Here is a 144,179-nt window from a genome sequence, read left to right on the forward strand (position 1 = left end):
TCTTGGTATTTAGTGAAGCAACTTTTAGTAGCTGCCTCTACTGCTTCTAGTTTCTTATTTATAGACCCAAATGGTTCTTCATGCTTCACTATTTACAATGGACACTCTCATTAAGCTCACTTTCCCTAAAAGGTTCATGATATTTGATGCTCCTATCACCAAAGATAGGATTAGGAAATTTATCCCAGTTAGAAATAAAATCATTTGGAGGGTAGTCATGTAGGTTATTAGTGTTCAATACATCAATTTCCCAAATATATTCAAGTCCAATGCTGACATAGTGACTATGTTCATAGTCATAGCTTGGCATATTTATATGGATGGTAATCTTATTGCTACACTGTGTAGAAATCTCTTTTAGGAAGAATTCCTAGGTGGTCTAAACACTATTATGCTAAACATTAGGAATATTATCATTCCCCTTGATGTTAATTAAAATTTTCTCTACAATAGGGGGAATCAGTCCCCATTTACCCTATTATCTTCATCGAGGACCCAACTGGTTTAGCGAAACCTCCACTTCCTCCTCTACTTCTATGCTATCCTGGACCCATTAGAGGATGATTAGCTAGAGGACTATCTTGAGGAGGAAGTGGTGTTGCATGAAAGGCATTTGCATGCAGCTATAGAAGATCTTTGTGATGCATTTTTAGAATAGGGAGGCCCTATTCTATTTTTTTTGTTATGGCTATTTTTTGTGGTTTTAAGGAAACATATAAAATCAACATAGGGGCAACTATAATTTTTGTTATTTATAGTTTCTCTAAAGTTCTATTAATCTTAGGAGAAAACAATCACTCTAACAAGTTATTTGATTTTAAAGACTCGATAGACAATATGGTTAATAGTATTTATAAATAGGATTAACTCTACTATTAATTCACATAATCTTCTTTTAAGGTTCAATTGATACTGTAGATAGGCTTTAAAAATTCAAGTTATCGAGTTTCTTGTCCATTGTCTTATTTTGTGGTAAAGTGGAAGTTCCTTTACAAGTAGGCTATTCCTCTTGTTCCTTATGAGGTATTTTTATTCATCTTTTTTTGGCAGCAATTTTAGATTTCGTTGAGATAAAACTAGAAGTCCTCTTAATTAGTGGATGCTACTGTAAAAGTTTCCCCTTTTTGGTAGGAGGATTCTTCCATATATATATATATATATATATATATATATATATATATATATATATATATATATATATATATATATATATATATATATATATATATATATATATATATATATATAAATAAATAAATAAATAAATATATATATATATATTCTCTAATGGGCTTGTTTAGATTTTATTTGTCTAACCTCGAGGTTTACTAAGAATTAAACAGTTATTCCTCTTTCACAATCTTTAAGGTTCTGACTACTATCAACATTGTTTAGAGAAAGAGGTTCCTTATGTAGCCTCATCGTTTCATGGATGATTAATAAATTCTAGGCCAAGAAGTGGAGATTCTTAATTAATATACTAGTTTTAAATTAATAAAAAAAATTGCAGAATGTTATTTTTCTAAAGCCTATGGTAAAAACTATAAGTTGTTTTGAGTTGTTTATGGAAAGCAATGTATGTCTAATTTATCTACAAGGATCTTGGATGGAGCTTTTTTAAGATGATTGTTTTCTTGGAACATTGTGGCAATTACAATGCCTATACTTGAGTAGTTGGTCTATTTTGGTAGCTAGTATTTTTAGACATGTACTATTTGTTGGGTTTCTAGTGTGCTTTCTCTTGTAGGTCCAATTAGATAGGTATGGCAAGTAGTTTTTTTCTTACAACTATTCGGGCCATCTTTACCGACTTCTTAAACTTTCATTTGATCTCTTAACCTCTTTCTAAAGTCTCTTTGTCTCTATGATGGTTAAGAAACAATAATTAAAATAATGATTTAATTAATGGAGGTTCTCATCTTGCCAACAAATAGAGGTTCTCTTACACTATTTGAGCCCAAAGCTTATCAACTTGGCATTTGTAGCTACTTCTGATAAAGTAGTGTATGTTTCTCTTATCTTAATTTTGAGCACTAACCTTCTAATAAGATACAAATGTTGGTCAATTTTGGGTGTTTTTGTTAGAGTAATTATTGTTTTGCACTTATTAATTAAATCACTTTGATTTAATTAATTAAGTTGCCTATTACTCTAGTTTGCTTAAGCTATCTTGTAGGTGCATATAATTAATATTTTATTAATTATATTGTGCAACCTAGCTTTTTTAGGCTTTAGGTTACCCCTTATGGGTTTCAATCTCCTTTATAAGGATTGATCTCTTTGTATTTTTCATTATGAAGATCCGTTGAATAATATTTTCTTCATCTGAGCTTTTCAGATCAAACCCTTGCCTCTTCTTGTCTTTTTCTTCTCCGTGACAGGGTTTCTGCATGCAGGTTTTCTTGGGCTTCATGGATTTGTTTTGCACTTTTACTCAAATCCTACAACACAGAAAGAGCTTTCCAGCGATATAAAGAAGTCCAAAATCGGAGATCGGATGCTCAAGATATGCCTCCTGGAGTGGAAAATAGAACATCTAGCTTTGACTACCAAAATAGGCAATCAAACTGCATCAAAACCCAAAAACACCTGTACCATCATCTTCATCTCAAAACTAGCTTTCTGACGCATTTTTTGGATCGAAAAAATATGCTCGTATGCTCAAGTTACGGAAGAAAAACCAACAGGGCCTCTGAAAATGCATGAAAATTTATTATTATTATTATTATTTTTTATCATTGTTGATTTTCATTGTAAGCATCTTTATGCAATGCACTGAGATAAAGTGCCACTCTTGCATTTTGGGATCCTTTTCATCATTGTGATTCGTTGTACTCACACTATTTTATAAAGTGCCATGGGGGGATAGTTGTTTTCCGCTTATAGGCCCTCTTTCTCTTTTGCCTCATGCAGTGTCGATGACACGTGCCTTTATTGGTGTCTGTACCTCACTCTCGATGTGTTTGGTTCCTGTGTTGTAGAAGATTTTTGGCCCATCTTTTTAGTTTCCTGTCACCTCACCCTGTCTGCATTAAGGGGGGGTTATATTGTTGTTCTATGCTTCCTTTGTTTGATGGTTCATTGGTGTGAGCTATGTATTTAGTACCTGATCCTACATACTAAGCGATTGCAGTGGCTGGCTACCTAGGCATTTTGGTGAGATGGATCATCTACCATATAGACATGCTTGGTTCGTGCCTTCTATTTCCATGGAGGTTCTACAGATCAGCTTTTTGACAGAGTTTTGCGGTTCTTCATGCTTCAGTGATTCTCTTTCGATCTCTTTTTGTTCCTTCTTCTGGAACATTCTTTGCTATCTCTTTTTGGAGTAGGATTTTTCCCATGTGGTTTTCTTTATTTCTCCTCTTTATAGAGATTTTTTTGTGATTGAGTACTTGATCAAGCCTTGTTGCTAGGACCCAATTTTCCTGCTTTCATAGCTGTGATAGGTTAGCTTACCTCCTGAGCTTCACTTAAGGGGGGTGTTAGAGTAATTATTTGTTTGCACTTATTAATTAAATCACTTTGATTTAATTAATTAAGTTGCCTATTACTCTAGTTTGCTTAAGCTATCTTGTAGGTGCATATAATTAATATTTTATTAATTATATTGTGCAACCTAGCTTTTTTAGGCTTTAGGTTACCCTTTTTGCATTTTGATCTACTTTATAAGGATTGATCTCTTTGTATTTTTCATTATGAAGATCTGTTGAATAATATTTTCTTCGTCTAAGTTTTTCAGATCAAACCCTTGCCTCTTCTTGTCTTTTTCTTCTCCGTGACAGGTTTTCTGCATGCAGGTTTTCTTGGGCTTCGTGGATTTGTTATGCACTTTTGCTCAAATCCTACAGTTTTGTCTATCTGTGGCAGTGTATTTATAGTCTCTTTGAAGCCAGTTCTCTCATAGTCCCAGTGGCTTCATCTTTTTTCAAGGGACTGATTTGGAATAGTACTCTTATTCAAAAGATAAAGTAATACTTTCATAATATTTTTGGCTTATAAAATTAGGGCTCAATTATGTAATTCCAAATCAAAAAAGCTCAGTTGTAAATGTTGATGCTTTATGTTATGAATTTTCAAAAGAAGGTATGCCTTCTTCAAGTCCCTTTTTGGGCATGTCCATGTATACAAGACTTCGACCCCATGCGACAACATAGGTTTTCTTACCCCTGATCTTTTTCCCCTGGTGCTTGCAAGTGAATGTGGATTTTATAAATATTTAATATATTAATAAAATATGAACATTTGCCTTTTAGTGATTAAAAAAAAGAAAACACAAGCTACAAAATAGATTAAAAAATAAATAAATAGAAATCACCTTGGTAGAAATTACAGTTTCTAGATCTGTACATTTTCCATCCTTTTGGAATGGTCCCATTGTATGAACAAACTATGTTACCATTAATGATATACAAAAAAAATAATGGAAAGGACAATACGATGAATTGGAAGCACTCCAATATATATATATATATATATATATATATATATATATATATATATATATATATATATATATATATATATATATATATATATATATATATATATATATATATATATATATATATATATATATATATATATATATATATATATATATATATATATATATATATATATATATATATATATATATATAACCATAAATGATATATAGAAAATAGAATGGCAAGGACAACAAAATGAATTCAAAGCACTCCTATATATGTGTGTGTGTGTGTGTGTATATATATGTAAGTATATATGTATATATGTATGTATGTATACATGTATATATTTATGCATATATATATATATATGTATATATATGCATATATGTATGTATATTTATATGTATGTATATATATATACATACATATAGATAAATATATATACATATATATACATATATGTATGTATACATATGTGTGTACACACACACACACACACACACACACACACACACACACACACACACACACACACACACACACACACACACACACACACACACACACACAAACACACACACACACACACACACACACAATCTTAAATTAGAAGCACTCCAATTTAATGAGATTTTAGCACGTATTTAATGTGAGATTGACAATCTCCTTGCATCTTTCCATATTTCTTCACTTTCTTGTCCTTTCACCTAGATGGAGTTGTGGTAATACCTAATAGATCCTCTTTAAATCTCATATTTTCATGGCGTTAGGCTTAACGTAGGATCTATCATCCTAGGTCTTTCCTTCCATTCATTTAACCACTTGTAATATGCTCTCTGCACCGAAATGGCTATATCTCGAACCTATTTTGGGAACCCAAAGGTTTGGAGCCCTAGTTTTTAGGGGCATAGTACATCCCTGATAAATCAAAGATGTAGTAAAGCCCTAATGGGCCAATCAAGTCCATAGTTCACCCTTGATTGGGACCTATTTTGGATCCTCTATTTGAGTCTCATGTCTGGATACCTTTAGGGTGTTAATTCCTAGGTAGGTTGACCTATGGGAGTTAGTCAATTATGAGATCTATACAAGCCCTTCTATTTTCTCCATTTCACATCACAATCCATTATCCAATTATTCTATGATCAAGCAATCTACAAGCTCAAGCACTCAAGAATTCAAGCTTTCAAGCATTTAAGAATGGATAGGAGCCACCTTCAATATCTCCTTCATTCTATTCAAGATCCTTTGTTTCATCTCTTACATCTATTCATCTTCATCTTCCTGGTACAAATCAATTGGTGAAGTAAGAACATTGCATGTGATTTGAGAGATCCTACTATTGTAAGGTGAATTTGTATTTTTACTTTACATTCATCCTACTTAAATTATTTCAATTCAAAGTAAATTCCTAAGTTGGGGTTTGACTAGGGAAAACCCCCTATCAATAACAAAAACCCTTTTTTTAAAGGTTGTGGATCTTAGATTTGTGAACATGTTGCAAATCTGAATACCCTTCCATCTTTCTTTAGAACTATGAAATCAAAATCAACATTGCACTCTTTTTATCAAGGCCAATTAGGTCTCCCTTGATGCATCAACAATGACTAGGTCACTTGATCATCTACTTTGGCCCTGATAGATCATCTAATGATATCTCGAATTTGTCTGTTGCACAATTTCAGGCCCAGATCTGACGATTCTCATCCATTTTGATCATTACAACAAGGATAAAACAAGATTCTAAAGGTGTTTCCTCTACCTTCTTTATCTTTATAGCATATTTAATTATATCTAACTTTACTTATCATATCATCTAGGGTTTTCAAGGATTTAATTATCTTTTCCCCTCTTCTTCCAAGACCTAGTTAGCATTAGTGTTCCTCTCTTATTTGGTTAGCACTAATCTTTCTGGATCTAGTATCTTAGAATTGGGATTGAAAGGACCTATCTCCTTGACTTCCCTCCTTTTGTTATGTAATATGTTTTTGGACTAATTGCCAACATTCCCCTTTGAGATTCATGACATGGCTTAACTACCTCTTGTGTTCTATAAGTATAGTGGTTGTATAAGGCATTATCAGGTTGATCTTTTGGTATAACAACCCTAGCTTGTAACAAGTGGTATTAGAGCTTGCTGATAGGTTTGAATCTCCTTGGTTAATGCTGAGGGGGGATTGTTGGACTAACTGCCAATATTCCCCTTTGAGATTCATGACATGGCTTAACTGTCTCCTGTGTTCTATAAGTCTAGTGGTTGTATCAGCCATTAACAAGTTGATATTTTGGTGCAACAAAAACCCTAGCTTGTAAAATGTGTATGGTTATGTGATGAACTTAGGTTTCATATCCTTGATTCAAATTTTCCAGCATTACATCAATTAGTGAACCCAACTTATGACATTTCCACTTTTGATTTGGTATTAGATTTCTTAATAATAGTTAGATCCTTGCATTATCTTGTATTATCTTGTGGTCTCTCTTTCCATGCTTTATATCTTCTTTATATTACATTGTGTTTTGCTTCATATCATAAGGTTTGATTTCTTTTGTGTCTTTTTTCCTTGTTTAATGTATGGGCTTTACTACCCTTAGTCTTACTTATAGAATTCATGTTAGGAAAAGTTGTAGACTCGTGGTCTTTTTTGATCTGGATTTTTCTTCTCCTCATCTTAGAAACCTTAGTGACCCTATGGTTTCTCATGATCCTAATCCTTCTATGGAGCATGACTCTTCCCACTCATTTCATGATGAGGATGAGTCTCTTAGGGTTCCTCCTAAACAAGTTGATAGACTTGCTACTAAGATTGATAAAATGCATGATTGGCTTCTTCAAGATAATCACAATATTGATAACATTGTTTCTTTTGATTCTCTTAAGAAAGTGAGTCGTAATGATGAACATGGTGGTAATCTATTACATGGTCTTACCTTTTCCATACTCATGTTAAGCCTTTAACTCAAGCCTCATTGAACTAGGAATGACTCTAATTGTTTTTATTCTTGACACTACTTTTCTTATTTATTCACCTATCTCTAGAATTTCTACTTATATTTCTCCCATTATGACTACTTACTTTCAAATATCTAATCCTCTTAGTAGTCTTCCTATTATTTCTTTTCCCGTGAGTGTTCCATATATTTCCTTGCCCATGTTACAACCTTCATATAATAGTATTACTTTCACTTATCCTAATCCTCCTACTCTAGTTCCTAGTGTTCCACTTGTAGTTCCTTCTATTCCAACTAATTCATACACTCTTCCTAGTGTATCCTATGTACCTATGTCATCTATTTCTTCTAATGATTCCACTGTCCTTAGTCTTACTCATACTATTTGTTCTTTACAATAAAAACTTGCTTCGTTTACTCAACATAAGTTCAATGTTCCTACATGTGATATGGGTTGTCCTTTGTCTTTTGACATTATCTACACCACTTCTCCTCAACAAGATGATATGCCTCGCCTTGACACCTATAATGGTAAAGGTGATCCTGTGACACATCTTAAGACTTTTCAGGTTCCAAGTAGTGACTATTCTCATGATCATAGGACTTTAACTAAGTTGTTTTATCACAACTTCTGTGACAAAGCTTTGCAATGATATTTTTCATTTCCACCTTATTCTATTTATTGATTTCATAAACTTGCTAATGGATTTATACAACAATTTTGGAATAATATTGGTCCTTATGACTCTTTGACCGATTTGATGTATTATAAACAAGGTCCTAAAGGAGAAAGTGACTAATTTTATTGATAGATTTAAGCATTGACATGCTTAGATTTCTTATCTCATGCCTAATATTGATATTTAACATATGTTTATTGTGAATTTACTAAAATAAATTAGAGATAAGATTTAGCTTACTAAGTTTATTTCCTTTTCACAACTTTGCGTGCAACACTTCATCATTATCAATTACAAGTGAGTTAGTTTGAGAGCACCACTCCAATGACTCCTATACATGTTGATAAGAGTGATGCCACACCTAATCATAAAAATTCTAGAAACATAACAATTATATCAAGATTAACAAAGCCATGAATATAGTAGATGAACAAGTAGTTGTTGCATCTCAAGGTGTCATTGCTTCTTCCTCTATTTTTCAGAGAAATTGTAAGTTCACTCATCTTTCTTAGTCTTTAAATTCTATTATGAGTTGGTTGGTTAGATCTAATATGATTACACTTCCTTTGATTAAAATGCTTGTTCCCTCTAGTACATCAAGTCTGTACTATAATCCTAACACATTTTGTCAATATCATCGTCAACCCGACCATGATACTGAGGTGTGTTATCCTTTGAAACATATGATTCATGATTTGATTGATTCTAATGCCTTATCTATTGATAGTCATGATACTAGAAATAAATCTATGGATCCTCCCAATTATTTAAATCTATTCTAATCCTTTACCTCAATGCACTACTAATAATATTGTTCAACACTCTTCTTGTACTTCTCCTAATGTGAATGTTTCTTATGATATACTACAACAAGAGAATGACAATATTGTTAATGATGTGGAATGTGTAGTTCAACCTCCATATCCACCTAAGAAAGACATTCCCTCTATATTTAATGACCATCCTAAACCTAAACCTAATCATTGTTGGCATTAAGTTATGTTTTCCATTAGTGACAACACTTATTCATAATTTTATATGGTTACCAAGTTCATCATTCAGTCTCTAGTTCATATTGAGCATTCAGTGGTTCCCAAGTAAGTTCAGCAGTTCAATAGTTCACACCGAGCATTCCAGAGGTTACCGAGTGAAAATAGATAGTGTGTAGTCCAACAGCTATCAGCAAGCAATTAGTGGTTATCGAGCTTCGCAGTATTTACCAAGTCATTAGTTGCTGTGATGTGAAGCCAATATTTACCGAGTGATGGATAAGTAGTGTTTACCGAGTGCAAGTAAGGTAAACATAGTATTCAGTTCTTATCGAGTTACACTATATCTACCGAGTCTCCAATGTTCACCAAGTTCGAAGCTATGTTGAGTGACTAGTATGGACCGATCCTCTACTTCTACCGAATGCATGATGATGTCGAGTAATGCAGTGGATGTTGAGTATCAGAAGGTCACCAAGTCAGCCATTCAGAACCCAAGTTTCTACATTTGGGTCGACTCAGTAATATTTGTGTTAAGTTATGTTTTGGCCGACCTTGCAAATATGAGAATTGGAATGGTATATATGTAATGTATTGTATCATTCTTAGACATGTGAAGAGAAGTAATGTTTTGAGAAGAGTGAATGCAAATCAGCAGCATAGCAGAGTATTCATCAAGGTCTATAAGGAGAAGTAAAGTTATATCTTTCACAAGAGGTGATATGTACTTCAAGGATCTAATAATCAATCAAGTTGTAAGTCAGATCTACCATTTCATCCTAATAGGTGAATTAGATTCAAATCCTTTAACAGGGTAGACTTAACAGTCTTTCTTTAAATCTCTTAACATAGTGCATACTTCATTGTATGTTTGTAAAACCTCTAACAAGGTGGACCTAGCAATCCTAATTGCTCCTAACAGGGAAAATCATTAGAAGTGATCATTGTAAGCCTTAACAAGCCAACCTTATACTACAGTATTGAAGTTTTGTGGGTACCATCCCCACCCCAATTTTACTTTCTATTTGGAAGGTTTCTAGGTCACCAAATATTGTGTTCATGTGCTATGAATGTTTATCTTTCAATTTCTCATGCATGCAATAGATTAGATGAATTAATGGTGAATGGATTATATTGATTAAGTGTTGAATTTGTTAAAAAAAAATGAGGTTACTAATTCACCCCTCCCCTCTCAGTAACCTAGCTAGTCTTGATTATTTCCAACAATTGGTATTAGAGCTTTATGGTTCTCAAGATAGAGTTTGATAGCTTGAGCAAAGATCAAGGACAATGGAGATATTTAGACTTGACAAAGTTATTGACAATGAGAAGCTAGATCTAGAGATGGCCATAGCTCAACTCAAGGAAGCAAAACAACATCTTTTCCAATCCCTAAAAAGAAGGAAGGAACTTGCAAAACAAATGAATGACCACCAGTATGTTGAAGAAATGTTGAAGACTTTTTCACTTCAAGTAGTTTAGATGAAGCAAATGAGACAATCAAAAGAACTCCTAGAAAAGAATGGCTCCCTACAAGAAGAGGTAAGAAAATTGAAAAGAGAACAAGAAATTCAGTCAATAAGATTGTGTAAAATCTTGGAACAAAGGAATAAGGCAAGTGAAGACTTGGAGGCAAGGAACAATGAAACTCAAAATCAATCCTTTCAGCAAGAAAGTCTTATCAATTGACTCTCCAATGCAAATGAGGAAATCATGAGTCTGAGATCTAAAAATGAAAGGTTAAGAAATGATTTAAGCACTGAAAGACAAATCAATGAAAGATTGAAAGTTGATATGAATTCTAAAAAGAAACTCAATGAAAGAATAATGAAATTCCAAGCAAACATGGATCAATTGAATCAACAAAGTGAGCAGAATCTTTATAGGCAAAAGGGTAAAGCAAGACTTGGATACAAAGAAGAAGGTGAATCCTCCAAACAAGGTGCTCAAAAGAATCAAAGACCTACTTGCAATCACTATGCTAAGATAGGTCATACATAAAACAAATGTTGGAGTAATGGAAGGGTAAAATTCAATGGAAAATGCTACAATTGTAGTCAACATGGTCATAAAGCTAATGAATGCAAGAAGAAACCAAAGTTTGAAGGTAAGTGTCACAAATGCAAGAAACAAGGTCACAAGGCATCTGAATGCAGATCTAAACCATTCAATCTAGTTGAACAATTTGTAAAGGCAATATTTGGTTGGGACTACAATACTTGGTGTAGATGTCATTACTGTGGAGAATATGGACACATTGGCATAAACTATGCAAGGCATCACTTATGAAAGAAGGATACAACAATAAGATGTTATACATGCACTGAACTTGGTCATATAGCTAAGAATTGCATGAATATAGGAAAGGTTGAATATGAAAAGAAAGTTAAAGCTAATAACATTAGGAAGTAGATGAGACAAAAGTGGATTCCCAAATCTACCAAAAAAGCTAATTCAAATGCTAGTCATGCTTCTCAAGAAGTGGGTGACTCCACCAATTCCAATTAAGTTCTTAAGGAAGAACTAGAACTATATCTTCAAGCAACATCTTAAGTAGTTCCAATGAATGAAAGAAAAAGATCCAAATAGTAATTGTAGATACAAAGGGATTACAAAAAGTTTAGCATCAATATTTACCAAGCGAGGTCAAGAGTAACAAGTTTTGTTTGGTCACTGAGTTACAAGGTTCTACCAAGTTATTTGGACAGATAGTGGATGATAGCCTATCAAGCACTATGACATTATGGCTCTCTTCGTACCGAGAATTAATTGAAGGTTTTCATCAAAAGGGTAGAATTTTGACTTCATTTTCACCGCAAATTAAGTCTATCTAGAGAAAAGTAATTTTTAGAGCATCTAGGCAATCTTGAGCATAGTTTGCAGTGAAATTTTTGAAGAAAAATTTATCAGTCTATCGAGCGATCATGGCATCCACCACCACCAATAGCAAGGAGAAGAAAGGTTCAGAGATGTTAGTGCGTGGTGTCAAATGGAAGGCTCCAAACTTCAAGCTAGTGCCATCAATTACATAATCACTCGACCCTAATGGAGCTCAATCTCAAATTTTGCCAAAGGTACTCCTCATAAATGATATTCGTACTCATTTTAAATGTGTTGTGCAAGAAATTGGAACCCTAGAAATGGATAGTGCCCTAGGTGAATTGTGTGTGAATAGAACCCTCAAACCTGAGCATAAACACTTAGAGGAGAAAGGCTTGACCCACATTTTGCACCTACCAAGGAACTTCCAAATCAAGTGGATTAGGTATATTTTGAGTTGAGTGCATAGTGGTTAGCTATGGTTAGAAAAACCCATCTTGATAACAAAGAAGATGATTCATAAAATCATAGGTCTCCCTATGCTCAACAAAGTCAAGGTTACCAAAACCCTAGGTCAGGATGAGCTACAGAAGAAAACCCTAGCTAAATGGGACAGTAGAGGACTAAAGATCAGTAATGTATCTAACATGGAACTTAGGTTTGGTATTCATATCATTGCACATAAGATATATAGCTCTAGTAGATTGAATAGTGTGTCATGTGAGGCTGTGGACTTAGCATACAAGGTTGCAAAGAAGAATTTGGAGTATGATTTGGAAGACCTAATATTGAAACAGTTAAACAAGAACATGGAAAGTGTAAGGACTTTGAAGAATAATCCATGCAAATTTGGCTCTTTGTTAACTTGTTTGTTCTTTTATGTACAAATTTTTTTCCCATCCAAAGGATCAGTGGTATGGAGAAATGATACCACAGTTTTGTACCAAATCAATGAATTTATTATAGAAATGGGTGAGAATTTTGAGAGTATAATGGATAACTATTTTGAAGTTTTTAAGGAGAAAATGAATAACAAGTTTCAAATTCCACCAAAACTAGTTGAAGACTATAAGGACAATGTTTGTTTCATGGTTGATTGTGACAGGGTATATATTTAGGCAGTTGGACCTAGAATTGTATGGGTGAAACCTCTTCCCTACGAGGTTAATATTGATGAAACCAAAGAGATAATTGAAGCCTTGGTGAATGAGCCAGTAGATCCAAAGTTACCTATCTTTGGAACATATGATGATGCAAAGGCTAGAATAGAGCTTGAGATCAAGCTACCTCAGGCGGTAAGCAAAGGTAAGAGGAAGATAGCAAAGTTGAAAACTACTAATGCCCCTCTTATGCTTATCGAGGGAAAAGGAGAAGATGAAGAAGAGTCTGAGGATGAAGAGCAGGAATTAGAAAAGGAGGAAGAGGTTGTAAGAAAGAAAGGCAAGGTGATTATAACCAAGCCTCCTGAAGCCTCAACAACTATGTTTACCAGGAGATCTAAGAAGAAAGGAGGTAGTGAAGTTGTGCTTGTTAAGCCCCCTCTCACCTTCCAAGAGAGATTTGTGCAATTAGAAGAAGGTGCAGGTATCACAAATTTCAAAGCTTTAAAGTATGAAACAAGAATTGATGCAGAGAAAATGCAGATTGAGGAGCTAGTGCTAACTAAGATGGGAAAATGGAAATATTCCCCAGATCAAATTGCCCCTCAGATTTCCAATGAATTATTGGCAATGTTGAAACCTAGATGGGAATCAATTGTCCAAAAAGCAAAGGATATATATGAGCAATCTCCAAGACAATTGCTATCGAGTCTTAATAATGCAGAAGTTAAGGGAGCAATGAAGGATAATGAAGGTAAAATGATGATCAGATTTCATACCTGTTTGATTTTGGTCAAAGATATTGAGCATGTAGTTAAAGATTCTATTTCTATGTGGAAAAATATTTATCATTTACACAAACCAAGTGAGGATCTAGTGGAAATAAATGATGATGATAGTGACAATGATGAAGAAGATAACACACCTTGTGTCACTATTGATGCTGAAGATTATCATGTAGTGATGAAGGATGGTGAAGAAGAGAAGGAGGAAGAAGTTGATGAGAAAGACAAGGATGGAGAAGAAGAAGAGAATGATCCATTAAGGATACCTGCACAAGTCATAGCCTTCCTTCCTCACTCTCCACCAAAGACTGCTACATCATCTGGCATGGAGAAAACTTTAGCAAGTGTGATTGCAACCACCATAGATACATCATCTTATCAATCACTATTTGCTACCTCTTAGCTCCACGTATCAATAATGGAAGTGTCTACCACTTCATCCACTGAGCTGTACCCCTTCTCTTCATTAGCTCCTGAGTCAGGGACATCAGCAATATGTACAACATCAAGTTCTACAATTTTGTTAACTTCAATTTTGCATGCTCTTGTAAGTACTTCATCTGTAAATACTTCTACCAGTTCTCCTATAGTATGTACTTCAGTCAGTGTTCCACCTATTATTACTTCAATTTTAGGTAGCACTTCAATTTTGGATTCTGTTAGCACTCCTGTCAGTATTCATTCATTGGGCCCTATTCAAGTTTTCATTGCAAGTCCTACTATCTCTACAATTGTTTTTGTTTCTAAGTCCAAGGCAGTAATATTAGAAGTAGAACCAAGGACACCCCTTAAAATTCTGCTTACTGGAAAAGAAATTGATGAAGATATAGACTTGGACAAAGAGATTATAATTCCTAAGTTGGATCTTGATAATGCTACTATAGAAAAAATGAGATTGGTTAGCCAACTTCTGGAATAGAAAGCCAGGCATAAGTAGTTAAGAGAGGAAAGGGATAGAGAGTTCAAAATAATTGAGAGTGCAAAGAATATTTTGACAGAAGCTATAGGCATGGATGTTGATTCATCTCAATATATTTTGCTACAGTTAGAGGAAGCAATTAATAAATTTAGTGAGGACTCTACTAGTCAAGTTGATTGAAAAAGTCGAGAAAAAGTTTGACAATAAGGTGCTTGAGCACATTGCTCAACACATTGCTATTAATCAGGTAGAGCTTTCCTCAATTTTGGCTAATCTTGAAAATTTACTTACCAATGTAAAATATCTTTTTGCCAAACTTTGTGATGTTACTGAGTACACTAATGAAATAAAAGATAAACTAAATAAAATTGATAAGGATTTGAAGGCCAACACCCAAAAGTTGCAGCTTGACCCCAGTTCAAGCTCTGCACATCACATAAAGGTTAGATTTTTATTAGACCTATAGGTTGAATTATTGAGAGAGGAAGCAAGGATCAAGTCTACATTAATAAACATCCAAAACATGATCCTACCAATGATGGACACAATGCAGAAACATATTACTTATTCAAAAACATTGATCCATGATAACAATTTTTCTATTGCAGACCATATGATTGAACTTTCAATAGAAATTCAAGTGGCACTTCACACCTACAAAATTTTGCAAGAGAACTAGGATAAGACATTAGCTCTTATTCTCAAGGTACACTTTGAGTTTCTCTCACATTTTAGTGTCTCTATATAAGTATGGTGTGAATAAATGTTTGGCATTATTGTCAAAAAGGGGGAGAGAAAGAAATATTTGTAGAGACATATGTACAATACATAATAATAAAGAGAGACTTGTATATATAGTATGGTACTATTCCTTATATAATATGTACACTATATGGGGGAGATATGTGCAAATGTATATACAACAGGATTACAAAGACAAATTTTGAAAAATCAAAATAAAAAAAATCAGCATGTCATTGTACATATATTTTTGGCTAATAAGTGTTTTTGTCACTAATGCCAAAGGGGGAGATTGTTGGCATTAAGTTATGTTTTCCATTAGTGACAAAACTTATTCATAATTTTGTAGGGTTACCAAGTTCATCATTCAGTCTCCAGTTCATACCAAGCATTCAGTAGTTGCCAAGTAAGTTCAGCAATTCAGTAGTTCACACTGAGCATTCCAGAGGTTATCAAGTGAAAATAGACAGTGTAAAGTCCAATAGTTATTACTAAGCGGTTATTGGTCACTGAGCTTCACATTATTTATCGAGTCATCAGTTGTTGTGTTGTGAAGCCAATATCTATCAAGTGATGGGATAAGCAGTGTTTACTGAGTGCAAGCAAGGTAAACATAGTATTCATTTCTTATCGAGTTACACTATATCTATTGAGTCTCTAATGTTCACCAAGTTCAAAGCTATGTTGAGTGACTAGTATGGACTGAGCCTCTACTTCTACCGAATGCATGACGATGTCGAGTAATGCAGTGGACGTTGAGTATCACAAGGTCACCAAGTCAGCTATTTAGAACCCGAGTTTCTACATTTGGGCCGACTCAGTAATATTTGTGTTATGTTTTGGCCAACCTTGCAAATATGAGAATTGGAATGGTATATATGTAATGTATTGTACCATTCTTAGACATGTGAAGAGAAGTAATGTTTTGAGAAGAGTGAATGTGAATCAGCAACAGAGCAGAGTATTCAAAAAGGTCTATAATGAGCACTAAAGTTATATCTATCACAAGAGGTGATCTGTACTTCAAGGATCTATTCAACAATCAAGTTGTAAGTCAGATCTATTGTTTCATCCTAACTATTGAATCAGATTCAAATCTTTTAACAGGGTAGACTTAATAGTCTTTCTTTAAATCTCTTAACAGAGTGCATACTTCATTGTATGTTTGTAAAACCTCTAACAAGGTGGACCTAGCAGTCCTAATTGCTCCTAACAAGGCAGATCATCAGAAGTGATCATTATAAGCCTTAACAGGCCAACTTTATATTGCAATATTGAAGTTTTGTGGGTATCATCCCCACCCCAATTTTACTTTCTATTTGGAAGGTTTCTGGGTCACCAAATATTGTGTTCATGTGCTATGAATGTTTATCTTTCAGTTTCTCATGCATGTAGTAGATTAGATTAATTAATGGTGAATGGATTATATTGATTAAGTGTTGAATTTGTTAAAAGTTTTTGAGGTTACTAATTCACTCCTCCCCTCTCAGTAACCTAGCTAGTCTTTATTATTTCCAATAAATCATAAGTATATTAGGGCTCTTGTTATTTCATTTACTGATGTAGATATTTTCAAGGTTCTTGATGGTCCTCTTTATATTTCTACTCAGATTTCTAAATATCCTTCTTATGGGTGTCTTATTGATCCCACTTCTATGATTAATGTTATTATTGAGGAACATTTATATGCTAAGCAAAAACATCATGATTTCTATGATTCAACTGATACTTGGATTTAGAAATGTAATGGTTTCTTGTATCCACCTCAAGGTTCTATTTCTTTTCCTGTTTAGCCATGTAGTAAAGTGGTGAATAGTACCTTTGTCATCATTCATGGTTTCTATCAATTCCAAATGAAGCTTAGTTTACCTTGGTTGACTTCGGGGCAAGCCATTACTTCCCCTATCCATCAGTGTATTACATTTCCTTATGATGGTGATATTAAGATGATAAATCATAGTTTCTATCATCCTTCTAGCCTTGACATTGTCCTACTCTTAATTTATTTTGGACTTCTATTCCTACTACACTTCATACTTGTCAGGATTATACTTTGCAGTCTTATCAAGCTCATAAATGTTGAAATATTTTTTAATTGAGTACGCCTAGGGTCATCTCTTGTGGTCTTATTCCTACACCCTATATTCCTATTTCTTTTGATTCTTCTATTTCTAATGGTCAACCACCTCTTGCATCTATTGATCCTCTTAGTGTAGTTCTTCCCCTAGTGCGATTCATTCTTCTAGTGGAGATCCTTCTTCTAGTGTGGTTCCTCCTTCAACTTCCCAACATGTTGTTGTTCATTTGGTTAGCCTTGACAAGGAACCTATGGTTATTGATCCTTCCTCCTCTCAAAAATCTCTAATAAAACTAAGCATAATTGACATGCTTGTGAACATCAAAAGAACCACCAAGGTCGTGCTAAAGCTCATATGAATGCTTCTCATAAACCCATATCTTGAGAGGAAGTTAATCATACTAATGAGATAATTAGATTTGATATTCCTATTTTGGATTCTATTGCTATTAACTTTGATGAAGAAGATACTTTAGATGATGATGAACACGAGATTATTAATCTTGATGTTGATTTACCTAAAATTATTTTTATGCATCTTACGTTTATGTCTACTCTTGAGCACAGTGACTCTCTTGAGGGTCCTTTAGATTTAGCTATTATTCTTATTTCTTTCAAATGCTATCCACCTTCTTTGATTACTAACCAAGATAAGGGAGGAGGGAAACATGTTTGAAGTGAGTGCTCTATCATAGTAACTTTTTGTATGTTTTCTTGTTGTAATGTGCTTCCCTCGTATCATGTTTACTTAATGTTTGTTTAGATTTCTTTTAAACAACCCTTTTTTCTCCGTTGGCACAAGGTGATAAAGGTAGTAAAACATTGTATGATTCTTATATTTGTATCTCTTTTTTTCCATATGTTGTTCAACATTATGTTATACACATACTATTGTCCATACTTGTATCCCTATGTTGTCTACTTGGATTTCTGATACGGTAGCACCAATTATTTTTGGTCTCCTTGACGATAGTCCAAAAAGAATCTTCCTCGTAACTCTAATGGGTCTTTCTTCCATTTTTTTTTAGTTCTACTTCCTTTAGGGGATGATGATATTTCATAGTTGATATGATATTTTCATGTTATTATATGATCATACTAACCCCAAAGTTAGATCTCCTTGTGTTCTTTATAGGTTACATGCTTATTTCCCTTTATTTGTCTTCTCTTGGGGGAATCTCATAGTGGCAATGTCTCTTGGTAGATATAGGTATACTCCATTAAAGCCATTGCTCCTATTAAAGTGTTAAAAATGAATTTAACATGGGGGTATACACTCTGCTTATTATGCATTCTAGTCATCGGGTAGTGAATAGGGATTTTGAGTATAGCTTGGGGTACCTCGGTGCTTAGTACTTCCTAAGTTATCCTCAAATCTATGCATTTCTACTTCATCCATTTTTTAATGCACACATATTGTGAATCCCTTTATGGATTGTGCACTGTAATGGGCACCCAGGAATGCCCAAAAGCTGAACCAAGGCTGAAATTATATTAATTCTAAAAATGCTGCAATCAAGTACAAAGAGATGTATTCCAAAGGCCAAACCCTAAGGGAATGGCGTCTAGAATGTTACAAGAGAGGATGAACATCCTCTAATGCCAAGAAAGATATGTGATTCACACATCCAAGCTGTTATCAATGCAAGGTATAATCATCCGATACAATAATCCCATGCTAAACAATGAGACTCTCACCCCTATTTATCCTATTCCTTCACCCTTCTAGAAAGAACTAAAACATTAATTAATTGCAAGAGCTAGAAGCTTCTCCTTCCAATAATTAATGCATACCCCAAAAATTCCTTCTTGGCAATAATTAATTAAATCACGAGAGGTTTCCGTCCTTCCAATAATTAATACATACCCTAAAATCTACTCCCTTGTAATTAATAATTAAATTAATTAAATACAAAGTCACCTTTAAATTGAATGACTTTATAAGAAATTAATTTAATTTTTTCTTATCCTCCACTTAGACTTTGGAGAATGTGAGAGCTAAAAATGGGATCATTACAACACAATCCTAAAGAACATATTCTTCATGCACATATTCAATATAGGAAGTGAGCATCCTTTATGTTAGGTCTCTCTTTCCTTTGCATACACATATGCTAAATCTTGTTTATGGATACTACATGATAATTTTTTAATTCCCATACATAGGTAACACAATATTATTGGACCATGCCATGATGATATGAAGAGAGTTGACCTATGGATAGACCCTCTAATGGGTTGACTAGCAGGTTACTACCCCATCAGACTATTCAATGCCATCTTTTGTAGTAGCTCTTTCAATTATTCACATTGGGGTGAGCACTCTACTAGGAAAGATAATAACTCTCCTTTTTTCTCTACTTCTTTTAGTCAGTGGTCTAGGAGTAAGAAAATTCTCAATCCCTTGGGGGCTTGATTAATTCTTGCCTCCTTGATTGTAATAAGAGTATCTTATGCTCTGTTCTCTACTTTACCAAAACTTTCGATCAATTCCATAGTCTCGCTAAAGTGGGAGATAAATGTATCATCTTAAATTGGAAGAATTATAGTTTAATGAAGGTTTAGCACCTATTTAATGCACGATTGTTAATATCCTTTCATATTCCCTTCTTTATTCCTTTTCTTATCCTTTCACCTAGATGGAATTGGGGTAAAACCTAATAGATTCTCTTTAAATCTCATATTTTCATGGTGTTAGACTGGAGGTAGGATCTATCCTCCTAGGTCTTTCCTTCCCTTCATATAACCACTTGGAATCTACTCTCTGCATCAAAATGGCCATATCTCAGACTTTGTGCTTGATTAATGGGATCTAGGACCTATTTTGGGATTGCAGATGGATCTTAGAGGTTCTAGGCTCTGGTTGTCAAAGGCATTGTACACCCCTAATTGGACCCTATTTTGCATCCTCTACTTGAGTCCCATGTTTGGATACCTTTAAGATGTTAATTCTTAGGTAGTTTATCTTGCGAGAATTAGTCAATTTTGAGCTCTATATAATCCCTTCCATTTTCTCCATTTCACATCACAATCCACAATCCAAGTATTCTATGATCAAGCAATCTAAAAGATCAAGCATACAAGTTTTCAAGATTTGAAGTCTTCAATCATTCTTTTAATCATCCTCCATTGAAGTTCAAGAATTAAAACACTTAAGCCATTATGGGAACCATTGTTAATATCTCCTTCAATCTATTCAAGATCCTTTGTTGCATCTCCTACATCTATTCATGATCCAAATTGGTGAAGTAAGCACATTACATGTGATTCAAGAGATCCTACTATTGTAAGGTGAACTCATATATTCACTTTACATTCGTGCTATTTCAATTCAAGGGTAATTTTTAAACTAGGGATTGACCGAGGAGAATCCCCATCAACAACAAAAACCCTTTTTAAATTAGAGGTTGTAGATCTCAAATTGGCAAACATGTTGTAGATCTGAATACCCTTTTCAATTTTCTTGGAACATCATAATCAACATTACACTCATTCTATCAGAGCCGACTAGGTCACTCTTGACGCATCAACGGTGACCAGGTCACCCCTGATCATTTAGTTTGGCCCCAACAAATCATCAAACAATTTTTGGGTTTTGTCTAGTGCATAATTCTAGGCCCATATCTGATGATTCTTATCCATTTTGATCATTACAAAAAGCATTAAAATATATTCTAAAGGTGTGTCCTCTACCTTCTTTTTCTTTTCATCATATTTACTTATATCTAGCTTTAGCTTATCATATAATCTAGGGTTTTCAAATATTTGTTTATCTTTCCCCTTATTCTTCCTAGACCTAGTTTGCATTAGTGCTCCTCTCATGTTCGATTAGAACTAATATTTATGGATACGGTCTCATAGAATTGGGATTGAAAGGACTTATCTCCTTCACTTCCCTCTCTTTGTTATGTAATGTGTATGGATAAAGCATGATCAAAGTAGTAATTTTGTCACATTACCAATCATGCTCCCTTTGGCATGATTTTCCCTCTTAAGCCAACTAAGATTATTAGCCTAAAAGTGAGAAAGCATAGCACATTTTAAATATTATGAAAATTAAAAAGAGGTGAATGAAGTACAATTCAATAATTATGAAAGTAACTCCCCAAAAATAACCAATACTTTAAAATAATCTCACATTATTTGAAAAACAAGATGATAAGTAATCTAAAGTTCATTAGCTATAATATTTGTAGCATAGAAGTAAACAATATTTTAGCATTGATTATTTGTTGAGGTGTAACATAATATTTACCCATTTTTAGCATAGAATTTGGAGCTCAACACTTTCTCCCCTACTTAACAGTTTTTAGCCCAATATATTTAGCAGAAGCAATTTTCTTCTGTTATTAATATATTTTGTTTTATATTTAAATATTGTTAGAACAAGCTAGTATCTCTTCTTTATAAAACCTTAATCTTTATATCAAAATTTGAAAGCAACACATATGATACATATATTCAAACTAATGATAATCAATCATGAATTAAGTTCATTAGTCAAATAAGAAAAAATACTTACATCGGAGGCTAAGATCAAACTGTGTATAGTGGGTTCAAGTAGAGGTTGTACACATCATTATAATACTGAAAAAGGGATACTTATTCAAATATACATTGCTAAAAAAATCCATATTATAAAAATAGTGAATGAAATTAGATAATTTCTTCATTTTGAAGATATGTTTAAGTTAAGCAGGAAAGATGTACACATTTTTTATTCTTGCATCTCAATAAGACTTTTATAAATAATTTAATCAAACTAACAAGGATCTTAGCTAAAAGGAAGAATTCAGGAATATTATAACCAATAATTTGGATCTAGCACCATAAAAACAAGAGGATGACATACAAGTGAAACCAAAGCAACAACCAAGTGCAGAATAAAAGTATTATAATGAAGAGTGCAAGTTGTGACAAAAGTGTACTTCAAAAACCATCACCAATCAATGTAAGGGAGGACATAAATCCTGAAGTCCTTTAAATTTTGTTTTTTCTTGTAAGAGAGGGTATGTCTTCTCAAAGTCCTACATTACAAAATAGAGGCAAATGTACATTTAAGTAGACAGGTTGCTTGTGTCCTAGGCTAGATTGGGGGTTTTCTTCACCATTAGTTTTCCCCCAGTACTTACATGTTGAACAAGGATAAACTAGATTATAAATTTCTTAATGATTTAATAAAATATTGGTTTAAGCATTTTACCAATAAAAAATAAGAAGAAGAAAAATAAAATAAAAAATATTCTAAGAAAATATATTTGTTCTTTAAAAATAATTACATTAAATATTAAATATGAAAAGCTCAATAAATCTATAAAATTCTCATTAGTAAATAAATATATTGTAATATATGTTTTAAAAATATTTAATAATCTATAAATTTAATTATTTTCATAGTTAATTACTAAAAACTCAAGATAATAATTAAGTACTGTTGAAGTTGATGAAAGATCAACCCCACAGCTCTCAAGAATCACTTGCATGCAAACACCTGTCACAAAAAGAGAGAAGCAAATGTTTGAGTAATAAGATATTACCTTATTAATTAAATCATTTTGATTTAATCATTAAGCCACTTATTATCTCTAGTTTACTTGAGCTAAACTTTAGGCATATAATACTTAATTATTTTATAAATTATTATCATGCAACCTAGGTTTTCCCTGATAGGTATTTGCATGCAGGCGATTCTTGGAAGCTATGGGGCTGAGCTTTCATCAACTCTAATAGAAAAAGCTATGGAGGCTAGAATTCCTAGATCCACAGATGAGACATTCTTGGTGAGCAAAAAGAGAAATTGCTATAATCAAAGGTCAATGAATAATTATAAAGAGATCAATCCCTATAAAAGGAGATCAAAACCATAACAGGTAAAGGTTGCATGATAATAATTAATAAAATAATTAATTATTATATTCCCAAAGTTTTGCTTAAATAAACTAGAGATAATAAGTGACTTAATAATTAAATCAATATGATTTAATTAATAAGAAAATACTTTATTACTCTAACACCCCCCTTAAGATAAACTTAGGGAGTTGCTAAAAACCTAGAAACTACTACTAAAAGTAAATTTGGGTCCTGACGACAAGGCCTGATGAGGTACCCAAGCACAACCAAATCTCTAAAAAGAGAAGAAATAGAGAAAACCACATGGTAAAAGCCCTACTCCAAAAAGAGATGGAAATAATGCTAAAAATTACTAGTGAAGGACTGAAGAAACCTCCAAACTAGGGAATGTCCTAAAAGATAGGAAAAAAAGATGATCATGAAGAACACCATTGAAGTATGAAGATGTAAATACTGCCAAATTGTTGATCTGAAGAACCTCCATTGTATAGAACATGACTAGGTAGAGAAGACTAATCTAAAGAGTTGATCAATCGAAGATGGAAGGTATCTTTATGGCCTCCAAAAATAAGAATGAAAGAATGTCTATATGGTAAATGATCTATCTCACCAAAATGCATAGGTATCCAGCAACTGTAATCACCTAATACATATAATCAAATATTGAATACACAACTCACTCCATTGAACCAAGAAAGAAATATGACCAATATAACCTCCCTATAATGCTGAGAGGTAAGACATGAACACTAAAACTAAATGCAATATCTCTTGTAGAAAGAAGAACCAGAAACATTGAGAGTGCAAAAGAAGTACAAACACTTATAATGGCATGTGTCATTGACACATCATGAGGCTAATGTCATGGAAGGAACACTCACTTGACAAAGGAAGATAGGGAATATGGCCAACATGAAACCCCCCAAGGCACTTCATAATGTAGTATGAATATTGTTGACATTTAGTCAAGTTTGTTATTAGTGACAACACTTATTCAAATTTTGTATGGCTACCGAGCTCATTGAATAGTCTACAATGTTTGCCATGTAATTTAGTAGCCACAGAGCTCTATAGTTCCTACCAAGAATTTTAGTGGTGACCAAGGGAATTCAGTTAGTGTGAAGTGCAACAGTTCAAACCAAGCAGAATTAGGTAGTGTGAAGTCTAGTAGTTCAACCCGAGTATTTCAGTGGTTACCAAGCTTTGCAGTTTCTACTAAGCTAGCAGTTCATGTGAAGCGAAGTTAGTGTTAATCGAGCTATGTGATGATTAGTGTTTATCGAGTGTAGTCATGGTAAATGAGTAATTTAGTTTCTACCAAGTTACACAGTATCTACCAAGTCACCAATGCAAACTGAGTTTAAGACTACATTGAAGTGATTAGTATGGATCGAGCTTCTACTTCTATTGAATGCATGATGATGCCGAGTAGTGACAGTGGATGTCAAGTATCAAAACTTCACCAAGTCAGTCTTTAGAACTCAAGTATTTACATATGGGCCAACTTTGTAATATTGGTGTTAACTTGTATATTGTCCAACTTTGTAATTATGTAAATTGGATTGATATATATGTAATGTATTGTATCATATCCATAGTAGCATGAATGTGTGAAAATAATATAAAATAGAGGCATGCGAATGTGAATCAACAGTAGACAAAGTGTATTGTAAGGCCATATCAACAAAGGAGTAGTAGAGTCATATCTATCACATAAAGGTGATTAGCACTTCAAAGAATCTCTATCAGCAATCTAGCTGTAAGTTAGAGATCTATTGTTTCATCCTAACAGGTGAACTAGTCCAAATCCTTTAACAAAGTAGACTTAACAGTCTTTTCTCAAATCTCTTTACCGAGTGCATACTTCATTGTGTGTTTGTAAAACCTCTAACTAGGTGGACCTAGCAGTCCTAATTGCTCCTAACAGGGAAGATCATCAGAGGTGATCATTGTAATCCTTAACAGGCCAACTTTATGTTGCAGTATTGAGTTTTGTGGGTATCATCCCCACCCCAGTTTTACTTTCTATTTGGAAGGTTTCTGGGTCACCAAATTATTGTGTTCAAGTGTTATGAATGTTTTATGCTTTCAATTTCTCATGCATGCAGTTAGATCTGATGTAATGAATTAAATGGTAATTAGATTATTGAAATTAAGATTTGAATTTGATAAAAAATTTAAGGTTACTGATTCACCCCTCCTCTCTCAATAACCTAGCATAGTCTTGAATATTTCCAACAGAATACAACAAAACATAAAGATGCACAAGATCTTGATATGCAATAGAGTGACACTTTATCTTAGTATGTTTTCAATAGACCAAAAGAGACATAAGACTAATACAACATATAGTACAACCCATGATGAATGACTTGAAGCAATGAAATTGATCCCTAGGCCTAAAACAACCAAGATATCCACCAAAATGCAAAAATACAAAAATACAAAATATTGAATAAAATGTGCTTGGAGAAGAATCTATAAAAATAACCATCATCACTAGAAAGAGATCTCAAAGACCTTTCCAACAATATAAATAAATCCCAAAATGAAGATCAAATGCTCAAGATATGTCTCCTGGAGTGCAAAATAGAACTCTTAACTTTGATAGCAAAAACAACCATAAAAAATACTAAAACTAAAAATAACTAGCACCACTAGAACATGCTCAAAACCAGCTTTTTGTTGATATCTTGTTTGCGAACAACAGAGTCTGGATGAGCATGTTACAACCAAAAAATCACACATAAATAATAATAATAAAAGAGCTGAAAGGAAAAAGTTTTTAAAAAAATTGCCTTGGGATCTGTACCAAAATGCCTCAAAAAGTGTGTCAGCCAGTACATGAATCATCTTGGAAAATGTGCTAGTTTCACACCAAACTATCTAAAGAAGTGTGCAGGTTTGTACCAAAGTTGCCTTGATTTGCATACAAAATTTTGATTTGCATACCAAAAATCCTAAATCTTGTGACAAAAATCTCGATCTGTGTACCAAAAAGTCTTGATTTTTGTACCAAAAATCTTAATTTATGTGCCAAAAAATCATAAACTTGTCACCTCAGGAAACATGCTCAATATGGGAGCAATATGTTTTTGCTTCATATTTCAACTGTGTCCAAATTGGACAAATTTTATATGAAAATAGGGCTTTTTGGGCACTCTGAGCTCAACGATGAGGTCCGTTTGGGCTCAAAGTGCATTGAAAAAAGGTGACCCCATAGATCAATACAAGTAAACTCTAAAAAATGAACCCTCTGAAAGAAAAAATATAGATCTGAAAGCCAAGCCAAACCTCTCATAAATAGAACGAGGGCATGAAGATCTGGAGCTCTGATACCATGTTGAAGTTGATGAAAGTTCAACCCCACAGCTCCCAAGAATCACCTGCATGCAAACACCTATCACAGAAGAGAGAGAAGCCAAAGCTATGGAGGCTAGAATTTCTAGATCCATAGATGAGACATTCTTGATGAGAAAAAGGAGAATTTGCTATCATCAAAAGTGAATAAATAGTTACAAATATATCAACACTTATAAAAGGAAATGAAAACCATAATAGATAAAGGTTGCATAATAATAATTAATAAAAAAAAATTTATGATATGCCCAAACTTTACCTTAAGTAAACTAGAGATAATAAATGACTTAATAATTAAATCAATATGATTTAATTAATAAGAAAATACGTTATTACTCTAACAAGTACTTTAAATTTTTTGTAATAATCTATAAATTAAATAAATATCATACTTAACTATTAAAAAAAATCTATAATAATTTGTAATCTTTTATTAACTATGATAGTACATGTATACTCTTGAAGGAAAAGTATGATGTTTCAAATTTAAATTTGAGCGACATCAAAGACAGCATACAAAAATATAATTAGTGCTTGCAAATGGTTGTTTCCAATGGAAACCCCATCTCTTTTGTTGAAATGTGCAATGAAGGTCATCTATGGAATTTCTGACAACCATGGTGAACAATGAGATCCATAACTTCATTAGCATGTCATGACTCATATATTAAGAAAAAGGTGCTATCAATATTCAATTCAAACTCTTCTATAGACTCAAGTACTTAACCATAATACATCTTACAATGAATAATATGTGGAAAAATGATTGCCCTATAACATTAGATATCTCATGTTCATAATTGCACAAACATCAAATATTGTTTTATTATAATAATAAGAGTTTAGTTCTAAAAGTGATTTCAAAATCCAATTTAGAAAACCATGTCATATTAAAAAATACATCATTATTTGGTACTATTTATTTTCTATGTTTCTCTAGTAATTTAAATGTGATTTTCTTCCTCCCACTCCCATTTCCACCTCTCTCATGCTTCAACCTATTTCCAAGGTCTTATTGGACAATGTGAAGTGGATATATTTTGATTAACTTAGCTTCCATCTGGTACACATTATATGAATTAAATCAAGTGCCCATTTGAAGAGAATATTATTTTGGATATATTTACTAATCATTTTGAACATTAGATATAGTAATTAAGGGAGCAAAATTTGACACTCCAAATGACAAATGAGGTAGAGCACTATGAAAAAAATATAAAACCCACCAATCGTGTGGGTATAATCTGTCTTAGTTTTTGTATAAATAATTGATCAGTACAATATATTATATTTGCATCTAACAAATAGGGTAAGGATGTTTATTAGTTCATAGGTTCAAAATTAAATATATGAACCATGCAAAAAGTGATTGGGATTCATAAGAAAAATATGTAGAATCATTAGTCAAACTCATGTATTGGTTGAGCTCAATGAAAAAACAACAGAGTTTATGTTTCTAAATACCATAAGATTAATAAAATCATGTGAATTATATAAGAGGATGTAATGAACATTTTATATGTGAGACAAGATATTTTCTAAATAGAAAAGGTGAACCTTAAGCCTTCTTGTATAATTATATTTTGTTGATAAAAGAACCTTTTTAAACTATAGTTTGTGATTGTTTATTATTTAATGAGTGATTAAAAATTAATAAATATGGTAAAATTAAATGATTAGCATAAATAATCTCACCCTCTCTCATACAATTTACAAATCAAGTTGCAAAAGAAAACAACAATGAGATCATTGAAAGATAATTCGTGAATAAATCTATCTTCTCTTAATTGTCCATCCCAACTATCACCTACTACCTTGTAGTAGTGGGAGACCCATTTTATATAAGTTGCATATAGAATATTTAATTCATTTTTGTCGTTGCTTTCTTAGTCTCATCTAGCTAGTTAGAAATATTGAATAAATTCATCAGTTAATAAAAACAAAAATAAAACTGGAGTACTTGACCACAAAATTTTGTAACAAATCCATCAAATAAATAATAATCCCATGAAAACAATATTATAGTGGAAGTATCACACATTGCTCAGTAACCCAAGAGAAATTAACCTATTATGTTATAATGTTTAACTAAACATTTTTTTCCCTAGAAAGTATATGCAATATCAAGATAACAATGCAAAAGCAATATAACTCATACACATCAAATACATATATGCAATACAATTATAATTTCTATTTCTCAAGGATTCCTTAACATTGAATAACATGTATGAATTTTTTTATTAATTAGATTTAATCTTAATTACAATGTCCATAGCCATAGATGAAATAACAGATACATAATATCATAAGAAAACACATAAGAGCAAGTGATAAAATGTACATCCACTGCACATGTCACAAGGTATATAATAATAGTACGAGTACCAAGAATACAATACATCATCCTATAGGATCTCAAGATACAAGAACATGATACATAAATACATAGATACAACACTGAATAGAAAGTCTCCAATATGTGAGAATATTTATAGTGCAACTATATCCTAGGTTGTGGCTTCTCTTGGAGGAAAGGTTCCCCCTCATGGATAAGCCTTGGTATCCGACTTTTAATCTGAATACTGAAACATTTAATAAGATTCCTCTTTGGGTTTGGTTGCTAAACCTTTCTCTTCACTTTTGGTTGGATTTAGTCTTGGAGGTTATAAGGGAGGCCCTTGGGGATTTCTTGATGTTGATTCGACTTCCTCCAATATCTATAAGACAACATATGCCCCCATCCTTGTGGAGATTGATGTCTCCAAGGGGCTTATGGAAAAGATAAAGTTGGCTTCTCCAAATGGTTCTTGGATTCAACTTCTTGATTATGAGGGTATCCCCTTTAGATGTAGGAAATGTCATATGACCGGTCATCTCACTGCATGATGCTCCTTGGATAAGATTCATTTGAAGAAATTACCTTCTTGGTGGTTGGGGTTTCAAATGATCACTATATGGTTTAGAAAGTATCCATGGAGGTAGATGGGTTAGATAGCTCTTCTCATGTTGATTTGGATGAGGATTTTGTTGTTGTCTGTGGTGATTCAAATGTTTTCCCTTCATCATTTGACAACCCTGAAATCAAGCATAGAGTCTGAGATATAGTTCTTACAGTGCGAAGAGTAGATTCCAAGTGGATAGATGAAGAGAAGGGAGGACTTGGGAGGATAGATCTAACCTCAAGCTTAGAGCCATGAAAATAGGATATTTAAAGAGGATCTATTAGGTTTTACCCCAATTCCACCTAGGAGAAAGGATAGAAAAAGAAAGAAATAAGGATAAATGCAAGGAGATTGATGATATTGCATTAGATAGGTTCTAATCCCTCATTAAATTGGAGTGCATTCAATTTAACATGGTACATTCAGCCCCAAATTTAGTCATAGGATGGAATCAATCCAAAATCTTGGTAAAGTAAAGCACAAGACATAAGATAGTCTTATCACAATCAAGGATCCAAAGAATCCATCAAACCCCCAAGAGATTGAGTCTTTGTTAACCCCAAGATCATAATAAGAGAGAAGTCACTAACTAAAAGGAAGTAGAGAGTGATTATCTCACCTAGTAGATTTCACAACTTACTATGAATCATTTAATATAGTTATTGCAAAATATGGTATTGAAATAGTCTAAAGGGGTGGTAACCCACTAGTTAACCCATTAGAAGGTCCCTCCATAGATCAATGTTCTTCATATCACCATTGAATAGTCCTATAAGATAGTGTTACCCATGTATGGGACTTATAAAATGTATGTGAAAAGGAGAGAGAGAGAATGTGTCAAGGATTCTCTCTTCCCACAAAGAATCCATGCTTTAGGATTATGCCCAATCCATAAAGGGAAAAGATATGCAAAAAGAAGGGATGAAGTAGAAATGCATATATTTGAGGATAACCTAGGAAGAATGCCAAGCCCACAAGGATAAAGCACCCTAAGCCATACTCAAAATATGTATTTGCTACTCCGTGAGAATAATTTTGAGAGTGCACATGGATAAGTCAAATGGTCTAGCAAGTGTATGTATCATGCTAGTCAACCAAATCTGAGACATATAAAAAATAAGAGATCATGTATGCCCCCCTTAATATTGTAAAATAATTTCTTATTTTGACATCTTAAGGAAGCGATGAAGAAGGATAAAGAAATTTTAGCATCAAGATAATATCCACAAGCAACACCTAGTCTAAACCAAAGAGGTCATAGCTCCTAGGAGGTCATTTAAGTGTAGAATACAAGGAAAAAATGTGAAAGAAGTGAAAAAGTAAATTCTTGAAAAGGATATCACACTATGATGAGTCTCCAAGGTAAGTGATCTATCTACCATGAAAACCTACTCTGTAATGATATAAGATTAGATGTGGCATGTTAAACAAATAATACTCAACCAAAGGATATAGTGGATGCTTGAAAGAATGAGAATGATGGATAAAAGGTTTCCTTTCCCCCCAAGTATAGGAACAAAGTGAAAATAGGACCTATTATGCTACTCACAAAGAGGACCATACATGAAAATGAGCCCCCAAGAGAGAGGTTGACGATGTTACATGGTGCAGAGCAACATAATAGGAACCTAAGTATTATTTAAAGAAATGTGGATTAACATAAATCTTATCATAAGGAGATATGAGAGTAACCTTATTATAAATAAGTTGTTGAATCTTGTAATGTAAAATCTTGATAATCATTAGTAGAGTGGTCATGAAAATGATGATACATGCAAAATGGAGGATTCGTAAGCTTTATACTATGTTTCTTGTGATGTTTAGGTCTAGTAATCACCTTGGCACCAAGAAGATTAGGAAAAAGGATCTCTTGATTAGTAGAATGTGATAAAGGAGAGGATGTGGACAAAGAATAATTTTTTTGTATATATCCTAATAAATGAGCAAAAAATGTTTTGAAAGAATGTGTATGCCCCCTATCGCTTAAGGGCATACAAGATTTGATAGGTTCCTCATGATGCGAAGTAGAAACAACATTAGTAAAGAGAGGAGAGACTCAATTTATTATGAATGGAAGGTCCTTAACCCTATACTCTTCCATAAAAGTAGGATTAAAATCTAATGCACCCCATTCATATCTTTGGATAAAGCAAAAGAAGAAGAGTCTTCTCTAATTTTAGGTTTCTTCACTTCCTGTGTAGGAAGACAACCCTAAGCATAGTCTACATTTAAATAAGGATTATGTGTATCATTATAATGAAGAGTATATAGAAGGTTGTTGTACACAAATATAACCTTGTGTTGAAGAGTTGAAGGAACAACATGCATAGAATGTAACCAAGGTCATCCTAAAATAATGTTATAAGTGAGGGGTTCAGGAATACCAATTATAGGAGTATCCAATATCACTAGACCCACTTTAATAGGTAGTGTTATAATACCCAAGGTTTTCTTAGCAGTATTATCAAAGCCTTGAACATGAACATCACTAGGTTGAATAGTAGAAAGATTGACATTCATAGCCTTTAACATATCCATACTACAAATATTCAAACCATATCCATTATCAATCAATTTTTTTCGTATAGTAGTTTTATTAATAGAAACTTCAACCATAAGAGGGTCATGACAACCTTGAATCTATTTAGAAGGAAAATACTCATGAGTAAACACAATTGAAGGTGAGATAAGACTAGTATACATGCATTGTAAGAAGTTATTGATGTTATCTTGATTAGAAAGTGGAATGAAAAGATTGGATAAAGCTTTTTTCAAGGCTTCATGGTACGTAGGTGATGTTTGAAGAAGTTACCAAAGATAAATCTTGGTGGGAGTATTATGTAGCTGTGACACCAAATCATAATCGAACCCAATATTCTAAGGAAGACAAGGTGGAGGAGGAAGAATGAGTTGAGAAGGTGGAAGAGAAGTAGTAGGTTGAGGATTATTCCTTGTATGATAGTTATGAGAAAATGCATTATAATCCAAATGATAACTAGATCTTCCCTTAACAATTATAGGAGGACAACCTCTAATAGTGAGGATGGATTAAGAAACATTAACTTGATTAAGATCTACATCTCTATAGACTCACTACTAGAAGGGAAAGCATTAAGGAGAATTCCATTATCCACTTAATCCAAGGAATCCTTAGAATAGGAATGATGGGTTTCCATTAATGTTTTCACTTGACTAGGAGTGTTAAATGAAGGCAAGGTCAAATTGATAAAAATGTTTATAATATCTTCTTCTTGCTCTAAAATATCACTAAAATACATGTTAGGAGAAGAAGAAATATCAATCTTTTCATGGTGAAAAGAAAAGGAATTATTAATTGTGCTATATTTTTCATGAGGAAGATGTTGGAAATATAGATGAAGTAACTGAGAGGGGAGGGGTGAATCAGTTACCACAAAAATCAATTCGAAAATCCCTTAGATGTCTTTACATACTGTTGATACTCAGTAAATAGTGCAGGAAAACTATAACTCGGTAGATTAATTAATTACTGTTTATCTAGCATTCATAGTCATTAATATGTTTGCAAAGATTAAAATAAATGAACACAAGAGACACTAGATTTAACGTGAAAACCCAATATGAGAAAAACCACCAAGTAACTAGTCACCAATTTTCACTCTTCTGAAGTGAGCCCTGTTAGGAGCCAACCCTGTTAAAGGTTACAAAACACACTGTTAGGTGTGACCTTGTTAGAGGATTTAATCACCCTGTTAAGAGTGGCCTAGTTAGAGGTCTTGAGAACAATTTAACTAAATTGTCACCTTGTTAAAGGATTTATAAAATGGTTGTTAAACCAACTCTGTTAAGAGATTCTAGATTCACTGTTACAATGATTAGAAAGCAACAATGAGGTGACCTAAATGATATGCAACTTATCTTTTGCTGATTACAGATCTCTATTCTATTTTTACTGAATCCTAGCTGATCAAATACAACTTTGCATTTCCTCCAGGATATTTAATCCTTCATCAGAGTTTTCTCAGTTCGGTTATTTCATCCTTATCCATATGCTCATTTTCTCACACACACTAATTCACAACTTGAACATCTATATATATACCTTTTAGATTATCAAGTTGGCTTAAATATAGGTTCTAATAACAAAACAATCATTACATTAGTCGAACGCATGAAGCAATTTAAACTTAATACCAAAATAGTGAAATCCTTTGCTGGCTAACCAAGCTTGATAACCACTGCTCCAGAGTGGTTTTCTAGTGTTAACCAAGTGAAGCTCGGTAAACACTGCAAACTCTGCAAGAATCCTTTGAAGATCGAGTGAGCTTGGTTAGCACTGACCTTCCTTTACTGACCATGTGAGCTTGGTAGACATTGACTTTCCTTTGTTAACCTTGGGAGCTCGGTAGACATTAGCTTTCCTTCGTTAACCTTGAGAGCTCGGTAGACATTAACTTTCCTTCATTAACCTTGGGAGCTCGGTAGACATTAACTTTCCTTTGTTAAACTTAGGAGCTCGTTAGACATTAACTTTCCTCCGTTAACCTTGTGAGCTCGGTAAATACTAACTTTTGCTACAAAATCCTTTGATGCCCAAGTGAGCTCGGTAAACATTAACTTTTTTTTGTTAACCTTGGGAGCTCGATTAATACTAACTTTTGCTACAAAATCCTTTGATGCCCGAGTGAGCTTGGTAAACATTAAATTTTCTTTGTTAAGTTCAGGAATGTTCGGTAGACACTATAAATTGCTTTGCAGATCATTTGAGCTCGGTAAACATTAACTTTTCTTTGTTAAGTTCAGGAATGTTTAGTAGACAATGTAAATTTGTTTGCAGATCATTTGAGCTCGGTAGACTCTGTCTGATGACTGATATGACATTTGTGTAACATCAAAGACAATACACAATACACAATTGTATCCAACAATCTCCCTCTTTGGCATTGATGGCAACACAACATGTCATAGTAGAATGAAATTTGAAAACAAGTCTAACAAGCCTTTTGTTGTTCGAACAACTTTTTCTATTAGATAGAAAACTCTCCCTCTTTCAGTAATCTCCTTCTATGAGGGATATCATAGCAAACTTCTTCCTTTCAAACAAATTTTAGAAAGATATGACAGAAAACTCTCCCTCTTTGACAACATATTCCAAAGACAACAATACTCAAATGATTCTAATGTACCTTTAGTACTGGTTCATATGCAATATTTCCTGATTATGCTGCATCAATTGATAGATTTTCAACTTGGTATGCATTGATGCATCACTAAAACTTTGTTTTAGTGAACTTTAGATAGGGGAGTGACCCCTAACTTACTTCTTAGATACAAGAATGCATCCTTAGGTAATGGCTTTGTGAATATGTCAGCAATTTGTTCCTTTGTATGAACATATTCCAATCTAATCTCCTTGTCTTGCACCAATTCTCTGACAAAATGATATTTTATTGCAATATGCTTGGTTTTGGAATGCATCACTGGATTCTTAGATATGTTTATTGCACTTGTATTATCATAGAACATAACAACTGATTCTTTGATTTCCACCTTCATGCCTTCCAACAACTATTTAAACCAAACAATATTAGAATAGTTTACTACAGCAACAACATATTCTGCCTTTGCTGTAGATTGGGATGTGCAATTCTGCTTTTTGCTTGTCCAAGAAACCAACCTTTTTCCAAGAAAGAATGCTCCTCTGCTTGTACTTTTTCTGCCATCAAGGTTTCCTGCCCAATCAGCATTAGTAAACACTTTCAAATCCAGATTACATCCAAATTTGTACCATAAACCATAATCTTCAGTTCCTTTCAAATATCTTGTTATTCTTTTGATTGCCATCATGTGATTTTCTCTTGGTTTTGCTGAAAGTCTTGCTACAATACCAACTGCAAGGGCAATATCTGCCCTAGTATGAACTACATACTGCAACTTTCCAATCATAGATCTATACAGCATTTGATCTATTTCTTTTGATTCATCTTCCTTGGTAAGTTTTAATCTAGTACACATAGGAGTCCCAATTGGTTTACAATCTTCCATACCAAACTTTTTCAATATCTCCTTGATGTATTTTGATTGAGTGATGTAGATACCATTTTTATTCTACTGAATTTGAAGACCAACAAAGAATTTGATTTTGCTAAACATAGACATTTCAAATTCCTTGTTTATTTGCTCTGAAAATTCTTTGCAAAGATCATCATTTCCTGTGAAAACAATATCATCTACAAATATTTCTACCAAAACAATCTTATTATCTGGTCCTTCTTTTATATACAAACTATTGTTATCATTAGTTCTTTGAAAACCAATCTGAATAAGATAGTTATGCAATCTTTCATACCATGCTCTAGGGGCTTGTTTCAGACCATACAATGCCTTGTGTAGTTTGTAGACCATGTTCCTTTTATCTGGATCAACAAAACCTTCAGGTTGTTCAATGTAGACCTCTTCATCTAGTATACCATTGAGGAATGCTGACTTGACATTCATTTGATAAACTTTGAATCCTTTGTGAGTAGCATATGCAAGTAAGGTTCTGACTCCTTCCAATCTTGCAACAGGAGCAAAAGTTTCTCCATAGTCTATTCCTTCTTCTTGAGCATATCCTTTGCATACTAGTCTAGCTTTGTTTCTTGATACCTTACCATCTTCATCCAACTTGTTTCTGAATACCCACTTGGTTCCAATCACATTTTTATCTTTAGGCCTGGATACAAGAGTCCATGTCCTATTTTTCTCTATTTGTTCTATTTCTTCATTCATAGCCTCAATCCAACTATCATTTTCCAATGCATCATTGATATTTCTAGGTTTAAAATCAGCAAGTAAACAAGTACCTTTCAACTTACTTCTTGTCATGGTTCTTTCAGATTTGTTTCCAATGATCTGATCTGCTAAATGATGTCTCCTGACATATTTTGCTAATACATGTTCCTTGCCTTTTGAAAGAATTTCATTGTTATCTTCTTGCATTTCAACTTCAAGTTTTGGCTTGGTAGATATTGGCTCGAGTCCTTCAAACTTGGTAGACACTTGCTTGATAGTATCTGAATGTAACTCGAGTTGCTGTAGCTCAGTTTGAACTACCTGTAACTCGATTACTGATGACTCGGGAGTAGAGAATTCCTGATTGACTGGTACTGTATCAGGTTCAGTGAAAATAAACCTTCTATAGTCTTCTGGTTCCCTTTTTCTTTCTTCTTCAGTCCTTTCTGCAAACTCATCAACTTTCACGTGTGCACTTTCTATGACTTTGTAAGTAGACAGGTTCAAACATCTATATGCTTTACTTTTGTAAGAGTATCCCAAAAATATTCCTTCATCACCTTTTACATCAAATTTTCCTTTTCTAGATTCTTTCAAAATGTAACATTTACTTCCAAATACTTTTAGATAACTTACATTAGGTTTGTAGCCATACCATAGCTCATAGGGAGTTTTGAATGAGTCTTTCTTAAGCTGTACCCGATTCAAGGTATGAACTGCAATGTTGATAGCTTCCTTCTAGTATTTAATAGCAATGTTCTTTTCAATCATTAGGGTTCTTGCACAATCCATGATAGATCTGTTCCTCCTTTTAGCTATTCCATTTTGTTCAGGAGTTCCAGGGGCTGATACTTGTCTTTTGATTCCTCTTTCAATGCAAAAGTTATTGAAATCATGTGAAATGAATTCTCCTCCTCTGTCTGACCTCAAGCATTTCAATATTTTTCCTATTTCCTTTTCTACTCTGGCCAAGTACCATTTGAATTTCTCAAATGCTTCTGATTTTTTCCTTAGATACATGACAGTCATCATTCTTGAGTAATCATCAACAAAAAGAATGAAGAACTTTTCTCCAGTATAGTTTTCAATTCCAACGGGTCCACATAAATTAGTGTGCACAATTTCTAATATATCTTCAGACTGATAGATTTTACTTTTAAAACTAGTCTTTCCCATTTTACCAATCTGACAATTCTTGCATAGACCAACCTCGGGTTTCTTTATGTTAGGAATGCCTCTTACTTTCTTGAATTTTCTTATCTTTACCAAGTTATCAAAATTGACATGATACAACCTTTTATGCCATAACCAGCTTTCTTCAAATTGAGCAATAAAACATGAGCATTCACCAAGTTTAAGATAAAATAAGTTACCTTTTGTTTGAGTGCTTGATCCAATCAGTTTTCCTTTGCCATCTAGCAGTCTTGCTTCTCCATGCATGAATTCTACTTTGAATCCATTATTGAGTAGATGTGCCACACTCAAAAAGTTATGCTTTAGTCCTTCTACCCAATAGGAATTATCACATATAAGTTCTTTGGTTAGAGAGATTCTTCCTCTTCCTTTTATACAACAAGGTTCATTGTTACCAAATCTTACATTGCCACCATCATAGTTTTCAAAGTATTCAAACTTAGTTTTATCACTAGTCATGTAATGAGAACAACCACTATCTATGATCCATGTATCATTTTTGCTCATATGAGAAATGAGTGCCATTGCCTCATCATTGTCAGATTCATCTTTCACAGCAATGTAGACAATTTCATCTTCTTCTTCATTATTAGAATCATTAGAATCTTTAGCCATAAAACATGTTTTCTTACCTTTATCTTTGAATGATTTGAAGTCTTTCTTACCATTGTACTTGTAACCTTTCTTGTCATCTTTGTTCTGCTTGTTTGAGCACCTAGCAGCAATATGACCAACTTCTTCACATGAAAAGTAGATTAGAGGAACTTTACCTTTAAATTTACCTCTGCCTCTAGAATATTTCCTTGCTAGTAGAGCTTCAATCACTTCAAGATCACTATCTGAACTTTGGTCAAATTTATCTTCACTTCCTAACTAAGATTCCTTTTTCTTTTTACTTTTCTCCTTAAGTGAAAGCTTGGCTTCAAATGCTGATTCAATGTTCTTGGAAGCTGGAACATAGTTGTCAAATTTGTCTAGTTCAAATGCAATCAATCTTCCAACTATGGCCTCTAGATTTATCTTGTGATTTGCTTCACATCTTCTTTCTTGAATTGCAGAAACTCTGATTGCATAAATGGGAAGTAGAGTTCTAAGAACTTTACTTATTACTATCTCCTCCTTGATATCTCCTCCAGATGCTTTGATTGCATTGACACATGCTTTGACTCTTTCAACATATTTTGCAATGTTTTCATCCTCTCTCATCCTCATTTGATCAAATTGTCCTCTTAGACTTTCTGCTTTGGCTCTTCTTACATTATCATCTCCTCCATAGATTTCTTTTAGCTTTTCCCACATTTCAAAGGTAGATTTGTAGTCTTTAATGTCATAAAATTCTTCATAACTCAGAGCAAATGCTATATCTATCATCATAATGTTGTGGGTCTTCTTTTCAGCAATATCATTAACAGATAATGTACCAGATGGTTCTGCATATTTTTCATCAAGGTATTTTAGTCATGTATCTCCAATAGAAGCTAGATGAAGTCTCATCAACCCTTTCCATGCTGAGAAGTTGTCCCTATTAAGTCTTGAAATTTCCCTCTTATAAGACATCTTGATCTTTGGCTTAGATCCTTGAAATCTTGTCCTGCAAGTACCAAAAGCTCTGATACCAATTGTTGGAAATATAGATGAAGTAACTGAGAGGGGAGGGGTGAATCAGTTACCACAAAAATCAATTCCAAAATCTCTTAGATGTCTTTACATACTATTGATACTCAGTAAATAGTGTAGGAAAACTATAACTTGGTAGATTAATTAATTACTGTTTATCTAGCATTCATAGTCATTAATATGTTTGCAAAGATTAAAATAAACGAACACAAGAAACACCAGATTTAACATGGAAACCCAATATGGGAAAAACCACCAAGTAACTAGTCACCAATTTTCACTCTTCTGAAGTGAGCCCTGTTAGGAGCCAACCCTGTTAAAGGTTACAAAACACACTGTTAGGTGTGACCTTGTTAGAGGATTTAATCACCCTATTAAGAGTGGCCTGGTTAGAGGTCTTGAGAACAATTCAATTGAATTGTCACCTTGTTAGAGGATTTATAAAATGGCTGTTAAACTAACTCTGTTAAGAGATTCTAGATTCACTGTTACAATGATTAGAAAGCAACAATGAGGTGACCTGAATGATATGCAACTTATCTTTTGCTGATTATAGATCTCTATTCTATTTTTACTGAATCCTAGCTGATCGAATACAACTTTGCATTTCCTCCAGGATCCTTTGCTACAAAATCCTTTGATGCCCGAGTGAGCTCGATAAACATTAACTTTTCTTTGTTAAGTTCAGGAATGTTTGGTAGACACTATAAATTGCTTTGCAGATTATTTGAGCTCAGTAGACTTTGTCTGATGACTGATATGACATTTGTGTAACATCAAAGATAATACACAATTAACAATTGTATCCAACAGAAGAGAATAGTCTACATCCTTATCTAGAGGTTCATCCCAAATAGTGACATTATCAATAAAGGGAATGTCTCTATCAATAAAGCATGCCATAGAAGAGGATGAATCATGAGTTAAAGGGAGGTCCACAAATGTGGGAGGATTGAAAGAATATATAGAAGCATACTTAAAAATTATGTCCCCATGGTCAAGGCCTAAATAAGGAGAGGGACCAATATTAATCCTTCATATATCTCCATAAAAAGGATGGTCATATGGTAAAGATAAGTTGATAAGAGGATGGTTTTTAATGTCAAAGAGAAGGGAATTTTGTTTGGAATATGTTTTGAATAACTTTTTAAACATAAGATAAAGATAAGCACATATAGAATAGATCCAACTAATCATGTTGTCATTCAAGTGTATAGAAGATCCAATAAATATGTGAACAATAAAGCATGAAATGTGTATACTCAATGTTATAGTATCCATGAAAAAGAGAGCTAGCCAAACACTACTATTGCAAAAAAGACTAGATTTATGCACACAAAGAAGAGAGAAAGCAAAATCTAACTCCAAAATTCAAGAAGATGTTGTCACAAGAAGGTTCACCAAAAAGTACAAGTTAAAATGTGAAGCAATTGGAATAGTTCCCAAATAGTTTACACTTCAATGGGTTTGTTTGTTTAACCTTGTACCTCAAATGGAAGTTAAGGAGATTGATCCTCTCAATCCCAACTCTAAGGTAACTAGATCTAGGAAGATCAGTGCCAACCGAGTGATAAAGGATCTCTAATACAAACCAAGATCTAATGGTTATAGGATTGGAGAAAGAATGTAAAAGTCCTTGAAACCCTAATGTAGCAAGAACTATGAAGAGTAATTAAGTGAATGTGCAATGAAAGAGTTAAAGGTAAGGAAATGGAAACATGTATTGAAATAAAAGAGGGGAAATGATATACCTTGCGAAATAAAAACCTGAAAACAAGTTGTTAAACGACCTCCAAAAGTGTTGATTCCCATTACCTAGACTAAAAATTGCACTACAGAGAAAAAACCAAAATCATTCGATGATTTTTTAGGGGTGATCTGGGTAATCAAGGGTGAAATGGATGATTAGGGGTGCACTATGACCATAATTGATAGTATCTGATGTTGATTCTAATTTTTTAGTTCTATAAAAAGTTGAAAAGGGTACTTAAATCTATAGCATTTTCGCCAATCTGAGATTCACAACCTACAATAAAGAGGGTTTTTGTTGTTGATGGGGGTTTTTCCTTGGTTAGACCCAAATTTAGGAATTAAATTTGAATTTAAATAATTGAAATAGCATGAATGTAAAGTAAATGTGTGAATTCACCTTAGAATAGTTGGACTCTCGAATCAAATACAATGTGCTTACTTCACCAATTGATTTGGATCAAGAAGATGAAGATGAATAGATATAGAAGATGTAATAAAGGACCTTAAAGAATATATTTCTAGATAAAATCCTTCAAGGTCTTGATTCTTGAATCCTTAATCTTCAATTGAGGAATTATTTGAAAGATGCTTGAAGGCTTGAATATTTGAGTGCTTGAGCGTGAGTGTTTGGACTTGAGAAGGTATGATCATAGAGTGTCTAGATGAGAAATAAAGAGAATAGAAGAGTTTATATAGAGCTCAAAATTGACTAACTCTCGCAGACTAAATTTCCTAGAAGTTAACACCTCGAAGGTAACCTGGCATGGGACCCAAATATATGGAATAAAAATAGTGTGCAATCAAGGGTGCATTGTGGCTCTAATTAGACCATCAAGGGTGTACTATGGCCTTGATTAATTAGGGGCACACTACACCCCTAATAACCAAGGCCCATAATCTTTGAGATCCATTTACGATCCCAAAATAGGTCCTGAAACCCCAAAATCAAGCACAAAGTTTGAGATATAGTCATTTCGGTGCAAAGAGAAGATTCCAAGTGGATAGATGAAGAGAAGGGAGGGATTAAGATGATATATCCTACCTCAATCTTGATTCCATAAAAATAGGAGCTTCAAAGAGGATTTATTAGGTTTTACCCCAATTCCTCCTAAGAGAAAGGACAAAAAAGGGAAGAAAGAAGGAGAAGTGCAAAGAGATAGACAATCTCACATTAAATAGGTGTTAAACCTTCATGAAATTGGAGTATGTCCAATTTGAGATGGTAAAATAATAACCAATGAATAACTAATAATCGTCAATAAAAGTCAACCACCATCTATAAATAACATCCAACAATAAGTAATAACTCAAAATACATACACCACTAGAGGCAAATACAAAATCTACATAGGAGACTCAAGCTACGTACTGGGGAGTGTCATCACATGGTTAATCTATTTGAGTTTCCCTAGAATGGTTACTATGGACCCCAAACCCTTGACATGACCCATGTGAAACCATAATACTCTCTTATGAAGACAAAGAATACTAGTTATACATCTTACTAGGTATCATCTCATTTACATCCTTAGCCTATACAAGTACTCAAGGCATGGGAAACATAACACAATTATCTTATTAATGTTTAAACCCATTCTTAAAAAATTATCAAGTTATCACTTATTGAGTCAACTTACAATGAGTTACCCTGACAGTCACTTTGGACCTCAACCCCCATTGCAAGCCACTTCCATAGAACATACCTAGAAAAACTCTCTGAAGCTCATAAACCACAATTGTGTCCTATACCACAAAGTTAATGATAATTGAATTTAGTTCCATGATAGACAACCTAAAAATGCATTGGTTCTCAAAACTCATGCTATCATAAATGTTCATCAAAATAAATCTCATAAACATAAATTTATATTTGAATCATAAATACATCATAACATCTATTAAGATAATCATTATAAAATAAATCTCACAATCCTCTAGTGAGAATCCTAGTTGGCCATCTAGCCAACCTAGAGCTCATCATAAAATAAACATCACAAGAATCCTAAAATCAACCATACATAAAACAAACCAATTGTTTACTAATCTCCAATTTAACTAAAGATATATTTATATAAGTTGTTAGACTAGTATACTTATTTAAATAAATATGTATTTAAATTTTAAAATCTCTTTATACATATAAAAATGATCTTAAATTATAAATGACTTAATTAATAATACAAATATATATTGTTAGATTATTAAATATTAATAATAATTTCATTTTTAGAATATTAATGTGACTTACATATAAGTCTAATATTAATATTTACTTTTCCTTTAATTAATAGAGTAATTATAAATAAGTCAAACTTAGAGTTATATGTTGAATTAAATTATTTATAATTTCACCTGTAATATCAAATAATATAACTAGATGATTATAAGGTGAATTTTCATCAATTTCTCATATTTGGGCTTTCTAAATCAATTTTTAGTAGCATAATCTTATAGTTTATATTTCACAGAGGTTTCCAAACAACATATGAATCAAATTCCATTTCCTAATTGCAAACTAGAATTGTTCCACAGATTTCATTCCTTAAATTTCATCAAATAAAGTTTAGCAATGTGGAAGACAAAAGGTAGACATATATTCCAAAATAATTTCCACAAAGGGGTTCTCAAACCTAACCTCAATCTGACAGCTAAAATTGTAGATAATCTGGTGAATACATGTAATCAAAATACTTCTAATCTTTCAACAATTCTTTAACTTCAATTCTCAAATTGCTCTCCCAAAACGTGTGCACTCAAATGACCAAAAAACCTCTAATAAAGAGCTCTAACCCTACATAGAGTTTTCTAATCTCTAATATAATAAAAAACAACTCGCATAGCCTATGTGAGCACAAGGCAAAGGGAAATATACATAGTAAGGTAAAAGGAACATTAACTCAAGATCTTCACGACTTCTTAAACAAGGATATGGAAAGGATTAAAGACCAGGAAATGGTAATGCTAAATGAGATTGAAAAGGAAAACTTGGAACTTTTCGTTGAAGAATTGATCCAAGTATTTGATTATGAGAATTTAGATAAGAGTAGTGAATCACAGAAAGAGGATCTTATGCAACAAATACTAAAACTAGGTGGAGACAACTACACTTGTGAAGATCTAAAAAAGAATTTTCTATTAATTGAGGATGAAGAAAAGAATAGTACAACTTTACAAAGACAAGAACATAAATTACCTACAACACAGGGTGATGTTCATGATGAAGGAAGTTATGCAAAGGATTATTTGATAGATGACAGTTTAAATGATCAGAAATCATGGCAAAACAAATAATGCAAGAGCTAGTTAATGAAGATAAAGATGAAATAGAAGGTAAACAATCTGAAACTATCTTAAATGCACATGAAAACATAGATCAGTTGGGTATCATGATGAACCAAGAAGGGATAAAATCACCCAATTATGGTAAAGGTAAAGCTAAAAGAGGAAGAAAATCTCTTAAGGAGCTCAGAGAAGCTGATGGGCAGGCAAAAGAGTAGCAAAAAATCAATCATTTACTTTATCTTAGGAATGGGAAGATCCTTCCCAAGGCAACATGAAGATCACTACTTGGAATGCTAGGGGCCTAAATGCCCCTAGCAAGAAATGCCTATTAAAATAGAACCTAAAACAATTTGAAACTAAAATTATCATATTATAAGAAATAAAATTGAATAAAGAAGAAGGAATTAAGTTAGAAAAGAAATTGGGTAGTTGGAATAGTTACCTACATGAATCTAGAGGAGCTTCTGGTGGTTTAGGTATGATCTGGAACCCTAGGAAAGTTACTTAAATATATTAAATTCAAATAACTCGTGGGTGAGCAGCAAAGTCAAAAGCATCAAAACTAACCTACAATTCATCCTAGTTAACATTTATGGTCCAACCTCTAACATAGATTAAAAAAAAGTCTTATGGGATGAAATCGGTATATTTATTAATAATCATAGCAATGAACTCATTCTTATCAGAGGTGAATTTAATACTATCTTAAATATAGATGAGAAATTTGGAGGCATTCAAAAAACTTCCCAAGCAGCTAAGAAATTCAAGAATATCTATTAGGTTGTTAAGATCTGACCAATATGTAGATGATACCATCCTGCCAAGTGTTAGTTCAACAAATGAGGCTCTAAATATCAAAGCTATTATCCAGCAGTACATGGAAGCTTCTAGGCAAAAAGTAAATGCTACAAAATCTGAAAAAAATTCATTAACACCAAGCTTGAAAAGGAAACACATATTTGCAAAATCATGGGCTACAAGAAAGGAACATTTCCATGCAAATACTTAGGTATAGAATTAGAAAAAGGAAGCAAATGTAATAAGGCATGGTTTAGTACTCTTGATAAATTGGATACACGGATAATAGGTTGGAAAGATAAATGGCTAACCAAAGCAAGTAAAGTCACTTAGATGAAAGCAGAGTTGTCTGCCCTACCAACCTACCCTCTTTCCTGCCTTCCTTTAGCTAAACATACTAATAAGAAATTCAAGGAAAAAATTATAAGTTTCCTTTGGAATGATTCGTCTTATTCTAAAAAATTGGCCCTAATTTAATGGGATAGCATTTGGAAACCTAAGGAACTAGGAGGTTTAAGCGTAAAAAACTTAAGCTGGCAAAATGAGGCACTTGGAGCTAAACTTACCTGGCATCTTGTTGTAGAAAGAGATCACAAATGGGCTAAAATAATTTATAAAAAATATCTAAATGAATTTGACCCCTATTCTATTTTTAGAATGAGGTCCCTACCTAAAGGATTCGAAAGTTGGAACTTCATAGTCAAAATTTAAGACCTCATTAGTAAATATCTTACATGGGATGTTAGATCTGGGGATGAGGCTTTATTCTGGGAAGACTCATGGGATGGGTTCTCCTCTATAGACAGTATGGAGATCCCAAAGAATGTTAAAGAGAAACTAGTTAAACTCTGGGGGTGCAAGGTCGATGATTATAAAAATAAAATATGTAGCGATGGTTCCATAAGATGGGAATAGAAATTGGTGGAAAATTTAGATTTAGATCCAACAGGTAAAAAGATATTCGCGAAACTAATCTGAAATAGGAAAATCAAGTAACTAGACAAAAAAGACAAACTCATCTAGGTTGCATCACAAGATGGTAGGTATAGTGTAGAAAATGGATATAGAGCTATCAAGATGTGTATTATGTAGGCAAGATAGTGAAGATGCTAATCACATCCTATATAAATGCTCATATACACAACTCTATTGGGATTGACTTAGACAAATGTTGGGCTCGATCGTTCCCATGCCAATATCCCTTAGTGAATTCCTGAAGGGATGACCCACAGAGAGGAGCAAAGGGATAGATAGTAAACTATGGAATATATGTCCATCTATCCTTATGTAGGAGATTTGGAAAGAAAGGAATAGAGAAATCTTCCATAATCAGGATAAATAGGTAGATGATATTCTTTAAAAAATCAAAGCTTGTATAGTGGAGACATTAAACTCTCATCTAAGGAATACCCAAAGGGAGGAAGAAACATTTTCAAGTTGGGATAGATTAATGAAAAAAATTTAGAAAAACCTTATCAACCCGCCGCTTATATACAAAAAGAAGAATAAAGAAGCAAGGAAGAACTGCAAATGGTCCCCCTCACCATTAGGGTGGACCAAGCTAAATTTTGATGGAGCCTCAAGAGGCAATCCTGGCATTGCTGGAATTGGTTGTATCATTAAAAATGCTTCACGCAAATGGATTACTAAAAGGGCTAAACCCTTAGAGCCTACAACTAGCAATTGTTAGAGTAAATAATTAATTTACTAATTATTTATTCTATTTACTTAAGCTTACTTAGGTAAATACATTTCATTTATTAGTTGTAGTCTAGGAGTTTGTTATAAGTTGTTGACAATACGGGAGTTTGTTCTCTCCTAAGTCATACTTATCCTCTCACATTGTTCGAAGACTTTCCACCTCATGTGGATGTATGCTTAGTTGTCACACTTATCTCCTAGTGTCTTCTAGCTTCTTCTAGGAGATTCCTGGAGCTCTTTATATTCGAGCTCCCTCATTTTATTTTAACAATAAGACATTTAGCATATTGTAAATACATATTTTCTTGTGTTGCAATATCTTCTTCTCTCTCATGTCCATTTAGGGTTTTTCCCTAGCTCCACGCTCTTCTCTCCTTGGCTTCTCTTTGACAGGTTTTCGCATGCAGGTGATCTTGGGCATTTTCGGAGTTGAATTTCATCAACTCCAACATGGTATCAAAGCCTTCCTATTGCTGCTTCGTTGAAGAATTTTTGAAGCCATGATTTGGAGTTACAAACCCTAGTTTGTTTGTGCATTTTTCTTTAGATCAAGGGGACAACAAATTTTTGGAGCACTTTGGACCCAAACGAACACTGCCATTGGATTTGGAAGGCCGTTTGCAGTTAGGATTCATATAAAACTTGTCAATTTTGGAGACAGAGCTCCAGGAGGCAAAAAAAATTGTTAACAGGGCTTTTCGTACAGTCATATGAACGATTTGCACATCAAAAAATAAATTATTTAAAATTAAAAAAATGCAGCACCATCAAGTGGCCACTACCGCACCTCCCGTAGTGGTCAAAGCCAATTGCGTTGTCGCGAAAACACCGCGACCTGGCCTCCACCTGCGAGCCACCCCGACATTGCCCTCCTCTCCACTCAGCTGGCTTCCTACACCTCTGCTCCAGCGCACCACTGGCGTCTGCTCTGCCCGCCACCAGTTTACTTCATCAATGCCAGGGTCCAGTTAGCATCACGTGGAACATCGTTAGCATACCTTTTGAACAATTGGCACCTAGTCAGCATTTTTGATAGCTCAGCGCTCTGTTGGACTTTCAGCATAGTCAGCAGTTTTTATGCTGACACATGTCAAGGGTGCCACGTGGCACTTTGTCATGTAGCCCTGCCATGTCATCTATGCCACGTGGCACCTTCTTTTTGCAGTGACAATGTTCAAGCCGTCAATTTTAATATCGTAAAATGCTAACATTAGCATGACTTCAGCACTACATCAGCACCTTCCTGCCTCTCCTTCAAGGTCCTTTTTGACCTACCTTCATTTTTTGGCCATACTTGAGTATACAGAGGTATTTTTCCAATCTAAAAGAAGTGTTGGAAAGCTAGTTCCGAGACAGAGACATTGGTGTAGGTATTTTTAAATTTTGATGCATTTTTGTTGCCCTTTTTTTAGTTAAACTTTGAAGTTCTATTTTTCACTCTGGCATGCATATCTTTTGCATCCCATGTCAGTTTTTTGAAAACTTTATATTTTTGGAAAGCTAGTTTTGTCACCTTTTAAAAAATGTAGTCATTTTCCTTAGTTTTTGGCCCATGCTCTTTCTATCATATTTTTTGCATTTTTTCTATATGGTGGATATCTTGAGTGTTTTAGGCTCGAGGATCGTTTTCCTAACATGGCTTCCTTTCTTTTAGGCTGTACTATGTTTTGTATTAGCTTGTTTTTGGTTTTGATTATTGTAGCTATCATTTTGAAGCACTTTTATGTATTGCACTGAGATAAAGTGTCACTTTTTCATTTTGGGTTCATGAACGTTGTTTTTGAGTCAGTTGTACATGCACTATTTTCATAAAGCACCATGGGAGGGATAGTTGTTTGTTATTGTCTGTCAAGTGAGTGTCCCTTCCATGACATTAGCCCCATGTAGTGTCAGTGTGATCATGTCTTTATGGGTGTTTGTACCTCTTTCCCTCTCTCGTCGTTCTTGGTTCGTCTACAGGAGATTTTGGCCCACCTTTTCAGTTGCTTGTCATCTCACCCCATCTACATTAAGGGGGGGTTATGTTTTTGTTCTAATGTATCATTGGTTTGATGGTTCATTAGTGTGAGCTATGTATTCAGTGGTTGATCCTATATACAAGGCGATTGCAGTGGCTGGCTACCTATGCATTTCGGTGAGATGGACCATCTACCATATAGACACGCTCAATTCGTGTCTTCTTCTTCCTTGGAGGTTCTTCAAATCAATAGTTCTCTTTTTTATGGTAGATTTTGTGGCTCTTCATGCTTCAGTGATGCTCTTCATGATCACTCCTTGTTCCTATTTTAGGGGACACTTCCCTAGTTGGAGGCTTCTTTAGTTCTTCACTAGGTTCTTACCTCTTTTTGGGGGAGGGTTTTTCCCACAATGTTTTCTCTCTTTCCCTATTTTTAGAGGTTTCATTTTGTTGCATTGTACATGGGTACCTAACATGGCCTCGTTGCCAGGACCCATTCTGCATTTTGCATTTCATCTTAGTTTTGTGAGCTTAAGGCATTTCCCTAAGTTGCACTTAAGGGGGGGTGTTAGAGTAAATAATTAATTTACTAGTTATTTATTCTATTTACTTAAGCTTACTTAGGTAAATGCATTTCATTTATTAGTTGTAGTCTAGGAGTTTGTTATAAGTTGTTGACAATACGGGAGTTTGTTCTCTCCTAAGTCATACTTATCCTCTCAAATTGTTCGAGGACTTTCCACCTCATGTGGATGTATGCTTAGTTGTCACACTTATCTCCTAACATCTTCTAGCTTCTTCTAGGAGATTCCTAGAGCTCTTTATATTCGAGCTCCCTCATTGTATTTTAACAACAAGATATTTAGCATATTGTAAATATATATTTTCTTGTGTTGCAATATCTTCTTCTCTCTCATGTTCCTTTAGGGTTTTTCCCTAGCTCCATGCTCTTCTCTCCTTGGCTTCTCTTTGACAAGTTTTCGCATGCAGGTGATCTTGGGCGTCTTTGGAGTTGGATTTCATCAACTCCAACAGCAATCTCACGTAACTTGAAGCCCTTCAAGAAGGTCTCCAAAATTGCTCAAATTTAGTTTTATCAAAGATTATTATCAAAGGTGATTCTCAGATAGTCCTTAATGCCATTAGGAAAAGATCTACACCAAACTAGGTCCTAAATTCAAAATTGTAAGAAGTTCTTAATATTCTGGACCACTTCTCAAATACTCAGATCCGTCATATCTTCTGAGAAGGTAACCTAAAGGTAGATCAATTGGCTAATAAGGGGGCTGAGGGCAAAAAAAATTTAGTCTTTAATGATTAACAGTTAATAGGTACCCCAGCTACATAACTTAGCTCTTAATTCCTATTCTTAAGCAATACAATTGAAGATTAAATTCCTTATATAGTTGGTCATCTCCACTAATTTAGTCTGGCAGTTCAAGCTTTCTTATGAGGGTGCCTATCTCTTTTAACAATTATGTCCCTTTAGCCCAATCTATCGATGTTTTAAAATCTCTTATATATATACCCTTCTCTCTATATAAATATTGAATCTATATTGATATAGCATCCATGGGGGGAGACAGTGTATTAGTAGTTAGGTTCATATATCAGTCAGAACATAGCAAGTATACTTAATATAATACTATAATACATAGCAGGCTTTCTTAATATAATACAATATGTCATTGCCCTCATCGAGGTGGTGAGTTTGTGTTTTATTATTAGAAATCTTAGACATTTCCTAGCCAAGCATTAAGTAGGCATCAATCATTTATGGGTATGTTGTTACCATGTCACCCTTTCAGCTCACCCTTCAATCTCTTCCCCTATTTTTCATCATATAAGGACACTAGATCTATGAAACATCATTAAGATCCAGCATCATGTGGTGGCTTTAGCTAGTGATGTCAGCTGTTAGATTTTTCTAGACCCTTCACTAATAGTTTGTTACTTCCTATTTATTAGTTTTATCCTCATCTTTGTTAGTCTATCCAATTTAAACCCTAAGATGGATACTAACATCTACTTATTCCATGCTTCAAAGGTGCAGACCATGGCATTCTAAGGAAATGTGAAACTTGAAGGATGGAATTGAGTGCTGAAACTAGTGGGTAATATGAAAAGGATAGCGGTTAGTCGTGCCATTGGAGAAGGTTCTTTTAACTACAATTTCTCTTGGAAAACTAATAGTGATATATTAGGGACATTCATAGGTTGTTTGGCCATAGATAAGCTGGAAAAATGGGCAATGATTAGACTCTACATCAATATTTTTGATCCAATTTGACATGAGGGTCTCAAAGAAGTCATTAAAAGCATTGATGAAAAACTGAGGATTCCCCTTCCAAATGTTGGAAATATTCTTAAAGGATAAGTTACTGAGAGGGGAGGGGTGAATTAGTAACTTCTAAAACTTTAATCCAATACTAATCTATGCATGAGAAACTAAAAACATGAAAGCATTCATAACATTTTGACACAAAGATTTGGTGACCCAGAAACCTTCCAAATAGAAAGTAAAATTAGGGTGAGGATGATACCCACAAGTTTTAGTACTATAGTATAAAGTTGGCCTGTTAAAGCTTACATTGATCACTTCTGATGATCTGCCCTATTAGGAGCAATAAGGATCACTAGGTCCACCTTGTTAAAGGATTTACAAACATACAATGAAGTATGCACTCGATAAAGAAATTTGTATAAGACAGTTAGGTCTACCTTGTTAAAGGATTTGATTGATCCACCTGTTAGGATGAAGCAGTAGCTAATCTCTAATTTGCATCTTGGTTTGCTAAATGAGATTCATAGATGAATCTTTTGTTGCTCCTTATACTATTGTAGCCTTTGTAATTTGCACTTTCTGCTCTCCTTTAATAATCACATTGATTCCATGCATATATCTGCACACCTTGGATGTGATATAATACATTACATATATACCTATCCACTTATATAATTACAAAGTCGGCCACAATACAAGTTTACACAAATATTACAAAGTCGGCTCAAATGTAGACACTTGGGTTCTGAAGACTAACTTGGTGAGGTTCTAATACATGGCACTTGGTAGACATAGAAGCTCAGTCCATACTGATCACTTTCAAGTAGTCTTGAACTTGGTCTGCATTGATGACTTGATGAATACTGTGAAACTCATCATATATACGGAGTCTCTTGGTTACCACTGTATAGCTTGGTGAACACTATGACCTTGAGCTTAGCATAAATTGAGTCACTTGGTTGAGTATCTCGATCAACACTGGACTCGTATCACATTGATTGTGAACTCGATAACCACTGTATAGCTCTATTTGCATTGGTAAGCTTGGCATGCACTAAGATGCTTGGTTTACACTGTTGATCATCACAATAACTGTAATTGCTCCGTAAACACTAGAATTTGTCCAAAGGACTCAGTAGAAACTATAGAACTTAGTGACAACTAAAGTTCTTGGTTAACACTGTTAACTATATAATAATCTCATGGATTCAAGAAAATCCAGAAGGAGTGAGATAGGCGATTTTGAATCTGCTGGTTGGCAGGTAGGTGAGAAACTGATTGGGGAGAATCCAGTAGGAGGTACAAACCTAGGAGGAATGGTAGGGGGTGCTGAGAAGAAGGGTGATTCAGAACCTTTGGTCGATGTGGATGATGGGAAGATTTTGTGTGTATCTACTAGAAATTCCTTATGTGAATCTAATCCTTTCGGTGGGATCCGTGTCCCACCATTGGACTCCTCCACTTTTCAAGTGTCGGGATAGGACCTCAAGAAGGAGATAGATATTTTCCAACCCAACAAGGTAAAGTCCTCAGAAGGGCTAAAAGAAGGGTTCTCAGAAAGTAGGTCTTGGTCTTCTCTGTTTGGCAAGAAACCTACTAGTAAATCTCTTTTCCTGTCGATGACTGTAAAGTCTTGCTGGGAGAAAGGTGAGTTTCAAGTTTTTATCCCAGATCCTTTAGTCAATTTTTATGTGTCTTCCATGGATTCCACCTTAGTGCGTAAACTTCTAGGGGCAAGACCAGATCTAGATTCTCTAAGAAAAATGGTTAAGAGGAAATGGGTTATTCGAGGAGAGGTAGATATTGCACCTATGTTGAATGGTTTCTTCTCATTTTTCTTCAACTACATGGAAGACCTGAATATGATTCTTTGTGGTGGACCATGGTCTTTTGGTAAAAGTTCTCTAACTATTAAAAAATGGGAGCCCAACATGGATCTCTTTGATTCTTTTTTCTTAACCACTCCCATTTGGGCTAGACTTTCTGGTCTCCCTCTTGAATTCTGGCATGAGGATATTTTTAAAGGTATTGCCAGTTCCTTTGGTGAACTTGTGGCATTGGATAGTGTTATGGCTTCTAGAACCAAACTTCATTGTGTCAGAATCGTTGTTAAAGTGGAAGACCTGAATCATGTTCCTGATAAGGTGGAACTTATATCCAAGCTAGGTAAAAAATCTCAATAGATTCTTTTTGAAGATCTACCCAACTCTTGTTATGCTTGCAAGAAATAGGGGCATTTGGTTAGAAATTGTCCCTCCAAGAGTAAAAAGCTTCCAAGCAGTGTTTCGATAGGGAAAAAGCCCAAGGTTCACCAAAAGAAAGTTTGGAAACCCAAAGCTGTTCTTTGACAAACTCAAAAGAATAATGAAAATTCTATTGATCCTAATGTTGAGGTGGAAAAAGAACCTTCAATCAAATAATCTAATGCTCCACAGGTTGAGTTGGGGATTGTACCCTCTTCTGAGATTGTTATCTTAGAGATAGTAGGACATGGTGTGAATACTGATTCCTCAGAACCTATACAAAGACCAGAGGATCTGACAAATCTATCAAAACAAATCATTATCTATAAAAGGATAAAAGATGGATGGAGAAATATGGAGGAAAAAATTGAGCTAGAGGAAGGTGAATTCCTGGCTGATGATGAAAATTTTCCTAAGGAGGGAGATCTTCTTTCTTCTCAGACTAGGGAGATCCAGGTGTCCTCTCAGGTTGATGTTGACTTTCCTTTGGATGAGTCTCTTTTCCTAGAAGTTGTAAAAGACTTTGGAGAAAACTCAAAGCTTATATTAAATCAAAGAAAAAGGACTGATAACAAGATTATCACAAAGGGAGTAGAAAATAGAAGTAGCAAAATTGAATAGCAATCTAAGAAGAATCCTCTTGCTTCTACTCTGAACAAATCTGGAAAAAGAGCGGAACAACCTTCTAAGGTGAAATTGGATGTTGGTTCCCTAGACAAATGAGGTAGAAAACCCAATAAGAAAACCAGAGAATTGGAAAGTATGCAGAATATTGCTGATGGTAGGCAGGCAATTATTATGGATTTCACCCCTAAAAAATAGGATATGAAAATCATAACTTGGAATATTAGGGGGATGAATAGCATTCAAAATTTGGATATTGTTAGGAATTTTGTTAGAGAACAAAAGCTTGATTTTCTCTTGTTACAAGAAACTAAGATGAGTAAAGAGAAGGCGGAACAAATTAAAGCTTTTTAAAATTATTCTATAAATGCCAGCAGTTCAGAAGGTGCATCAGGGGGAACTCTGATGTTATGGAAGAAGAATTACTCTGGATCTATCCTAATTGCAAGCAAACATCTTATGATAGCCAAAATCACTAATGTTGACCAGATGGATGGATGGTATATAGTGAATATCTATGCTCCCAACACTAAGAAACTAAGGAAAAAGGTTTGGGAGACTGTTTCCAATTTTAAAAGTAAGGACTATTTCGGAAGATGGATTATAATGGGAGACTTCAATGTGTCTCTCTATGATCACGAAAAAATGGGAGGTAATGCTACCCAGCTGGAAGGGAGATTGGATTTACTGGAATTTATAAATAACGAGGGCTTAATGGATATGTACCTACATGGAATTCAGTTTACCTGGAGTAAAAAGAGAGTAGGTAATGAATGTATTCACGCCAGGCTCAACCGTGCTCTTATTTCTCTAGATTGGACTAAAGAATTTAGTTGCAAGCTAGAAGCCGGTCAGAAAATTGGATTAGATCATTTCCCCCTCATATATTTGGCTATGAAGATTAATCTCAAGAAGAATTTTTCTTTTAGATTTGAGAAGATGTGGCTGCAGCACCCTCGGTTTGAAAGTAAATTGGAAGAATGGTGGAGTATTGATATTGAAGGGACGACCCTTTATAGAGTTGCTTCTAAGCTCAAGAATGTTAAAAGGAAAGTTAAAACTTGGAACAAGAATAGCTTTGGGAACATCTTTGAGAACAAAACTATAATGAAGGAGGAAATTCTTATAACCCAGGAAAAAATTCAGAAGGTTGGTTATACTCGTGATCTCCTCATTGAAGAAAATGAAAAATTGGCTCAATATCATGACATCATTACTAAAGAAGAAATCTACTAGAGATAAAGGTCAAGGATGTTATGGTTGAGTGAAGGAGATAAAAACACCAAATTTTTCCATCTCTCTACTCTTAAACATAGGGTAAAAATTCACATTTCACACCTTCAAAAGGGAGATCTGAAGATTATAAAGGACAATGCCATCATGGAACAAATGGTGACTTTTTTCTCTTCTCTTATGACAGCTGATCATAACTTAAATATGGAGAGTCAAGCTGAAATCCTTAGAGTGATTCCTCCTTTGGTTTCAAAGGAACAAAATAAAATGTTAAGCTCTATACCTAAGGATGATGAACTTTTCAAAGCTGTCAGCTCCCTGGGAGGAGATAAAGCTCCTGGGCCTGATGGTTTTCCCATGTTTTTCTTCAAAAAAACTTTGGAAATTCATGGGAAAAGATGTTTGTGATGTTGTGAAGGAATTCTATGGAGCCAAATAGATGCTTAAGGAAGTCAACTCCACCTTTCTGTGCCTGATCCCTAAGAAAATTGGTGTTGATTCTCCTGATCTTTTCAGACCAATCAGCCTTTGTAATTCTTTCTATAAAATTATTTACAAAGTTCTTACCTCCAAACTTATCCAACTAATCCCTTTGATTATTGTTGATCAACAAAATGGCTTCATTCCTGGTAGGCAGATCCTTAACTATATCATCTCCACTCATGAGAATATTCATTCCTTATCTTGTTCTAACAATCAGGGGTTCATTATGAAAGTGGATATTGCTAAGGCCTATGACATAGTTGATTGGTCTTTCCTCTTAAAAATTCTTTCTGCTTTTGGTTTTGATCACAAAGTTGTAGTTCTTATTCATCAATTGATCTCTACCTCTTCTATTGTTGTTCTGGTTTATGGAAGCTCATCTCAATTCTTTTATCCCTCTTGAGGTTTGAGACAAAGTGATCCTTTATCTCCTATCCTTTTTGTTATCATGGTTGATTTCTTGGGGAGGCATATTGTGGATTTGATCCATAGATGTATCATTAAGGGTTTACAACCTTCCTCCCATCCTCTTGTTTGCTCTCATGGACAATTTGTTGATGATACCATCTTCTTGGGTAATGCTGAAGTTAAGGAAGCCAGAAATTTGAAGCAAGCTATTAACTTATATTCCTCTGCCTCTGGTCAGCTAGTTAATTGGAATAAAAGTGATGTGTACTTTATTAATACCCCTATCCAGAGACAAAATAAAATTTATAAAATCCTTGGATGTTCTATAGGATCCCTCCCCTCTTCTTACTTAGGCCTCCCTCTAGGTCTGAAGATCCCTAATACTTTTTGGGAAGATCTTATTAACAAATTTAGTAAGAAACTTGTGGGATGGAAAGGGAATCTTTTAAGCCAGGCAGGTAAGTTAACTCTTCTCAAAGCTTGTCTTCAAAGCATACCTACTTATGCTTTGAGTGTCTTTAGAATCCCTACAAAATATGTTGAGTCTATTGAAAAAATTCAAAGAAATTTCCTATGGACTAGTTCTGAGGAGAAACGGAGAATGCCTTTAATTGCTTGGGATAATGTTTGCAAACCATTAAGAGAAGGGGGTTTGGGAATCAGGAAAATCAGATGCATGAATGATGCTCTTTTAGCAAAACAAGGTTGGAGAGTCTATCATGACAACAAAGAGTGGAGCACCATATGGAAACAAAAATACCTCTTCAATGCTAAATCCCTTCCTGATTTCTTCTCTGCTCCTGATATTTTTCATCCTTCCTCTATATGGAGGGTTGTTCAAGGGACCAAGAAAACTCTAGGAAAAGGATGTTCATGGAAAATTGGTAATGGGCTATAGGTGAAATTTTGGGAAGATGTTTGGTTAATGGATCATCCCTTGTTTGAAGATGTCCTTGACAATGATCTTGTTGACCGATGCAAGCAGAGATTTGGCATATTAGTTAGTCATTAATGGTAGAATGATCCCTAGGTGAATTTAACTGATGTTGATCAAGGCTTCAGCAACATTTAATTATCTCTCAATGTAGTTTCTCTGTATCCTAATCTTGAGGATGAGGTTATTTGGCATGCTGACCCTAGTGGCCATTTTAAAGTCTCTTCTATATTCGCCTCAAAGAATAAGGGAAGTCAACCTCTTTGGTCTCATGCCTAGATTAAGGGTCTCATTCCCAAAATTAATATCTTCTTTTGGATTCTACTTCAAAATAAAATTTTGACCCTAGATAATTTGCAAAAAAGAGGTATTGATGTGGTTAATAGGTGTATTTTATGCAAAAATTGTTTTGAAGATAGAGACCATATGTTTTTGAATTGTTCCTACACCCAGCAAGTCTGGACGGAGATTCTTAACTTCTGGGGTATAACATGGGTCCATCAAAACAATGTGGAGCTCTCTTTTAGAAGCTGGCTTTGCCCCTCTAAGGATCCTAATGCTCTTTTTCTTTGGAAGTTTACTCTTCCTCACCTCTGGTGGGGAATCTGGAAAGAAAGAAATAATCAAATTTTTAGGAGTAAAGATCTTTCGAGATGGGTGCTTGGTCAGAATATCATTAGAGCCATCAAGGAGAACTTTAAATCCCAGAGAATTTATGAGCAAACTTTCCACTTTGAGAACCCTTTACGATCTGAAAGGTCCAATTTGAAAACTGATAATCCTAGATTGGGTATAAAATGGAAGGTGTCTCCTTTTGGATGGATCAAAGGGAACTTTGATGGAGCTACAAAGGGAAACCCAGGAAGAGTGGGATGTGGAGGGGTCCTAAGAGATGAGGTGGGTAATGTTATTAACACTATTGCTATCCCTATTTGTAAATCTAATAGCCACATTGCTGAAGCCATTGCTGCCCTTTATACTATTAAGCTAGCTGTCAAGTTGGGGTATTCCAAATTATGCTTGGAAGGTGATTCTTTGAACATTATAAATACCCTAAATAATAAAAATGTTATCTCATGGTCTATTGAAGCAACAGTTATGGAAATTAAAACCTTAATTCAAAAGTTTGATAAGGTGGTCATTTCCCATACATACCGCGAGGCCAATGGTGTTGCTGACAGGATAGCCAACTATGCTATTCAAATGGGGCATAAGGTGAAGTGGCATGAGGAATTAAAAAAGCATGCTGATCTTAAAACAATTATTAATTATGAAGCCATTCATTCCAAAGTGGGAAAGATTTGTTTGGATTAGCAATTTAATGATTTAGTGGAGTGGCCTTACGGCTGTCAGATTACCTTCCCTGAGGAGGTACATTCATGTGAATTTTATGTGGTCTCAGCACGTATCTTCTAAAAGGCAACCTCCAAATCAGGCAACTAAAAATTGGTTTCCTTTCAAACTCTCTACATTCTATATTTGGGTGTTTCTGGTTTTGTGTTTGCTTAGAAGTATGGGGGGTGAGCCGCGGAAACAAGAACCCAAAAAATTTGATGACTGGAAGGCTCATCAGGATGTTTGGAAGATTCTTTAGAAAGGGAAGGTGGTTATTTATTTGGAGCATTTGCATGGCTTCAAACCCCATATCACTACCACTTTCTTTAAAAATTGGGCTGATGATAGAGTCACTCTCCATGGAGTCACTATGAAGCTTACTGAGGAATTCATTATCGAGGTCACGGGGCTCCCCACGCATGGCATTAAGTTCTCAAAACAAACCACTATCTCCAATGCAGCCTATAAAAATTTCTTGAGGACGGATGATGAGGAGAAGCAACTAGAAAAGAGTGGAGACTTCTTTGATGTGGAGCAGATTAAAGGTATCTGGCGTGATGTGCTTTGCTACATTCATGAGTATTTTATCCTGGATGGTAGGAACAAAAGAGTTCACAAATTTCATTTTGTTTTCCTCAACCATTTTAGATACAAGGATAGAATTTCTTTCCCTTTCTATCTACGTTTTTCATTGCTTCAAAGTTTATTTGCCCATAGGAAGAAGGAGTCTCAACCTATCTTACATGAAGGTCTGATACTTCTTATTAAGGGCTTTTGTAAAAATAAGTCCATTGCTTTGACTCCTTCTTCTGATAAGAAGAAAGGTTCTCAATCTAAGATGTGTAAGATGGATGGGAATTTTAAAGGGAAAGAAAATGTTAAACCTAAACCCTCAAGTTCTCATAAACATATTGTTGAAATGTAGTCTGAGTTGGAGAGTTCTGAGGGATCTGAGAAGGATATCCCAGAGGAAGAGGAAGGGACAGATGTTGGGGAATTCAGCTCAAATTTGGAGGGATATCCGGAAACAAAAGGAAAATTAGATAAAGAAAAAGAGGAGGATACTTCAGAGGGTAACTCAAAACAGAGCATCTCTGACAATGATGGTAATCACACTGTGTCCAGGGGGAGTGTTAGAGACAAAAATAACTTAACTGATGATCTAGCTACAATGAAGGATGTGGATCATTGTCATGCCCCCTAATTTTCTAATAAAATTTAATAATATAATAAGTTAAAGAAATCATTAATTTTATAATCTTAAAAGAAAACATAATATTATAATAATTATGTTGATCATAATATAGTATTATAATATGATAGTAACAAGAGAGAATAATTGACAAGAAAAACATAATATGATAATAATATTATAATATAACAAGAATGAATATTTTAATTAAGGATGATTATAATAAAATATAATATAATACTATTAAAAGGTAATATAAGATGATTAATCAAAACTAAAATATGATTTAATAATTATTATAAGTTAAACAGTTATTAAACTAATATTAATAATTGTTCTGATCCATCATGTCTTTTGGAGATTGAAATGGATAACCATGATTAATGTATTCTTTCTTCATAAAAAACATATACTTATATTTGTTTTATTGTTTGAGTTAATATCTTAAAGACATTATTGTGATAACACTATTGTTAAAATTATATCCATCAATAGCACAAAAATTATTATAATCTTAATGGATTAATAATATTAATATTAATGGTCACCGAGAAAAAAGTGTTGATCATTCATCTCTCTTGTATTAAAAAATATTATTCTAATCCAAAAACTCTAATCTATTAACTACAAATACTTTCCAATTAATATACTAGTAGTTTTATATATATAGTTACAAATATCCTTACCATAAGCTATAAATACTTTAACTTTATAGACTATGCTAAAAGCAAATAAGAACATAAATCTAATTAATAAGTATAACATGTGCAAATAAACAATGATTAAACATATATTTTAGGGCGCGACTTTTCATTCACGTTCGCTCCAAATGGTATTTATTAGGGTTAGGTTAATGGTGAAAGGGATATGGGGAAAAAGGTGCAAAAAAAAAGAAGAAGAAAGAAATAGGAACAAACTATTAAACCACCACATATACAGTCCTGCACCAAAGTATAGCATACTCATCAGAGGTACAAACAGATACCATGGTCTCTACGTCAGCCAAGTACCTCAATCTTTACGCAAAGATTGGATGTGGGTACTATCCATAATACCCAAGGACACAAGCGAATATTATTTAGGTATGAATAATCTATTAATTCCACTTTCAAATACATATTCATTCCATACCATGCTTAAGGGAATAGATATAATTAAATATGCTTGTAGCTAATGAGTAATATACTTTAACACGTGCATATATATATTCAATTCGATACTTGAGAATATAGATGAATGGTGATTAATGAAATTAAACAAAATAAATCGATATTAATTTCCTACATAGAAGAATGAACATTGTATATTGCATTTCAAGGAATACTGGAACGTTATAACAAAGAAAATGTATTCTTAAAGATTTTAAGAACATCTGGATTGCATTTCAAATTATAGTATAGAAAGTCTTATTCTCACCTGAGTTATGAAATCTTGAGATAGGGAGTTGGTGGAGGGAGAGGCAGAGTAATTTCGAGCACTTGTCGAAACCGCTTGGAGCTTGTTTCACACGCCCTCTGCATAGTCATTCTACCATCTCGAGATGGTCGTTACCTAGTGAGAGAAGATGATCCGGTACTATGAAAAGAAATCCTCCAAAACAAACCAATTAATGAATTAATTGTAAAAGCTCAACTCCTAAATATCTTAATAGTAGTAAGAGTCATAGGCTTGTTTAATTTGGATGACTTCCTAATTTATATCTAAATTTGAATTTTAGGTCAAAGGGTTAAAAAGGGGTCATCACAAGTGGTATCAGAGCCATGATCCTACCATCTTGTAAAGATAGTAAATGAGAAAGGGAGCAAAGATGAGCGAACAAATATCTAATGAACTTAGGAATATTATGGAACAAACAAACCAAACAGAGCCTAATTGCTTCAACAACTTTGCATGCATTTGACTTGAATGTCACAAATTATAGTTGAAGATATTGATTACATGAGACTTATAGGTATATGCAGAAAATGCATTCAATCAACACTCACACTATGTTGAAGGTAGCAGACAGTCGTTCAAGCAGAAAATGATAGCCAATCTAAAGTCATGATATCTACACAATGACATGAGAATAATTATCATTAAAATGTATATGCACATGACAATTAAATAGGAGTAACATGTTCTTTTGAAGATCCCATTGGGAGTTAGGGGTTTAGTAACTAATGTAGAAGACCCCAATGTAGATATGAATCTCCAACTCTTGCAACAAAAGTTTAAACACAAATATGTGAAAGGCACGATATGCATCAGTGGCATATGATTCAGGGTAAAGTGTTATGGGAACATTCATTAATATAATATGTCATCAAAGAAATCATGGAAATAGAAGACCATCAGTAATTATTGATAGCACACCATATTGAATTAACTTATAAATATTTTAATTCCTCACCCCAACAATTTATATAAGAAAAATGCTTGATATATTTTTTGGTAAGAAGCCGATGAAAAAATATGGTTGAATAAAATACTAGTGATGATCCATTACAGAGATCCCAAATGTTGATTCGAAATGATTTTACACAATTAAAACTAGAAACACAAATAAATTGTTGAAAACTGTAATTTCCTTTTGTTCAAATTCTTTACAATGATATTGGCATTTAAAGCTTTCGTCTTTATTGGACATATGAGGTTTTCTTCCTTCCCATGAGAGGATTAGATGTGGGATTCCTCTAAGAGATTTTTTTCGGAAGGCTTCATTAATATTTAATGGTTATATAGATCAGCGATTAATAAGTATGAAGTTTATTATTGCACTATTAGCTTCCACAAGTACACAACCAATCATTGCCTACTAGGATCCTATAGTACTTCTTCAATGTTTAAGAGGCACACTAGGAGTACTATGGTAGACAAATTCCACTATACGAGGGGAACCTATGTAGCCAGTAGATCACTCTTCAGAAAATCATATGAAGCAAAGGATTCAACATGATATATTACTCAACGTAGAGATACTTTGAGGACACATTGGAATATCTATGATCCTATCTGGGCATCTATGATTTGTCATTACACAAACTGGTGACATTTAGGTTTAGGGTTTGGTCAACAAAATGTTTGTAACTCTTCTTCAAGCCTCTTTCAACTGAATTGTATCAGGCAAGAAATGACTTTGAATAATGAATATCTTTATTAAGATGTCAAATTTTCGACCAAAACATATTCACAACTCTTATATTAACATACTGTTAGCAAATTTCCTATTTGTTATTCTCCACTTATTGAGATCTGTTGCTCAGGATCAACTGAGTAATGTGAGGATTCAAGTCGATGATCTTGTATAATTGATTAGACTCATCTTACTAACTTTCCAACTATGTGAGTAAATAGAATAGAATGGTGGCATGCTTCTATTGACTTTCTCCTTACATCAAGAGCATTGTGATTTCTTTCTGCGATTAAACACCAGTGAATCTTACATGCACTGGGTACAAATTTCCAATACCACAATCCCTACACATGACTAGTGTTGTTGGCTCTTGATCAATACCTTGGAATAGCTACCCCATCTGTGTTTATCGTGGGAAGTTAGAACATTCATATATGCCTTCAAATTTGTAACAATGAGCTGCCACCAAAGCAGAATGATGATCAAAATTCATAGTCTCGTGGGAGGCCCAATTGTTGCTTCTTGTGCTTCTACAAAATTCTCTAGTAGTGATATATACGTAGAGGAACATGTGCCTGCATGAGATCCCTGCAGTACTTAGTTGCACTTGATCATAAAATCGTTTTCTATACATTCATCGTTCCATAGTAGGCTCTTGCAAACATGTGCTTCACATAATGTATTAAGGTTTAAGGCATCAAAACCTTAAATTTCGCACTTGTAAGATGACATTACGATTCAAAAAATTTCCATCATCAAAAGCTTAGTAACAAAATGTATAATTATAACATCGATTTATAATTATAAGTAATCGTCTAATCTCTTGAGATTGTACGATCTTTTGGTTGTAGTGAGAGGAAAACTAAACTATCCAAGGTGCTAATAGATATTCCTGATTTGTGCCCTTAAACTATGGTTTCTACTCAAATTGATAATATTTTATCAAAGATTAAGAATTTATGATAATATTAAGATCAATAAATTATAGCACAATGCTCAAATTTGATCAATTCATAAATTCTACGGAAACACTTTGCAAAGCTGTTGTATTAAAGGATTCTACCCCTAACATGTCAAGGGCATAAAAAGGCCCTATCCTTCCAACACTTAGCCCACCTTATGAGCACAAACTCCATCAATTTGCAAATAGTAATTAGAATTTGAAAGTGATAGCTTGATTTATTTGCTAGATTATTGCTGATTTGATGCTTTAATGGATTATGTTTCAATGAATTTTTGCTTTACATTTATTGTTGAATGAATTGATACTTGAAATATGAATATTTTGAATTGATGTCTTGGATGTTTAATGCTTAAGTTGTTTTTTTGATTCATTACATTGCTTGATTTCTTTGTGGTTGATGAGTAAATACTTGATTGACTTGATGATTTGATTTTTTTTCTTGATGGATGGATTGACGAGTGATGATATATTGATGTTTTCTTGGGAGTGCCACACCCTTTCTTGCATCATCACTACTCTTGAAAACATCATTTAATTTATTATTAAAGTTGCATGTACTATTCACAATTGATTGATTGAATAAGTGTTTCTCTATGAATTGATGATATACTTAACAATTTTCTCGAGGAAATGATTTGCCCAATAAACCCATTTCCTGAAGGAGTTGCCACCCTTTACAAGGAATGAGTCACCACCCTCCATACCACCTTCTGAGAAAATCTCCAAATTGACTTATTGTTGCCTTCATTCCTCATTTAATGGTGTAATCATCTAGTCAGAGGAATGGACAACACCACCGTCTTCTACATATAATGTGATACCTTTAGAGCATAGCCATAGATCTCGTACGATAATATGTAATGATCCTTCAATATATCTAAAAAAGAATTGAGTTCAAATATTACATAAACATTAATTAGATATTAACTCGAATTGAAAGATATGTTTAGAGGTGGCGATTAGGAGATACTCATCAAGAATACATATTCAGGCCATTGACAACATTCAAAGTTGTAGATGAAATGAGCTGATTCTTTGGATGGTTACTAAGGGTAATATAATAACTAATTAACATCTACACACATCTACTCAACATTTTAAAAACAACATGTAGTAGTTAAGATACCCAATAAGTTAGATAAGGAGTATGTCAATAATGAATATAGTATTAAAGTATACATTGATTATTAACTTGAAATATATGTCAAATGAATTCAAATACAAATGATATATACATATTCAGATGTAGAGAAGTATATAGTATTGTAAAAGAAAATTTGTACAGATGAAGTGTGTGTATTGAAAGAAAAGAAAATGAATATGCAAACAAATAGAAAGAAAATAAGAGAGGAGTATAAAAATATTTATTGAAGTGACCATCAGTTGAAAGCAACATTAACGAAGTGAAATTATTGTTTTAGGTTGCATCGATCAAATCACAAGCAAAGAATAGTGAATTGCTTGAGGACAAGCAATTTTGGGAAGGGCGAACTGTCATGCCCCCTACTTTTCTAATAAAATTTAATAATATAATAATTTAAAGAAATCATTAATTTTATAATCTTAAAAGAAAACATAATATTATAATAATTATGTTGATCATAATATAATATTATAATATGATAGTAACAAGAGAGAATAATTGACAAGAAAAACATAATATGATAATAATATTATAATATAACAAGAATGAATATTTTAACTAAGGATGATTATAATATAATATAATATAATACTATTAAAAGGTAATATAAGATAATTAATCAAAGCTAAAATATGTTTAATAATTATTATAAGTTAAACACTTATTAAACTAATATTAATAATTGTTCTGATCCATCATGCCTTTTGGAGATTAAAATGGATAACCATGATTAATGTATTCTTTCTTCATAAAAAAAAATACTTATATTTGTTTTATTGTTTGAGTTAATATCTTAAAGACATTATTGTGATAACACTATTGTTAAAATTATATCCATCAATAGCACAAAAATTATTATAATCTTAATGGATTAATAATATTAATATTAATGGTCACTGAGAAAAAAGTGTTGATCATTCATCTCTCTTGTATTATAAAATATTCTTCTAATCCAAAAACCCTAATCTATTAACTACAAATACTTTCCAATTAATATACCAGCAGTTTTATATATATAGTTACAAATATCCTTACCATAAGCTATAAATACTATAACTTTATAAACTATGCTAAAAGAAAATAAGAACATAAATCTAATTAATAAGTATAACATGCAAATAAACAATGATTAAACATATATTTTAGGGCGCAACTTTTCATTCACGTTCACTCCAAATGGTATTTATTAGGGTTAGGTTAATGGTGAAAGGGATATGGGGAAAAAGGTGCAAAAAAAAGAAGAAGAAAGAAACAAGAACAAACTATTAAACCACCACATATATAGTCCTGCACCAAAGTATAGCATACTCGTCAGAGGTACAGACAAATACCATGGTCTCTGCGTCAGCCAAGTACCTCAATCTCTGCGCAAAGATTGGATGCGGGTACTGTCCACAGTACCCAAGGACACAAGTGAATATTATTTAGGTATGAATAATCTATTAATTCCACTTTCAAATACATATTCATTCCATACCATGCTTAAGGGAATAGATATAATTAAATCTGTTTGTAGCTAATGACTAATATACTTTAACACATGAATATATATATTCAATTCAATACTTGAGAATATAGATGAATGGTGATTAATGAAATCAAACAAAAGCAATCGATATTAATTTCCTACATAGAAGAATGAACATTAAATTATATTGAGATTTCATTGAGGGTAAATACGTGATAAAGTCATTTAATATGTTTAATGTGTATATATATATATATATATATATATATATATATATATATATACATCAGAATAGATATAAATATATGACATACAAAAAAATATTGCATTTCAAGGAATATTGGAACGTTATAACAAAGAAAATGTATTCTTAAAGATTTTAAGAACATCTGGATTGCATTTCAAATTATAGTATAGAAAGTCTTATTCTCACCTGAGTTATGAAATCTTGAGATAGGGAGTTGGTGGAGGGAGAGGCAGAGTAATCTTGAGCACTTGTCAAAACCACTTGGAGCTTGTTCATGTGCCCTCTGCACCGTCATTCTACCATCTCAAGATGGTCGTCACCTAGTGAGAGAAGGTGATCTGGTACTATGAAAAGAAATCCTTCAAACAAACCAATTAATGAATTAATTGTAAAAGCTCAACTCCTCAATATCTTAATAGTAGTAAGGGTCATAGGCTTGTTTAATTTGGATGACTTCCTAATTTATATCTAAATTTGAATTTTAGGTCAAAGGGTTAAAAAGGGGTCATCACAATCATATGGTTATGGCTTCTACTCCTACTACAGAGACTGGGGAATAACAAAAGGAGGACCCAGTCCAACAAGAAGCCCCTATTGAAAATAGAGAGGAGGTCCAGAAGGATAGGGGAGAACAAATGGATAAGGTTGTTTCCCCTTTACATGAGAATACTGATGACATTTGTGATTCATCGCAGAGGAACAACAAGCTTTCCTTCTTACATTCTACAAAGCTCAAAGCGGACTCTATTCTCCAAGTTGATTCTTGGATCTATAATAAAATTATGGGGCTGAAGAAGAAAGTGGAAAAAATGCAACATAACCAGGATGCTGATCGGGCCATAATTAATCACTTGGAGGTGCAAATGGGAGATATTCCTAAAAAACTTAAAGATTATGAGTTAAATCTTAGAATGCTCATCAAGGAAAGTGGAACAAAAATGGAGCAAGTAACATCAAGCATTTGTGTCACTGCAGCTAGCCTTGGAAAAAGAGTTAATGAAGACACTATTTCTTTGGAGGGCCCGAGTAAGAGGACTAGGCAGAGTTTGAGGAAGAAAGCCTTGCAATCTACTACAACTTCGGCTGCCACTTCCATTCAGAACACTGCTAAGATCGGGAAGGAGGCTGTCAAGATGATAATGGAACTGCATTAGATGCTTTGGGTCTTCTGTGTTGTTTTTATTTATGTATAGGTCCTTTATCGGGTCTATGTTTTTGGTTCTGGTCCTATTTTTTGGTAAAACTTTATTTCAAGTTCCAGGTCCTTGTAAAACCTGGATACTCTTATTGAACTTTTCTAGTGGTCTCAGGTCCCTATAAAACCTAATTTTCATTATGCTTTTCAATAGGTTTTAGGACTATTCCTGGTGGACTTAATTTCCTATCTTTCTTGTTTTTGTTAAAGGGTTTTGGGGCCCCTTCAAAACTTTCTTTTACCATAATCTAAAATTGTATAATAAGCTCGGTAGATACTTACAGTCTGAATAAGTGTATGTCACTAATAAAAAACTTGACTTATATGTCAACACCAAATATGTATATGGTGTACCCACCTGGTAGTTTCAATTTGGTAGTGGTTATCATGTGTCTCACCCTAGTCATTTGAGAGAATGTGGCCTTTCATAAGGAATGGCCTAAAATGAAGGCCAGCATCCAGTTCCTCCTTCAGTGGAGAGGGATTATCAAAAATAGTAGCAAGGTCTAGCTTGAAAATTACCTCAACATCTTTAAGTCATACATCCACCTGGGTGTGGAATTTGACAATCTAGAGGTACTAGAATTCTCCACTCCAGGCATGAAGAAATTGAGCTGGGAAAAGAGTGCTTTTGAATTCCCACCAAGTTTCCAAGTAGAGAACCCCAAGGAGATCACAGAGATCATTGTGGTTTTTCCAAAATAGGTGCCATTTTTGGAGGGCTTTCCCACATTGGTGTTGCTTGTTTTCATTTTGATTGTATGTAGTAATCTAGTTTGGGGGTTCCCTCTATTTTGGCTTTCCTCCCCTATTCTCGGCCCTACCTACCAGTCTGGCTGATTTTTGCTTTGTAGGTTTTGCTTTGCTCTTCTAATTATAAATGTCTTTAGCCTGCTTCCTTTTTGTTTCTTAGTTTCTAAGTTTGGTTCATTACAACATATAGTTTTTCCAAATGTTAAGCCTAGTAATTTTGTAGGTTTCAAGTAGTCTAGCTTATATAGGTTGTTATGCTTTGTATTCTGTACTTTTCTCATAAAATAGTTTGCAAGTATGGATGTATATATTAGTTAATCTTATTCTATCCAAAGACATCATTTTGTAAATCTCATTATCATAAATATATATGAATTATATACATATCACTTTGATTTAATTATCGAATGGTGTTGTTTGATTTGGATGGTTTTATTATTCTATTTTAATCTGCCATTTTAGCCTCACCCTATTCTCTCTAGTTTATCCCATTACAGAGGAAGTGTTTAAGTGTATTTGATTCATAATCTAAATATGGTAACAAACTAATCAAATGTGTAGACGCTAATCCACTCTGGCTTGGTGAAATAGAACCATGTTTAAAGTAATTTGCAAAGTCCTCTAAAATAAGTACAAAATCAAAATTTGATATATGAATTTTTTTCTCATCGGTGGTATTTTTATGCCTTTTCCTTCTCTGAATGGTGTAGTATAGCTAGACTGAATACGCTTGGAAAGAATTACATATTTATTGTTAATAACTCTGGGCTCTGTTTACATCTGTGATAGAAGAAATGTTTGATTAAAATCAAACTAAGGGCGATAATAAAACTAAGTAGTTTTAAATGATTCAAAGCATCCTAGAAGGGTAATTAAGTAACTTTACAGAATATTCCACAAATGCAATTCATGAAAGAACCATATTTTAATATGAAGTTATTAAATGGCATTATTAGTATAAGTAAGATTGAAATCCCCTTTTCATATGAAATAATTAATCACTAACAACTCAGTGAGATTTAGACTGACATATTAAAACTTGGTTTTTAGTAGGACTCTAAATTATTAATGTGGTCTCTAGTTTTGATTAAAGAATGTTAGGACTAAGTGAATATTTTGATCAAATTTGAAAATGACCAACTTTTTTTTATTGATCTCGATTATCAAAGCTTTTTAGTATCCCACCAGGAAATCAAATTTTCAATTACTCTTAACTAACAATACTAATGGCTTTCTCTAAGTTGCTTAATTGATCAGCATAATAGTAAGGCATGTGAGTTTCAAGCAAAACAGTAAAGAAGGGGTACCTACTAAGAGCATAAAAGTTCTGGCTAGAATGGTTTTCTTGGAACAGATTATGTTTGATTGGTATAGGTACCATCAGAATTGACAAAATTTAGATTAGGACTCTAGTCCACTTCCTTGTAATAGCAATCAAATTTGAAGTATGACAACTGGGGTATGCCCCTTTTATAATGTAATAATAAAGGACTATGGTCCTGAGGCAAGATTGGAGGTTTTCTTCTTTGTTTTTTCGTACCAGTGCTCGTTTGAATGGAGATACTTCTGTTGTATTTATTTATTTTTAAAAATTAATATAATCAAAGGCTTCGGTTGTTTACCGATCAAAAAAAAACAAAAAAGCAACTCACTATTAAGTAAATATTAAATGACGTAATTTATTAATATTCCATGCACACTTAATGCACTTTTTAAGACATAATATTTTTTTTTTTTTAAATTCTCCACTTTATTTCTTTGTGCAATGCACTTTCAATTGTATAATTTATTATTTTAATTAATAATTATTAAAGCCTACTAATTATGTGCAACTCTAATTTTATCACTAATTAATTAAATAATTATAATAAACCAATACTAAATCTTAAATATTTTAATTCTCATCTTCTAATTTTCTAATTTAGACTTTTAAATTAAGTCTTTAAAGTAAATACACCTATTTGATTAATTTCCAATTAATTAAATATTGTCATATGTTAATATATTTTTAATCAAATAATATTTAATAATTCATGTATCATATGATTGATCCAAGTATCATAATTAAATCATCTTCCAACTAAATCACATAGTCAAATCCACATAAAAGCAACATAAGCAAAATCGACCAAAACCAAAATACAACAATACATGCAAAGATAAACTCATGGGTTTCAAAGAGGTAGTAGTAAGACACATGTCCTCCGCATGACAATAATTTGGCTTAGGCTAGGATAAGACTTGAGCATCATCTCCCCACTCTTAACATTGATTTGTTGCAATAGGGCATGTCCATCCTGGCAATTCAGGGAAGTTAATGTCTGGTACCTTTAAACCTACATAAAAGATAAGCTTTTACATGTACATATATATCTATACTAAATAGGGAATGGCAGGGAGTGGTACATCATGTAGATCCTGATTCATAGGTGACTACGACTCCCTCCCTCAACCGCATCAGATATGTTAGACATAAATATAAAATATACACACATGTCATACACATGAAAGTATGGGGTAAGTACCATAAATAAATCACAAGTATGAATAGCATCATATCCTGACACAAGAAACATGTCATTATGAAGATACACTAACCATCTTTTGAAGACATGTCATCATTATAGTCATTACATTTACTAGCTAAGATAAATTAAAGCATCATCCTTGCAAGTAAGTATCATTACTAACTTATATGATCCATTACTATACATGTCATAGGATCACATTTTAAATATTACTAAAAGATAACATATACACTAAAGGGACTGATAGGGTTTAACAAAGAAATATACAATGATAGCAAAAAGGATGGATATTACATCCTCCTCTCCTTAAAATAGGCTTATTCCTAGGAGACTACTATTGCTACTAAGATTACTCACAGTTTAACACACTACTCACAAAGTCATACAAGAGAGATCAAATAAGAAATCAACACAATCAAGATTGTTGAGTATACACATCCATCCACTAAGAGCAATATGGTTTTGGTTTAAGCATAAACAAAAAATATACATCTTGTAACAATTAGATTCATATTCAGTAAGCGTCATGAAAGACTTCCAAAATGTATTGTTACATTGAATAATAGGTTGATAATCTCATGTAATCCTAATTAACAACATGTATACAATCATAAAGAGTGTTGCACTTGTGCAACCTATGTGATCAAATATTTTTCCTTTCTACATGTAATCCTAATGCAATCTCACAACGTCCTCCCTTGAATGCACCATCAGAGGTCCATAATGGACATGATAGAGACAATACTCATCGCATAATAGGGCCAACAATATCAAACATTCAGATAGGCACCATACAATTCAAAAGGAAAACTCAAGTGGGTGAATATCAATTTAATAATAAATGAAAATAATATCATGGTATGATTTTCAACAGTAAATCAAGTGTGATCAATGTCACAAAATAGATAGTGAAAATAGAGTAAGGTGACTAATCCATACATAAGAAAGTTTAATATTTCAATGCTAGCCCACTCACAATATGAAATTATCACTTAAAGAAAATGAGTAGACAAATAAATAATGACCATCACAAATTCTTTTATGTTATCACATGATATTATGAGCCCTACTTACTAGCAATCATGAGTTATTTATTACAATACTCAATAAGATCTAATCGAAATGTACAAGTCTAAGCATCAACTATAAATAAATATCATATTTCCAAGTGCATAAGAAATATAATATATCATACTAACTTAATCAAGAAGAACTCTGATGGGGACACAACCCAAGAACAGAATGGACACAATAGAAAAAAGAAAATTATATTCACTGAGAAAATAAACTAGTACAAACAGTACAGAGAAAATAAACTTCAATACATGCCCTAAGGGCTTACAATAGCATAAATCAAGAGATAATTTCTCCTGTCAGTACCTCCTCTCAAACTCCACTCCGAACTGCCTTTTACAATGCCAGAAATCTCCTTAAATAGACCCCGGAGGGTTAAGGACTAGGAGTACATTCTAGAAAGTGCTAGTAGGCATCCACTGACCAAATAGAAGGTTCCAGAAGCTACATTAGAAGTCGGTGCAAATCTAGAAGAATCTAGAAACGGTAATCGAACTTTCGGGAGGCATAACTTTTGAACTGTAGCTCCAATTGATGAACCATTTACATTTCTAGAAAGCTCTCGAAGCACTCTATAGCCCTATGGACTAGCTTTGCTCGTCCCCCATTTTTTGGCCCTTTTCAAGGTCATTTAATGCCCCTAACCTGACTTTGAAGCATTATTAGGAGGTCTCCAAAACCCGAAAAATTGCAATAACTTTCAAACCGTGGGGCCTTTTGACCTGATTCTTTTTCTGGAATGCTCTAAATTACAATTACATTCATCTAGCCAATTTACACCTCCTAGTTCACCAAAATGATGGCTCAATTACATACTCCTATTTTTTTAGGATTTACACGAACACTGATAGTGAAACTGTGAGAGTTGGAACCTTTATTTGACCCAAATGGGTATCCAAAAATGAAAACACATGAAACAGAAACTAAGTCTAAGTATATTTTTTGGGTGACACAGGATTGCCCTTATACCTCTGGATGCTCCTGCATCAGACACCCAGGGTAGATTGAAAAGTGACCCTGTCACTTTATGAATGGTAGAGGAAATCCCAAATGGGAAACCTCAGCTGCTGAAATCCAAGTTGAGTCCTTGATCGGCCGTCCTTTCCATTTGACCAAATACTCTTCATACTGCCTGTTTCTGGTACTCCTACCCACATGATGATCTAGAATGTCTTCTATCTCCTCCTTAGAAGCAGGAATCGGACATGGCTCTAACACCAGCTCCTCATCTGCACCATCATCATGATACTCTATTAAATCTGCAATGTTGAAAATGGGAGAAATGTGAATACCATCTGACAGCTCCACTTCATATGCATTTCCTGAGTCATGTTTCTTCAAAATTTTGCAGGGGCCAAATTTCTTCATTTTTAGCTTGTTGTAAGTACCGGCTGGAAATCTTTCTTTTCGTAAGTACACCATGACTAGATCCCCTACTTGGAATTCCTTATGTCTTCTCCTTTGATCAGCCCTAGCTTTATACTCTTGATTCACCTTGGTAATGTGTGCTTGAATCTCCTCATGTAGACGCTTGATATGTTCAGCAAATTCCTCAGCTTCAGCACTTGTCCTCTCCCCTTGTTCTATCTTCCTCAATTCTCGTGCAGTCCTTGGGCTATTCCCATATACAATTTGGAATGGTAATTTTCCAGTACTCCTATTTATAGAGTTATTGTAAGCAAACTCTGCCTGTGGTAGAATCAAATCCCATCCCTTGGGCTTATCCCCAACTAAACATCTCAGCAAATTGCCCAGACTTCTGTTTACCACTTCTATTTGGCCGTCAGTTTGTGGGTGATGCGTGGAACTGAATTTCAAGTCTGTTCTCAACTTTTTCCACAATGTCCTCTAGAAATACCCCAAAAATTTAGTATCTCTGTCAGAAACTATACTCCTTGGAAGACCATGTAGTCTTACCACCTCTTTGAAAAACAAGTCTATAATATGGACAACATCATGAGTTTTGTGGCATGGAATGAAATGTGCCATTTTGGAGAACCTATCAACCACCACGAATACTGAGTCATTACCCCTTTGTGTCCTTGGAAATCCAACAAAAAAATCCATACTTATGTCCTCCCATGGCCTTGATGGAACAAGCAATGGCTGATATAGGCCAGTATTGTGACTAAACCCCTTAGCAACTTAACAAACCAGGAAACTCTGTACAAACTTCTTCACATCCTATGAAATTTGAGGCCAAAAATAATGTTCTCTAAGAATGGCAATGGTCTTATCTCGACCAAAATGTCCTGCCATCCCTCCACTGTGTTTTTCCTTAATCAGATTTTCCCTCATGGAACTCCTTGGAATGCACAAATGACTACCCTTGAACAACATGCCATCCTGAATCAAATAGTCTAACCACTTGGTTCTATCTACAGCAACAGGTTCTTTACAAGCTTTCCATGCTTCAGAAAAATCAAGATCCTCAGGGTACAAATTCTTGAGTTCATCAAACCCAACTACTTCAACCTGCATTACTGTAAGCAACAACTGTCTCCTACTTAGTGCATCTGCAACCCTGTTAGATTTTCCACTTCTATGTTTCAACACAAATGTATAGCTCTGCAAGAACTCTACCCACTTCATATGCCTCTGATTCAATTTAGCTTGGCTATTTAGGTACTGTAATTCCTGATGATCAGTATACAAAACAAATTCCTTTGACAATAAATAATGCCTCCATTTCTTTAAGGCCTGAACTATTGCATAGAACTCTTGATCATAAACAGAATACTTCTTCTTTGCATCATTCAATTTTTCACTAAAGTATGCAATAGGCTTACCTTCTTGGCTTAATACAGCCCCAATAGTGTTGCCACTAGCATCACAATCCACCTAGAACACTTTTCTAAAATCTGGAAGTGCCAACACAGGCTGTTCTGTCACCTTCTTCTTCAACAATTCAAAACTTCTCACAGCTGTTGCAGTCCATTTGAACTCTTTTCTATCCCCTCTTATTGTATCAGTTAGGGGTGCACATATGCCACTGAAATTCTTAATAAACTTCCTGTAAAAACTAACCAGACCATGAAATGATCTTACCTCAGTAGCAGACCTTGGAGTAGGCCATTCCAAGATGGCTTTTACCTTCTCCGGATCCATTTTGAGACCTTCGGGTGATATAACAAACCCCAAATAGACTAACTCCCTTTTTGCAAAGATGCACTTCTTCAGATTAATTAACAGTTTCTCTTCCCTTAACCTTTCAAGGACACTACGAATATGCAATAAATGTTCTTCCAAAGTCTTGCTGAAAATTAAAATATCATCCAAATAGACAATAACAAATTTTCCCAAGAACTTCTTAAGTACCTCATTCATGAGCCACATGAAGGTGCTTGGGGCGTTCGTCAATCCAAAGGGCATGACTAACCACTCATAAAGACCCTCCTTGGTCTTGAAGGCTATTTTCCACTCATCTCCTTCTCAAATCCGTATCTGGTGATAACCACTCTTCAAATCTATCTTTGTGAAGTACTGAGCTCCACTCAAGCAATCCATAAGATCATCCATCCTTGGCAAAGGAAATCGGTACTTGATGGTTATCCTATTTATAGCTCGAGAATCTGTACACATCCTCCACTCTCCATCCTTCTTTGGTGCGAGTACTGCAGGTACTGCACATGGACTCAGGCTCTCTCGAATCAAGCCCTTCCTCAACAGCTCCTGAACCTGTCTATTTAGCTCCTCTATTTCAGTAGGAGTCATCCTGTGAGCAGCCTTGTTAGGAAAACTAGCTCCTAGAATCAGATCTATCTGATGACTGATTTGCCTTACTGGTGGCAACCCATCTGGAACATTATCAGAGATAATATCTCCAAATTCCCCTAGTAAATCTGAAACTTCAAGTGGTATTTCACTACTACCTTCTTTATCTTTCCTAGGAATCAAAGCATAGCACATATGCTGATGTTTCATGCCATCTAAAAAATTCCTTTCATCAACAAGACAAATCCTAGCACTGCTACATACCTTTTCACCTTCCTTTTTCATGGGCTTCAATTTGTGACGAACTCCATCCTTTGTCAGAGTATGTGTTTGCATGTCCATCATGTACTGCATGTCTATCAAACTGCCATGGTCTACCCAACAATAGATGGCAAACATCCATCGAAATAACATCACAAAGAACTTCATCATGGTAACTCCCAATTTTGAATTTCACTAAACATTGTTCACTTACCAGGATCTTATGATCATCTTTTACCCAAGCAATCTGATAGGGCTAGGGATGTTTCTCCCTCTTGAGCTTCAGCTTAGAGACCATCTCTTCTGATACCAAGTTATCAGTGCTACCACAATCAATGATCACGTCACAACATTTATCCTCACACTCGCATCTGGTATGGAACAAACTCCTCCATTGTCCTGGTTCAATCTCACCACTTAGTAGGACTCTTTCATTTACCAAGGTCTCTCCTCTTTTTGCATCCTCTGAATGTGATGATTGTGCATCTTCATCCACATGAGCAACCCTAGCTTGGCCCTCAGCTCTCCTATCTGTCCTTCCTTATCATTGAGGGCATTCAAAGGCACGATGACCTTTTTCATTGCAATGGAAACAGGTACCACGAAAGCCTCCTCTTCCTTGTCCATGTCCTCTACCTCTTCCTCTCTAATTTCCAAAGTCTTGGTCACGGGAGCGGTTGAAACCCTCATTCCTCTAGTTCCTTCTAGTACCCTCATCTTCATTTTTCTTTTGGGTCTCATTACGGCCTCCAGATGACCTACCGCTTCCCCTTCCTCCTTGACTGCACCCTCTTTGTCTTCCTTCAAACCTTTTATTCAACTTCTCTTCAACTCGTAGGGCAAACTGGTATGCCTCTTCAACGCTGGTCATTCTTACCAGACTTAATTCCTCTTGGATGTTAGGTCGCAACCCATTGATATAATGAGCAACCTTCTCCTTATTTGCTTCTGCATGCCCTACTCTAAACAAGAGTCGATAAAATTCCTCTGTATATTCTTGGACTAATCTTCCTGCTTGCTTTAATCCATGCATCTTCTTAAACAAATCAAGCTCGTAGTCCACAGGAATGAACTGCTTCTTCAATTTGTCCACCATGCGATCCCATCTTGTGATCTTCTCCTTTCCTCTTCTATTTCTTTCCAATTGGACCTCTTGCCACCAGATTTTGGCATGGCCTTTGCAAACTTAACCCTATCTGGGTCCCTGATATCCTCATACTCAAAGTATTCTTCCAGTTCATTGATCCAATCGATCAACTCATCTGGTTTCAGATTTCTTGAAAATACACCCACTTCAATTATGGGTCTTTTCCCAAACTTAGTAATGGCCCTAAAAAGCCTTTCCTCTACATGATTCAGAACTTCCCCATCAAATTCCCCTTCTGTTCCCATTACTTCTTCTTCATTGTCATCCTCATTGTTGTCACCTGCGGCAACATTTGCTCCTCTACGGAGCTCCTCTTGCAATGCTTGTACTTGCCTTTGGAGGGCTCTAACCTCCTCAGGATTAATAGCTCTGGCCCTTCCACCATGCTCTCTTTGTGGAGGCATCTTCTAACTCAAACCCACAACCACACAATCCTAGTGCAAATTGCCTCACAGTTGGCACTCTGTCTACACACTCAGGAAAACCAGCTCTGATACCACTTGATGGGGACACAACCCAAGAACAGAATGGACACAACAGAAAAGGGAAAATTATATTCACTGGGAAAATAAGCTAGTACAAATAGTACAGAGAAAATAAACTTCAAAACATGCCCTAAGGGCTTACAATAGCATAAATTTGGAGATAATTTCTCCTGTCAGTACCTCCTCTCAAACTCCACTCTGAACTGCCTTTTATAATGCCAGAAATCTCCTTAAATAGACCCCAGAGGGTTAAGGATTAGGAGTACATTCTAGAAAGTGCTAGTAGGCATCCACCGACCAAATAGAAGGTTCCAGAAGTTGCGTTAGAAGTCGGTGCAAATCTAGAAGAATCCAGAAACGGTAATCGAACTTTCAGGAGGCATAACTTTTGAACTGTAGCTCTGATTGACGAACTGTTTACATTTTTGGAAAGCTCTCGAAGCACTCTATAGCCCCATGGACTAGCTTTTCTCATCTCCCATTTTTTGGCCCTTTTCAAGTTCATTTAATGCCCCTAACCTGACTTTGAAGCATTCTTAGGAGGTCTCCAAAACTCGAAAAACTGCAATAACTTTCAAATCGTGGGGCCTTTTGACCTGATTCTTTTTCTAGAATGCTCTAAATTACAATTACATTCATCTAGCCAATTTACACCTCCTAGTTCACCAAAATGATGGCTCAATTACATACTCCTATTTTCTCGGGATTTACACGAACACTGATAGTGGAACTGTGAGAGTTGGAACCTTTATTTGACCCAAATGGGTATCCAAAAATGAAAACACATGAAACAGAAACTAAGTCTAAGTATATTTTTTGGGTGACACAGGAATGCCCTTATACCTCTGGATGCTCCTGCATCAAACTCCAAGTAAGCTAAGATTTAATGAAAACAAAATATAGAGTCACAAAGAAAAATATGAAGAGCCAAGTGTTACAAATGTGGTAGCCCACTATTGATCCTTGAGTTTTTTTTTTTTTAGAAATACATTGTCTCCAATTGCATTCTATGTTGTGTCATATATCATCTCTCTAAATTTATATTTTGATTTTTGACAAGGAAGAAAATAGAATTCAATTTAGTATAAACAAGTTCAAATCAATTCAAATGGTTCAAACTAGCATAATGCAATTCAACTAGGTCCTCATAGCTGACATTCATGAGGTAGTGCATGGACATCTGGAAGTATATTCATAACTTCCACCAATTTTGGGGCTTTTGACCTTGTTAAGTCTCTAGATGATGGCATATCACATTGAGCCTGATGTATCTTAGAAGAACACAAAAACCATGCACTGGTGAATATTCCACTTTATCTCTACCATGGGGAATTTTTCCTACTTTGATAGATATTGAATTCAGTGACATATGGAAAATCTAGGCAAAGTACTTATCTAGCTAACTTATATAAGGCATTGTCAAATACAAGTTTTATTAAGGAATGGTTCCAAGTAAAGAGCTCTATCATGGCATATCCTATGTACAAGGGTCACACTTTATCCCATTGTAGATATGATCCACTACAAAAGAAAACATGTGTGATCTATTTGACAAAATGCCAAGGGATACAAATTAAACACGACACAACACAAAGGTTTCAAGGAAGAACCATATCAGTATCGAGAGCTCAAAATGATTTGATAAGATGGTGATGTTTTTTTAAAAAAATTTATCAAAATAATTGGCCCGAATGAAAAAGTAAGCACAGGATCTTTGTTACATTTCCTCCCAAGGGATAAGAATAGTCATTAGAAATCATTATTATGGGTTCAATAGTTCAGGTCCATTGTGATTAAAGAGATTTGATGTTGATGGTCATTGTGGTAGAGTTTCATTTATCTATTATCTTGGCTTTGATTCACCAATCTCTTATTGAGAGGTCATTGTGGTAGAATTCCATGAGTGGATACGATGACAATGGTTGTTGATGCTCATTACTACCCTTGATAGTCAATGAAAAATGACATGAGAAAAGGCCCAAGATATAGTATGAGAGAAAGTTAATCCCAAATACCATAAGGATGAATCATATGAAGGAATTCCTCTCCACTAATCTTAATTAACAATCACTCTATATCTCGCCAACTAGTTCGAGCTACGACACAACACATGGACGCATGCTTGGACATTTTTTATAGAGCCCCATAGCTATGGTCACATAACCATATGTTGTGCATGTTGTTGAGATTAGTCTACTAGACCTAGTATTTGGAATTTATTATGAATCATATGCAATATAGATGGAAGGTAGTCAACAACTACATGGGTAAAAGGAGTTGATGGTGTGTACACTTAATTCCAAATTGAGGGATGATGTGTTAGTAAATGATAATTGACACTTGTCCTCAAGAGATAAGTTAACAAATAAGTCCCTCCTAATCCTTCCAATTATCCCATAATGAAATAAAAAATGATATGCATTATTGGTTCCTGAGGCTTAGTCTAAAAGGATAGATTAAACCATATATTGACATGAAAAAGAGATCATGTTGCAAGGTTATTCCAATAGGTTTGAGCAATCTAGATTGGATTACCATTGGGAAATCATAAACTACATTATAATGATGATAAATGTATCACAAGAGGAATTTGACAAGAGAAAGGGATAAAAGAAAATGAATTAAACTAATTATTTTTTCCAAAAATTAGTAATAACAGTTATGGTTCTTCTTTTCTAGGAGTTCATGTGTTGCAAGGGGGAAGGTGTTTTATTTTGATTTTTCTTGTAACAATAGGAGGTGGATTTTTCTTTCCATGCAAATTGTTGTGCAAGTTTCAATCCTATGAGCTCACTCATTTTGGTATTGAATAAATAGTGGAGGCATTCTTGAATCTGTGAATTTTTTATTGCTTTCTTAGGATTATATTAAACTAGGTCTTGAATATAATTATTCTCAATATGATTGGCAATATAAGTTTGGTTAATTTTGGAAGTTTAAAATTAATATATCTGCTAAAAGGGAATGTGTACTCCTCATGTTTTCTCTTTTTTGTAGTTTGTGAGTGTGGGAGAGTGATTTGTACATTAGTTTCTTATGTTCATTTATCTTTATGTTGTAAATCTTTCACATCTATTTTATGTCTATGAATAGATGTTTGTGTCTCTTACTTGCTTTAAGATTAAGAGCATTCTTGTTTGTAGTTTACTGAATTCATTAGAAATATTGCACGGAGAGATGTACCCAAGACAATTTAGATGAAAGATAATCATTGTATTATTTCCAAACTAGTAGTTATAGAATCTTGTCTTATTAATTGGGTATCCAGGAGTTATTTTAAGGGCATTTTGTAAAAAGACAAATATATTCACTAAAAGATTTTTGGTGACTCCACTAGGGAACATAAATGAATATTTGTGCCTAACTTATTTCCTCAATCATTCTATCATCCTTGTCTATAGGAGATTGATGACTCTCTAGAATCACCATGCCAATTATAAAGGTCATGAGAAAGGCAAGGCCTGGTCCCACCATCATGGAAATCTATCAGATGCACAATAAGGTGTTGCATAAGTTCTTGTTTAGTTTCAAACAAATAATATCTCGGGCTATCAAGAATAATATAAGTTTCAAAGATGATCATGCATCTAGTCTTTTTTGAAGAAGCCTCTATGTAAGATTCCATAAATTGAAGGATCTGGAGTAATATGAAAGAAAATTAGAGAGGTTGTTCAAAAAAAACTTACAACATATGATGATAAAGTCCCAATCATTTCATCTCTTACAATCACCCGATTCTAAGTGAGTGAGAGGCCCAAATAATAATCATCTAGCTTCAAAAAAACCATACATCACCAAGCAAGGATGACCAAGAGAATGTGAAAGAAAGTGAGAATCTAAAAGATGAAGATTTATTGGAATCTTTCAATACCCCTATAGCTAAAAAAATTAATTCCAAAAGTGATTCTTTATGTTTAAAAATGTGTGATCATCCCATAGGAGAATCTTGTAAATTTGAAAATGAAGTTTGTAATGATGATAAGACAAAAGTGCATATTGGGAAAGCGTCTTCCCATATTGAAACTCCAATGGAAGAATTAAATCTCGAATTTGGCTTCCAACCTATGGATGACACAGCTAAAATGTTGGATAATGCTCTCCTTGGTGAAGAAGAAGAAACCATGTGCAGATTTCCATCAACCCTTAAACAAGTGAATTTCTCTTTAGATGGTTCAAGTATTAGTCTAAATCAAGCTTAAAGTGAGAGGTTGATTGATGAATTTTATTTCCATCCTTTTATATGTGATCTTCTTGGTTTGACCTATGAACATAAGGATGAAAAGTGTGATGATACATTAGAGAAAGGAAAAGATGGAGTATGTTTCATATTCAATGATAGTTTGATTCTTGATAGAAAAGAAAAAAAGCATCTATCCAAGGATAGACCCTATGCTATATGAAGTATCTTTCTTTCCTCAAATTGACCATGATGTCAAAGTCCATGTGAAGAGCAACAATTTTGATGACAGTGATTGTAAAAATCATGTAGCTTTCCTTGAAGGAGTCTCTACCCATTGTTTTTTAGTTCAAGATAGAGATTTATTTAGAGAATACTATGGAAAATATTGTGGGAGACACAAAATTTTATGAAACAATTTGGCTCTTCAAGAGTGATTGATATGTCACCAAATTGTTGCACCCTACGTCCCTCCACCCTCTCTATTAGTAGCTCCCTCCACTACCATTCATCATGACTTTATTTCCTAATGGTCCATTGGTAGTGTTCTTTAACTAGAGATGTTGGAGTTCTTTGCCTTTGCAAGAAATTAGTCCCCAAGTTGGAGCCAATGTTAGCCCATTATCGGTCCCCAGGTTTTTAAAAAAATTAGAAATAGATTATCTCCAGTTGCATTCTATGTTGTAGCAGATGTCATCTCTCTAAATTTATATGTTGAACTATGACAAGGAATAAAATAGAGTTCAGTTACTCTTGAACTGGGACAAATTAGTACAAACTAGTTCAACGCAGTTCAATAGGGTTTTGATAGGCAATAGTCATGAGGTAGTGCATGGACATCTGGAAGTATATTCATAACCTCCACCAATTTTTGGGTATTCAACCTTGTTAAGTCTCCAAATGATGACATATCACATTGAGCCCATTATATCCTAGAAGAACACAAAAAGTATGCATTGTTGAATATTCCACTTTATCTTTGCGACAAGGAATTTTTCCTACTTTGACAGATATCAAATTCAATGACATATGGAATATCTGGGAAAAGTTCTTACCCAACTAATGTGTATAAGAAATTGTCAAATAAAAATTTTATCAACGAAAAAATCCAAGTAAAGGGCTCTATTTTGGCATCTCCTATGTACAAGGTCACACTTTATTCCATTGTACATATGATACACTACAAAGGAAAACATGTGTGAACAATTTGACAAAATGCCAAGGGATACAAATTAAACATGACATAACATAGATATTTAAAGGAAGTGCCATATCAGTCTCGAGAGTTCAAAATGATTTGATGAGCAAGGAGTGTTCAATAAAAAATGTTTTATCAAAGAAATATACTTGAATGTAAAAGTAAGACACATGATATCTGTTACATTTCCTCCCAAGGGAAAATAATAGTCACTATGAATAATTATTATGGATTCAACAGTTTAGAGCCATTGTAGTTATGGAGATGTGAAATAACCCAACTCCCTAATGACACTCGATCTCAATGCTAAGATAACATATACATGGAACTCTACCACAATGACCTCTCAAAATAATATTGGAAAATCAAAGATTTTGTGATACTTCAAAATCAATACAAAGCATATTTCCATCATATGAGAACTCCATAAAAATATTAATATGCAGTTCAAATAGGAGCACATGAAATGTTTGATAGAACATCATAGAGATGAGAGCATGAGTGGGTTATACAAACACATGACGTGGGTGGTTAGATGTAATAGCATGCACTTCCAAGACACATTCTAAAACATCTAACTCTAATGTGTAACCATCGTTCTGGATACTCATCCATCTCATATGTCCAAAATATCCCACCAAACACAACATTTCTTTAATATAAGTGCAAATGCCCCAAGTGACTTTGCATGATTCATCAAGTGGTTTCTAGTATCATGAATCATCTAGTAAACAAGGCAAAGAAAATAGCTTGGAATCATATTCGAGCCCAAATTTTGAAGCTTGATATATGCAATACCAATCGAGATAAACTTCAATGAGGCAGTCGCCCAAATCTTTCAATGCTTTTCACTTTCATAAATGGCTATGATGGTGAAGGCATTGATGTAGTCCAATGTAGTCAAGTTTTTGATAATCAAGTCACAAGAATTAAATAAACTACATGGGTGGATACAATGACAACGGTCGTTGATTCCCATTATAGCCAATGAAAAATGACATGAGTAGAGTCCCAAGATATGGTGCAAGAAAAATTCAGTCCCACATCCTATAAGGATGAATTAGATGAAGGTGTTCCTCTCTAATGATCTTAATTAACAATCACTCTATATCCTACCAGGTAGTTTGAGCTATGACACAACACATGGACAAACACCTAGACATTTTTAATAGCCATAGCTATGGTCACATAACCATGTGTTGCACATGCTATTGAGATTGGTCTACAAGGCCTAGTATTTGAAATTTATTATGAACCATATGCAATATAGATGGAAGGTAATTGATAGTTACACAAGTAAATGAAGTTGATGATGTTTATAGTTAATCCCCAAATTGGGGGTTGATGCGCTAGTCAGTGATCATTGACACTTGTCCTCAAATGACAAGTTAATAGATCACTTCCTCCTAACCCTTCTAGTTATCCCATAATAAAATATAAAGTGATATATATTATTGTTCCCTAAGGATTAGACTAAAAGGATAGATTAAATCATATATTGACATGAAGAAAAAGTTATGACAAGAAGTAATTTGAAGAATGATACATGTTTACTATGTGAATTTGAACCTAAATCAGTTAAAGATAATTTGGAGAATGAAGATTGGATAAAATAAATGAATGAGGAAATTTATCAAATAGAGAAGAGAAAGACATGGACATTGATACCAATGCCAAAGGATAAGAATGTGATTAGAACAAAGTGGGTATTTAGATACAAGCTAAATGAGAAAGGTGAAGTCACAAGGAACAAAGCAAAAGTATTTTGTAAGGGATATGCACAAGAGGAAGGAATTGACAATTGGTAGATATTTTCTATAGTTGCAAGGTTGTAAGGAGTAAGAACTTTGCTTGCATGTGTTGCTTACAAAATTTTCAAGGTATATCAAATGGATGTGAAATCTACATTTTTAATGGAATCTTGGAAGAAGAATTCTATGTTGAACAACTTGAAGGATTTATTGATCCAAGCAAGAAGAGCATGGTATGAAAACTACACAAAGCATTATATGGTTTGAAACAAGCCCTTAGAGCTTGGTATGAAAGGTTGCATACACATTTGGTGAAATTTGGTTTTGCAAGAGCTAATGACAATAGCAATATGTACTTGAAAATTGAATATGAGAGCAAGAAATTGCTAGGTGGAATTTTTTTGATGATATCATACTTGGAGGACATGATATGTTGTGCAAATCATTTGCTAATGAGATGAAGAAAGAATTTGAGATTTCAATGTTTTGAATGATTAAATTCTCTGTTGGTTTGCAAGTTTATTAGATGAAGAAGGGTATATACATTACACAATCAAATTATATCAAGGAGATATTAAAGACCTTTGCAATGGAAGATTCAAAACTAGTTGGAAAACCTGTGGTCATTGGTCACAAACTTTTAAAGAATGATGATTCTACTAAAGTAAATCAAATATTGTATAGGTCAATTATTGGTAAATTGCAATATGTTATACATAATAGACCTAACATTGCATTAGCTATTGGTATTGTTGAAAGATTTTTTTCTAATCCTAGAGAAAATCACATGATGGTTGTGAAAAGGATATTGAGATATCTAGAAGGAACATAAGACTATAGCTTATGGTATAAGAAGAGTGACAAGTTTGAACTAAAAGTTTATACATATGCAGATTGGGCTAGAAACATTGATGACATAAAGAGCACAAGTGGAGGAGGTTTCTTTCTAGGTAGAAGATTAATTTCATGGACAAGCAAAAAGAAAAATTGTATTTCTCAATCCACAATAGAGGCTGAGTATGTTATTGCAGCAGTTAATTATTCTATAATTGTGTGGATCAAGCGATTGTTAAAAGGTATGAAGAAAGAGATTATTGAGCCTGATATGATATATTGTGATAACACAAGTACTATAAACATTCTAAGAATCTCGTGATGCATACAAAGATAAAACACATTGCAATCAAGTATCATTACTTGAGAGAGCTAGTACAAGACTAAGAAGTGAGACTGGAGTGTGTGAACACAAAGGAGAAGATAGCTTATATATTCACTAAGGCATTACCTAAAGATGCATGTGTGTATCTTAGAGGTAAGTTAGAGGTCATTCCCCTATCTAAAGAAAATTGAGAAGAGATGAAGCATTGCATCAATTTTTATGATCAGAATATCTTACACATTGATGTAGGAGGTCATATTTTAGAAGCTATCTAAAGTTGTGCAAAGATGGAGGCTACAAAGAGTCATGGACAAAGATGACAAAGGGAGTGATTATTCAAATATTAGTCAGACAGTGATAAGAGGATGATGAGTATAAATGGATGATTTCTTTGGCATTGTTGTTAGAGAGGGAGAAATGTTAGCAAGTTACCATCAAAGGGAGACTATTGGAAACTACAAGTTACAGATAAAGAGGGAAATGTCTTATTACAAGTAGAGATGTCAAAGAGGGAGTCATTACGAGTGTTAATATAATTGGTATCATTAAGGGAAAAGTGTAAGAGTGTGCATGGATGAGAATCAAAATGAAACTAAGGATATTAATAAAGATCTATATCAAATCACAGAGGGAGCTATTAATGACAAATCAATTGAATTCTTTTGCATTTGCATGGTAACTAGAGATGTTGTCATCATTTCTAAAGAGGGGATATCGTTAGAAACCATAGTTGGAATAATTGTTATATTGTAATTGATGTCAAACCTTACTGGTAAGACATTTTCTAAGTGTAGAATGCCATATCAATTGATTGATGAAGAGGATTTGAAAAGAGATATAACTAGATAAACTAGTGAAGTTGTTCAATAAAGAGGAGTAAGTATGTTGGAATTACAATGGGCACTTAATCAGTTAGTCTTTGACAACATGTTATTTGATCATTGTATGAAGAATAGAAGAGATGAGAAAAAAAAAAGCATTACCTAGTAAATTGTGGTCAATGAAGAAGTTGAAGCAAAAGATTAAGGAACTTAAGAGATAGCCAAGCAAATAGTATCATTCAAGTGATAGTTATGGTCAAGCAAGATGAAGGAGATAATGTAGTGGTGACTGAGCATAGTGAAGACCAAGAAAGCTGGTGAAAGTCAAATGAGACATAACAATAGAGATTGAACTACCTAGTGATGACTGAGTAGATGAACACGATGATGATTGAGTGTCAACAAAATAATAATTTGTGAATGAATTAAGTTTTGAGGCCAACATAGTTCAATTTTTGGATTGGTCAAAACACAAAAATGATAAAGATTGATGAGTTGGTGTATTTAATACATGAATTGAGTTTGTAAAGAAATCATAGGAAATGATTTAAAGATAAGATTTAAGGAAGGAGTAGAAGGGCTAAGTGATGGACATATTCAATGAATCTAATAAAACCTTAAGATCTATGGTAATGTTTAAGCAAAAAAGAGCAAACATACCTATTTAAGGAGGGACAAGAGATGTTTAAGTTGGTTGGTTCATTATTGATTGGTGAATTTTGTGAAGGAAAAGTGAGAAGATTGGTGAAGTGTGATTTCTTGAAGGGTTGCCAAGAAAATTAGAGATGGAGATTATAATGAAGTCCAGTCAATGAACTAGCATATGAATGGAATGGAGTTATAAATTTGCAAAGTGAGTTGTATCTTAACAAATCAAACCTAGTTGTTACTTTCTAGCCATTGTGGTAGTAAAATCCTTTAATAAAGGTTGAAATAATAGTCATTTATAAATCCTTTGATCAACGTGACATTCTAATGAAATGATCTAAAGTCCTCTAACTAGACCATTCCTAACAGGGTGATTGAATCCTTTAACAAGGTCACAACTAACAATGTTTTGTAACCTTTAATAGGGTTAGCTCTTAACCGAGCTCACTTCAGAACAGTAAAAAGTGGTAGCATGTTACTTGGCGGCTTTTCACAAATTGGATTTCTATGTTAAATCCTAATGTCATATATGTGTGAATTTTATTTTCATGATGGATGCTATTTATTGTTGTTGATTTCTATTAGGCAACACATACTGAATAGAGAGAAGTGATGAATGAAAAAGTTAAGTTATTGATGAGTTTCTATATTGACCAAGTGGCTTTATGAGTTTTTATTAGTTGTTGAAAGTTGAATTGGTACATTTAGATCTGAGGATAATTGATTCACTCCCCCCCCCCCCCCCCCCGTCCTAGTTATTATAATCACTCTAACAATTGGTATCAGAGTTTTGGTACTTGTGAGGAAAATTTGAAGGGGCTTAAGTTAAAGATGAAGATGTATAATAGAGAGGTACCCGAGCTAAACAAAGAGAACTTCCTAGCATGGAAATGCTTGATGAGATAGCATTTATCCAGAGTTGGTTATTTGGCACTATACAACTTGGAAAATGAATACATTGAAGTTCCTAGACCCATGACAATGAGAAAATAAAGGAGAAGCATGAGCACATCAAATGATGATAGATCTAAAATCTTCCCTAAGTTATGTTGAATTTATGATGTAAAGGAGTGCACTAATGTAAACAAATTGTGGGGTAAGCTGGCACAAATCAATGGAGGAGACAAAAATGTGTTAAGGGCTAAAGTAGAAAGTTTGAGAGGCAAGTTTGATGACATCACAATGAAAGAAGGAGAGACTATTACACAATATTGTGGTTGAATCAAGGAGGTTGGAAATGCAATTAGAGGAGCTAGAGTAGATATATATAATGAGACTGTGATAAGAAATGTATTGAGGACTTTACTTCCTATCTATGTAATTAGAGTATTTGTAATTCAAGAACTGAGATGTATACTTGGGAATGATCTGAGCTTGGATAGTCTAATTGGTAGTCTTGCTACATTTGAATTCTCAAATTTTGATAATTATACACCTTTTAGTGTCTAATGTGCTTTCAAGTCTCAACTAACCCTTGATGAATCTAAAAGAAAGAAAAATAGTAACCATGTGGATAGTTACAGTGAATCAAATGATGACCTTGATGAGTTAGAAGCATTATCAGCAAGAAGGTCACCAAGAGGAAAAGGTAAAATTCCTAGCATTTGTTTTACATGTAACAAAGTTGGTCAAGTTATTGCAAGATGCCCTGACAAAGATTAGAAGGAGGAAAGGAAAGACAAAAAATATTGAGGAAGGAGAGATAGCAGAGACAACTAAGGTTTAAAAAAATACTACAAAGGAAAAGGTAATAAATCTTGTTACATTGCTAAAGAAGATGGTTTTGATAGTGATATTAATGAAGATGATGAAGAAGTTTATGTTGCAATGAAAGATGAATCTGATGAAGATGAGAAAAATGCTTTAATTTCACATGTGAAGAAGAATGACAAATGGATAATTGATAGTGGTTGCTCACATCATATGACTAGTGATACAAGTAAGTTTAAAAAGCTAGAACATTATACTAGAAGTAATGTTAAGTTTTGAAATGATGCACCATGTTGTGTTAAATGTAAAGGATCAATTATATTGAATGATATGATCATATGCGACAATGCATATTGGGGTTGATGGATTGAAAACTTGTTGAGTGTGGCACAATTGAATAGTTCAGGCTATCGAGTTGAATTTCAAAACAAGAAGGCAAAGATTTATGATACTACTGGTGAACTATTTGGAAGTGGAGATCAAAGAAGAGGTAACTTGTTCTATCTAGACCTATCTAAAGATACATGTCTATTTGCACAATTTGAAGATATTTGGTTATGACATAAGAGGTTATGTCATGTGAAATTTGATAATTTGGTAAACATTAGTAATATGAAAAAGGTAAGAGGGTTACCAAGATTGAACAAACATGATAAGGATATGTGCAAACAATGTCAAATGGGAAAAATGACAAACTCTAGTTTCAAGAGAAAGACCTATTGTTCTAATGATATTTGGGAGTTGCTTCATACTTATTTATGTGGTCCTATGGGAGTGCAAAGCTACTATAGTGACAAGTACTTTATACTAATTATTAATGATTCCTCTAGAATGATGATTGTGATGTTTCTAAAAGAAAAATCTGATGCTTTTCAAATGTTTAAGTGGTATTTGGCTAGAGTTTAAAAGGAAACATGAAAGAGTCTGAAATGCTTAAGATCAAATAGAGGAGGTGAATTCATATCAAATGAGTTCAATATATTATGTAATGACAAACAAATCAAGAGACAAATGAATGCACCAAGGACTCCACCACAAAATGGAATAACTAAAAGAAGGAATAGATCAATCATGGACTGTGCAAGAACATTGATGATGGAAAATAATCTTTCACAAAAATATTTGAGACAAGCTATAAGTGTTTTTTTTTATACATTAAACTGAGTTCAAGTCAAGAAAGGTACAAACAAAAACCCTTTTGAACTTTTTGATATGGCTATACACCTAATGTCAATTATTTCAAAGTCTTTGGAAGTAAGTGTTACATATTAAAAGATGCAAGAAAAGGAAAACTTGATGCAAAGAGTGATGAAGGTATATTTCTAGGATATTCCACTAAAAGGTAAGCATACAAGTGTTTAAATCATAGCACTAACAAAATTGTGGAAAGTGCAAATGTTAGAGTTGATGAATTTGCATAAAAGAATGAAGAGGAATGCAAGAAAGAGCTTGAAGATTACAAAGTCTTTGTCTACATCTATGGAGGAGAACCAAGTAAATTACCTAAACCAAAGAAGGAGACTACCAAGCATCAACAACAAGGAATTTTCAAGGTTCAACAAAAAATCTCTCTTGAGCATTAGGCTATGGGAGTCAAGTCACAAAGAGAGCAGACCAAGCACCAAATAGACAATGTTGAGTCATAACTAGAGATACCTAAAGAAGATGAGCAAGCTGGACCAAGTGAATTACCACAAGAAGAAAGAAAACCTAAATGTGTCCTAGTAAACTATGTAAGGAGGAACCATACACCTAATCAAATCATTGGAGATAAAGATTTAGGAGTTATGAAAAGAAATAAGTTGAAGAATGATACATGTTTAGTATGTGAATTTTAACCTAAATTAGTTAAAGATACTTTGGAAAATGAAGATTGGATAAAAGCAATAAATGAGGAAATTTATCAAATAGAGAAGAACAAGACATGGACATTGGTACCAGCGCCAAAGGATAAGAATGTGATTGGAACAAATGGGTATTCAGATACAAGATGAATGAGAAAGGTAAAGTCACAATGATCAAAGTAAGACTACTTTATAAGGGATATGCACAAGAGGAAGGAATTGACTATGGAGAGACATTTTTTGAAATTGCAAGGTTGGAAGGAATAAGAACTTTTCTTGGATATGTTGCTTACAAAGGTTTCAAGGTATATCAAATGGATGTGAAATCTGGATTTCTAAATGGAATCTTGGAAGAAGAAGTCTATGTTGAATAACCTCAAGGATTTGTTGATCCAAGAAAGAATAGCATGGTATGAAAATTACACAAAGCATTATATGGTTTGAAACAAGCCCCTAGAGCATTGTATGAAAAGTTACATACATATTTGGTGAAACTTGGTTTTGCAAGAACTAATGACAATAGAAATCTATACTTGAAAAGTGAATCTGAGAGCAAGATATTGCTAGTTGAAATATTTGTTGATGATATCATATTTGGAGGACATGATATGTTGTGCAAATTATTTGCTAATGAGATAAAGAAATATTTTTAGATGTCAATGTTTGGAGAGATTAAATTCTTTGTTGGTTTGCAAGTTTATTAAATGAAGAAAGGTATATACATTACACAATCAAATATATCAAGAAGATATTAAATACCTTTCGAATGAAAGATTGAGGACCACTTGGAACACCTATGCTCACTAGTCACAAACTTTCAAAGAATGATGATTCCACTGAAGTAAATTAGGCATTGTATAGGGCAATGATTGGCATATTACAATATGTTGTACAAAGCATACCTGACATTGCATTAGCTATTGGTATTGTTGTAAGAATTTTTTCTAGTGCTAGATAAAATCACATGATGGTTGTGAAAAGGATACTAAGATATCTAAAAGGAACAGAAGACTATGGCTTATGGTATAAGAAGAATGAAAAGTTTAAACTAGAAGTTTACACAGATGCAGATTGGGTTGGAAACATTGATGATAGGAAGAGTACAAGTGGATGAGATTTCTTTCTAGGCAGGAGATTAATTTCATGGACAAGCAAAAAGAAAACTTGTATATCTCAATCCATAGTAGAGGCTGAGTATTTTATTGAAACAATTAAATGTTCTAACATTGTATGGGTCAAGCAATTGTTGAAAGGTATGAAGGAAGAGATTACATAACCAATTGTGATATATTGTGATAACACAAGAGCTATAAACATACTAAGAATCATGTGATGCATATTTTTGGGCACTCGTTATGCACGAGGTCAATGAAAGGAATCCATTGTGCAATTCCTCTCTTGAAAAGCTAATCTTTTGGGATCAACTCCAAGGTTCAATATTTATCTTGTGACATACCAAAATCTGCTTAGTTGAAGATAGATGTGATTGTTCACGAGGAGGCCTTTGTTGGTTTTGATTATAATCTCAAAATGAATTAAATATGTTTGTTGTCTCAAAATCACACACAAAAGAACAATATTTTTGTATTTTCTAGTTCTTCAATAATACAATTCTAACAGTGCAACTAAAATGATTTCCTATTCTAACAAGGGGTTAGCAAAGCAAATAAGGAAACTGAAAGAAAATAACAGGAAATTGAAATAACTTGAAATTGAAATCTTAAATGGACATAAGCTACAGAAAACAACATGTTGCGAGTTAAACTTTCAAAGAAACTAGTAGGAAACCAATGAAAACAGGAGCAGCACTTCCTAGAATCCACTGATGCAATCATCGGTGAGAAAATTTAACAATCGTATGATATTTCACCTTTCATAAAACTGCAAGGCCACAGAAACATGTGAGACAAAAGGCTATGTAGACACAATTTGATGATCTTTTCTCAAGCTCGATACGTCAGCGAAATTCATAAATCTATAGCAAACACTAGAACTAAAAGATCGCACAACTAGAAACAATGCAATAAACTTTTGGCTCAATCACAATTTGATGAAGAAAATTCACAAAAATATGACACATTGACGCAAGAATCACTAAACTCCAAATGTGAGCACCAAAAGCATAATTTTATTGCATAATAACGATAGCCCTTGTTACATTTTACAATGGGATATTTATAAGAAATTGTCTCCTCAATTTGTGTTGAGAGTGAGAGATATCTTCATGCAATAAAATGCTTTTAAAACATTAAAATATATATATATATACAATCTAACAATTAATCTAGTGCTTAGAGGGACTCCATCCATATTTTATTCATTAATTGGATGGATGAGCCCTTTACATGTCAAAAATATAGAAAACATGAGAGAGAAAGTAGGAGGAAGCCTTCAATCAAACTAGGAGTGTCTGAAGGTGCCAAAAATAGAAGCGGGTCCTTTACTAGGCATGTGTCAAAGTTAAACTACCATCAAAATGCATTCCTGATGCATGGAAAGCATTATTTTTGGAACAAACAATTAACTGTCGACGCACCTCTAAATTGTGGAGTTGCAGACCTGCATACCTGCGGACCTTGATAGGGTCAAAATCTCAAAATTTTACTAAGTGTCAAAATTGAAATTCTAGCATCTGGGTTTTGTTCTTCTTCATCCCAAAGTTATGTTTGGATGTTTTCCCTTGAATTTCTCTATCATCTCAGTAATCTTAGCCAGATCCAGAAGATCTAAAGCCTCATACTTGTCTTTTACCTTCTATCTATAATTGTCTACCTCAATTTGAGTATTAGCAAAATCCCCGAGTTTGGTATCCAATTCTAATAAGGCTTCTTCTATCCTGAAGGCTTGTCAGATGTCCTCATCATCAACAACCTCCACAAAAATCTTCCTGAAATTCTCCACTATTGTCTCTATAGGTAACAACTTTTCTTGTTCCTCATCTTCAAAAATATCCAAGCATGCATCACTGTAGTGTCTCTCTGCTTCCAAACTCTGCTCTTAGGCTTGGTCCTTGAGCCAATGAATCTCCTCATGTAATGTCTCCATTACTTTATTACTATCCAATATTTTCTCTATCCAATCATCAATCATGTCTAATTCTTCTATGGTATATACATCAATCAAAACCCGGTATCTTTGGCCCTTTATGGCTTGTAGAATCTGCAAATCATTACTCTAGGCACATACCTCATCCATGATACTAAAGTCCTACTTCAAAATTGCTATGATCTAATTCACATTCTCCTACGTAGCATGCAGTAACTTCATATTCCCTGTGATAATTGTAACACCTTTCTCCTCAAAACTTTCTCGCCATTCTTGACAAGCCTTCAAAAATGGGTCAAGTTGTACACCTCCCCCTTCTCTAAGTACAGTGTTCAAAGTATGCTCAGGGTGTTCAAGATCAAGAGGACCAACAACTTCAGCTAGATATCCCTTTAGGATCTCAACTTTCCTTTGAAGTGCTTGGAGTTCAATCTCCTCTTGTTCCATGTACTTGAGGACCTCTTTGACTCCCATAGTCATCATTTGTCTAGCTAAATCCCGTGTAGGTCTTCCAAACATAACATCCTTCAATTCATAATCTTTGAGACTAAGGCCTTTCACATCTGTATCTTTAGGAGGGAGAGCCACTTGTGCAAATAAATCTTGGTTCTGTATGGTGGTGACAAATGCCAATGGCGCTGCCTCATGTGATGGAGACTCAGGTTGGTTCAAGATCTCTGCAATATCACAAATGTCTTCCTTTGAAGCATGGAATTGAGGCTTAGTACTCCTCATTATCTCCTTCTAGATCCATATAGGGATGCATCCTACTAAGGACCTAGCTCTTGATGATGAAGGATTATGTTCTGCAACCTCCTTCCCTTTATCGCTCCTGTTGGGAGTTGTATCCTATTATGAGGGCTCCCCTTCTGTATCCTCAGTCTCAATAGACCCTGTAGCCTGAATCTTGGTGTCTTGGGAAGGTGGTTGAGAATATTCTACCATTCGTCCCTCTGACACTTCATCAATCGCCATTTGTTCTAGTCTCTCCTCTAATAATGGTTCCTTCTGAACATGCTCTTCCTCCAAACTCTGAGGTGGAGGAGTCATCGAGCCCTTATCTAGCACCGTAATTTGTAGTGTAAGATCAAGACCCTGTGTATCTGGTAGCATCTATGTCTAGTCTTCTTGTTGAGGTTCACCTATAGGGGTGTCCCTGATCTTACCCCTAATCAACTCTATACCTACGAGCATGAAATCAAAATCTAACATTGAGAAAACATTATCGCTCTCTTCACTCTGCTCATCCACCCATTGTTGTACTTCATCTTCCAAAGAAGCAAGCTCTAAAGGTTCTGGATGGTGGGGTATCTGTGGCATTCTTTCTCCTTTGCAACTCTATGGCTCTAGCCAGCCGAGTTCTTCCATATAGGGGCACTTGTTCTTCTTCCTCTTCTAATTCTTCTTCTTCCTCTTCTTCATCTCCTTCTGGAATGCTTTCAGGAATAGGTGGATTAGGCACTAATCTTCTACTGATCCTTTTCCTTTTCTTCATATGAATATTAATCCTTTTCTTATGTTTCTTGGAGGTAGAAGGAGAAGCTAGCTCATCTTACTGTAACGCCCCGCTCGGGAACCCAAGAGAAATAAACCTAACATGTTACAATGTTTACTGAACTATTTTTTTTTTTTAAGTTTAAACAACATCAAGATAACATTAATGCGGAAGCAATATGAACATACACATCAAATACACATATGCAAATATAGATACAGTTTCAATTCCTCAACAGTTCCTTTACATTGAGTCACATTTAATGATTTTAAATTAATTAGTTTAAATTTCCAAGTACAATATCTCATGATCATAAAGAAATAATAGATACATAATCGCATAAGAAAAGCATAAGTATAACTAACACAATGAAAGTACATCCACTAAATAACATCCACTGCACATGTCGCAGGGTATGAGAAAATAGATACAATACATCAGAATACATGATCACATATATATACATCATCTGAAAAGAAGTCTCTGAGATAAGAAATAAGAATGATAAAGGTACATCTTCTGCAACGAACATCCAATAGCTGGCAATGTGAGGGGAACCCAAATGGTAAGAAGGCACTACCTCTCGACCGTGTGGTTACCTAGTCAGGCTTCCACTCCCACCATGCAGGGAAGATAATGAACGATCCACAAACGGTTATCAAACATAAAACATTCCTAGGCAAGGTACCCCTAATAGCCAAAACTACCTCAAAGGTAACACATACTACTCAAGAAGATAAAATAATCCAAAAGAAAGAACACTCAATCCAATACCGATACCACATAACCAAACATCATTCACAAACCAAGTATAAACCAAATACCAAGATCACAAGATAAAGTCAACAAAAGACAATCACCTCAAGTCAAACGCCACACGTCAAAAGTACAACATCATGAATCACCAATCATCATCAATGAAAGTAAGTAACCACAATAAACACAATCAATAAGTACACCACCAAAGATACACAAAATCTATAGAGGAGACTCAGGCTACATACTAGGGAGTGTCATCACATGGCTGCTTGAGTTACCTTGGACTGATCTCTTAATAGACCTCGGACCCTCAAGCGTTGAGTTACCCTAGACCGGTTACTCTGAACCCCGGACCCTCAACATCACACATATGGAAACTAGAAAGCCCTCTCAAGAAGACGAGGCACTCATCTCATTCCCATCCTTAGTCTATACAAGCACTAAAGGCATGGGTAGATCAAAAATCTCTAACTTATCTTTTTAGTGTGTTTTCCCCCCAAAAGTTTTAATTACTAGATTATCACTTATTACATAACTTGCATTAGGTTACCCTGGTACTGACCACTTTGGGTCCCGGAGCCCTATGCAAGCCACTCCCAAGTCACGTACCTAGACAACCTCTCCTAAGCACATAAAAACACAGTTGTGTCCCATACCACAACATTCATAAAGATCAAACTTGGTTCCTTAACAGGCAACCCGAAAACAAGATGGTTCTTCCATCCCAGTACACATAATTTCTCCACAAGATAAACCTCATAAATATAATCTCCAATATGAATCACAAAACACATCACAACATCTAGTCCCATAAATAGTATACAAGGAATTCTGACAAGGCCTCTGGTGTACATCCCAGACTGGTCAAACTAGGTCAACTCCAAAATCCACAAGTAAAGACAATACATAGAAAACAGTACAATTTCACAGTTTGGGTTTGATTAAAAAAATATATAATAAAGTCAAAAGTAACGTTTTCAATTTGCATTACAATGAACGTTTCAAGTGTAGGAGATTCTCGATTTATTCTACCCAATAACCCATTCATTATTCGACTTAAATATGTAAAATTACCATCATAATAAAAGTCATTTCCTAGTAGAATAATCTAGAATAATCGTTTTATTCCATTTAGGTTATAAAAAAAAAAAAAAAAAATAGTTCATTGATTTTAAATAAAATAACCATAATTTTATTAAAATCAATATTATTAAATACGATAAATTAGTAACTTCATTAATTAACTCTTATTGTTAATAGATCCTAATTAAATCAAATTTAATTAGATTAATTAATAATTAATAAAACTATTTAAATTTATTTAATTACAAAACATTTATATGAATTAATAGTTAAATAATTAATAAATAATTATAAAATTTAATAATACAAAATGTTATTAAATTATAAAGTAACTTTATTACAATTTAAATTAAATACATTTTAAAACGTATTAAAATTTATTTAAAATAAAATTTTATATATATATATTTCGACGTGTTTAAAGGCTCGCCAGCCTGGTACCTGCGGCAGCAGGGTACCCTGCTGCACGCAGCAACAGTACAACTGCTGCCTGCGGCAGCAGTGATACTGGCTGTCGCGGCCATAATTGCTGGCAGCAGGTACGGGGCAGGGGGGGGAGGGTATATCCCCACCCTATCAATTATATATATATTTTTTTAAATTTAAAATTATAATATTTTGAAATACGTTTTATTATTATTATTGTTATAATTAAAAGCTTTGTGTATCTATAAAATTTATTATATAACTTTCTTTTTTTATCTCACATATATATATATATATATATATATATATATATATATATATATATATATATATATATATATATATATATATATATATATATATATATATCATTTTTACACAATACTTCTTCTAGTTCATATTAAAATATGAATATATTTTTAATCCAAGATTGAAACTTCAGTCTAATAGGAAAAATAAATCGAACCCTTTTGAATTTTCAATCCTAAGATTTTCATTTCCAAAAACAAACCCTTCCAAAATTTAAATTTCTTAATTTCTTCTTAATCCAAAACTCAGATCTCAATTTAATACTAATCTCTTTCAATTGAAGAACGAGGTTATCTAAATAGTTTTTCAATCCTGATTCCCAGAAGAAATCAAATCGCAAAAGATTCAGAAGAAAGGTAGCAAGATTCATTCAATAAAATTTGAGAAAGCAATTTCCAACAAGCACGAAGAAGACAAAGATCCGAAAGTGTTTCTAGAATGGTTCACAAACCCTACCTTGATCTGATGCTAACAATCTGGTGATCCCTTGCTAAACCAAACCCTTCAAAACTTCCAAAGATTTCTTTGTTCCTCTTCCAAAAGTGTGTTCCCTGAAACCTGTGTGTGAAAAAACTTGTCCCCAATAATGACCCGAAAACCCTCTAATAAAGAATCTAATTACCCTTTAGGGTTTCTGTCTCCACAACTCTAAAATAAAATAATTTTATTTAATTAATTCATTCATGCACAATTAATTTCCCTTTTAATTAAAATTATTATTTTATTATTCCTTTCATGCACGTTAAGTGAATTGTTAAATTACTTTATTTAACTTTCCACTTTATTTTAATAAATTTATAACTTTTTAAATCTCATGTGCACATTATTAAAATATCTTTATTCAAGTTCACATTTTTATCTTTTAATTAATTTTATTTTCAACTCATGCATAATTCATGCGAACTATAATCTTTATGATAATTAAATATCTTTTAACTTCTTAATTTATTTTTGAACGTTTTAATTTGATAAATATTTATTAACTTAAATAACAATAATATTTAGCATTTATTTAAAAATGAACTCTAAATATATTATTATTAAATTAATAATTATTATCACGTTCTAAATTTAATCTTAAAACTTTTATCTTCAATTCAATATTTTATATTTAATTAATTTCTCAATTAATTAAATATAATTAAATATTCAAAATATCATAATTATTTTCCATTAAATTAAGTTATTAATTTAATCTTTTAATTAGGCTTAATTTAATAGAAAATACATCAAACACTCACAAAACAACATACGCACAAAATACTCACAGGTTTAAAAAGGGTAGACAGTCTGTTACGAGTCCTCCTTGCAGGACAAGTATTATAGGCTTATGGCTAGGATTGGACCTGATCATTATCTTCCCATTCTCACCATTTGAGTATTTGTAATAGGGCACGCTCATCCTGGCAATTCAAGGAAGTCGATGCCCGGTACCTACATCCTGCATAAAAGACGAGCATGTACATGTATATAATATATCTAAACTAAACAAACAATGGCGGGGAGTGGTTCATCGTGTAGATCCTGACTAGCAGGTGACTACGACTCCCTCCCTTAACCACATCAAACACGTCAGACAGAAAGATAAAATAAACACGCACACCATACACATGCAAGTATGAGGTAAGTATAAAAATCACAAATCTAAGATCAAATGCGTACATATAATAATGCATCTCTATCAATACAACATAATCATCATTAAAGACATCATGTTAACATTTTTATGAAAGAAACCTCATTTACTAACTAGGATCATCAAACTATCATTAATAACACATGAATGGAATCGACTAAGCAATAATAACTGATACATTTGTAATCAAAGTCATGAAATAATATCATAATATTACAAATCTAGTATCTCTAACTAATCAATGCATAAAATCAACCTAAAAGAATTTGACAATGATAATAGAAATGCGATCTTAGGGCAGGCACTACACTTACATAGAAGGAATGGAGACTTGTGGAATCTCTCCCTCTTCTGGTTGACTAGACACAACTGGAGGCAACTGTAGTCCATCCTATACTTGGGTTGCTCCAGTATCTTGGGACCCTTGTGGACTTTGTTCCTGCTGTTGGGCAGGCACTTGTTCTGTCTGAATCTTCTGAGGAGAGGTCCTCTTTCTTTTTTTCTTTCCTTTCCTTTCAAGAGGGTGATAGTATCTAACCGGGTGATCAAGCTGGTACACTATTTCTGGCCTGATAGGAGACTGAGCTGCGAAGGTAGGAATTGTGACTTTCCTTCCTTTACCTATTTCCAAGCGAGCATGTGCATGGAAGATTATAGTATCAAGAATTAGATCAAGTGGAAAAGGTTTCTTGATCCAATCCTTTGTCATTATGATAACATGTTGATTAATATCATCAACCTCCTCCCTATCAACCTCAGCATTCATAATGGGTCTTTCACCAATTTTTTCTGTGTTGAATAGGGGATCCAGTAATTCCTTAGAATCCTATTGCTTTATCTCCTCTAGGATGTTCAACTGGAGAGCCTTTTCTGCTAGATACAAAGTCATCCTACAATAGTCCCTAATGCAAACATCGTAGTCATTTGTGGCATTCATCCAGTGATCTTCAATAGCATCCTCATGATGGAAGCCTCTTCCTACTAGACTCTCCACTTTCCCAACATTGTCAAAATATGGCCGGGGAGAGTTGTATTCTTCAAGGGGATAGTTCTCCCACTCCAATTCAAAGCAAGGAATATCTTGCTTTCGCTTCACCTGATATGGTCCAATGACCAATGGCCATGCCTAGCAAGGTCATCGTTGCCTCTTTATCTTCTCATAGGATGACTCAATTTTTCAGGTGATCTCCAAAAATACCAGTATCTCACTTGGGTATCTTGGGACCTTCTTAGGATTGATGGATGCACTAGCTACTCGTAGATAGGTGAACATTTTGAACTGGATGAAGTAGGCTCTAAGAGCTGTGACTTGTGCTTTGGCTTCATCAGATAACCTCTTCCCATAGTCTCCTTCAATGAATCGAATGATTGCAAAGATGAACACATCATTCACAATTTTGTATTCTTTGCTCTACCCTGAGAGCTTCTTCTTCACTAGCTAGGAATAGACCATGTATGGCCAGGCATTGGGGTCCTGCATACTGCCTCTCTTGTATAAATCGGGATAGTTGATTGCCCTTGTTGCAAGTAAGTACACCATGTAAGAAGTCATGTAAAACTTAATTTTGTCCTTCACCATCCTTAGTTTCTCACACAAGTTCTCACTTAGTGTGGTGGCCCAGTCCAATGGTATCTTTGCCTATCTGATGGTCTCAATAAAGTTGACCATAAAAGTACTGAGGTGGCCCGCTGCGGGTAAGCCCATGACTCTGCTCAAAAGAATGATGAAGTATCCAATATCCTCCTTCATGTATCCCTGAGTCATATCCACTTTTCTTGTTATCCTTCCCCAAGGAGGCTTCTCAATGAGGTATGAAGATTATGATGTCAATTGCCTCTTGCTAATGCTCCCTATACCATCTCTCAGCTGCTTCATAGGAGAGTCAGATAAACTAGTCTGCTCTAGGAAGATGGAAGACCCTCTTAATGTCATTGGGTCATACATTCAATACCGATGACACTCTTGACTACTCTTTCATCAGGAACAAAATGTTGTGATAGGGCCATGATCAATTCAGCTAATTGTACTAACACAAGATGTGACGCTGCATTCACCAATCCAGAACAAATCAATGCAGACATCATGGTTGACCTCTATGTTGGCTTGTTTTAAATTCTTAAGAATTCTCCTAAGTCTATGTGTCCCAGGTCAGTATCTTGGATTTCTATGTGGTCATCATGGAATCTCAACTTTGAGGGTACACCTTGGAATTTGAAGACTATAGGTTTGGCTGCTACTCCAAATGTGGACACTACTTGCTTATCTGCACATTATATATTTTTAAAAAAGAATATTAGTCCAAGGATAAAATGTAAAAACTATGAATTAAAATAAACATAAAGAGAAAAAAAAAATGCCCCATTTGGGCATTTTATTTATTTCCATTTTTTCACTTTATCCCCTATTTTATTTTTTATTTTATTTTCAAAATTTATATTTTATCATTTTTGTTTGTTTTTTATTTTTTAATTTATTTTTCTCAAAAATTAAATCAATTAAAATTTTAAAAATTAAAAAAAACTAAGATGTGTGAGGGGGTTGATGCATGGGCGAGAGGGGCACATCAGCTGGTTAGGGTTTGATGCGACATGGAGGGGAGAGAGGGCTAGCGGCAGCACCGCTTTATGGAGTGCCCGCGCTAATGTGTATGTGGGGAAATTGTGCGCTAGGAGTTTTATTATTATGGCACTGAGATTGGGACATAATCAAGTGCACACGCACTTATGGAAGCCGCGCAATGGTGCGTGGCCATGAGAGCATCGCGGTCGCATGGTGCCACAACACCACATTTGCAATGTAATATATATATGCACGATGACAGGTGCAGGCGTGGTGTTAGTGTTGTCGCATTTGAGATTGTTAATGGCGCGAGCACAATGTTAGCACCACTATGTAGGGGATTTTAATAGCATGGGCGCAGTGTTAGCGACACCGCACAATGTTAATAGCGTGAGCGACACGCAGCATCTTACCTTGGTGGTTTTGACAATCCTTGCAATGAAAATGAAACAATGTGCAAAGTGTTTGGGGGAACTTGGGGTTTTATAACCCCCTGCACCGAGCCGGGTGCACATCATGCCTTGGCGCAGGCACCGGTGTGTGGCGCACACTCTGCCCGTGCGCGCGCGGTTATGCACATTATTAACAAAAATAAAAAAATAATTTTTTTTTGAAATTTTACTCTCTTTTTTTGTGTTTTTCTAATTTTCACAACTCTAATACTTTAACTCTAATAATTTCTCCTGACTCTCAAAGTATGAGTCCAAGAGGCATGTGTTGTGGACACCACAACACATACAAAGAAAAAACACATTGCAATCAAGTATCATTACTTGAGAGAGCTAGTACAAGACAAAAAAATGAGACTAGGGTATGTGAACACAAAGGAGAAGATAGTTGATAATTCACTGAGACATTACCTAAAGATGCATATGTGTATCTAAGAGGTAATTTAGGGGTCATTACCCTATCTAAAGAAAACTGGGAAGAGATGCAGCATTGCATTAATTTTTATGATAAGAATATCTTGAACATTGATGTAGGAGGTCACACTTTAGAAGTTGCCTAAAGTTGTGAAAAGATGGGTAGAAGCATGAGAAGATGAGACTGCAAAGAGTCATGGACAAAGATGGAAAAGGGAATGATTATTTAGAGATCAATTAAACAATGATAAGAGGGTGATGAGTATAAATGGATGATATCTTTGACATCGTTGTCAAAGAGGGATAAATGTTATCAAGTTATCATTAGAGGGAGATTGTTGGAAACTACAAGTTATAGATAAAGAGGGAGATGTTGTGTTACAAGAAAAGATGTCAAAGAGGGAGTCATTACAAGTGTTAATACAATTGGTATCATAAAGGGAGAAGTGTAAAAGAGTGCATGGATGAGAATCAGGATGAATTTAAGGATACTAATGAAGATCTTTATCAAATCACAGAGGGATTTGTTAATGAGAAATCAGGTGAATTCTTTTGCATTTGCATGGTAACTAGAGGTGTTACCATTAATGTCAAAGAGGGAGATTGTTGGAAACTACAATTGGAACAATTTTTATGTTGTCATTGATGTCAAACCTTACTAGTAAGACATTTTCTAACTCTGTACAGTGTCATATTAGTTGATTAATGAAGAGGATTTGAACAGAGATATAACTAGATGAACTAGTGAAGTCGTTGAGTAAAGAGGAGCAAGTATGTTGGAATTACAATGGGAACTTGATCAGTTAGTCTTTGACAAGATAATGGGCTTGTTTGATCATTGTATGAAGAATAGAATAGATGAGAAAAACACAAGCATGACCTAGTAAAATATGGTCAATGAAAAAGTTGAAGTAGAAGATTAAGGAACTCAAGAGATAGTCGAGCAAACAGTATCAGCCAAGTGATAGTTATGGTCGAGAAAGATGAAGGAGATAATGTAGTAGTGACTAAGCATAGTGAAGACTAAGCAAGCTAGTGAAAGTTGAATGAGACAAAATAGTAGAGACTGAGCTACCCAGTGATGATCGAGGAGATGAACACATTGATGTTTGAGTGCTAGCAAAATAATAGTTTGTGAATGAATCAAGTATTGAGGCTAACATAGTTGAGTTTTTGAATTTGTCAAAATGTATAAATGACAAGGATTGATGAGATGGCATGTTTAATACATTAATTGAGTTTTTTAAGCTATCAAGGGCAAGGATTTAAGGGGAAGTTTCTAAAAGTTTTGAGAAAGGAGTAGAAGGACTAAATGATGGACAGATTCAATGAATTTGATCAAACCCTAAGATCTATGGTGATTTTTAAGAGACAAAAGATCAAGATACCTATTTGAGAAGGGACACAAGATGTTTAACTTGTGTTGATTGGCAAATTTTGTGAAGGACAGTGAAGAACAAAATAACAGAGGAAAAATGAGAAGATTGGTGAAGTGTGATTGCTTGAAGGGTTGTCGAGCATATCAGAGAAGGAGATTATAATGAAGTCTAGGAAATGAACCAACAAATGAGCTAAATGGAGATCTGAAGTTGCAAAGTGAGTTTTATCTTAACAAATCAAACCTAGTTGTTACTTTCTAACCATTGTGGTAGTAAAATCCTTTGATCAAGGTTTATCTAATAGTCATTTGGAAATCCTTCAAACAAGGTGAAAGTCTAATGGAATTATCTAAAGACCTCTAACCAGACCACTCCTAATAGGGTGATTAAATCCTTTAATAGGGTCACACCTAATAGTGTGTTTTGTAACCTTTAATAGGGTTGGCTCTTAACTGAGTTCACTTCATAAGAGTAAAAAGTGGTAGTATATTACTTGGTGGTTTTTCCCAAATTGGGTTTCCACATTAAATCCTGGTGTCATATATGTGTGAATGTTATTTTCATGATGCATGTTATTATTGTTGCTTATTTATGTTAATCGACACATACTGAACAAAGAGCTAAGTGATGAATGAATAAGTTAAGATGTTGATGAGTTGCTATATTAGCCAAGTGGTTTTATGAGTTTGTATATGTTGTTGGAAGTTGTTGAAAGTTGAATTGGTACATCTAGACCCAAGGATAACTGATTCACCCCCCTCTCAGTATTTCTAATCATTCTAATAGTGAAAAGTGTGTACATATACATATTATATATATATATATACACACACACATATATATATATACATATATATACATATATATATGTATATATACATATCTATATATAGATATATGTATGTATATATATATGTATGTATGTATGTATATATACATATACATACATACATACATACATACATACATACATACATATATATATATATATATATACACACACATACATACATATATATAAGGAGTGGTACATTGTGTAGATCCTGACTTAAAGGTGACTACGTCTCCCTCCTTCAACCACATCAGACATGTCAGATAAAAATATAAAACATACATGCACACCATAGACATGTAAGGATGGGGTAAGTACCATAAATAAATCATGAGTATGAATAACATCATATGCCAACATAAGCAACTCATCATTGTAAAGATACAATAATCATCTTTTGAAGACACATCATATGACATCATCATGATAGTAATTGCAATTACTATCTAAGAGAAATTAGAACATCATCCTTGGAAGTAATTAATTTTTAATAACCAATATAATCCATTACTATACATATCAAAGTATCACATTTTAAAGATTATTACAAGCTAACCTATACAGTGAAGGGTCTAATAGGTTTAACAGAGAAATATACAATAATAATAAAAGATAGGAGGGTATTATAGGAAGTGTATAAATGATGTAAAACAATACAATATCATAAATAGTGAAGCACCATTTAAAGATTATTCCAATGATTTAACCATATCATGGATGACATGACAATGCCTCAAACTCCACTGATGACTTAGCTCCTTTCTCCCTTCAATCATGCAATAAAAACCCATTTTTTGTAAGGTACATACTATAAGTAATTGCAAACCATATAGACAAAAAGTTCATTATTTATGTATTATAAAACAAAATGGCTTTATCTAAATAAATATCATCCATTAAAAATTCATAAATACTATGTACATCATCCTCAACATAACTTTAGCACACTGTCTAACTCATAGTTTGCTAAAAAACCATGTTGTTGAATACCATTAACAACTTTAAGTATACAACATAAAAATATTCAACAAAATTCATCTTTTAGCCCAATAATTTCATGAGTAATAAATGGCAGAATGAAAAGCACAAAGAATGTATTTCCAAATAAAGTTGTGAGACTAAAGAAACATATGTCCTAGAAGGTTATGGCCAAACTATAAAAAAATAAAATCCTTATAAGTGAACTTCAACATGGAATTATAAAATTGAATTTTGATAGGGTTGCAAAAGAAACCTTGATTCATGTGGAACTGGGGAATCGTGTAAGGTAGGTCTAGTGACATCATAGCATGTTGCAACTAGGATTTGAGTATCAACACCAATGATATGGTTGTATTTAAAGTTATTATCTTCAACCTCAAGTTGGTAATAAAACTAAAAATAAAAGAAGTAAACATGGAAGGAGATAAGAATTAGTAGGACCATTAATTGGGTGATCTCTATTCCTTCATTAAGACCACTTCCTTTGATGTTGACCCCTTTATTCTTAATTGTAACTAGTATTTATGCAGTTAATATTAGATAATATAATGTGTTGTATCTACTCTTCTACTTATAAAATATTCCATCTATTTCTTAGCATCAGGGCCACCATATATAAACTATGCTTCCTTTTAAACAAGAAAAATCAACTCCCAGATGTTGATAGTAGGATTCAAAATAGGGGCCACATTTAAGAGACTTTCTACAAGGAGTTGAGAAATAGATATAGATATTACTATATGGAAGATATTTTTAGTTATAAAATAAAAATAATTAGTAGCATTAGATAAATTAACTATTGTACTCCCACTTTCCTCAATTTCAATAAGTTAAGTTGTGATAATCATTTTTTATTGTCCTGGAGAAAGAGAGACTATAGTCTTTCATGTAGCCTACCATTAAGCAAGTTTTAATTCAACATGTATCAAACTTATCAAGACTTGAAAAAGGTCCTTAAGATTTTTTATTTTATCTCACTTCCATCTATTTTAGTTCCTTGTTTTTCATTCCTTCCATCCATTTTAGGCATTCACATGCATCCATATCCTGTATCCCAATCCATCACTCCATCCCCTCAAATCCACAAGCTAGATCATTAAAGGCACTCATCCTTGAATTCCTTCCAATCTTCAACTTCTACCATTCCATCCATAATCTCTCTATATCCTCCATGCTCTTGTTCCCATACAATCCAAGTAGCAACATGTCTTATCTAAAATACATGTTAAAGAAGAGAGAAATATGATCAAAAGGAAAGAAAAATTTAAAAGGTCAGAAAGGCCCACTTTTTTTTTTTAAAGTCAAAAATTATGTGGATACCCAAGATAATCATAAAAGAAATGCATCTAAAAGAAAAATCTCAAATGGAATCCATTCTTTCTGCTCAAAAAGCATTTTCCATTCATAACTTATCTAAATCTCCATGTACACATCCTCCATCCTCCCAATTCATTCTTAGTCCTTATGTTTCTTATCCTACATTGCTAATCTTCCATCTCCCAACTTTACTTTTGGTCCTTATATTCCTCCTACTCCATTTTCTCCTTAATATCTTTCAACATCATCTTTATCACTACTTCATCACCTTTCAAGGTGTGTACCAATGATGATATTTCCAATTCTCTCATACATTTATCCACAAGTCTTTCATATGCCCATCCATTTCTGCCAACTCCCACCCATCCCACTCATTTAATCCAATATTGTGCATACTTCCTTACCCACCCATCCTATCAACATCTATGAGTAGAAATCCAACACTTAAAAAAAAATATCCAATGGTGAAATCTTGGCAAACAAATGCCTAGGAAAAGTACCACGATGAAAACTTGGGAAACAAGCATCATGCATAATTTTTCTCCATCCAAATTCCCTTTACACTTGGGGAAAAAGTCATCTACCCATTATCCCCAATTCATCTTCATATATATCATATCCTAGCCATCTCACCTCCTCCATTCTCCTTTGGATTTGATAAAAATAAAATGCCACCATTATAGATACATGCTTTTGGTTACCTTTCGACATCCATTTCTCCATTGAAATTTGTATCCACCTATCCTTTATCTTCCCATTATTCCTTCCATATGATCCCTCCACCTTATTTTCTTTAGCCTCATGCACCCAACATATCTATCCTCTCTCTCTCTACATCATTAACATGTCATATCTTAAGTTATGTCTGCTTTCCTTATCTTCTTGTTGTCATGTATTAAGTCCTATCATACCCCTCTTACGACCTCCAAATGCATGACATATTATAAGTGGGGGTATCTTATTCCTTGGAGACCCTATCATGTTCCTCCTTCCATCTCCCTATTCTTGTTCCATCTCCATCTTGTCATCCCCAATCCATTTATCTCCCAAGCACTATATTTCAACATTCCTCTACCTAGATCTTTCTACCTAGCATACCTTTTTCTTTTCACCACAATTATCCTCTATCTCCCCACATCGTTAACATCTCATATCTTAACTTCTATCTACTTTCCTCATCTTCTTGTTTTCCTATATCAAGTCCTATCATATCCCTCTTATGACCTCCAAATGCATGACATATTATAACTGGGGGCATCTTATTCCTTGGAGACCCTATTGTGTTCCTCCTTCCAGATCTCCCCTTTCTTTTTCCATATCCATCATGTCATCCCCAATCCATTCATATCCCAATCACTATATTTCAACATTCCTCTACCTAGATCTTTCTGCCTAGCACATCTTTTGCTTTTATCCTTGCGCCTCCCAACATCTCCTCCATCTTTCCATCACCTAATACATCCCTTGTCATTGGTATCTAGCTCATCTTAAAATTCTTGTATAGTGCCATCCCTATAAATATCCCAGTCGACCCCTTTGTACATAACCCCCATCTTAGTGGTCAGTTCAATTCCGTTGTCCATATCCTAATTTTGTATTAGTTTGGTTAGATAGAAATCCTTGAAAGTTCTTTGAACTCTACACTTCAGAAAGTCCTCATACGAGATCCTTTGTCATTAAAATGTTATCCTATAGATTTCCATTGTTATTCAATCATGGATCTAGGTACTACTATAAATTCCTTATAGGATGTATCCTTCCACATTTCTGACTTTGGTCCATCAGTATCTAGTCCTACCAATCTCTTTGGCAAAAGGTTCATTTTTATAGATTTTACTCTTTCTTTCAATGTTGGATTTCAATTTTAGTTCTTGGTTATTTTTTCTCAAGAAATTTCATTTTTCTATACTTAAGGTTACTATCATCTTTCATATCATGGTGTGTTGTGAATGAGCCAATCAAAGAGAAAGGTCTTGATCAGTCTTTCATTTGTTTTCTTTTCTTTTCTACGTATGAGTCTGTTAGATGTAACCCTTGCATATCCAAACATATAATAATTCATGATTACATGATGCACTTTGGAAATATCACTTCCTCATGGGTTACCCAACATCATTTCAAGATTCATGTGTGATGCTAGGGCAATCCTTGTATATCTTTTTTGAGTCAATCCCATGCAATGATAGTGACAGAACCTTGATGTCCTTGTTACCGTTGGAAAGTGCCTAACATTTCTATATCAAATTAAGTGCTCAAATACATGGTGGTTCTCTTTACAGAGAACCCCACACTCAAGATTCAAATGGATTACATCTCATCCCCCATTCAAAAAAGAAAAAAAGAAAAAAAAGAGTTTATTTTATTCTAATCATTGACCCACCATTCTATCAAAATTAATCCTATAATCCAAATCTTACTGAATTCTACTTTAAAATCCAGAAAATCCTACAAGTTTCCAATTTCCATTCATCCCCTTACTCTTGCCTTGAGTGTTTAATTTAAATGTCATTTCTCACAAATCCCTAATTTCTCAATCCCTATGCTTAGCATTGCGTGAATGATTTTCTCCTCTGCTATTTCTTCTTTGTTGTCTTTTCTGCATAGGTTTTCTTTTTGAGATGTCATCGAGCCTCATTTTCTCCCCTTGCCACCTTCTTGAGGGGGCATCACCTAGTCCAGTCTCTCTTCTTTATTTTTGAGACTAGGACAACCTTGTTGCTTTAAAAGTCTTCTTTGTATCATCTATCTTCGATTTTTTTTTTGAAATAGTGTTGTCTCACACTATGTCAAAGATGGTAGACACCTAAATGTGATCACACAAATACAAATTAATATTTAGCCATCTTCTAAGGCATTATTAATTAAATATTTAATATTTGATTAATTTATGTTATCCCCTAATTAAATAATTTAATTAATATTTGACTAATAAATTAAAAGATAACCAATAGTCTAATTTATTAATAAAATCCCCCTTTGTCTATTAAATTAAATAAATGGAAAACCCATTTAATTTAATCATAAATTAATTAATTAAATTAATTAAATCCCTCAAACCATAAGCTAACCCTCAACCCAACAATTAGTCAAACCCAACTCATGCACCAATAATTGACCTTTTAATTAAATAATCAATTTATTTAATCAAACTCCTCCAACAACCTTTTTCCTCACAAATATATTCCCCACCTTAACTAAACCACATCACCTCCCTTAACCAAGCCACATCATCTCCTTTATCCATGTCTAATTCCCTCTTCTAAATCACTTGCACAAGCCAAGGCACAATTTATTTTTCTCAACTCAAGCCGAAGTCCACTCTCTTGCCACATCTCCTACACCTATCTCAATGAACTGAAGCTTATCTCACACCTCACTGAATTAACTATCCATCAGGATTTCTTATCTTCTCCTCACCCAGTTGCCTATAAATTTAATCGTTAATTCTTCAAAATTTATCCACCTTTTTATTATACTTATTATACTATTTTGGGAGCTCAAAACTATCAAAACGCTATTTGATTATACTCAGATTCTCATGCATATACCCACTTTCATTCATTGTTGGATCTTGAGCACCCATTGAGCATACATCCATGATTATTTGACCACATCTATACATCAAGAAGGGTACGAGGGTACGAGGTTTTCATTCTCTTGGTTTTGTTTTCTTATGACCTATCATGTTTGTTGCTTTGATATTAGTTTGTGAATGCTTAGTTTATTCTTTGTATTCGTTGTACACTAGTTTCTCACATACAATATTAAGCTTATCTCTCAAATGACAAGATAGTTGTTTATTTCTTAAATATTTTCAATATGTAAATAAAAATATATCATGTCACTTAGTAACTATTTGTTTTGAGTTGCATGTTTGCTAAGTGTTCCCATTTTTACTTGAATATTAATCATGTCTTTGTTCCCCTTAGTCAATGCAAGATTATATATAACATAGAAATGATTTATAGTCAATAAATTTTATATGATACTTTTTAGGCCATAACCTTTCTTGATTTTTTATTTTTGTTTTGTAAATTATAAATTATCCATTACTATCTCTAATGTATTACGAACAACTATCATACTAAAACCTCACAATCATTCCATAAAACTACCTAGACAATGAGTACAGCAAAACCCAATTCTTATAATATATCATATGTTTAAAGTTTAATTGAAAAAAACCACTACTTTAAGCCATGTTACTTGTTCTCGCCTACAAGGGTTAGTTGTAAATAAGGTAAATTCTAGTGGTAAGGCCACCAACTTGACTTGGTGTTGTATGTGTGAGAATTATATCTGAATAAAAGAATGATTCAGAGAAACTAAACACAAGTTTTAATGAATATTAAACTTGAAAAAAAAAAGATTTCCTCACACAACCTCAGAGTACCTTAACAAGTGCACCCAAGCCTTGATGGTTTACTCATGATGTGGTTTGTGAACATGGTCTCCCTAAACATAAGATTTATATGAAACCCACAAACTATATTAGATATGAATGATAAATGCAAGAATGAAATACAAAGAACTATCAACTAGAGTAAAGAAGATTAAATGTTTTATGAAAATAATCATTCTCAAAAGCATTTGATGCAAGATAAAAAAAAAAGTAGATGAAACTAATATCTAAATGGGTAAATAAAACAATAACTCGTTTAACATTGAATGCAAATCAACCATTAATCAAATGAGAACTAGCATTAAAATAAGCATGAATGTATTTACCTACCAAGACAAGGTTAGTATGCAATAAACATATTTCTCAAGAAAACACTGAAATACTTTGCAATAATCCTGGCATAATAACTCTAATGCAAAAATTCTAGCATAGCTCTGATGCAAAATGGGAGATGAAAAATGCTTGAAACAAGGGCTTAATTTATAGGATTTTGGGGAGGATTGAGGAGGTGACATCCATATAGGTGACACAAGAGAGACACATAAGCCATGCAAAGTCCAATATTTTCTTACATATGGGTGAGCAATTTGGTATGTAATGGGTAAAGTGTACTCCAAGTAGACACATATAAATGTGTGTAAGAGGAAAAGACTGTTGAAGCACTTTTAGAAAATGTAAGTGATGTCATAAGGGGTGTAAGAGTTCCTTGTTTGGAGGAAATAAGGTAAGTTGATTTGAAAAGTCAATATTTGAATTTATTTATCATATATTAGAGTAAATAACTAGAGATAATTGGTGTAAGAAGATGAAAATAGCCTAATTTAACTTTAGGTAATTAGTGGGTAGAGTTATTAGATAGTAAGGGATGTTAGTAGGGTGGGATCTAGGGATAAATTATGATGCAAGAGCATCTTGGGTCAACAAGCAATCTTGTATCGCCCAAAAAAAAAAATATTGTTTTCTATACCAGTTTGTTGTTTACAAAGTAGTCATTATTGCCTTGAGTTTTGTGTTGTGCACAGTAAGTATCTTGTTGAGGACCTAAGTTCTTACCCTAAGAGTGCAAAATTTGATGTGTCATATTCTTCAAATTCTGTGTCATTCTTTCTAGTTCTTGTTTCTTGTAGTTTTCATCTAGTGACTCAAGAAATTTCTTTTGTGTAGTTTCCTATGATGATGTGCCATCTTTCATAGTTGATAGTCGACTCCTTGATTGTGTTTCAACCTATCCTCAAGAGTGTGTAATCAATTGATGCCCATTGTTTGGGATATGGCTTACACCTCCAAGATAGAACCTATATTATAATTAAATGTCTAATTGGTCAACTTGTGGTCTAGCTAGCTATATCTAGACTTGGGTTTGATGTAGGAAAGTAGAATTAAAGTTCATAGGAAGTAGAATGGTAGAAGATAGTTCTTAAGAACCTTTGTATTGGTCGCAACTCGAAAGGCCTCACAACTGGACATATTGGATGCTATTAGATATGTTTTTGTCATGCAATTTGTCCAATTAATAAGTAAATCTATGAATTTTTGTTGTCTCTTTGTTGTAATCCTATGTTTTATTTTATGTGTACTCTTAGCAAGACTATTAGGTGATTGGACTTCCATCCTCTCATCTACCTCCCCTACGTCAGGTGCTATCAGAGTCTAGTTTTTTTTCCTTGTGAAATTGCATCGTGGAGAACCTTAATTGGATTGGTTATAGGGTGACAGATCTAAAATCTAACCTATAACTTGTAAAAGGTTATGATCTTATAAGAACTATTGTCAAGATGGTTCAAGGTAGAGGAAACATAGATAATGCCTTAATAGGCATGTTGAAACTGATTGCAACAAGACTTGAAGTTGTTGAGACAAACCAAAGAAGAGGTGTACATTTGAGGATGTTAGTGATGATGAAGAATAAATACCTAATCCTAACCCTGAACCTAAATTAGAACAAGATGAGGAAAGACTTCTTAGAGTTTTGTCTAGGGAAAACTCTAGACTTGTTGTTGAAGTTTCTTGTTATGATGGAAGACTTGAGACTAAGGCTATATCAGATTCGATCTCTAAGATGGACAAGTACCTTAAGTATGAAAGAACTCCTCATAAAAACAAGGTGAAGATTGCAATCACAAAGTTGAAGGGTGATGCTTTAGTTTGGTGGGGTCTTTTGCAAACTAAAAGGCAGAAAAGAGGAAAGGAAATGATCAAGATATGGGCAAAGATTATTGCAGAAATGAAGAAGGAATTTCTTCTTGTAGATTACCAAGTTAATTTGTTGAGAAGAATGTAGAATCTAAGACAAAAGGTCATGAGTGTGAAGGAGTACACTAAGAAATTCTACAAATTGGACATCAAATCTAGACATGTGGATGATGAAGTTGAGAAGGTGGCTAGATACCTAAATAGCTTGAGAACATCAATTCAAGATGATATTAGCTATGTTAAGATAGAAAATGTGGAAGAAGCATAATGCCTTAAAAGATGAGGAAAGGTGGGCAAGAAAACATGATCAAATACAATGAGGAAGAGGTGGAAGATTTCAAAGGAGCAAAGGAAAGACCCATGGAGAAAGTAGCAGATCTGAAAATGAAATGCAAGATAAAGGAAAGATGGAATGAAAGGAAGAATCTAGTGGAAAGAGAGGTAATTAACCTAGAGGTAGCTATAGTGGTTACTCTAGGAATAACAATAGTGGTAAAAGAGAAGAGAGATCTTGGTTTAAGGGAACTTGTTTGAAATGTGGAGAAGAAGGACATAGGATCTTTAACTGTAGTAATCATGGCAAGAATATTGGAGGTAGCAAAAGAAATTTGTCTTGTGAAGAAGTCGCTAAAACACGTAATGAACCTGAGCATGGTGAGAACTTGATGTTGAGAAGAATCTTGTGAAATGAAGAGACCGATGAGGAACATATTCTGAGAAGAAGTTTTTTCAATAATAAGTGTAAGATCATTGGAAAATGTTGCAAGGTAATCATTAATAATGGAAATTCAGATAATTTGGCATCCAAGGAGTTGGCTCACAAATTCTAGTTGTAGAGATTGAGACATCCTAAGCCTTATCATATTGCTTGGATCTAGAAGGAGCATAAATTACTTGTAAGTGAACAATGCTTTGTTACGTTTAAAATTAGAAATTATCATGATGAAGTCTTATGTGATATTATGCTTATGGATTGTTGTCATATTCTGTTGGGCAGACCTTGATAGTATGATAGGCAAGATTTGCATGATGGTAGATTGAATCAATATACTATTTGGGTTGATGGGAAGAAGAAAAATATTGTTACCTTTAGTAGAAAAAGCTTGATGAGAATCATTGTACCATGGTAAGAGTATGTTTGGTTGAAGGAAATTAGTTTGTTAAAGATGTAAAGGAGCACAATGTTTGTTTTTCTTTGATTCCTAGAAAGACTGAGAAACAAGACAAACTTGAGCATGCACCTGAGATTAAATCCTTGTTGGTGAAGTTTTAAGACATTATTTCTAATAATGTACCTAATGGTTTTCCTCCTATGACAAGTATTATTCATTGTATAGATTTGATACTTGGAGCTAGTTTGCCTAATAAAGCACCACATAGATTAAAACTTGCTAAAAATTTGAATTGAACAAACAAGTGCAACAACTTCTATAAAAGGATATGATTAAAGAAAGTTTGAGCCCTTGTGTTGTACCTATTATATTGGCACCTAAGAAGAATGGAGAATGGAGAATGTGCATTGATTCTAGATCTATAAACAATAGCACAATGAAGTATAGATTTCCCTTGCCTAGGATGGATGACATAATGGATTGTTTGAGTGGAGCAGAGTATTTCACAAAGATTAATCTGAAAAGTGGATATCATCAGATCAGAATTAGAGAAGGAGATGAATGGAAAGTTACTTCTAAGACAAATGAAGGTTTTTATGAATGGTTGGTTATGCCTTTTGGTTTAACTAAAGCACCTAGTACTTTCATGAGGTTGATGAATGGGATTATTGTTGAGTTGTCATTTTGCATGATGCTTAATGACAAGAATCCTTTTGAAATACTCTCTTGAAAAGCTAATTTGGGATCAACTCCAAGGTTCTAGGAAATCTTGCGACCTACTAAAATCCACTCAGTTGAAGATAAATGTGTTTGTTCACAGGGAGGCCTTTGCTGGTTCTAACCAATTTTGGATAAGATATTCAATTTTCTTGTTGTCTCACAGAAGTAACCACAAAAGAGATATATTTTTATATTGTTTGTTTTATGATGAATGCAATCTAACAATGCAACTATATGAATTCCTAATTTAACCAAGTGTTAGAAAAGCAAATAAGAAAGATAAGGTAACGAGAGATGAAAGCAAATACCATGAAAGGGAAATTCCTAATGGACATAAACCATGGTAACAACACATTTGTGAGTTAAATTGTTGAAAAGATTGAGTAGGAAACCAATGAAAATAGGACCAGTGCTTCCTGAAATCCATTGATGCAATCGTCAATGGGAACTTAGTAAAAACTAGAAGATGTTTCACTTCTCATTGAATCACAAGGCCATGGAAAGTGCACTCATGTGAAACAAGAAGCTATGTAGGAATAATAGGGTGATCTCTTCTCCAACTCGGCACGTTAGAAGAATTCATCAATGTGTGACAAACACCAAACTAAAAGATTGCACAATCAAATCAACACAACAAAACCATTGGCTCCATTATTATCATGAACAAGAATCCATAAAAAATAACACACTCCGAAAATAATAAATACACTCAGAATGAGAGCACAAATAAAATATATTATTACATCAAAATAATGGCCTTGAATACATATTACATCCAAGTATTTATAAGAAATCATCTCCTCAATTTGTGTTGAGAGTGAGAGATCTCTTAATGCAAACATATGCTTCTAAACTAATAAAACAAATCTAATTATACATAGATTGACTCTCTAAATGGTGCCAAGTAGGACTCCACCTTTGTTTATATCAATTAATGGGTACATGAACCTTTACATGTCTTAAAACAAAGAAAGAAGAATTAGATAAGAAGAAGGAAGCTGCAAGAGGATCTGAGAGTCACTGGAGGCTTTAATAATAGAAGCTTGACCTTCTCTAGGCATTTCTAGGAGTTGAACTGTAGTCAAAATGTGTTTTCAATGCATGGAAAGCTCTAAATTAGCAACTAGTAGTTAACTATCGGTGCATTATTACTTCTTCAAACTTGTCGGTGCACCTCTATGAAAAGAACATCTTGCACACCTTGCACACCTTGGTGGTAGGTTCAAAAAATCCAAAATTTCCCCAAGTGTCAAAACTGAATTTCTAGCTTCTGGGTTTTCTTCCCCTTTATACTAGAGTGATGTTTGGATGTTCTCTCTTGAAATTCTCTATAACCTCCATCACTTGGGTAGCATCTGGAAAATTCAAAGTGTTATACTTATCTTTTACTATTTGTCGATAATTGCTAACCTCCATATGAATATCTACAAAATTGTCAAGTTTAGTGTCCAGCTCCAATAGTTTCTCTTCAGTCTTGAATGCTTCTCTAATATCTTCTTCTGACAAAGCATCTTCAAAGGTTTTTCAGAACTGTTGGACAACTAATTACACTAGAATGAGTTTAGTCTTTGACTCATCTTCAAAAATATCAAGGCAAGCATTGTTGTAATACTTCTCAGCTTCTAAAATCTACTCTTGTGTTTGATCTATCAGCTTCTATATACCCTCATGTAATGTCTCCATTTCTTTATTACTATTTGTCATCTTCTTAATCCAATCCTCTAACTGATCAAGTTCCTCAGCCGATTACACTTTCATAAGTGTATGATACCTTTGACCCTATATTGCTTGAAGTGCTTGGAGGTCCTTTCCCCAAGTATGTACCTCATCCAATAGCCCAAAATCCTGGTTCAATCTAGACACCATATTTTCTATACTAGACTGAACATGGTGCAATAGGTTCAAATTAGCCTATATAATCTATACACTTTTATCCTCAAAAATGTCACACCATTTCTGACGTGAGCCTGAAAATGAATTCAGTCATACACTCCCCTTTTTTTTCCTCTCTAATGCCGCAACAAGAGAAATCTTTGGATTATCCAGGTCAATGGGGCCTACTACTCCATGTAAATAACCTCTCATAAGCTCATTTCGTTTTCTCAGCATTATCAACTCTGACTCATTTCTATCTATTTGTTTGAACACTTCTTTTATGCCAATAGTGATCAAAACTTTATGGCAATATCTAACGTGGGTTTTCCTAATAGGACTTCCTTGGTCTGGTAATCACTAGGAGTCAAATCCTTGATGTCAGCATGTGGAGGAGGGATGGCTATATGTGCAAGCAAGTCCTAATCATGGTTCTTCATTACAAAGGCCAATGTTTTTGCATCACCTATAGGTGGCTTAGGCTTCTTAATGGCTTTCACTAGCTCATCCATTCCCTCCTCTACACTCAAGTCCAGCTGCCTTTTATGTCAAACTATAACCTCCCTCTTTAGCAAGGCTAGTGTAGTGCCCATGGGAGACATGTATTTGTTTGAAGACAAGGTTTGCACTGCTGGCCCTTTTCCATTATCACTTCTTTCTAGAGTCTTCTCCTTCTGAGAGATCTATTTTGGGAGTTCCTGTATTTGTTGTAGCCAAAGCCCTTGCCTCTATACCTTGATAAGTTTGTTGAGGTTCTTTAGGTATATGTCCCTCCTTTGAAACTTCATTGATTGGCATCTATTTGGGCTCTTCTTCATCCACTGCTTGTTCTTCTTCATTAGTGACAAGAGGGAAGAGGATTGACTAAGCCTTTATCCAAGAATGATAGATCCTAAAATAGTGGTGGCAGCATGCTTAGATGCCCTTATGGTAGAGGTGGAATTTGGTTCCAATCCTCTCCCAAGGGTTGATTCATAGGTGTATCTCATATTTTATCTCCCACCATATTGGTTCCTACCAACATAAATTCAAAATAAAAAATAACAAAGACATATGTTTCTTGCCCTTCATGTTTTTTGATCCATTTTTGTTGCTCATCTTCTGAAGTTATAACTTGGGTAGGTTGCCTAGGAATGGATGGCAACGTTATGTTCAAGCTTCTCCTCCTCTCTTATATTGTGGCCCTAGCTAAATGAGTCCTTTGACTCAAAGGGAGATTATCTTCTTCATCTTCATCTTCTTCTGCATCTGCCTTAGGGAAGGTCTCTGGAATTTGAGGGATGAGAATGACTTTCTTTTGTAACTTCCCTCTTCTTGTCTTTTTCACTATAAGCTCAACCCTATCCTTCTTGGCAACTAAAGGGGAGGTTTCTTCCTCTAGACTAGTTGGTGGCACTTCTTGTGCTTCTTCCAGCTCATGTTCTTGTTCTTGTCCAGGTGGGGGCACTTATTCAGTATCTTGGACTTGAGTCACCTCTTCATCTTGAGGCTCTTTAATCTTGGGTTTAGCTTGCTTTAGGGAATCTCTTTTCCTCTTATTCTTCCCTTTATCTTCCCTAAAGTACCTAACATCCCTCTCATGTTGACATATCATTTTTTACCTGACTAGGGATTGAGCAAGGAAAGTTGGTACTGTAATTTTTGCACCCTTACCCTTAATCGTGTGTGTTGTGTTGTGAAGCGTAACAACTTGTGGAACTGTGTCGAGATTAAAAGGCTTCTTGAGCCATTCCCTCATCAACTAGATTATGTGCATTTCCCTATGATTTATATCCACGTTCTCATCTCTATCTATTTCTGCATTCATGATCGACCTATCATAGATTTTGTCATGATTGTACAATTGATCGAAGACATCTTGAGTGTCTTTCTAAATAACCTTGAGTGGTATCTTTATTTTTATGGCCTTTTTCGCCAGATATAGAGTCATCCTACAATAATCCCTTATTTGGATATCATAGTCATCTATTGCATTCATCCAGTGGTCTTCTATAACATCTTCATACACAAACTACTTTCCTGCCAAATGTTGAACTCTGCCAATATTATAAAAATAAGGGCAAGGGGAGTTGTAATCTTCTAAGCGATATTGATCCCACTCTAAATCAAAGGTCATAATATCTTGTTTCTTCTTAACCTCAAATGAAACTTTAGTAATAGGCCATACCCATGTCTTCTTATGTTGTTTTCTCACTTTGGCATATGTAGATGTGAATTGTCTGGCAATCTCCAATAAGATGAGCCTATCTGATAGATATCTTGAGAGTTGCTTCAGATTCATCATAGTACCAATTACCCTTAGGTAGGTGAATATTTTGAACTACATGTAGTAGGCGTCGATCTCTACGATCCTTGTTGTTGCCTCTACTGACATCCGTTTAGAATAATCACCCTCTACAAATTGGATAATTACAAATATAAAAGCATCATTCACTATTTGGTACTCCTTTCTCTAATTTGAGAGCTTCTTCTTTACCAAATGAGGATATACTGCATAGGGCTAGGCATTTGGCATCTTTCATGCTTCCCTTCTTATACATTCTTGGGTAATCAGTTGTCCTTGCCACCAACAAGTACACCAAATATGACATCATATAAAACTTGGGGTCAACTTTAACTCCTATCAGTTGTTCATCTAGGTTTTTTCTCAGCATTGTGGCCCAATCAATTGGCATTTTGGCTATTCTGATGGTCTCTATGAAATGGACCATCTAGATATGAAGATGCCAAGCTACCAGTAGACCCGTGACCCTTCTCAAAAGTACAATGGCATATTCGATGTCATCCTTTATATAGCCCCTAGTCATGTCTACCTTTCTGGCTATGCATCCTACTAGTGTTCTATCAATCAAAAATGATGTTTGTATGATCTATGTGGCCTTCTTGTCATTCTCACTATACCATCTTTCTACTTGACGATAAGTTATCTTCACATACTAATCAATTATAAGGAGTTGGAATACTTTCTCAATATTCCTAGGTTAAGGTCCAGGACTATCTCCCTTGTGACACTTTTAACAACTCTTTCTTCTGACACATAGTTTTCAACCAATACCATGATAAGTTCTGAGAATTGCACTGATGTAGGATGATATGTTGCATTGACCAACCCAGACTAGATAAGTGTAGAGACCATTGTAGACCTCTCTTTAGGCTTATTGCAGAGTACAAGGAATGCATTCTAGTCTATGTGTCCCAACTCAATATATCTGAATCTTAAATGTCCATCTTGAAAATGTGATCTCTTTGGTGCACCTTGAAATTTGAAAACAACGGGTTTTGCAGTAATCTTCTTTGCAAGCGAGGATGATGAGGATGCCATTCTATCTGCATACAAGAGAAAAACATTAGTCCAGAAAGCTGAAAATTAAACCCTAAACAAACCATAAACAAACCCTAGTTCATAGGTGCACTAGGTGTGCTTAGAAGGAATTCTAAGTCTTTTGGCATGGTTGCGCACCTATGCACCTTGGTATGGTGCGCAACTGCGCAACATGTGTGAAGGGGGGACTTCATTTAAATTTTTTTAAATATGCTTAAGGGTGCTTATATGCACACCTTGATGGGGTGCACATGTGTGCACCCTTATTGTTCCTTAAGGTACTTTGTTTGAATGTTGCGCATGTGCACACCTTGGGTAGGTGTGCACATGTGCACTTTTCCATTAGGTGTTTTGCTTGTCTTTTTAGGTTGCTTAATTAGGATGTGAACAATGGTGTGCACATGCACACCTTTTAACACTTTGTTGTTTTTGTTGTGCAATTTTGGAGGCACACCTTTGAAGGTGCAGAGGTTTGGGATTAGGGAATGCATAAAGAAGAATGAGGAGAGGGCAGGGGGTCTTAGAATTTTATAAGACTGAGGGAGTGTGCACACTTTGGAGGTGCATAGCTACACATGTGCACATGTGCACATCTCCAAAGGAGTAAAATGTGCATTTAGCACACCTGCACACCCCAAGAGGGTGCACATGTGCGCTAGGTGCACTAGTGCGCCCTTTAGCACTAAGAAATCTTCAATTTCTCAATTCTGACATCGGATTTTCTCATTTAGAGGACCAAGGCTTGACCAAGACTCCAAATGGAGTTCCAAAATGACCCAGGTCCTGGAATAGGGGTCTAGGAAACATAAATTTTACTAGGGGGTCCCTATTTCTAGGAGAAATGGGGCGTGCATTGTGAAACTACAACATTTATGAACAAATTCTTGGGTAAGTTTGTGATTGTATATCTTGATGACATTATAATGTTCAGTAAAACTAAAGAAGAACACCTTGAGCATACCAAACAAGTTTTACAAAGATTGAAGGATGAAAAGTTATTGATAAACTTGAAGATATGTTCTTTCATGAAGGAGGAGATTGTGTATCTTTGTTTTGTAATTTTAGTTGATGGTTTGAAGATGGATCCTGAAAAGGTAAAGTTATTCTTGATTGGCCTACACTTGAGAATGTTGGAGAAGTTTGATCATTTCATGGATTGGCAAGTTTCTATGGGTAGTTCATCAAAATTTTCAGTTTAGTATGTAATGTCATGACAAAAGCCATGAGAGGTGACAAAAATGAATTATAGTGGACACATGAAGCACATAAAAGTTTTGAAACATTGAAACAAAGGGTAGAAAAATTGTGTAACTTGATTTGCCCAATTTTAGTAAGGTTTTTCAAGTTGATTGTGATGCTAGTGGAAGTATCACTGGAGTTGTTTTGCGTCAAGAAGGAAGACATGTAGCTTTCTATAGTGAGAAGTTGAATGATGCTTAGAAGAGGTATTCAGTTTATGATTAGGAATTTTATGCTATTGTTTAAGCTTTAAAGAAATGGAGACATTATTTGATGCCTAAAAACTTTGTGTTGTACACTGACCATAAAGTTTTGCAATATTTGGGAGTTAGAATAAATTGAATTAGAGACACATGAAGTGGGTAGAATATTTGCAGAACTTTTCTTTTGTATTGAAACATAAAAATGGACAGTCAAATAAGGTTGTTGATGTCTTAAGAAAAAGAAGAATTTTTTTGACAAAAATGAGAGTTGAAATACTTGGTTTTGATGATTTGAAGCATTTGTATGCAATTGATCCTAATTTTGCAAAACCTTGGAAAGCTTGTAAGAATTTATTGATGAGGGAACATAACAAGTGGATTGATTATTTCATTCGATAAAATATGGTGTTCAATGGAACTCAATTGTGCATACTTAGAGGATCTACAAGGGATAATATCATAAAGGAAAAACATAGTGGAGGACTTGTTGGACATTTTGGAAATGATAAAACAATAAAGTGTATTTCTGTTAGGTATTTTTTGCCTCAAATTTATAAGAATGTATAGAAGATGGTTAAAAGTTGCAAAGTTTTTCAAACAACAAAAGGAACTAGTAAGAATTTGGGATTATATTTACCATTGTGTGTACCTAATAAACCTTGGAAAGATATCAGTCTTGACTATGTTATTGGTTTACCTAAAACTCAGAGAGGTAATGAATATATTCTAGTTGTAGTTCACCAATTTTATAGAATAACCCATTTCATACCTTGTAAGAAGGCATCTGATGCAGTACATGTGGTTGAATTATTCTTTAAGGAGATAGTAAGATTACATGGGTTTGCTATGATTATTGTTTAAGACAGAGACACTAAGTTTAATGGTCATTTTTGGAGGGCACTTTGGAGGAAATTGGATACAAAGTTGAAGTTTAGTTCTACATTTCATTTGCATACAGATGGACAAATTGAGGTAATGAATAGAAGATTGCATCTAACAATTATGTGAATAGAAGTACCAAGAAGATACCATTTGAGACTGTTAATGGATTGAACCCTAGAGGAACTACTAAATTAATAGATTTGAATGTTGAGATGAAGAGAAGTCATGAAGTAGAGGAATTTGAAAATTTTATAAAGACTTTACATAGGGAAGTAAAGAAGAATATGGAGGATAGTAACCTTGAGTATAAATGGAGAGCAGATAAAGGAAGAAGACATAAAACTTTTGAGGTTGGAGATGAAGTGAAGATTCTTTTGAAGAAGAATAAGTTTCTAGTGGTACCTATAGTAAGATAAAAAGGAAGAAGCTTGGTCCTTGTAAAATCATAAGGAATTTTGATAGTGGAAATGCTTTTGAGGTTGAATTGCCTAAAGACATGGACATTTCACCAATATTTAGTTTACAAATATCTTTTAGTTTTTTGAAGCTAATGAGGAATTAAAAGATAACCTATCCCAAAAAGAAGACAGACAACATTGAAAAGGTTTTGGATAGCAGAGTAAGTAAGAGTGCCAAAGGAAAACACTAATGTTGGAATTACAATAGGAAAGGTTCAAAAAAAAAACAATTTTTTTTTTTTTTTTTTTGGGGGGGGGGGGGGGGGGGGGGTGGGGGGGGCATGGTTGAATCAGTGCTTCAAAGTTTTACCCATAAAAACATTTACCATACATCCATCTCACAATTCAATAAACTAAAATACCATATAAAGCATATACATCTAAAGTATGTAAATAAGCAAGCATTCACACATATGTGACACAAGATATGATTACCCATAAACCCTTCAATGAGAAGGTAAAACTAGGGTAGGGATGACACCCACAAATCTTCACTATTGCAGTAATAAAGTGTATCCAATGAAGGTAACAATATTTGATCATGAAACATGTTCTACCCTATGAAAGGTCTGCCCTATTAAAAGCTTGCAAAGACTGTTAGATCTTATGCTGTTAAAAGATATCAACACCCTATTAGAAGTGTGCCTGATTAAAGAGCTTCAACTCACAATTAAGTAAGCATCTTGTTAGAATATTTTAATACAACCTATTAGGACTACTCTATTAAGAGATTTAGTTGATTCACCTGTTAGAATGTCTCAGCAATGATCCTATGATTAGCACTTTGTTGCTTGATGTTAGATCACCTCTATACTGATGTGTACTTGATCCTTTCTGATCAAATGTCTCTTTGTTTTTTATTAGATAAACAAGTTTTACAGGGATCCCGAAACCTAAGTTTGAGACAATACAAAAGGTTGAAAATAAGCAATTAAAGCCTAGCCAAAGGACAACAACCAAACAAAAGGCCAGAACAACAGATCACCAAACAAAAGGTGACCAAAGTGGCAACATAATAGCCACCAACATAGGTTTTAACTAGGCTCCTGAAGCCCAAAGAAGATAAGGGAAAAAAGTCCCCAACCATGAAACACAACAAAATACAACAGGCCAAACGCCAGGGGACAAAAAAAGTATGACAGGCCAAAAAGACCAGTCATGCTTTGCCTTTAGATCCCTTCTTTTGAGAACGTAATGCCATATCAAAAGAGGTAATGGACAGCTTGATCTTTTTTCCTTTTACTATGGTCCATCCATCCTCCACCAAGCCAGTAGCCTTCTGCCATCGTAAATCAGCAACACCAAAGCCAAGCCCAAAAATCCCTGAGACCAAGGAAGAGGCCGCAACAGGAATATCTATAACCAGAGAAGAAGGCATAGGAAGGTTTGACCCTGATAAAGAAGAAGTTGAGGGCATGACCATATTTCCTTTTACTGAGGTCCATCCAACCCCCACCAAACCAGATGCCATCTGGCTCTAAGAAGTAGCAATGCCACAACCAGACCCTGAAACCCCTGAAGCCAGGGGAAAAACTATAGTAGAGGAAGATACAACAGAAACAAGAGAAGGAACATCAACCTGAGAAGGAGCCAGAGAAGTGGCTACCCCCAGGACACCAGAAGACAGAATAGTTGCATCCACACAAGGAGCCAAAGGAGGATCCTCCATCAAATCACTAGAAGACGGGACAACAGAAACCAAAGACTCTTTGTTATTCATTGTTTCCTTCCTCTATTCTCCTTTAACTGATTCTATAATGTAACTCAAATCATAATACCTTGGTCACCATGAATGTCCTATTTGCGCATGCAAACTTCTCCTTCTCTCTCTTTATCTTTGCTTCTACCTAGAACATTTAGGGTTTGTAATCCTTAAGAAGATCTAGGTGACGTAGGATTAGGTATGAATCAATGGTTGTGATTCACCCATATTACCACTTAAATCTTCTCCTTTTTAATGATTGGATGCATGTAATACATAGGGATTCACACTTAAGATTCATCCTTATCAACAAAGATCGTAAATCAATCCTTAAGTCAGCTAAAAAATGGTTTACATAGTAGTTTGTGCCAATACAAACAACTATGTCAAAATTGTGTTACTTAGCATCTGAAGTCCCTGGTGCTCGACACTAATTGTGACTTCAATGCTATCACTCAGCATCTAAATGACTAGGCATACACTGCTTGCTTGACACCTGTATCATTCGCACATACTATTTGCTTGGCACTTGAATGACTTGGCAGATGATTGACTCGACACTCACTATTTACTTGGCATGCACTAACTTACATGTTGTGCTTGACATATGTTACTTGTTCGGCATGAACTAAGTAAATGACTTAAGTGTATAGATACTCACTTGTCAAAACAAATCTAAGATTAACAATCTCTCCCTTTGACATGAGTGTGAAAAACACTTGGCCATGCATTAATGATCTTATCCTTACGAGCATAACATAGATATTTATTTAGATTCTATACAAAATTTTAAAATATCAAACTTTTGCAACACATGATTTATACCTCTAAATTTCATAACTACCACTGAGTTGAATGTTCAATTCTATTATCTATTATATATCAAAATCTTTCTCCTGTTGAGTAGACTTGCATCAACTGATACTCTTTCTTTGTGCCTATCTAAACTGATGTTTGCATTTTTTTGTTCTCTTACTCCCTCTTTGTTCTTTGTCTCTTATGCCCCCTTGGGTATAGATATCTCTTTACTTTGCTTGCTTGCTCCCCCATTGCTCTTACTCCCCCTTTTTGACACTGATGTCAATGGGTTGTACACTAATAGTGTATTTGTCCAAAAAAGATTTATGGACCTCAAGTATAATCTTAAGAACCGCATCCCAATTATCACAAGCTACCTCCAAAGACTTGATTTGGATGGTCAGCTTAGCAGCAAGGTGCACTAATTCATCAAATGTAGAAAGATTGGGGTCTTTCTTCATAATTATTTATGCATAGCCTAGTTCCTTGTGTAATATCACAATGTGAGGAGTTAATGCTGACTAGATATTGATTAGTTTAGCCCTTATGTTGGCTTCATTTCCTTGTAATGATGCTAACTGACTCTAGGATTACAAGAGGTACCTAAAATGTTTCTCACTTTAAGTTGGAGACTTGGGCAAAGTAGCACTGAATGACTGCATATGGTTCTCCAAACTTAGGATGCGATTCCTTACTTCTTATGTGAAGAGTGTAGGATTACATAGTTTGGTGTACAACAAGAAAATTCTCTCTAGTACCTTCTTCACACTTTCTATCTTGGTTGCTAGCTCAACCTATGCCAGTACAATAACACTTGATATCTTCTCATTTACCTTGTTTACTATATTGGTTAATTGTTCAATGATGGGTGTGTTTTCATTTGGGAGTTGGCAGATTGAATGCATCTAAGAAAATCTCTTTAATGTCAATCAAAGCTTTCTTATGCCTATGCTCCCTTCTGAGTAGTTCTTGAATTTTCTTCTTTGCTGGGGCCTCTTGTAATATACACATTTTCTCAATTTTGATTATTTCCAAATCAAATTTAGGCAATACAATCTCTTTATCTAGGCTAACATCTCCACAAGTAATTACCTCTTCTACCTTAGATGAGGTAGGAATCAGCCTTGAGAATTGTAATGGTGTAGCATCTATGCTTGGTCTCTAAAGAGTTTGACTAGAAGGAGTATTGGATTTTGGTAATGTCACCAGTGCTTGAATGGCTAGTAGCTCCTTTGGCTTGGGTGTCAAACTTGACTCTTCAGTGTTGTCCTTTTCTTCCTCTATAGTTCTAGTTGCACCTTGATCTTGTGCTAGAGGTGCAGGTGAATCTACCTAACCTGTTTGGCCTTGAGTGCCATCATTTTTTGGTGTTTCTATCTTATCTTCTTTGATTGTCTCATCCTTTTCTTTTTTAGTTTCTAGTATATTCATTGAGACTGGAGTGTCTTGCATAAGTGTATTGACAGTGAAACTTGTTGTCTCCTTCCTTTGATATACCACTATAGGTTGTGAAGGTTCTACACTTGTGACTTGAGGAGTGATTAAAGATTTTTCTTGTGTTTTCACTTCCTCCCTTGTAGTTATTGTTTATGTCTTTTGAATTCATCTACACTCATCAGTATAGGGTTGTCACATAGTTTGTCTTGGAGAGTGAACTGGACAAGTATCCATTTCAAATCATTCTCTATAAGGGGATTGATGTTCTAAGAAATAGTCTCAGAAACATCCTTTACTTTGATAATTTCAGTATTTACACTTGTCTCCTATAGGGGGTTGGCACTCGACATTTGTGTGTCTTGTACACTTTGTTCTATTTGTTGCTCTTCCTCAACTGGTGCCTGGTTGTCAATATTCATATTCGTGCCTCCCTCAACTGTGCCTTGTTTGGTATCATCTTCTTCATCCTCTCCTACCTCAATGGTGTTTGGTCAGTTTCTATAGATGTTGATATTCCATATGTTATCTTCCACATTTGTTTGGACTTCTATACAACATCCTCTATATTGTTTTGTAATATGTTGAATGCCTTGTATTTTAGCACAAATCTTATAGCATACCTCCTAATGTCTTTAGACATTTCAGCCTTGCTAAGTTTTGGCATAACTTGAGCAAGGATTGTCTCCGTAATTTTTTTTTTAGTGTCTAAACAATAATGCCATTTTTGCTCAATTCTATCATATAAACTTTTAGGTATGGAGTTGGCAAGTTCTAGAGGAGTCTTTTTAAATATAGCCATCATGGCATATACTGCCTCTTCAACTTGGTTCTTCTCAATCTTCCCAAGATTTTCAAACTCAATGTGAGAGAATCCTAATAAATTAGCATGAATCGTAATGTTCTCACATAAATTATCTAAATCTGAAGAGGGACTATGACTTACCACTTGAAATTGGTTGTTGTCATCCAATTCAATCTACTCTTCATCAAATTCAACTTGTGCAACATACTTCTTCCTCGGGCTCTTATGTGTTTCAACTTCCTTCTCTTTAGGCTTGGCTACTTCTTTAGCCTTTTGTGCAATGACTTTAGTGCTAGCCCTTGTGGTGGGTGTTGTAGGTTTAGGCTGATTAGGTTTATCAACCTTCTTTGGTTTGTTCACTACTAGACTCTTTTCTTTTCTCTTTTTCTTCTTAGTAGTTGTAGGTGCTTCACTAACTTCTTCTTCCTTGGCACCTTCTACAATTTCTAGTTCATCTTCTTATTGGTCTTCCCCCTGACCTTGTGTTAATGTCAATGATGCTTGAGCTTGTGTTTCCTCTTCTTCTTCATCATCTTCCTCTTCTTCTTCTTTCTCAGCTCCTTGACCAAATCTTTCTTTCAATTTCTTTACTAATTTGATATTTTTCCTGATCACTGAAGCAATCTTCAATTCCTTAGTGATCTTTGATTTGGCCAAGTCATAATTCCCAATGCTTTGGCTTCCTTATCCACTTCTTCTACAAGTAATGTTGTGATTGTTGTAGAGGCCTCATTAACATTTATTTCATATCCTAATGGCCTTAGCCATCTCACCCTCGGAATTGCTACTTGTACATATGTGAAATTAGTATCAACTAGGAAGCAAACATCATCAAAATGTTTCTCCACTAGTGAAACTGGTATCCTTAATCTTTTCTTCATAGATTTTTTGAAACCTTCAAAATAACTTGACATGATAGATTCAAAGTTATCACCTAGTTGCTCAATAAACTCACCTATCTGAATTGCAATACGTCTGTTCACCTTCCATGTAACCTTACCAAATGTAGGAAATGTATTCTACACATAAAAGAAAATACATACACAAATAGATCTGAATTTACACTTTGCACTTTTGGTCTTCCTTATAATTCCCAAATTCTCAATCAATTGTTGAAATCGTAACCTAGCAAGATCATAAGTACGAACCTTCTTCACAATTTTATAACCCATATCAACTGCAATGTAGGGTACACTATTTAATCTGCTAGATTGATAAAACTTGTGTGTTATGACCCTCACTGCAAAAGCTATCAGGGGATTTGTGATAGTATCAATTTTCATTCATCTTTTATTCCACATAGCCCCTATTTTCTTTTCAAATATTTCCTTTGCTTCACTTCTAATGGCCAATATAGGGTTGGATACCCTATTACTCTATGAACAATCTTCTTAGTGATTTTTACTGGCCCATTCTCTAACCATATAGATCTATCATGAATTCTACTCAAAATAATTTTTATCCACTCTATCTTGAATACATTGAGGAAATCTAGGGCACGAGTTAACCCTTTCTTCTAGACAATCTTAAATTCTTTCTTGAATGCTCTATTTTCACATAGTTTCTGATATATTTCTTTGATTTCCATATCTCCTATGCTTCTAAATTTGCATGTGTAATAGTTTCTAACATCTTGAATCATCAAGACTTGCAGTGGTATCATGGATAATGCACCGGAGGGATCTTGTTTATAAGTTATATCTGGGATAACCTTAAAAGTAGGTTGTTTGATTTCATTACTTATCAATTGAACATTTAAAACATCTTTTCCCTCTACACCTTTGGTTGCTGAAGAACTAGATGCCATTAAATGAAACTAGCATTTGCAAAATTTAAAACTACATAGCTTGGAACACAATAAACACCTTGTGAATCTTGTTGGAATGATGTCGAACAACCTTTTAAATATCCTAGAAATGCTTAGATCAAATTCTCTAGATTTCTTTAGCTCTTCATGCTGTTGGAACTGATTGAAAATATCATGAGGGAGATTGTTGGAAATGACTGAAGAGATCATATATAAAAAGTAATGGAACTGGTAAAGAATGTTCTCAATCATTGTTTTGTCATTGATGTCAAACTTACTACTTGCAGGAATGACAATTGCTTTAGTGATCCAAATACTATCAATTGATTGATTGACAATGAGGAGGCAATCAATAAGATGTAACTAGAACACCTAGAGAAAGGTTGAAGTTATGATGTTGTAATGAAGTACAAGGATCAGCTAAGCCATTGATGAAAAAGTGTATTGACGATATACTCTAAGACACAGAGAATGGGCACATTGAAACATATCAAAGATGTAAGGTTTTAGCTAAGTCATTTGTAAAGCCTAACTAAGTTCATTAGAGATAGAGAGCTGAGCAAGCTAGTTAGTGCCAAACAGATTCCTAGTTGAAGCCAAGCAAGTTCAACTTCAGATGCCGAGTGATCTTCAAGTGCCAAGTGAATGTCAGATGCTGAGTAAATATCAGATGCAGAGTGAATGTCAGATGCTGAGTAAATATCAAATGTTGAGTGATCTTCAGATGCCGAGTAAAGATCAGATGTCAAGTAAAGATCAGATGCTGAGTAAAGATCAGATGCCGAGCGAAGATCAGGTGCCAAGCAAATACAAATGTCGAGTAACACAAAGATGCCAAGCATCAGTAAACTAATAGTGCTGAGTTGTTGCATTATTTCAAAGATCGAAGATTCAAGCCGACAAGGTTGTTATCTTGAATTCTGTGAATCAAATAGAAGACAAGAGTGATGAGCTGGTGGCACAGAACACCATGTAGAATGTTTTTGAAGAATACAACTGGACTCTAGACGAAGTTTCTAGAAAAGAACAAGATATGGGGTAGATACATTATATCTTACCTAATCCATTTGAAACCCTAAAGTTGGAGAGGGAGAATCGAGTGGCAAAAGCAATTCAAATTTCTATTTAAGGAGTCATAAGGTTACGAAGCAGAGAGAGAGGAGGTCAAGCATGAAAGCATAAAGTGCTACAGGAGGTGCTAAGAAGTAAGAAAGAACAGTTACCCTACTTCAACAGATGACCACAGATATGGTTGCATTGGTACGATGAGTAAGAAGACTTAAAGAGACGAAGCTTGAGATGACAAGTTGTCAGAGCTGAAGTGATTAAAGCCAAGCAAAAGGATTGAATTGAAGTGTGATCTGAAATCTGCAAGATATGTTGTAAGTTGTATTAGATCAAAAAGTTATTATTGTTACTCTCTAGCAATTGTAACAGATAGTTTAAATCCTATGGACTTAGGTTGGTTTAATAGCCATGTTGTAAATCCTTTAGTAGGGTGACATTCCAAGTGAATGTTCTAAAGTCCTTTGACCAGGCCCATTCCTAACAGTATGGTGAAATCCTCTAACAAGGTCACATTTAACAGTGTGTTTTAAGCCTTTAACAGGGTAGGCCTTTAATAGGGCATCACTTTAGAAGAGTGAAAATCAAGTAGCATGTTACTGGTGGTTTTTCCCAAATTGGGTTTTCATGTAAATCATTGTGTCATGTGTTGATCTTACATGTTTTATCTCTGCATGTTGATTTACTGTAATTTGTTAAGGATGATTGATTTAAGCTTGGATGGATGGAAAGTTTATGGATTCACTATAATTTGTTAAAAAGTATTATTAGGGCATTTGGACCTTGAATAACTGATTCACCCCCCCCCCTCCCCCCGCTCTCAATTATTCTAAAGAATTCTAACAATTGGTATCAGAGCTTAACTGTTGATTCAGTTTAAAGGGACTATAAGCAGGAAAGATCAAAATGCCTAAGAGAGAAGTCCCCAAGCTCAACAAAGACAACTTTGTTGCATGGCAAAGTTTGATGAAGCCACATCTTGGATCCATAGGAGATTATGCCCAAAATTCAATTGTTACTGAACATGTTGATCCAACTGGTACTTTTACTGCAGAAGATTTAAAAAACAAACAGGAACACAATCAGACAACGCTGGAAATTGCTTCTGCACTCAACTATGTTGAATTTGATGATATCAAAGGATGTGACGCTGCATTCAAGATGTGGAAAGCCCTATTAGACATCTATGGAGGTGATCAGAATGTCCAAAGAGCTAAAAGAGAAAGCCTCAGAGGAAAGTTTGATGATATGAAAATGGAGGAAAATGAGAATGCTACTCAATATGGTGCAAGAATAAAGGAAGTGGGAAGTGCAATAAGATGTTTGAATGGTCAATTGGATGAAGATATTGTTAATAGTAAGTTCTTAAGAACCTTGCTCCCTATCTATGCTATTAGAGTATCAGCAATACAAGAACTAATATGTGTACCAGGAAACAATCTAAGTTTTGAAGGAATAGTGGGTAGACTCATTGCATTTGAGTTATCTAACTTCGACAACTACAAACCTAAGAATGTTGAATCTACTTTCAAGGCCAAGCTATCACTGAAAGATGCTAAATAGGTGAAATCAAAGAAAGGAAGAAAAATGAAATATGTATCCAGTGACAGTAGCACTGATGAGGAAGATGTGAAACAATTGGAAGCATTGTTAGCTAGAAGATTTCACAGAGGCAAAGGAAAATTCAAAGGTAAGATGCCTATCATTTGTTTCAATTGCAATGAAGTAGGACATATTGCTGCAAGGTGTACATAGAAAAAGGATTACAAGGAAGGCAACAAATACAAATATAGAAGAGAAGATGACAAGAAATATTACAAAGACAAAGGCAAGAAGTGTTATATTGCTGAAGAGAATTCTGATGATAATGATGATGAAGTTGTTTATGTAGCCATGAAGGACCAGTTTGATGAAGAAGAGCCTACAGCACTGGTAACATGTATGAACAAAAATGACAGGTGGATCATAGACAATGGATGCTCACATCACATGACAGGAGACAAAAGTAAGTTTGTTAACTTTACTCAGTATGATGGTAATAGTGTTAGATTTGGTAATGATGCTCCACGTCAATAAAAGGAAAAAGCTCCATTAAGCTTATAGAAAAAATCTCATGTGATAATGCATACTATGCTGAAGGATTAAACTACAATTTGTTGAGTGTCTCACAGTTAGGCAATGTAGGATGCAAAGTAGAATTTGGAAACAAAACTGTAAAAATCTATGATACTGATGGAAAATTGATAAGAAAAAGAGATCAAACAAGAAGTAATCTATTTTACCTTGATATGGATGATGTTTCTTGTTTTGTTGCAAAATTTGATGATGAATGGTTATGGCATAGAAGGCTATGTCATGTCAACTTTGACAATCTGGTCAATATCAGTAAAATGAAGAAAGTTAGAGGTTCACCTAAATTAAAAAAATCTGACAATATCATGTGCAAACAATGTCAGCTAGGAAAGATGACAAAGTCAAGTTTCAAAAGCAAAAACTATACATCTAAAGAAGTACTTGAGTTAGTTCATACTGACTTATGTGGTCCAATAGAAGTACAAAGCTACAAAGGAGATAAATACGTAATGTTGTTTGTTGATGACTATTCCAGGATGATGACTGTTATGTTCTTAAAACAAAAATCTGATGCTTTTAAAATGTTTAAGTGGTATGTGGCTAGAGATGAAAAGGAAACAGGAAAGAGTTTGAAATGCCTGAGATCAGACAAAGGTGGTGAATTCACATCAAATGAATTCGAGATATTTTGCAATGACAAAGGAATCAAAAGACAAATGTCAGCTTCTAGAACTCCCCCACAAAATGAAATTGCTGAGAGAAGAAATAGATCTATGATTGACTATGCCAAAACATTAATGATGGACAAGATTGTTGCTCTAAAATACTGGAGAGAAGCTGTAAGTGTAGCTATTCATACATTGAACTGAGTACAAGTCAAGAAAGGTACAGACACAACACCTTTTGAATTATGGTATGGTCACTCACCCAATGTAAAACATTTCAAAGTATTTGGTTGCAAATGCTTTATCCTTAAAGATGCTAGAAATGAGAAATTTGATGCAAAAAGTGATGAAGGTATATTCTTTGGTTACTCCACTAGAAGTAAAGCATATAAGTGTTTGAATACTAACACTAACAAAATTGTGGAAAGTGCAAATGTAAACTTTGATGAACATATAGAAGTCCAAGCTGAAGAACCAAAGAGAATGAATGAATATAGAACCTTTGTGTATTCTTATGAAGAAATGTCTGTTGATGAGGATGATGTCAATCAAATTGAAATTCAACAACAAATTTCAGTTTCAGCCGAGTTACAACCAGTGAATGTCGAGTTACATTCAGAAGCCAAGTTACAGAATGAAGAAAATGCACAATCTGATCTTGAAGTCAGTACACATGAAACAGATGAAGAACAACCTGACAACGAAGTGCATAGTGACCTTGAATCTGAAAGATCAAACATGCAAGCAAGGATAGAACCAAGATTATCCAAATATGTAAAAAGACATCACCCTGCTGAACGGATAATTGGTGATAAAGATGCAAGACCAATGACAAGGGACAGACTGAGACATGAATCATGTCTAATCAACAAACTTGAACCTAAGAGAGTATATGGTGCATTATAAGATGATGACTGGTATAAAGCTATGGAAGAAGAGATTGATCAAACAACGAAGAACAAAACCTAGAGTTTGGTTCCCAAACCAGTTAACAAGAATGTGATTGGCACCAAGTGGGTATTCAGAAACAAGCAAGATGAGAATGGTGAGATTACTAGAAATAAAGCTAGACTAGTATGCAAGGGTTATGCTCAAGAAGAAGGATTAGACTATGGGGAAACATTTGCTCCTGTTGCAAAAATGGAAGGAGTAAGAACTTTACTTGCATATGTTGCATATAAAGGTTTTAAAGTCTATCAAATGGATGTAAAGTCTACTTTTTTAAATGGTATACTAGAAGAAGAAGTCTATATTGAACAACTAGAGGGATTTGTTGATGAGAACAATAGGGATATGGTTTGTAAATTACATAAAGCACTCTATAGTTTGAAACAAGCACCCAGAGCATGGTATGAAAGACTTCACAAGTATCTAGTGCAAATAAGATTTGAAAGAACTAATGATAACAACAACATGTACATCAAATCAGAAGAAGGTAAGGATATTATTGTATCTGAGATTTTTGTGGATGACATAGTTTTTGGAGGAAAGGAAGTGCTTTGCAAAGGCTTTGTTGACAAAATGAAACATGAGTTTGAGATGTCTATGTTTGGAGAGATCAAATTTTTTGTTGGATTGCAAGTACATTAACTAAAACATGGTATATTTGTGACACAATCAAAGTACATCAAAGAGATACTTAAAACGTTTGGATTAGAGGAGTCCAAACTAGTCAACACACCAATGGCAACAGGAAATAAGCTATGGCAACGAGAAATAAGCTATCCAAAAATGATGAATCAGCTGAAGTCAATCAAACAATGTACAAATCCATGATTAGAAAACTACAATTTGTTGTACATAGCAGACCAGACATAGCATTAGCAATTGGAATAGTGGCTAGACTCTCTGCTAATCCCAAAGAAAATCATCTCATAGCAGTAAAAGGAATAATGAGGTATCTCAAAGGAACTGATAACTTTGGTCTCTATTACAAAAAGAATGAGAAGTTTGAACTCAATGCATATACAGATGCAGATTGGGGAGGCAACATTGATGACAAAAAAAGAACAAGTGGAGGTGCATTATTTTTAGGTAAAAGGCTAGTAACTTGGACCAGCAAGAAACAAACATGTACATCCCAGTCCACTGTAGAATCAGAATATGTGGCAGCAACAGTCAATTGCACAAACATTGTGTGGCTCACACATCTATTGAAAGGAATGAAAGAAGAAGTAACTAAACCTGTGATATTGTATTGTGATAATACAAGTGCTATAAACATATCCAAAAATCCAATAATGCATGCAAAAACCAAGCATATTGCAATCAAGTATCATTATGTCAGAGAATTGGTAGAAGACAAACAAGTGAAGTTGGAGTATATTCATACAAAGGAACAAACTGCAGATATCTTCACCAAACCATTGCCCAAGGATGCTTATGAATATCTTAGAGGCAAGTTGGGGGTAATGCCCCTAACTCAAGTAGTATAAAACAACAAGGAAGCTACCCTGCATCAATAGGAACAAATCATTGAACTATCAGAAGAATGATGCAGAGGATGACAGCAGGAGCAGAAACTCCAAATCAGTCACAAGCATGGTGACAAAGGGAGAAAAACATAAGAGCCAAAGCTTATATTTCGCATGATAAAGATGCTACATCTTTGGCATTTATGTCAAAGAGGGAGAAATATACAAAAAATTGATCAATACAAAGCAAGAGGGAGATATATATGAAAGAGGGAGATATATGAGATTAGTAGTATGGATGAAATAGTCAAGATAACATATACAATCTTGGTGGTAACTAAGTTGATCAATTGATCAGTTTGGTTTGCCATCAATGCCAAAGAGGGAGATTGTTGGAAGTGATTGAAAAGATCATGAAGGAGATTGTTGAAAATGACTGAAGAGATCATATATAAAAAGTAATGGAACTGGTAAAAAATGTTCTCAATCATTGTTTTGTCATTGATGTCAAACTTGCTACTTGCAGGAATGACAATTGCTTTAGTGATCCAAATACTATCAATTGGTTGATTGACAAGGAGGAAGCAATCAATAAGATGTAACTAGAACACCTAGAGAAAGGTTGAAGTTATGATGTTGTAATGAAGTATAAGGATCAGCTAAGCCATTGATGAAAAAGTGTATTGACGACATATTCTAAGACACAGAGAATGGGCACACTGAAACATATCAAAGATGTAAGGTTTTAGCTAAGTCATTTGTAAAGCCTAACTAAGTTCATTAGAGAGAGAGAGTCTAGAAAGCTAGTTAGTGTTGAACAGATTCTTAGTTGAAGCCAAGCAAGTTCAACTTCAGATGCTGAGTGATCTTCAAGTGCCGAGTCAAGACAACAAGTGTCGAGTGAATGTCAGATGCCGAGTAAATATCAAATGCCGAGTGAATGTCAGATGCCGAGTAAATATTAGATGCCGAGTGATCTTCAGATGCCGAGTAAAGATCAGATGTCGAGTTGTTGCATTATTTCAAAGATCAAAGATTCAAGCCGACAAGGTTGTTATCTTGAATTTGTGAATCAAATAGAAGACAAGAGTGATGAGCTGGTGGCACAGAACACCATGTAGAACATTTTTGAAAAATACAACTGGACTCTAGACAAAGTTTCTAGAAAAGAGCAAGATATGGGGTAGATACATTGTATCTTACCTAATCCATTTGAAACCCTAAAGTTGGAGAGGGAGAATCGATCGGCAAAGGCAATCCAGATTTCTATTTAAGGAGTCATACGGTTAAGAAGCAGAGAGAGAGGAGGTCAAGCATGAAAGCATAAAGTGCTGAAGGAGGTGCTAAGGAGTAAGAAAGCATAGTTACTCTGCTTCAACAGATGACCACAGATATGGTTGCATTGGTATGATGAGTAAGAAGACTTAAAGAGACGAAGCTTGAGATGACAAGCTGTTAGAGCTAAAGTGATTAAAGCCAATCAAAAGGACTGAACTGAAGTGTGATATGAAATCTGCAAGATATGTTGTAAGTTGTATCAGATCAAAAAGTCATTATTGTTACTCTCTAGCAATTGTAACAGATAGTTTAAATCCTATGGACTTAGGTTGGTTTAATAGCCATGTTGTAAATCCTTTAATAGGGTGACATTCCAAGTGAATGTTCTAAAGTCCTTTGACCAAGCCCATTCCTAACAGTATGGTGAAACCCTCTAACAAGGTCACATTTAACAATGTGTTGTAAGCCTTTAACAAGGCATCACTTTAGAAGAGTGAAAATCAAGTAGCATGTTACTGGTGGTTTTTCCCAAATTGGTTTCCATGTAAATTATTGTGTTATGTGTTGATCTTGCATGTTTTATCTCTGCACGTTGATTTACTGTAATTTGCTAAGGATGATTGATTTAAGCTTGGATGGATGAAAAGTTTATGGATTCACTATAATTTGTGAAAAAGTATTATTAGGGCATTTGGACCTTGAATAACTGATTCACCCCCCCTCTCAGTTATTATAAAGAATTCTAACATATGTTGTTCTTCAAATTTAAATGATGTTAGATGAATAGAAATTGATCGAATAGCCCTTAAAACATTTCATTTAATGTTAGGTGCTTACACAGTTGTAAGCTTGACTTCAATTGAATTTCTAGCTCACTCGACATCCATGTGTTTTTCCACACACTTAGCAACTACTGCGAGCTTGACCTTAACTAACAAATTTTGTTAGCTCGACATCTACTAAGATTACACTCAGCAACCATATGAAACTTTTTAGGCTTAGCGATAACATGAAAACTGACAAAACTTATAGATTTATTCTTGATTCCTAACAACACTTTGCATCTTTATTCATGCATATGTAATCTTTTCAAAACTAAATCCTTTGAATTGATTTATGGTATATTTTTAAAATATTAGTCCCACATACCTCTTGATTGCTTAATTTGATAAGGTGTGATCACCTAACCCACTGGGTGAAGTGATCCCATCTACACTTGATGTGCTGCAATTTTCCTTTCTCTTCTATGTCTTGTTCATCTCTTCTCTGAAATTTTCAATATCTATCTTTCCTTTGCCTTTGTTGAACTCACAGCTTGGTGCTTTTAACCTTGTTGGATAGTATATACTTATGTGACCAATCTTCAAACAGCTAAAACACGTGGTTTGACTCAACCACCTTCTGTAATCACTTCTGAAATGTGTTCTAATATAATTCTTAGAAATATGTCCATACTCTTGGTAGTAGTGACAACTATACCTTGTATTATAATCCCAATTATAAAAGTTTCCATTGTTCTTTACCTTTGTCTACTTTTTTGATGAGCACTTGGGTTTGGATCTGCATTCAAAAGCTCTATGTCCATACTTCTGACAGTTATAACAGTATCCTTCAAATCTTTGAGTGTGCATGGTCTTGGTTCTACATTCATGTGCCTAATGACCTTGTTTGTTACACTTATGGCAGTGACCCATGTTCTTATGCTTAACATTCTAATTTACAAACTTGCTCCTACAAACATTAGCAGTATGTCCTATCTTACCACAATTATGACAAGTAGGTTTGGAGTTCTTACCTTTGCTACTTCTTTCTTTAGCACTTTTGGATGATTCTCCTTCTTTAGTGCTAGTGTATCCCAATCCAGATGTATCATTGTTAGATCTAGGGGATCTCATCAATTGTTCAAAGTACTTGATGGCTTCACTAGGTTTATTAAAACTTTTAGAAAACTCCTTTTCCCTTTTCAGATCATTTCTCAATTGTTCATTCTGCAACTTCAGTGTTGTGATATCAATGTCTTTATTATTTATTTCATGGTTAGCAATCATGACTTAATTCATTTTTTCCAATTGCATGTGAGCAACCCTATTTATTTTTTGATGATTTCTCTTCTAGTTTGTTGGTCAAAACTCTTTTGTCATCTTCAATCATGAATTTTTCTTCCATAGCTTTCTTTTTTTGTTCGGTCACCTCACATAGTAATATGGCTTGTGATTCTTTTTCTATCTTAAGATTTTTTATCTCTTTAGCTAGAGTTTTGTTCTTTTCCATTAGATCTGCAATTGCTGCATCAAATTCATTGGAGTTTCCATTTTCAAATAGTTTAGTAGTGTCCATCTCTTGGTATTGTGTGTCATTCTCCTCAACAGGAATTTCCTTCCTTCTTCTCAATGATTTCTTTAGATCTTCTCTTGCTTCATTCAACTGATGTAGAACGAGTTGTATTTCAATCTCCTTGTTCTCAATAATCTTTCCCAACTTGTAGACTTCCATTTCCAAGATCTTTCCTCAAAGCTTCAAAGCTTTACTTTCAAATAACTAAGCTTTGATACCAATTATTGGAATTACAATAGGAAAGGTAAACTCTCGAGCAAGGGGGGAGGGGTGGTAGGGGGGTGAATCAGTGTAGTTTTACCCATTAAAAAATTACCATACATCCATCTCACAATTAAATAAGTAAATTGAAATTTCATATAAAGCATATACATCTAAAGTATGTAAATAAGTAAGCATTCACACATATACGACAAAAGATATGATTACCTAGAAACCCTTCAATGAGAAGGTAAAACTGGGGTGGGGATGACACCCACAAATCTTCACTATTGCAGTAATAAAGTGTATCTAATGAAGGTTACAATGTTTGATCATGAAACATGATCTACCCTATGAAAGTTCTACCCTATTAAAAGCTTACAAAGACTATTAGGTCTTGCCTTGTTATAGGATTTCAACACCCTATTACAAGTGTGCCTGATTAAAGGACTTCAACTCACAATTAAGTAAGCACCTTGTTAGAGGATTTCAATACAACCTATTAGGACTACTCTATTAAGAGATTTAACTATTTCACTTGTTAGAATGTCTCACCAATGATCCTGCAATTAGCACTTTGTTGCTTGATGTTAGATCACCTTTATACTGATGTGTACTTGTTCCTTTCTGATCAGATTTCTCTCGTTATTCACTGTTTCCTTCCTCTGTTCTCCTTTAACTGATTATGCAATGTAACTCAAATCATAATACCTTAGTCACCATGAATGTCCTATTTGCGCATACAAACTTCTCCTTCTCTCTTTCTATCTCTTCTTTTACCTAAAACATTTAGGGTTTGTCCTCCTTAAGAAGACCTAGGTGACTTAGGATTAGGTATGAATAAAAGGATGTGGTTCACCCATATTACCACTTAAACCTTCCATTTTTCTAATTGGATGCATGTAATCCATATTAATTCACACTTAATATTCGTCCTTATCAACAAAAGATCGTAAATCAATCCTTAAGTCGACTAAAAAATGGTTTACATAGTAGTTTGTGCCAATACAAACAACTATGTCAAAAATGTGTTACTTAGCATCTGAAGTCCCTGGCACTTGGCACTAACTATGACTTCAATGATGTTACTCAACATCTGAATGACTCGACATGCACTACTTGCTTGACACTTGAATCACTCAGCACATACTATCTGCTTGGCACTTGAATGACTCGACACTCACTATTTACTCGACATGCACTAACTTACAAGTTGTGCTTGGCAGATGTTACTTGTTCGACATAAACTAAGTAAATAACTTAAGTGTATAGGTACTCACTTGTCAAAACCAATCTAATATTAATAACTACATGGAATATATTGTTCAATGGAAAGGCAAACCAATTGAGGATAATTCATGGATGGTACACGTTGAATTGGATCTTTATGATTCAAGTCAAAGCATCAGGGTTTCTTGATGTGGATGCCAATTCTTTACTTACCCCATGTGTCTAAAGGAAATCATATTGGGTCAATGAGCAATTTTGCAATACCCAAAAACATTTCTTATTTTCTATACCAATTTGTTATTCACAAACTAGCCATTGCTGCCTTGACTTTTGTGTTGTACACAGTTAGTATCTTGTTGAGGACCTAACTTAAGTCCTTACCTTAAGAGCACAAAATATGTCATGTAAGATTCTTTGAGTTCTATGTCATTCTTTTTGGTTATCATTTCTTGTATTTTCATCTTGAGAGATGTGTTATTTCTTTTGCACAATTTTCTATGTTGATGTGGCATCTTGTGCAGTTAGGAGTTGACTACTTGATTGTGTTTCAACCTACCCTCAAGAGCGCATTATCAATTGATGTCAATTACTTGGGTTATGTCTTACAACTCCATGGAAGGACCTATATTGTAATTAGATGCCCGACTGGCTGACTTGTGGTCTAGTTGACTATATCTAGACCTCGATTTGATGTAGGAAAGTAGCATGAAAGTTCTTCGGAAGTAGAATGGTAGAAGATAGTTCTTGAGAATCTTTGTATTGGCCACAACTTGGAAGGCCTCATAGTCATGCATATTGGATTTTATTACATATAGTTTATCATGCGAATTGTGCAATCAATTAGTAAATCTATGAATTCATGTTGTCTATTTGATGCAATCATGTGTACTCTTAGTAGGATTGTTAGGCGATTGGACTTCCATCCTCTCATCTACCTCCCCTGCATCAAGTGGTATCTATTTAGTGGTTAAATGGAAGCACTTTAATAAGGATGTAGACTTCCACTTTCTGATGTCACTAAGCAATTAAAATGTGTGTGTGAGGGAAAGAGGGTAATTTCCAAATATGATTCCACTTATGACCCAAACTAGATTAGCTAGGACCCAAAGGAATAAGAGAGCTAATATTAAATTCAAATTATAAAGAGGAATGGAATACAAGGAAAGGTACTCTCTTAGGCCCTTAATAAGATAATGTGAATGCATAATTGAACTAGTTGCTTAAACAAAGTAAATCTAGATGTTATGGAAAGACAATTAGCCCAATTAAGATGTAAATCTAGGGTAAAGATATGAAAGGAAATAAAATATAAAATACTCACCTTGAAATGTGTAGAGGAATATGTATTTTTTCTCCAAAATTTGCAGATCTGAACTCCATATGAATATCTATCTGCGGATCTCAAAATAAAATGGCGAAAGGAACAAAACCTAGAAATCTCCCTCAAATCTAAGATTGAAGGACTAGGTTGACATGGTAAGATATCATACAACTAGGTTAACATAGTTCAAGGATTTATAACTAACAACTCCAGAAAGATTTTTTGGGGGTTGGGGTTTGATGAGGGCTTGCTTTGGTCAAGCTCTAGATTTAAGGAATTAACCGTAATTGAGAAATGTAAATGTAAATCACTAAAAGACAAGATGAATATTAGGATTCACCTTGTTTGTATTTATGTAAATGTAATGTAAATCTTGAATTAGGAATGTTTGGTATTTCCACTCTTTGTAGCGGATCTACCATAATTCCATCATGGTGTAATGGAAATAGAAGTGAATCAATGAAGAAGATGATGAATGATTCAGTATAGATCTCCTCCCTTGATGGCCAACAATAAGCTAGATTTTGAAGATGAAATACCCATAAAGGATCCTTCAATGATAGATAGAACTCTTCTTGCTTGAATGCTTTAAAAAATTGAATACTTGAACTCCTTGAATGAAAAAGGGCATAAATCTTCCCTTGAGAGAAAGATCTTAGATTAATTGAGTGTGTGATTGAGAAGAGATATGAAAATGAAGCCTCCAAGTCTCCTTATATATGAGTTTTTGGGAAGGAAAACAATATAGCCCTACTAGATAATAGTCAAAAATTAATTAAACCCCCAAGGCCTTTTGGGTCCCTAGCTTCAAAAGTGCCAAGGATGAGGTCAACCTAGTCCTACAGGTCTAGCCCAAGGTGCCACAAAAGTAGAGGTAGGTGCCAAAATGATAAGGTGGAAAGAGGAAGAAGATATAGGGAAAAATGAGATCGAGCATAGGCATATCCATGGTCCATAGAGGGAATTATGAAGAGGGAGCTAAAAATTTTAAAAGGCAAGTGCATTCATTTTAAGATAGTACATTTAGCCCCTACTTTAGCGAGTGTATGAGTTTCCTCAATCTCACAGTAAAGTAGATCAAGCGCAAAAGAGAAAATCTTATCATGATTTAGGAGGAAAA

Source organism: Cupressus sempervirens, chromosome 5, assembly GCF_028749045.1.
Source record: "Cupressus sempervirens isolate cs-2001-9-10 chromosome 5, ASM2874904v1, whole genome shotgun sequence".
Lineage (NCBI taxonomy): Eukaryota > Viridiplantae > Streptophyta > Pinopsida > Cupressales > Cupressaceae > Cupressus > Cupressus sempervirens.